Source organism: Haemaphysalis longicornis, unplaced genomic scaffold (assembly GCF_048455015.1).
Source record: "Haemaphysalis longicornis isolate Haplotype H1 unplaced genomic scaffold, Haemaphysalis longicornis Haplotype H1 scaffold_10, whole genome shotgun sequence".
Lineage (NCBI taxonomy): Eukaryota > Metazoa > Arthropoda > Arachnida > Ixodida > Ixodidae > Haemaphysalis > Haemaphysalis longicornis.
In genome coordinates, this window is record NW_027526204.1 from 35,074,837 (window position 1) to 35,219,015 (window position 144,179).

At 47.1% G+C, this 144,179-nt stretch overlaps 1 long non-coding RNA gene across 1 annotated transcript; it reads left to right on the top strand.

Annotated features, from left to right (window-relative positions):
- The first annotated feature begins 29,461 nt into the window (after positions 1–29,461).
- On the top strand, positions 29,462–87,029 carry LOC144157698 (uncharacterized). Its single transcript, XR_013319830.1, has 3 exons — positions 29,462–29,548; positions 65,352–65,552; positions 86,825–87,029. It is a non-coding gene; the product is annotated as an uncharacterized LOC144157698 (long non-coding RNA).
- The last annotated feature ends 57,150 nt before the right edge of the window (positions 87,030–144,179 follow it).

Consider the following 144,179-nt stretch of genomic DNA (forward strand, 5'->3'; position numbering starts at 1 on the left):
GTGCTTAAATTCATCAGGGGGAATGGCCAAGTCATTCTGTGAATTAATTTGAGACAGCTGCATGGCAGGTACAATTGAGGGATCCACTCCCAAAATTTTCAGTTGAGGGTTACGTCGGGAAGGCTTCCGTACCACTAAGGAAGACCGCGTGACCGAATTAGACTTAATCGCCGTCTCCAGGTTATCAAGATATGCACTAACCTTAGAAACCACAGTTAAACCCGCACGTAAAGGCTTAAAAGTGACCGGCCCGACACCAATGGCACTAGGATTAAAAGAAGATTTAAGCAAAGCGACGATATCTTTGCCTGGAGAAGGCGAAGGGTTGGCTAGCTTAAGATGAAGGGCGCCAACTACCACACGGAAAACTAGAAACTGCCGTTTCTGGGGGCGAAACTGCGTTGAAATAGTTTTCTAGAAGTCCCTCTGATCGGCCATCAAACACGTTATCGGTTGTCATTGAAGGAATTTAGGTGGAAGCTCTTGTCGACACTGGTGCTAGTATTTCTATAATTCACGAAGCCGTGTGTTCCAAATTGCGTAAAGTACGAACCCCCTACCTGGTCCCTCTCTACGTGCTGCTAACAACTCCATGATTCAACCTTCCAGACTCTGTATAGCCCGTGTTACCATTGCTGGCATTTGAGATCACATTCAGCTCGCAGTACTACCTTCGTGGGTTTATCAGATGATATTGGGCTGGGAATTTCTCAAATCGGCGTCTGCTGTGATCGCGTGCAAAGAACCCTTGCTTCGTATCACCGACACTGACCTGGCCAGTGTTTCTGATTCCCCAGAACTACGATTGATGGCCGCCTTCTGCGATTTTTCTCTGCCTCCTGGACAACAATCTATGCTCTCCGTTCACTGTCAAAATTCTTGATGGCGACGTGTTTATTACTAACACCGGAAAGTTCTCTCTTCGAGGTCTTCTTGTACCCCCCTGCCTAATACGGTTTTCTCGTGGAACTGCTCTTGTAGTCGCACAGAATACTTCGACCGAAAGTATTTTATTACCTCAAGGCGCGACCATTGCTTCTGTTCCGTGCAACGAACCAGTGTGTCTATTTTATCTGCAGAATGTTCGGACGGTTATAAATCTCCATCCCTCGCCATTGATGATACTTTTAGTCCTGATCTCACACAGCACCAAAAGAAAACACTACTCGATCTTCTGGCCAAGCACGAAACCCTATTGGGCTCCTGCTCCTCCTCCTCCACACTGCGGCAAACATCAGCCGCCACCCACCGAATAGAAACCGATGGTTCTTGAACCATTCGCCGCCGCCCATATCGCGTACGTCTCACCAAAGGAGCGAAAAATCATTCAGGAACACGTCGACGACATGCTTAACAACAAAATAGTTCGTCCTTCAACGAGTTCATGGTCGTCACCTGTTGTTTTAGACCAGAAGAAGGATGGTTCCGTGCGGTTTTGTGTGGATTATCGGGCGCTGAATAACATCCCCCGCAAAGATGTATACCCAATGCCTCGTATCGATCATGCTCTGGATACGTTGCAAGGTGAACAATACTTTTGCAGTCTAGGCCTCAGATCGGGGTATTGACAAATACCTATCCACGACCAAGACAAAGAAAAAACAGCATTTCCCACGCCTTACGGTCTTTACGAGTTTAACGTAATGCCGTTTTGGTTGTGCAATGCCCCGGCGACATTCGGACGAATGATGGACATGGTTGTGCGGGGCTTGAAATGAAAGACATGCTTATGTTCTCTTAATGACTGTCACGTGAATTCACCAAGTGGGCAGGAAACAGAGAAAAAACGTTTAATTGACGAGGACGGTCTTTCACATCACAGGACCAACACTGATGAATAGTCGAAAAGGTGTTCACGCGGTTGAAGGTCACGTAAAAGTCTTTAAATATTGTGTCGGCTCACGTTAAAGTCGATGTCTTGTCAACTGATGTAGTGATCAAGCGCCTGTTGTGTCCCCTAGTGCCGCTAGCAGGTTGTGAACTTGACCGTCACCGCCAAGAGCCAGGGGAGAGTAGCCCTAGATGTTCTTGAACCGATGCGATGCGGAACCTGAGCATCGCCGCCTGTAGCACCGCTGGTTCTCGTGCCTCTAGCGGCCGACGATGCGTTGTCGCGGGGTCTCTCTCCAGTATCGTAGCCTGGAACTCCTGTCAGAAGGCCTGAGGTGTCGTCAGGCCCCGGTGACCCTGGGGTCGGTTCCAGGAGCGGCGCCTGGTCTTCTCTTCTTCCTTCTCCTAACCCTTGCCTCGTTCTTATTCCTCTTCTGGTCTCGATGTTCATTTCCCTGTTTGCACACTTCTTACCTTCTTGACTGGCACATACTCCCTGGGAGGTTTCGGCACATACACCTTCGGGGGTTTCGGCACAAACCCGTTCGTGTGGTTACTGATAACAATGACATAATTATGTTTTCTACCACTTTCGAAGAACACCTTAAGCGCCTCAACGACGTTTTAACATGCTTTGTCAATGCCGGGCGGACGCCCAATACGAAGAAATGCTGATTGGAAGTACAGCGATGAAAGTATTGACCCATCAGGTTAGCAAGAGAGGAATCCGCCCCGACCCCAATAAAGTGAATGCCGTGCTGAATTTTTCGCGCCCAGACCACCAAAAACTACTCCGCAGCTTCTTAAGATTGGCATCCTACTTCCGTCATTTCATCCGCAACTTCGCTTGAATTTCTACGCCCCTACACAAACTCCTGGCAGTTGGTACCCCATTCGTGTGGTACAAGGACTGTCAAACATCTTTCCAAACATTTTAGCACGCACTCTCTTCCGACCCTGTTCTCGGCCACTTCGATGAAGAAGCACCGATCATCCTTCATACCGACGCCAGCGGGCACGGAATTGGTGCTGTGTTATTGCAGCGCCGATCGTCCTCCGTAGAGCAAGTGATTGCCTACGCAAGTCGGACTTTGACACCTTTGGAAAAGAACTACACGACAACAGAGCAGGAGTACCTTGCAGTAGTCTGGGTCATCCAGAAATTCCGGCCATACTTGTACGGGCGGGCTTTCACTGTGGTCACTGACAATCGCGCTCTTTGTTGGTTGGCTTCCTTCAACACCTTAACTGGGAGGCGTGGACGTTGGGTACTTCGTTTGCAAGAATACAACTTCCAAGTTGCGTACAAGTCCTGCAAGAAGCACAGAGATGCAGGCTCCCTCTCACGTTGCCCGTTATGCTCGACCCAAGATTCTACTCAGGCGTCTTCTGAAACAACGCAATCCTTAAATATTGCGCCAGTGGACACTTGCGTTGAACCACCCAGTGATTTGAGTGCTTTAAAACAACGACGGCTACTCCCGGAAACTCATTGACCAATTGAGCGGTGCGAGCCGACCCAGCAATAGCCGCTCACGACGACAGCTCAACAAATTTGGAATTATTAAAGTCTCTCTTCACCGCTACATCTACCACCATACCGGCGACAGATGCGTGCCGGTCATTCCCCGTCTACTTCAGCACAAAATTTTAGAGGAATTTCACGGCGATGCTGTCGCAGATCATCTGGCCTTCCACAAGACATTCAACCGCATAAGAAGCCAATTCTTCTGCCCCAGCCTATCCACTAGCGTTGCGAAATATGTTTTGTCATGCGCCGCGTGTCAGTATCGCAAGCCAACCACTTCCGGCCTCGTAGAGACACTCCAAACCATGCATTGTCCCTCATCTCCATTTGAAGTTTCAGGGATTGTTCTCTATGGCCCTCTTCCGGTTACTTCGGCAGGACATCGGTGGATTGTTACCGCCGTAGACCACCTCACTCGCTACGCGGAAACGGATTCTGTTCACACAGGCTGCACTACCGAGGGGGCTGAATTCCTTTTGACGAATATTTTCTTACGCCATGGACTGCCCCGAGTTCTCCTTAGTGACCGAGGTCGTGTATTTCTGCAGTGCTTGGGGAGATTCGCCACGCAGCCGAGACTATTAACCAAACCACGCCAAACTACCATCCTCAAACGAACCGCGTGACCGAACGGTTCCACCACACCTTTTCCGGCATGATTAGTTCTTACATTCAACCGGACCACAAAAACTGGGACGTTATTTTTTCGTTCGTCACGTTGGCATATAATACCGCCCTTCAACGTACTACAGGATTTTTGCCATTTTCCCTTGTTTATGGTCGGCCGTCTTTTTTCTCCGCACCGGTAATACCCAGAACCAATATTGCCGATGAGTTCATTTCTCGAATGGATCTAGCTCGTCTCAGCACAACAGCTACACAAGAAGTGCGCAAGGCCAAATATGACGCCACGCATCGCGTTGTCTCCTTCAAAGCTGGTGATCAGGTTCTACTTTCTATTCCCCTTAGTGCCCAAGGAGTGTGTGAGAAGGTCTTGCCCCAATAAATCGTACCTTACACGATTGTAGAGCAGACTTCCCCGGTAAATTACCGAGTGACCCCCAACGCTAGTGCCACCGACCGCCGTTGTCGTGGTCCCGAGATCGCACATGTTTCCCGGCTCAAGCTATTCTACTCTCGGTCTACGAACTCTTAGCGCCCGAGTCGGCCGCTCCACCAGGTGGCGAAACATTGTAAGTGCCGCTTAGGGCCATGACGCCAGAGGAATATGCCTCCGGACAATCCCCTTGTAGTTGTACAGAAACGCTATGCGCCAAGTACTAGCAGAAGGGTATGCGCCAGTGGACTGGTACTTCGCAGGCTTGTCTTCCACACGCAATCACGCATTATCATCGTCATTAGTGGTCTATCATCATTAACGCCCGGCTTGGATGTTTTTTGGGGCTCGTTCCCTATCACGTGAGACAAAGTTCACCTCATAAAGACGTCTCCAAAGACTCCTGGTGTTGCGTGCCTTATATATATATATATATATATATATATATATATATATATATATATATATATTGTACCGAGGGTAATGAACAAATGCAATAGACGCAACATGCCATCCAGACATCGGGGTATGTGCCTCACCAGCATAGCCCATATAGTATTATGCCAAATCCCCACACGGGGATGTGCTCCAAAGAGGTGTCGGGGAAGACAATGAACCCCGGGACGTGCATGAGCCAGAAAGGCGCTTGGTGATTGCAACGCTGAGACCTGCGTTATCCATCAGCTTCTGTCCTGCAATTAAACAACCTCAACCGGCTAACGGCGTGTCGGCTGCCTTCTTGACAAGTGGTGGAGGTCAGGAGTTTCGATCCAGCCCTGGAGCTTCGTTCTCGGACGCTAACACCCCCAATTTCCAGAGAAACCAGTCAGCCTGTGATCTGCCGCGGCTCCATGCGCGAGCGGACCCGGTCAATTTCAGCGGTACCGACGACAGCAACGCGGAGGACTGGCTTGCTTCCTTCGAACGCGTGAGTGCGTATAATAAGTGGGACGACAATGGCACGCTTAGCAACGTCGCCTTCTCTATAACGAAAGTCGGGGAAACATGGTACAACAATAATGAATCCGATCTGCGGCCATGGTCTCATTTCTGTAGTGAATTTATTAGAATTTTAGGCCGCCCTGCTGTACGAAAACTTCGTGCCGAACAGTGCTTACGTGCACGCGGACAGAAGGCTGGCGAGACGTTCACCAGCTATATCGAAGACGTCATTGACCTATGCAAACGCGTCGAACCCTCCATGACGGAAGCTGACAAGGTCCGGAACATTTTAAAAGGCGTTGACGACGACGCTTTCCAGATGCTCTTGGCTAGAGACCCCAAAACTGTTGCTGATGTCGTCCGCTTGTGTCAGAGGTTTGACGACGTACGCAAGCAGCGAGCTCTGACTCGACAAGCCTGTGGTCGCGGGGAGTCCGTGGCGAGCGTGGCGGCTACGTATGACGAGGATTCCGCTCTGTTTTCCCGCATCAAACATTTTATCCGAGAAGAGGTGGCCCGCCAATTTTCCCTACTTCCCTGCACCGCAGAGGCGCCTTCTCCACTGGCGCCTACACTCGGGAATATGATACGGGACCAGGTAGCTAACGCATTGCCACCAGCCGAACACACCGCACCAGTAGCTGCCCCTACGCCCCTCTCCCCTCTCACCGACGCCCCTATCACCTACGCTGGAGCGACAGCCAGGCCGCCACCACCGCCTGCTTCATTCTTCCAGTCCCCAGCGTCGCAACCAGCCGTGTCGTTCCAGCCTGCGGTGCGCATTGCGCCGACTCACGTACCATCACGACCACTTCCAAGCCCTATCACCAGTCTTTAAGATGCCAATGCGTGGCGCACACCGGACAATCGACCAATCTGTTTCGCGTGTCGGACACCCGAAAATGTCGCCCGCTAGTGTCGTCTTCGTGTGGTGCCGGCCGCCAACATTTTTCAGGCACCTTTTTACGCTAGCCCCCACATCCCTTCTTATTTTCCGCCGCAAACTCAACAGAATTTGCCCACCGAGTCTTTTGAACAGCCGCCGTTCACCAGCCGCCGATCGCCCTCCCCACGTCGCCGCTCAGTTTCTCCCATGCGTCGCCGCCCGACCAGTGACGGGAAGGAAAACTAACAGCTGCTGTTCCTGAGGTAAGAGCTGCGTCACCGTCGAACTGTACAAGCCCTCAATTTTCACCAAAAAATGTTCTTGACGTAATTGTAGAAGGTGCCCCTACCGTTGCGCTAATCGATACAGGAGCCGCTGTTTCTGTTATCCATGCCCGTCTCTGCCGCTCTCTACGAAAAGTGATGACGCCCCTTTCTGGACTTTCATTACGAGCCGCTACTTCGCAACCCATTAAGCCGCCTGCTGCCTGCACTGCCCGGGTCGTCATAAAGAACATCTCGTACATCATTGAGTACATCGTCCTGCCATCCTGCTCCGATGACGTCATCCTGGGTTGGGATTTTCTTTCCCGCCACGACGCTATTATTGTCTGTGCTCGGGCTGAAGTTGAATTTCCCACTGATGTCTTAGAGGATTCCGATGATGCCCCTACTACCAAGCTACTAATTGCTGAAGACACTGACGTTCCACCAGGCTCTTCTGTCGTCGTTCCATTGTGTTGCACCACTGTCCCAGACGCAACTGTTCGCTTTACGCCCTCAGCCATTTTCCTACGTCGGAAATGTATTCCTTTGCCCTGTGCCATTTTAACAACTCGTGATGGCGCAAGCACTATGTTAGTCACGAATCCGTCGGCGACTCCAGGGTCCCTTTTTGGCGGAGAAACCCTTGGGTTTATCGAGATTGTTGATGCCCGGCTAGTCGTCAACGTACCTGACCATTCGCACCATCTTCAGATTGACGGACTGAGCGTTAGTTCCGGCGTACCAGAACAATTGCCATCTGCTGCTTTCCACCAGTGCGTGGACGCAGACCTGGACGGAACCCAACGAGCACGACTTGCGGCATTGCTTCGGAAGTTCTGTTCGTTTGATCACGCGCAAAGCTCGCTGGGTCGCACGTCCGTTGTCACGCACTCTATCGATACTGGTTCGCACGCCCCGCTTCGACAGCGCCCATATCGTGTGTCACCAACTGAGCGCCAAACCATTGAAGACAACGTGACGGATATGCTTAAGCGAGGTGTCATTCGCCCTTCCAAGAGTCCATGGGCTTCGCCTGTAGTACTTGTTCGGAAGAAAGAGGGCTCCATTAGGTTCTGCGTAAATTATCGACGCTTCAACACCATTACACGCAAAGACGTCTACCCGCTCCCTCGCATCGATGATGCGCTTGATTGTTTTCAGGGAGCCGAATTTTTCTCATCCCTCAACTAACGATCCGGGTACTGGCAGGTCCCAATGGCCGAGGCTGATCGCGCAAAGACGGCATTCGTCACCCCTGATGGCCTCTACGAATTTAACGTTATGCCATTCGGGCTATGCAATGCCCCAGCCGCCACGTTCGAAATAATGATTGACAGTCTTTTGCGCGGCCTCAAATGGAAGACGTGCCTTTGTTATTTCGATGATGTAGTCGTTTTCGCTCCAGATTTTGAGACGCACCTGGTTCGCCTAGACCAAGTTTTGACGTGCATGGCCGCGGCTGGACTGCAGCTCAATCTGAAGAAGTGTCACTTTGCCGCGAGCAAACTGACCATCCTGGGTCATGTTGTTTGCAAGGAGGGCGTTCGTCCGGACGAGACAAAGCTTCGTGCCGTCGCGGAGTCCTCAAAACCGACCGCCCTAAAGGCACTTAGGAGCTTTATCGGGCTCTGTTCGTATTTTCGGCGGTTTATTCGCAACTTTCCGTCCATCATTTCACCACTAACAAAGCTTCTCAGCAGCGACAATGGCATTTCGGCTTGGTCAGCGTCCTGTGACGAGGCGTTTGCGACACTCCGTCGTCTGCTCACATCGCCGCCTATACGTCAAAATTTTGACCCGTTTGCTCCAACAGAAGTCCACACAGATGCTAGTGGTATTGGCCTTGGTGCCGTGCTAGCGCAGCGAAAATCTGACTTTGCGGAGCACGTCGTTGCATACGCGAGCCGGACGCTGACAAAGGCTGAGTCCAACTACGCAGTCACTGAAAGAGTGTTTGGCCATAACATGGGCTTTGGGAAAGTTTTGTCCATATTTGTACGGCCGCCGATTTGATGTCGTCACCGACCACCACGCACTGTGCTGGCTGGCCTCCCTCAGAGATCCTTGTGGTCACCTTGGTCGGTGGGCTCTTCGGCTCCAAGAGTACGATATCAACGTCGTCTACCGTTCAGGCCGCAAGCACTCAGACGCGGATGCCCTCTCGCGCTCTCCGCTGCCGGCTGACGTGTCTCACCTCGCCACTACCGACTGCAGCTTGTCTCTCAGTGCTACTGACATGTGCGCTGTGCAGAGGAAGGATCCATGGATAGCCTCCATGATCAGCATCCTCTCCAGTGCGTCAACTGCCCGTGTAGGAAGGGTCCTGCGACGGCAAGCTTCTTACTTTCAACTGCGCGACGAGCTGCTTTACCGCCGAAATTATTTCTCGGACGGTCGCAAGTGGCTTCTGGTTATTCCACGCCATTTGCGCGCAGATATATGCGCTTCATTTCATGACGACCTTAGCTGCGCCCACGCTGGCGTCATCAAGACATACGAGCGACTCCGTCTCCGTTATTATTGGCGTGGAATGTACAACTTCGTGCCGAAGTACGTTCGCTCGTGCCCGGAATGCCAACGCCACAAGTCGCCACCTGCTCGCTCGACCGCGCCACTACAACCACTACCCTGCCCGGAAAAACCCTTTGACCGCGTTGGGTTCGATCTATAAGGGCCACCGCCTCCTAAAGCTTCCAGTAACAGATGGATAATTGTTGCCGTTGACCACCTGACAAGGTATGCTGAAACTGCTGCACTGCCCGCATCCACGGCTCGTGACGTCGCCACTTTTCTACTACATCATTTTATACTTCGGCATGGGGTGCCTCGGGAGCTCCTGAGCGATCGAGGACGGGTCTTCTTATCGGAAGTCATGAAAGCGCTACTCGTCGAATGTCACGTGGTTCATCGGACAAGCTCATCATACCACCCACAGACGAATGGGCTCACAGAACGATTCAACCGCACCCTGGGCGATATGCTTTCAATGTATTTGTCATCTGACCACTCCAATTGGGACCTCGTGCTCCCATTTATAACGTACGCCTACAACACGGCCACACAGGCGACGACAGGATTTTCCCCGTTTTTCTTGGTTTACGCACGTGAGCCGACATGAACCCTGGGTACCATAATCCCTTACAACCGCGATGTCACAGAATACACACCGGTTTCACAAATGGCGCAGCACGCCGAAGAATGTCGACAACTAGCCCGTTCTTTTACAACTGCTGACCAAGAGCGCCAGAAGCATCATCGGGAAGACTCTACCGGTCCTAAGCGTTTGATCCTGGTTCGCATGTGTGGCTTTGGGTGCTCTGCCCAACACCCGCTCTCTCCCACAAATTGGTGCCCAAATATTACGGTCCATACAAGGTCATTGCCCGCACTTCGCCAGTGAACTACCTTGCTGAGCCCGCTCCTCCGTCCTCGGGTCTTCGCCGACGTGGCCGTGAAACAGTCCACGTCAATAGGCTCAAGCCTTACTACGACCCGCTCGTGTCGACATCACCCTAGGTCGCCAGGTTGGCTCCTTTTGCACCGGGGGCGATTGTAACAAGGGTAATGAAGAAATGCAATAGACGCAACATGCCATTCAGACATCGGGGTATGTGCCTCACCAGCATAGCCCATATAGGATTATGCCAAATCCCCACACGGGGATATGCTCCAAAGAGGTGTCAGGGAAGACGATGAACCCCAGGACGTTCATGCGCCAGAAACGCGCTTGGTGATCGCAACGCTCAGACCTGCGTTATCCATCGGCTTCTCTCCTGCAATTAAACAACCTCAACTGGCTACCGGCGTGTCGGCTGTCTTCTTGACAATATATATATATATATATATATAAATCTAGAGAAAGATAAACTCACAAAGCGCGCAGAAATAGTATAAGTAAAGAGTCGGATACACATATTCATGTAACTTTACTCTGATGAAGGCAAGTCCCATTGCCGCTACGTAAGTTAACATTGTTTGTTATTGTTCTTGCTGTGTATCCGACTCTTTACTTATACTATATATATATATATATATATATATATATATTGTTAAGGGGTTGATTGGTGGTCAGGAACACCGAGAAAGCAGTCAGAAGACAAGGGGTGATGCCGAGCCAGCTGAACCTCTTCTTCACAAGCTCCTTCTGATGATGATAGATGAGGTGTGTCAAAAGCACGGAAGTGATGATGATCCACGATAATGCACAGCAATGGCGCTGTCAGGGAATGTCCCGTAGTCTTCGCTACAATTTCCCCCCCGTAGGAGAAGACGCCATCCTGGCGGCCAATTACGGAGCAGACGAAACCAGACGCTCGTGATAGATTTTTAAGCGCTGCACGTGGACAGTCTCACGCCCACGGCGGCAAAGGGCCGTAGAGAGGGCCATAGGCTCAACGATCTAGTTTACTGATGACGTACGCTCCAAGACGCGGTAGGGGCCATGATACTTGGCGAGAAACTTGGTAGACAGTCCCGGGTTGGTCGAAGGAATCTATAGCCAAACCAATGACCCCGGCGGGTAAGTCGGTGCCACAGCTGTGTCGTCGTGGCGAAATTTTTGCCGGCACTGGTCTTCAGCGGTGAAGGTTTTCGCGAGTTGTCGGCACTCTTCCGCGTGTTTGGCGGCTTCTGATGCTGGGCTGCACTCCGAGACATCCGGACGATAAGGAAGCACGGTGTCGAGAGTGCTTGATGGTTCTCTCCGTAGAGTAGGTAGAAGGGGGAGAAGCCGGTTGTAGCCTGTATGGGCGTATTGTATGCGCACGTCACATAGGGGAGCACAAGGTCCCAGTCATCGTGGTCGGAGGAGACGTACATGGACAGCATGTCTCCAAGAGTTTGGGTAAAACGCTCAGTGAGGCCATTAGTCTGCGGGTGGTACGCAGTTCTTGTGCGGTGGATAATACGGCACTCAGTGAGGAGCTTCGCGAAAACATCGGATAAGAAGACGCGTCCTTGGTCACCTAGGAGTTCTCGAGGCGCTCCGTGGCGCAATATGAAGCGACGTAATAGAAAGGAGGCGACGTCTCGTGCTGTGGCGGTAGGCAGTGCAGCGGTTTCAGCGTAGCGCGTGTGATGGTCGACCGCAACAATGACCCATCGATTCCTGGCGGCTGTGTAGGGCAAAGACCCATACAGGTAAATGCCTACATGGTCAAATGGTTTCGCTGGGCAAGGAAGGGGCTGCAGCGGACCAATAGAACGTGACGGCGGTGACTTGCGGCGTTGGCAGGTCGCACATGATCGGATGTACTTGCGCACAAAGTTATACATGCCTCGCCAATAATAGCGCAGGCGGATACGCTGGTATGTCTTGAGCACCCGTGCATGGCCACAGGTGGGATCGGCATGAAGAGTGTCACAAATGTCGATACGCAGATGACGAGGAATGACAAGCAGCCACTTCCGTCCTTCGTTGTCGTAGTTGCGGCGGATACAGCAACTCGTCGCGAATCGTGAAGTGCAAAGCTTGCCTGCGCAGAGCCCGAGATCCGTGAGCGGGTGACGTGCCAGAAAGCAAAGAGATGAGGGAAACAACCCAGGGGTCTCTTGGCTGCTCTTTTCGGATGTCAGAGAAAGTGGTGACATGTCAGCGTCGTCAGCACGGAGGCATGAAGAGTCGTGGAACACTGACATTGGAGAACGGGAGAGGGCATCAGCATCGGAGTGTTTGCGGCCGGTTCGATATACAACCCTTATGTCGTACTCCTGGAGCCGCAGAGCCCAACGTGCGAGCCGCCCTGACGGATCGTTTAGTGTGGACAGCCAACAAAGTGCGTGGTGGTCTGTGACCACGTCGAAAGGGCTACTGTACAAATAGGGCCGGAACTTCTCCAGCGCTCAAACAATGGCCAAGGACTCCTTCTCCGTCACGGAATAGTTGGATTCGGCTCGGGTAAGGGTGCGGCTGGCGTAGGCAACGACGTATTCATAAAAGCCTGACTTTCGCTGGGGCAGTGCAGCGCCAAGGCCGACCCCGCTGGCATCAGTGTGGACCTCCGTAGGTGCGTAAGGGTCAAAATGTCGGAAAATAGGAGGTGACGTAAGGTGTCGCCGCAACGTCACGAGTGCCTTTTCGCATTCAGGAGTCCACGCAGAGAGATCGGTGGAAGCATTACTGAGTAGCTGCGTCAATGGCGCAACAACGGTGGCAAAGTTGCGGACGAATCGTCGAAAGTAAGAGCAAAGGCCTAGGAAGCTTCGCAGTGCCTTCATAGAGGTCGGCTTGGGGAACTCATGAACAGCCTTGAGCTTGACGCGTCGGGCAGAACACCATCCCTCGAGACAACGTGACCCAGTATGGTTAACTGCCGCTCAGCAAAATGGCATTTTTTGAGGTTTAGTTGCAGCTTTGCGCCGGCAAGACAGGTCAGAATGTGCTCCAGGCGCCGTAAATGGGTGTCAAAATCTGGGGGAAAAATTACGACGTTGTCCAAATAGCAGAGACAGATCTTCCATTTTAGTCCGCGCAAAATGTTGTCCATCATGCGCTCGAAAGTGGCAGGTGCATTGAAAACGCCGAACGGCATGACGTTAAACTCGTAGAGTCCGTCGGGTGTTATTAGAGAGTTTTAGCTGACCGTTTTCGACGCTGCGTTCCGTTATCGGCGGCCCGTTCAGCGCCACCGGAGCCAATGCCGTTCGCGGCCAAGCGCGCCACGCATGCGCAATGGCGCTTCCGCTTGCTATCGGAGCGGAGCGGACCGTGAAAGACGGTAAGCTAAAACTCCCTATAAATGCGGTCTTCGCGCGATCAGCCTCTGCCATAGGCACCTGCCAATATCCCGAACGCAAATCGAGTGACGAGAAGTACTCAGCTCCCTGTAGGCAGTCAAGGGCGTCGTCAATACGCGGGAGAGGGTAGACGTCCTTCCTGGTGTACTTGTTGAGGCGGCGATAGTCGACGCAAAAGCGTATAGATCCATCCTTCTTCGTCACTAGAATGACTGGTGACGCCCAGGGACTGTTTGAGGGCAGAATAACGTCGCATTGGAGCATGTCATCCACGTGGACATCAATAATGCGACGCTCTTTCGAAGAAACACGATAGGGTTGTTGTCGTAGCGGTGGGTGCGAGCCAGTGTCTATGGTGTGTTCCACTGCTGATGTTCGGCTGAGCGAGGTTTTCACGCAGTCAAAAGACGATAGAAATTGTTGAAGTGCCAGCAGCTTAGCTCGTTGAGTTGGGGCGAGTTCGCTGTCGATGGCCTTACTAAATACGGCGGAGTTAGATGCGTCTTCTCTGGACACTGGGCTCAACTCCAGAATATCAAGGTGAGGCGGATCATCGGGCACGTCAACTACGCATTCTGATCGACAGGTTCAATCCAGCCGAGCGTTTCACCTTGCAGCAAAGATAACGGATGGGAGTACAAATTTGTAACCAGCATGCGGCTAGCACCAGCGCGGGTCGATAAGAGAGCGGATGGCAGCGGAAGACGCCTGCGGCGGTTGAAGAGCACAGATGGCATAAAGAGCACAGTGGCGTCAGTATAAGAGGCACAGCCCAGAGGCACAGAAACAGAGCACTGCGGCGGAATGGTAGTGTCCTTGCTGACGACAAGTTTAGCGGCGTTCGCATTGTCACTGTACACGTCACACTGTGAAGTAAACTCAACATCCGCACGCGCACAGTCAATGACGGCATTGTGGCGAGCGAGGAAGTCCCAGCCCAGAATAACGTCATGGGAACACGAAGGCAGCACGATAAGTTCGATTATGTACAACAGGCCTCGGATGGGGACACGAGCTGTGCACGCCGCCAAGGCTTGAACGTGTTGCGCGCTCGCAGTACGCAACGAGAAGCCACCTAACGGCGTCATCCATTTTCTGATCATCCGACAAAAGTCTCCACTAATCACTGACACAGCAGCGCCTGTATTGGCTAAGGCCTGTGTTGGTCTGCCTTCTACTAATACGTTAATAACGTTCAGGGGAGAAAAACGAGGCCTTGAAGAGTTCGACCGTAATGTAGTTCTTGCCTCGGGAACTGCGGTTGCTAGTTTTCCTCTTCGGAGGCGGCTTGCCGGCGACGCATCGGAGAAATAGAGCGGCGACGCGGGGACGACGAGCGACGATTCTCAGAAGCGCGGTTGTCAGCAGGTGAGGGACTGATGTGATATCCATCGGAGACGGCGTGGGGGACAGGCGGCAGGTTGGACGGCGGTCGGAGAACAGCAGTGACTGGCGGTGTGCGGCGGCAATATTTCGCGATATGCATGGCATAACGGCAAAGGAAGCAAAGTGGGTGGTTGTGCCACGTTCGCCAGCCATTGTTAAACTGGGCAGGAGGCCGAACTGGAGGAAATGGGGTCATCGGTGGTACCGGGCGCTGATAAGATGGTGGTGCCTGACGTGAAAGGACTCCCATGGTGTCAGCACACGTCATAATCGGCGCCGGGGGCGATCGGGCGGCAGTTTCTGCATACGTCATCGGCGTGGTTAACGCTGTCATGTGATGAGGATTCACAACGGCAGTACGCGGCAGGGCTTCAGCTACTTGCTCCTGAATCACCCTCCTGAGTGTCGGCACAACAGGGGACGGAGTCTCGGCAACGCAAGGCAGCAGAGAAAGCTGACGAGCGACTTCCTCACGGACAAGTTCCTTTATGCGCGACAACAAGGAAGGGCTTTCGGGGCCACCAATCAAACTTGCTAAAATGTCCTCAGGAGCTGGCGGCCGCCGCGTGAGGCTTCGCTGCCTCCGAAGCTCGTCGAAACTCTGGCAGAGGTTTACTATGTCAGCAGTTGAACGTGGGTTCCTCGCCAAGAGCATCTGAAAAGCATCGTTGTCTATACCTTTCATGACGTGCTTAATTTTATCAGCTTCGGCCATGGATGGATCGCAGAACGTCCTCAATGTAACTGGTAAAAGGTTCACCAGTTTTGCTGCGCACGGGTGCGCAAGCTTTGCTCTGCGAGCAGTTTGCGCACGGCGGGACGGCCAAAAGCTCTCAAGAAGCGCGTCTTGAACTCGGACCAGGTGTTTATGCCCGCGACGTTGTTAATAAACCATGTCTAGGCGAGTAAAGTTAGGTAGAAGCCCACGTTGTTGAATTTCATCACATCATCCCACCTGTCTTACATGCTCACACGTTCGTACGCCGACAACCAGTCCTCGACATCCTGGTCTTACGATACGCTGAACTTGGCAGTATCCCGTTGCCGGGTTGCGCCAGAACAGATGATGGTTGGGGCCGGAAGAACCACGGGCTGGTCAGGCTTGGCCGTAGGGATGGCCCGACTGCGAAGTTCCAGGGTGGGGACAAGGACTCCACACTCTCCACCAAATTGTTAAGGGGTTTATTGGTGCTCAGGAACACCGAGAAAGGAGTCAGAAGACAAGGGGTGATGCCGAGCCAGCTGAACCTTTTCTTCACAAGCTCCTTCTCATTATGATAAATGAGGTGTGTAAAAAGCATGGCAGTGATGATGATCCACGATAATTCACGGCAATGGCGCTATCAGGGAATGTCCCATAGTCTTCGCTACAATATATATATATATTAACATATGTATCTATATATATATATTTGTATATATAGATATATATCTTCTGTACTTTGTAAGATACTTACAGATATCGTGAAAATTTACTGCATGTCTGGTCATTTTAGCGATGGAAGCAAACAACTCCGGCGTTGTCTCTCAGACCGGAATGGACGTAAACAAAGATGGGCAAAAACCGAAATTGGTATTCTGCGCGTGCGCACTCCCTGATTAGATAGTGCTGGCTTGGACCTGCTGCATGTTGCGACATTAGGCGCTTGCTTTGGTTTATCAAAAACCATGGTTTTTGTCCGGCCTTGAGTTAACATATTCATACAAAAGCTTCATTTCTACTAAAATTCTTATGCTGCCCAAGATTTTCACCAGGTTGTGTTTGGGATCTGCTTCACTGGTTAATAAACCTGGCCCTGAGAAAACGACCAGCGTTGTCGCCAGGTCGCCCCCCTGTTAACACTAATTGTGGTTCTCATCGAAAATGTTTTCTGGAGATGGTGCTACCTACTAAGGAATAGCTACGTGTATACATTAGGTTTTAACAAAAGAGCAGTTAGCTCAGAACAATAAATTTAACACGCTGATTTACTATCTTGCCGTCCCTCAAAATATGGGATGCAATTTCTCATACGTTAATAGGACCAAACAGACATTCTTCAATGCCTGTTATTCATTGTTAAAAACGCTGTTAAACGCTGTTAAAAACGCTATTATTCATTAGTCGGTACTGGTGTGAACTAAGCGTTTGTCGGCCAATAGCAAACACAATGCGCCTGTAAACGCTATCAAATATCCTAAAGGTGATCAAAGAGGTCGAGAGGAGGATATTTTCCTGTATTTGGCCCCATAGTTTGGGGCTGACTAGCACCACGTTGTGTTTTTCGACAATAATTCTACACAGCTGCACAGCAATTGCCTTGATAATAAACGAATGTAATACATCATTTTTGGAAGGGTAAAGAAGACGTATTCACTGCGAATTTGTTTCTGGATTCCATAAACCTTTCTCTGTTTGGTTTCTGAGTAGCCTTTTACTGTTATTTTCAGCCAGCGAGATGACACCGTAAGTAAAAGCAATTAAAGCTCAAACAATGTAAAACTCAAACAGGAAACAAGTGGCACAAAGGTTCGCGCTCTGTCGGAGTGAGCCGTGGAAGAGCGATCCAATTCTGTTCGCTTATCAAAAAAAGCAAACTAACAAGTGGAAAACAACAAAGAAGATAAAACAGGAAGCGAAGCAAAAGTAAAAATGGCAGCATCTCCACACCGTGGATGACGGCGAGGGTGCGGAGCACGGGGTCTCGAAATGACATCCAAGTTGCGCCCCGAGTGGCATCCGATTTGCTCCCCGACTGTCATTTGATTTGAGCCGTGAGTTGCACCTTGTTGATTCCCTAAATTAATCTGCAACTCAGGGCTCAAATCTAATTTCGCTTGATTTTAGCTGGGAAGTGGTGTGCGCACGGATGGAGCGGACGGAAATTGGGAGGTCCTAAGGTCTCCGCAGGTAGAATGTGTATGACAGCTGCATCTAACCGGTACTCACCTACGGGGCAGAAACTTGGGGCTCCCTAAGAGGGTTCAGCTTAAATTAAGAACGACTCAGCAAAAATGGAATGGAAGATGATAGGTGAAACATTGAGGGACAAGAGAGAAGAGTGGGGCAGGAAACAAACGCGTGTTAAGGACATAATAATAGAAATTAGAAAGGAGAAATGGACAAGGGCAGGGCATGTAATGCGAAGGCAAGATAACTGTTGGTCATTAAATGTTACAGAGTGGATCCCTAAAGAAGGCAGAATGTCAGATGGGCCGATGAGATCAATAGTAAACTAAGAAAAACAGCGCAAACGACGGGACGAAGAAAGGTAAGACTAAACACAGGCGCTGACTCAACAAATGTGGACCGTAAGTAGAACCTCAACAGTTCAAGAAAGGCGGAAACGGTGGTGCCACATGAATTCTGAAAATGGACTACGCCGTGCTTGTCGATGGTATCACTCACTGCTTCGCAGATCGGGCCTTGAGGTAACGAGTAATATAGGTCCTTCACGTCCACCGAGAAGGCTCCAACCCTCTTATTGCCAAGGGTGCTGAGGAAGGCGTCAACTTCTCTCGGGCTTCTGACGAGGAACGGGTCGTCTACTGTCAATACAGAGAGGGACCGCTGGAGGTAGACACCTATGGAGTGCTGCCATGCGCCTCGTTCACTGACAATGACCCTGAACGGGCATCCTTCCTTGTGCGTCTTCGCGGAGAAGAAGACTGTCAAGCTCAAGACACTGCTTTTCTTGACCGACGCAGTCAGTTTTTCAAGTCCCGAGTCGCTGCAAAGTTGCATTGCCCGCTTCTTCACCTTAGCTGGCTGGACATCATTAACCGGACGAAAATTTGTACGGATGGCGTCCCCCGCCTTCTCTTTGTACAGGGTGGAAGGTAAAACCGCGAAACCCCCTTCTTTGTCCGCCTGAACCAACTTCAGTCCGGCTTCGCGAAGCAACCTTACTGTTTTACCCTACCTGACAGCACAGTGGGTTTTCACTTCCCTTGGCAAGATGTCAACCCCGGCGCTAACGCATCTATTTACGTCCTCTGACGAAGCCTTGGAAGCGCTGCGTCTGACCAGGGAGAGAAGTTCTGTCTTGTCGAGCCTGGGATGCTCGCAGAACTTGGGCCCAAGGCTTAGCACCTTCTCGGCTTCTCGTGGCAGGTCCGGAGCTCCCACAAGATGCACTTTTTGGGAAGGACATACAGGATGAGGCTTCCGAGGTAGAGAAGCGAGAACCTTTAACCACACGAACTCAGCCACTTGGGATGCAGTCCGAAGGTCTCGGAGAAAGCGCTGTGGGCCCCCTCCGGGAGGAGCCTCACGGAAGCAGGCAACTCGAAGACAGTCCTTGAAGAAGGTCAATTGGTGCCAAGCCTCAGAGCGTAAGATGCGGCACAACCGCATTCCGTGTCCTTTTGAAGGGGCCAGTGGTCCAACGAGACAGGAAACTTCACGTGGGATGATGCCATTCTTGATGGAGTAGGTGTACATGCGAGCGCGGCACGTTGCAAGGGCGAAATAGTTGATGCACATAGAAGAATTATGCAGAGTGAAAGGTGCGAAAGAGCCCGATTTACGAGAAATAAATTCCAGAAGGGTATGCTGACGGGCCAGTTGGTACATTGTAAACTAAGAAAAACAGCGCAAACGACGGGACGAAGAAAGGTAAGACTAAACACAGGCGCTGACTCAACAAATGTGGACCGTAAGTAGAACCTCAACAGTTCAAGAAAGGCGGACACGGTGGTGCCACATGAATTCTGAAAACGGACTACGCCGTGCTTGCGCGGAAAAATTGGTCGCATTCGGGACCGGGATAATGAGAAAATAATGGGAGTGGCCTTTGCCCTGCACAGGGCGTAGATAGGCTAGTGATGAAGGTACTCCGCACCGTTACAGGCGAGGGAATCAGCCGTTTGAATCTCGGGTACTAACACACGGCTGTAGCCCAATGGGTAAGATGACTAACACAGACTCTGTCTGATCTACCGGAGGCAGGCTCGAATTCTGCCGGTACTTGTGTGTTTTGTTATGATTGTAAATGCTATGCGCACGGACAAGGTATTCCGCACTTAAAAAACGTTTAGTAATACAGGACCACTACATACGGAAAAGTCAGGCACTTGTTGAGGCAACGAAAAATTCCCCAGTATGCTCAAGAAATTTATGAAGCTATCAGGTCTATCAGGGTTTTTTAGCGCCATGTTGCCACAGTTCCGTTCACTCATGGCTCATAAAAAAAGGTTAGGAAGGATCATTCGAACAAAGACATTCCTCGATATTTATTCTGTGTCCTCTTGCTCTTGCGCCATTAAGTATAAAAATAATGCTGCATCTATTACAAGCTTGATATTTATCAGCCGATATAAAATTGTTAGGCAGTGTTACGTTAAGCGAGTTTAAAGCGTCACAGGTTTTTCTGAAACGAAGAAATACGGTTGTGGGTAGTGTGTCCACATCTCTTAAGAATGAAGCGGATGGCGTTTAGCTGCGTTCGGTCTGAAATGATGCTCTTTATTCTTGAATGCAGGAACCACACTATAGTCGGGTATTTAAGCATTGAACTAATAAACGGGACGTATGCAAGCTGTTTTCAGTCATATGTCCACGTGGTCGAGGGTTTCAGAAACAAATAATTTGCTGGATTCTTTTTTTGTTACATTTTCAATCTGTGGAGTACTGCTAAGGTAGGAGAAGATTGTGGTTTTGAAGTATTTTTATTCTGTACCATGTTTCAGGTCAGCGACAACTCAGTAAGTGAAGCTAAAGATTTACTTTTTTATAGTAATGGCGATACGGTTTGGTCTGGCACAATTATCAGTTACTAGTCGCGATATCGGTGTCCTATGTCGTTCAGTACAATATTGAGTTTATGTTTGTAAACACGAGCTTATAAAGTTTATAAACACGAGCTTTAGGCGGGGAGCTAATGTTTTTTTCAAAGTAAAGAAGGATATAGTGATATTAAAAAGCGTATTAGTATCACTCTCAACCCTAACAACAATGGGTAGTGCCGCGACTCCGCACTAATTATAAATATCAGGCTCTGCACTTCAACATTCCCACCATTCTAAATGAACATAGTCATACACATTGCTTTTCCAGCTAACAGTTGCGGCAATACCTCGTAAACTTGTAGTTTCCATCACTGTTACAATCATTGCTGGTGTTTTGTATTTATGTGTTATTGCTGTTGTTTTGTGTCTTCCTGTGTATAGAACTGCCTTTTTGTGTTAAGTTGTACGAATGGCGAATTTTGAAACCATAATTCATCTATAAGGTTTCGAATTCAGCTTATTGTGAACTACGTACGAAGGATGTACTCTTTCAATCGCTTTCGTTATGAGTGATTTTTTTTTCCTTTCTTGAACCCTGCCAAGTGAGGGTTTCCGGGCCACTGTCAAGCTGTCTTTAACAGCTTTTAGCCCGGACGACCTTCCAGTTTCTTCTGGAGAAATAAAGATTATCTTATGTTATCTTATTTTATTAGGATGGTAGAGTGCGTGATTTTTCACCAGTCTGTTGGGTTGCATCAGTATATCCATTCTTCAGTTTATTCCGGGTTTTCAGAGTCCACCTTGTATTTTAAAACACACTTGTAGTGAGATCCTCGAAGATTGTTTGCGCCGAAAAGCTTAACAAAAACCGAGAGGTCTGTTTTGGAAAGCACAGTTACAAGATCACCGCATACGCTCCCCTCCAGGATGGAACCTGTAGGGGGGTGATCCACAGTATTCCTATTCACGACACCAATAACGACAACACTCGCAGCCTCGTCTGCAAGAACGCAACGGTTTTATATAGGCCAGCTGCATGGGTGAAACCAACTCTTTATTGGAGTTTTAAGGGTGGCTGTGTCGCATACTAAGTGTACTATAAAGGTTCAGGAAATTGCTGGTTCATCCATAAAAAAACACACGCATTCGACACATACTGTGGGCGACTAGGACACCGAGCGGATAGTTACCTCTCACTTACGAGCCCATCTGCAAGAGCTGAAATCTCCAGAACCCACAAGACAATCCCGTTTGTAAACCCCCGTGTGCAGTCGATGGCAAAGGCCAGAAGACTGCGACAGGGAGTGCGGTAAAATTTGTTACTCAAAAAACGTCAACATGAGAAACCGGATAGCGTTTCTATGTAGAACGACAGCTGCACAGGCTAGCACGACACCAACAAAGTTGAAATGCAATAACGTGGCTATCTTGGCGTGTTGGTTTAACATGATTAGGAGAAGACAGCGCGGTTTACACACGGACACAGGCGAAAGTACTTGACACACACGAGCGCTGTGTGTGTCAAGTACTCTCCCCTGTGTCCGTGTGTAAACCGTGCTGTCTTCTCCTAACCAACAATAGTGTCCCCCTTGAAGCACACCGCCCTGGCGCAAGGCTCAAAGAGAGCAGCCGCTGTGGTTATTTTGGTGCACTCTTTAACCCAGCCGCGGGGGAGAGCACAGTTGGCCACCACAGATCCAGTTGCAGGTCTCACAGCAGGAGGCGATGCGCACAGTCGTGATCTGCTTTGTGCTCCGGAAAAACAAAACATAAACTGCTTAAGTGTGCACTATGTCGAAAAGGCTCGGACTTTAGCGAAGCTTCTGGATTTCTTTCTGCGTGGGCACTGAAGGGCACATCACGGTGCATTTGCGCAAATTTTCAATTCTTCATTTACATTTCCTTCGTCGCTTTGGACTGTGGTTAGCAATAGTTATCGTCATTTCGATCAATACGGTCCTGTTCCTCCTACCGAGCATTACATGCACCTTGGCGCTTGACAGCCGGGGCTCCGCGGTGGCCCGTGTGTTCACAGCGCATGAGCGGCGCTTCTAAAATCATGTCCAGGTTTTGTGGAGCAGGTGTTAAGCCTCCTGTGGCATTGCTGTTTTCTATGCAACATGAGGCGCTTTGGGGGTATTCGCCAGTTTTTTTGCTAAAGCCACTCGCGAGCCCGGAACGCTCGGCGGTCGCCATGAGGCCCGGGCTGATTAGCGCTCGGTATTTACTCGCTCCTTAGAGTTTGAACCAGTCTTTTTGGCTCAGCCGCTGCGCGTCGGGTGGACGCTCGGGATACACAACGAGGCTTGCGATCACGAGCGCTTGGTTTTTCAGCAGCTTTAACCCTTAACGGGCCACACGTTGGTGCCACCTACAGCAGCTCCGCTGGTAAAGCTCTCCTGAGGATCAAAGCAAAGTGAGCTGGGCCAGCACGGATTCGTTATATGCTCCAAATAACATACAACGTAGGGTAGGGCCTCTCCTGCACTCGAAGTAGAGCAAATGCAGATTAGTCGCATGCATGAGTTTGTTATCAAAGAGAATCAATACCTTAAGTCATAGAATGCCTAACTCAGGGCCGACAGCCTTCCACCACCACTTGCGCAAACTGGCGCCCCAGTGCTCAAGCTGTGCAGCCAATACGTGTCTATGAAATATGCTGTGGCAAAATATATAAACGATACCGTTGCGTATTCACCGCGCACTAAGCGAAAGCGAGAACTGAACCGATCTATCCGAGCACGCAAGAAGTCATCGAAGGAATAAAAACCTGATATGCCCGTCTCGCGAAAGTGGAAGACATGTTCGCCGTTTTTGTGGAGTTGGTGAACAAGCAACAAACAAAATTGTACACTGGGGTACACGCTGTTGAAAACGCCCGAAAAATAGAACAACAAAGAGCGGGTGTAGGGCATAAATTACTAGGAATATTTCAAGCAGAATGGGGGAAGTGCACAAATATTCTAGAACACCAGTGCACACAATGAAACTGCCGCGCTTTCAAACGACAAAAGGGCAGTTCTTAACCAGCAGCCACTGTAGATGCCAGACTCAGTCCCCGTTCAAGAAACTCGGAGCGAGAATAAATTATTAGATGTTAAATCGTACTACGACTTAAACTCAGGTTACTCTAAAACAACCCTAATTATCTGCACGAAGCGTAACGCCCGCCATTCAACACTACATTGGCTTCGCGAAGATACACCACGTCCTCGCTACATTGAATCTGGAGAAAAACGGGGGGGGGGGGGGGCTGTCTTCGAGTGCTTAACTTTAATAGCAGACCCCGCCAAAAGTACACCTTTTAGAGCGTCTTTCCCAAGACGGTACCATAGCACGCGAACAGCCACTAAATATTGGGCGAGATTTCAGCGCTCCTGTTCACCCTCCCTGTGCTGTGGGTATCAAAGCACGTCATTAATACCCGGCGGCTTTGGAATAATGCCCTACAGGTGGGCCTCACCCTGGTCAGCCATCCCACTTCCCCCACCAGGAAAGTCAGTGGTAGTAGTGTGTACACCACTCCTGATGTTACGGTACCAAGGAACACACAGGAAGCCATGTGGATAAACACTTCGTAAAACCAGCAGAGTGAGATCATTCTACGCTAAGCACCACCATCAAAACCGCGCAAACAATGGCCGCAGGTAAACAGCTCTACATCACAAACTGGAATACCATCCAGCAGATTAGGGCTACTGAAGAAAACGCGACTTATAAAGACATACAGGACATGGCAGCATGTGCCTCAGATATTCATGAACACGTCCAGACGCCAAACACAACTATACCCTAGGAAGCCAATATACAACGACGACATTATCAAGCACTACGCCGACGGGAAGACAAGGCGGGCATTGAAAGATAATTTATTTCACAGAAGATCAACCGAAGCCTCGACAGGCGCGTCTGCTAGTGAAATGGAAACACTGAGGATAAAGCAAACCTGCTCATGCATCAACCCTGGCACTCCGCCGGCGGTGAGCTGCAGCTTTAGTGGGATTCGCGAAAGCGTAGAACATCATCAGATGCCTCGTACACCCAGAGAAGAGCAAGTTTACTTAGAGAAACAATCTGTTTAAAGTACTCCATGAATCCAAGAAAACAGATGACTATGTTATTCAAGAAATCGGAAAGCGATTTTTTGTGCTAACCCCGTAGAGGCTCTCCCACCTTAAACAGGCGGAATAATTGGAGAATTCATACTCTCGCCACTTACACAGGCGGGAGAATTCAGAATTTCAGCATCCCAGCACTTTGACAGAAGTGTTGATATGCTAACATTTTTTTATTTTTTTACCTATTTATTTTATTAAATAACCTAGCGGCTAAAAGCCATTAAAGGGGATTGGCTCTAACACGAAAAATAAATGTTTGACAACTATCCAGTTATGAGTGATACATAGAGTCAAAGTTTTTAATTATACATTTATGGCCAACAGGAGTTATAGCAAACAAAAAAAAAGCGAATTAGCAAATGACCATTCAAACGAGGAAGGCAAAAACGTAGCAATATAAACGCTGCGGAGGAACAATACAATAGGAACAATAAAATACAATAGTCTGGTGCCTATATTGTGAAGAGCTAGCGCACTTTTTAAATACACGTGATTTGCAATGATTGCTGCTGATGCAGAAAGGGGGTTCTATTCCTCAGAGGTGCGTGGTATTAGAGACCGAGAGGAAGTGCATGTTCTTCAGAATGGCAACCTTACAATAATCCATAAGGACATGTGATATAACTAGGCGGCATAATAACACCGTCTCGGAGCCATGGGGGATAAAACAGCTGACAAAATAAGTGGAAACGAACCATTTTGCGACAGGATGAAACAGTGAAGGCAGCAAGAATGGCGTTCATGGCTGTCATGCTTGCTGGGCGGTCATAATTACAACGGGTAAACGGGGCTGAGGTATTCTGTACCGATTCGAGGGAGTGTATTAGGTTGAAATTTCCAGTATCTCATACTGCAGCGTCGCATGCAAATTTAGACCGTGTTTGTGTCCGGGGCGGATCCAGGTTTTTCTGAGGGTGATTAGCTTTCATCAGTGATGATGAGGATGATGGTGATGAGAAGGAAGAATGGAATAGTAGCTTGTTTTATTCGCCTAAATTTCGCAAATCCAAAAATACAAAAGTATACAAATTTATCAAATAGACGTTTTTACGACATTAGCGGTCATCCTCTTGGGGGTATATATTAGAGAAGTACGAGCAGACAGGACTGCAGACCGGCCCTTTGGATCCGCCCATGAATATTGTAATAATGAAGTTTCGTGAAAGAAAAGGTGCCCTTGAAAAGTTTCGGCGGAGAGAGTCTAACACAGGTTTAGCATTTTAATTGCATAATTGCAGCGAACTGTCAAAGTGAGAGAGTTTAGAAGAACTTGTTGTTGTGAGAGTTGGTGCATCGATCGTCCCGTCCGTCCTGTGTGTGGTTTCTTTTTCGCGCAAGGCCCGTGTTCATTCACCAAGGTGAGAGAGGTCCTGATATGTACTCTCAGATATATATATATATATATATATATATATATATAAATATATATATATATATATATATATATATATATATATATATATATATATATATATATATATATGTATATATATATATATATATAGTTTGTCACGGATTCAAGAAGTGGATTGTGAATGCTATAATAAGGCAGTCGAAGATTTGCTCTCGGAACACACAGAATTAACATTTATTTTTATTTCCCATGAGCCATGCTTATGGAATGAGCCCCATTCTACGGCAGAGAGAAATGAAGTTACGGTCACGTAAAGAAGAATTAGATGGTAATCTGAAGTTATGTCTCTACGCATATTGTCTACGTACCAAGTCTGTCCCGAACCATGGGGAATTCATTGATGAAATGCTTAGGTATCAGGAAAACGTAATAGAAACTATCTATTAGAAACAGAACCACTGCTTAGAAAAGAGGATAGTTACGCGGGCAATGCACAATAATGAAGATTGTTTTTATTCCTACACCAGGAAAGAAACTCAAGCTCGTAATTTGTAGGCATAGATTGCTCATCTAGTTTGTAGTTAATTTACTGGAGCGTGTTATTCTCAATAAGCTAAACAAATGCATAGAGGTGCGAAACCTCTGTCCTCCCCTCTACCCACCCCCCATGGCTTTGCATAAAAATTCTCAACTGAAGCACCAAATTTTTAACGCTGACGTGTACGCATAGGTACATGCGGGGGCAATAGTAGGCGTCGACCTTCCTTGCCTCCGACAACGTCCGACATGAGGCAGAGTTCTCCAACCTTGCGAAGCATGAGGTGGGAAACATTTGTATGATTAAGTCAAGTATTTGCTCTCGTGCTGAACTGCGCAATTAGGTATTGCAGGGTGAGAATCTGGCGAAATCAAAATGGGCGGCACAGGAACTGCGTAGGGGCATGTTCTCTTTCGCTTTCTCTTTAATGCTGCCATCATTATTCTGCCAGAATAGATAACAGAGTGGCTGCATTACAGCATCTATGCCGACGATGTCACACAATCGCTCAGCGTTGTCGGCGACGGAGAAATTCAAACAAGACTACAACAGGTTTTAGACCTTGTAGGGGCATATGCCACCCCAAAGTTCTTTAGCTGCTTGCCACAAAAATCCAATTTGTAATTTACAGGACACCTAAGAGAGGCTGTAAACGCGACCTTAATGTTCCAAACAACGAGCTCTGTAAGCACGGCCGGCCAATTACTTCCGTAGATATTCCTGGTTGTTCGCATACACTGGCATCGACAACGCTCTCTATGCGGACATCACCGTGTATACGTCTTTATTTCTGTTATGCTTTCGCATAACCGAAATCAAGAAATGAATGAAGAATTGGTAAAAAGAAAAAGACGGATGTACCAATTATACACAGTAACCAGTAATGTATGCGCAACATCAAAATGAACAACAAGAACCAAATGTTACTAGTACGGTTCCAGAGTTCCAGTGCAACCGACCACTAGCATTCTATCTCTTCGATGTAGTTCATAGTCCATTTATTATTGTTCTCTCGGTAGCTGCGTAGGGCACCTTGTCACAGATATGGCACATTGTACAGCCACGTACAGGCTGGGCCACTGCCGAACGTGTTCGTGTTTGTACTGTGAGGTGTATAGGCTTGGTGGCCTTTACACTCCGGCTTGCCTCAGGCATCTGTGTATGTATGCTGCGTTTTCCTGTCCACTCGCCGGCATTTGTGAATGATGCCAATTTCGGCTTTCGATTTCGATACCGACTTCGATTTCGCCACAGAACATCATCCATACAAAAGACAAGCCATGCCGCAGCCGAATGCGTTTCAGCGTTGTGGTCCTCGTGGTTAAATTGACAGTAAAAGAATAAGGAAAATTGGCAGATCTTACACTTCGGTGGCAAATGATTTGAAGAGGAGCTTCTGTTGCTGCATACTTGGATTGAACTAGATGTGCTGCTGGCATTTCACGGTGACATATTACTTGGCGTAGTTGGCAATTTTTCAAAACGGAGAGCAGGGTTAAGTGCATGGACAGGTGGGACACCAAACTACAAACTTTCAATGTTTTAATATCCTTAGCGAAGATAACACCAGTCATACGTGGGCGTACTTTATCGAGTTCAAAAATTATCGCCCTTGCGCTTTCCTGTCAGTGGTCGCCTGCCGCAAATCGGAGAGGCACATTGAAACATGGCTAATCTGGTGTCCCTTCCCAGACGGCCCCCTCCAACGACTTAGTGTAGTGGCATTGCGGGTGGTGGCCAGAGTTTTCTGGTGTAAGATAAACCTCAGCAGCGTATTGGGTGGCGTTCCCACTCACAAACTGTAAATGTTTGCCTTTCGGCATAACAGGGTGACTTACGGGAAGGATTGCGTTATCTCAGCCACAAGACCGAATAGCACACACGGCTGGAAAGTAGCTACAAAAGACGCTGCAGCCCTGCAAATCGAAAGACAGCAAGCTTCGCTTTAATAAGGAAATGCAGGTAATTTCTTGCGCCTTCTGCTTGCAATGATTGTGTCATAAATACTGTTTCAACCAAATGAGGATTGCTGAATCTGTAGCAAATTTAAATAGTTTCTTTTCCAGCCAGTCAAGTATCATGATTAGGGCCGACCGGTTCAAAGCAGAATTGAGAAACATAATGACGCGCACTTTTCTGATATAAGCAACCCCATTTCACTTTAGGTCCTTTAGGTGGCAGGCGTAGTGTGTGTTTGGCCCTGGTTTTGCAGTTCGTAACATTGACCATACGAATAAACAACCTAAAGGGAACGCGTTGACCCCAGCAAAGAAACAGGATTTGTTGAGTTTATCATTCGCGCTTTCTTGCTATAATGATATAATTTGTAATTAGTGACGTACAATTCCGCTCAATGTATAACTTCTTGTGCTGCTTTGCATGTTTCTTTGTCTGCGGAGACATATTGTGTAACCAAAACTTTTTGTAGTATCACCTAGTATTTGTCTCTAAACTATTTCGCATGATTTGGTGCGCTTCTCAAGGTAGTGATACATTTTTGAAGATGACATATCGGTTAACAGGTACATTTTGCCCCATAGACTGTTTTCTGCTGACCCAGTGTCCTGGATTTTTGAACGACGAATGGGGTAATTTTTAATTATACCACAGCATACCCCTGAAAACAATACGACGTGTTCCCATATGTTGAGACACCCCATAATAAAAGATAATTATCAGCCGTCCTGCGGTGACTCTGCTGGGTGTGGATTCAGAGTGGATAGGCCTGTTGAATCAGAGACAAATCATAGCTTCCAATAGGTTACCAATTGTATGTCGCGAAGAAGCAATATTTTTTAGCAGGAATTACATTACAAATATTGATATTAAAATTGCCAGTCCGTCACTCTAGATCGAATGCATGAGCGCTCTGCTTCTACATCACGTTGCAAGCAGATGAAGGAAGGATAGATATCGGTTCTTTTTTGACAAATCAGTTATCTCGTCTCAGCAGAGCATCTTGAAGGAGCCCTTCATCAAGGATATTGTTTGTGTGTTGGCCAGTGTCGTGGATTCTGTGTGCCATTAGCTGCCCAGCAAGTGCAGTAAACATGCCTGAGTTTTTGTTGCACGATAAGCGTAATCTTCAATTCCCAAATTTTCAGGCAGGACGGGCTCAGCCCAGCAGTCAAAGGAGGCATCGTCTTCTGCGGTATCGTTGCTGGATCCTGTATTGTAATTATCTTGATAGCCCTAGGAGGTGAGTAAAGACTCGCTATTTTCGGAGTGCGCACTGTTTGTGTATTGACAAGCATGTGTCTCACGAGAGGTGCTCCGCTCACCTGCCTTGGCCCCTACTTATTGGTTTAGCCACTCAGACAGGCGTGTGTTCTCTGTATCGTATGCAACGGTTAAGACCAGGAGGAATGTATTGAACCATTTTTTTTTAAATTCGCTAGAGGGCAGTAGCGAGATTTTTTTAAGAAACACGAAGCGGCTGGTTATATTTAACGGCAGGTGAGCGCACGTAGTGGCAGAAACCTGAGAGATAGATTAAGCTACGGAGAGGAGACTAGCGGAAGATATTTGCTCGCCTTTAGAACTTGGTGTCGGGAAATCATTCTAGGTAGCGTGGCCTACGTGGCTTTTTTGCTAGAGATTGCCCTAAGGGATAAGAAACATGATTTTAACTCGAGCGCTCAAAGAACCAGGCATAAGATAGTTTTCGTAAGTACAACACTGCACTCGTAACACGGAAGTGTCCAAGAAGAGACTGGTGCTGGGGCCCCCATAACCAGCGCTTCAGATCTTGGGGCCTCCCAAGATGGAGCCGTGTGCCTTGGAGGTGTTGCAATCAGGCGTCTCTAATACCTGGACAAGAGAAAAGCAGGTGTTCAACGTCAGCTCCTGATGCATGAAGCACACAGAAGGATAGGTATCTGCAAATAGGGCGGGGAAACGGGCCGGTCAAGCGTGAGTAACTGCTGGTGATGACGACTTTCCAACCCAAAGCCTCCACAGCACGACTTCTTCCCAATGAGCGAGTCCACTGGGGTGGTCAGTTCCACGCGGTTTAAGTAAAGCACGCGCCGCGCTATGGAGTGTTTGTGTTTCCACCAGCAGTTCTTCTATGCTATGTTCGTTTTTGATCGCGTGAAAAAAAGAATGACTTCCTCCGGAAGGCGCGCAAGGCTAGGCTGTGCACGAGTAACATTAGTTTTTCTGGAAACACCGATGTACCTGTCTTTGTTAACGAGCATCTGACGTTTGAAAACAAGAAGCTTTTTTCCACGGCCCTATCTCTTAAGAAATAGCACCACTGGCAATTCCTATGGACGGACAGCTGTCGCATCAAGGCCCGAAAAACCGAGGACACCAAGGTCTTTTGCATATACACAGAGAGGGACTTGAGGGTTTCCAATTAATCCTCAGTCTTGTATCTTTCTGAGCTACTGCTGGCAAACTGCAACCAATGGCTTTGCTGTCACCCGATGATGCGAAAATCCGCCTTTCTAAAAACAAGCAGTCTTTAATCCATTTTAATGCCTGAAGCCAAAAGAAGAACCTCGACACAATCAATAGTTTCATAGCTTCACTGAACCATTCTTTCTCGTTCATATGCATATCAGAAACTTGGCTTTCTGATTCTGACAGCAATATGCACAGTTTCCCGTCATATCAATTAGAGTATTGTCATCGAGCTTCAGATAGCCATAGAGGAACCGCAGTTTTCATATCGCCCAATATCTCGTACACACGTAGACATGATCTGTCCTTCACTACTAATCATTGCGAACCGGTGTGGATAGAAACGGATAGGTCACTACTTCCCCTTAACAATAAAAAGTTCGTCATTGGTTTCATCTATCGTTCCCCTTCGTCTTCTCTCACTGAATTCCTGCTTAACCTTAATACTATTCTTAACCAGCTAGCATTCGAAAATAAGGACGTTCTGTTAGTTGGTGACATAAACATTAACTTACTTGACACCGAATCTAATTCGTCTACAGCTTACACAGATTGCTTTACTGGGTTGGGATTCGAATCTCTGATACATTCACCCACCAGATGCGTGCGCAATGGTCCTTGCACTTTATTAGACCATGCACTATCTAACCTATCACCCCAACCTTTCCCAGCCGTTCTTGACTCAGATATCACCAATCATTTTCCTATTTTGCTTATTCTTGACGCGGACGTGCCTGAAAAATGCAGTTCTCATTTTACATCCGTATTTGATTCAGTAAAATTTATAGAAGCTATAATGGCGACTGACTGGCGCACCATTAACTCTGTGGATGATGCGGAACTACCACTGCAGCACTTTTCTTCGGCATTTTTAGATAGCGGTGTCATCTAGCACTACTACTGTTAAATGTAAAAAAAGATTCGGTTACACGAGTAATCCTTGGATTACTAATGAATTTTTAGAAAGCATGCGGAAGAAATATATTCTCTACAAGAAAACCAAAAGTCAGCCCTTCAATTCCAATTTAGCTAAGCGATATAAAAAATACTGCTCGCTCCTTAACATTTTTTAAAACAGGAAAAAAACGTTATTATGAGAATGAATTTGCTAAACACGAAAATAACCCCAAAAACAAATGGAATCTATTTAATACCTTCCTTAAAACGACTACCGTTAATGCCTCAATACAAAGAATTACCTACAATGGAACAAACCTTAACAAACAAACCTGACATTGCCGATGCTTTTTGCGATTATTTTTCCTCTGTCTACAACAATACTCTTCAGTCTGTGAATGCGCAACATGGTATGCGCCGTGCTAGCCAATCTTTCTTTTTATTCCCAGTTACGCCAGAAGAAGTCCGGTCTACGCTTGGTACACTAAAAACTGGAGTCCAGGCCTAGACAATATTTCAATTCGTCATTTGATATTAGTTGTCGATTTAATCGTAAATACCCTTACCCATATAATAAATCTTGTATTTAGGTCTGGAACGTTCCCATCTTCTTTAAAAAAAGCAAAAGTGATCCCATTTTGAAAAAAGATGATCGATTACTAACTACCGCCCCATTTGCATTCTCTTCTGTCTGAGCAAATTAATTGAACAGCTGTTTTCCAAACGTCTTAATAGCTACCTAACTAAGTTTAATATACTAAACCCTTGTCAATTCGGTTTCCGGTCTGGACGTTCCACTAACGTAGCTTTGCTTTCGTTCTCTGACTTTATTAAGAAATCAATTGACTCTGGAAACTTCGTGGGGTCAGTTTTTTTAGACTTTACTAAAGCATTTGATACCATTAATCACGAAATCTTGTTTAATAAATTAGAAACGTATGGAATAATTGGACCGGCATTATCACTTTTGAAAAGTTGCTTACTAAACAGAAAATATACTGTATATGTTGCTGATACTTTCTCTGAAATGAGAACAATTAATCAAGGCGTTCCCCAGGGATCAATCTTAGATCCTTTACTTTTTATTATATATATAATGACCTTCCCGATTGCATTAATCCCTCTCATTGTGTTTTGTATGCGGACGATACTACAATATCATTATCTAATAAATAAATAATTTGCCTTACCTCGAACTTGAATGCAGTGCTTAACAACGTTATAAACTGGTGCCGTGACAATTACCAAATAATTAACCCCGAAAAAACTAAGTTTATGGTATTCAGGTCCCATCAGAAAACTACCACTATTTTTCCTGAACTAAAACTCGGGCCTCATTTAATTGCATCATGTGACCGCGTTACATTCCTTGGCATTCATCTCGACCCTAACCTTACATATAAATCGCACTTATCCGATCTTAAGCAAAAACCGCTTTTGGCATACAAGCTTTGATCAAGGCTCGGCGCTTTTTCGCTCATCATGGTTTGTTGTCTTTACATTTTGCTTTTGTTCACAGTCATTTCCAGTCTGGCATTGTTTCATGGGGCAACGCGTACTCTTCTCACGTTTCATCGGTTCAACATATTCAAAATCAGTGTATTCGCATTATAACGTTTAGTTCATGTCGTTCTTCTGCTTCAGGCCTTCTACGTCAGAATAACATATTATCAATTAATGCAGTCTTTCACTACAACCTGGGAATATTTTTCTACAAATTATTGCACTCTTACCATTCTTATGATTTCATTAATCTTGTTAGTTTATGAAGCAAAACCTTCATCAGATTTTCAAGTAATAATAATTTCTTATTACCACCTGTTCGTACTAATCCCGGTAAGAAAACATCTTGTTTCGCAGCTGTAAATTTGTGGAATAGCTTGCCTGTTACGGTTAAATCGTCGTCTTCTATTACATGCTTTAAAAACAATCTTAGAGAGTTTCTTCTAGTTTAATTACAATCCTGCTTTTGTTGGTGATTATGAGTGACATTCCTGTTTGCTTGTGCCGTTATTTCATTTGCGTTACTTCACATTGTATAACTTTTTGTATAAATATTAGGCTTACTGTTGAGTGCATGTTGATTATAGATTAACTTGTCTTTTTACTACGGTCTTTTTTGATGAGATTTCACGCCCATTTGCTGCTTTCACAAATTTGTTTGTGTATTCATAATCGAGGTCGGTTGACTATGGGACCCTCGTCTGTATAATAGTATGTTTGTATTCGTTTTATAAAACAAACTTTCACTTTCACTTTCTTTCACTTTCTATGGTGTATACTTGAAGAAGTGACAGTGGCCGTGGGACGTCTCTGTGGCAGGCGCGATCCGCGGCTTTGTGGGCAGGAAGCATATCCCGGCGAATCCATAAAACGTGGACAGGGCAGGCGCGCATAACTGCTCATATTCGCGTGAATGCGGGTGGCCAGTCTTGTACAATGCGGAACGTGACGTAAATTCCAGATCGCAGACGTTCAGTCAGTACAAAGTTCCAGCCTGTCCCCACTAGTCAATACCGATGCAAGCGCCTGCAGACCATCCCGAATGACAGTCAGGTCTGCTAGCAGGCTTGGGAGTGCACGGAAGGTCTCGTGCGCGCCGCTTTGGTTTACGGCAGAATAAGAAAGACACGTCAAGGCCGTGGTGATGAAGGAGTCGTATGCCCCAGCTTCCACAAAAGCCTGGACAACCAGCAGTTGCGTCGGAGGCGCCCAGTCAGGGGCATGAAGGACGGCGTCTGGGGGCTGGTGAAGGCCAGGAAACGGACTTGTCAGAGGTATGCTGTTCGTCACATGATGGTACAGCCAGGGCGGCCTCACGGCGGGAAGCGCTGGCATTGTATCAGGCGGCGGGCCCATGTACGGGTGAGAGCTACTGCATATGGAACCAGTCAACGTTTTAGCAGTCGTGTGGAACGACGCTGATCTATGAGTTCATCCAACATGTTTAGCTAGGCTTGTGCTTGTAGCTGTGGAATTGGCGTTAGGAGGGTGCGGCCAATAATGATTTACATGGCAGCCCTGTTAATAGTCTCCAGCCGATCCCAGTCCGCTTGCATCTTGTGCTCGAACTATGAATGGTACACGAGCCTTGGCTGTAGTACGGAGCGCATTAGGAGACGGGCAATCGTCCAGCAGGCCCCACCAGACTTCTGAGAGATGCGGCAAACGAAGTGGAGCATTTGGCTTGCTTTCTGTCGAGCTCAGCGGCACTGAGCTGCTTGCCCTCAGGCCGATATCTCCTATCGCACAACCCGAAGATGCACAACAATGAGTATGGAGGACCCATTCAGCCGCAGTGCCATCCGAGATAATGCAAGGAAGCGATGGCCCTAAGCTTTCGCCACGGGAATAGCAGCAGTCTTGTATTGAGAGAGGGTGAGCCCCACATGCACCATTTCTGGCAGTCTCTTAAGGCTTGCTGGAGGCACTCGGCTTGTCGTGATAAGTCTGGATAAACTCTTAATAAAGTAGTATAATCCGCGTACATGAGGAAATACAAGTATTCGTTAGTGAAACATGCCAAGCTAGAGGCAATATAAAATGTTAAAAAGTAGGGGAGAATGAACACCGCCTCTTTAAAATGCCGCGTACTGGTGTAAACGAGACCAAACGTTTGGCATTGATGTGTATAGGAAAAGACTGGTGTCTAAGAAAGTTTCAGAAAAAAATTGCAGGGTTTGTCTTCGGGGCGAACGCAACTTAGCACATTTAATATTGCAGCGTGACAAACATTTTCATACGCCTTGCATATGTCCATACCTAGTAAAGTCCTCACATGTTGAGAACGGCCTCCTACCAACAACTAGGATGACAGGTATACCAAGCCATCCTCGGTTCCAAGATGAGGCCTGAGTCCGAATTGCGCCGGGCGATACCATTGAAAAATTTTAAGACACAACTGAAGACGTGTGGCGAACATTCGATGTAACAGCTTGCACAGCGTAAATGTCAAAGCGATTGTCCGCAATTTGCAAAGTTCGTCCGTCGGTTTCCCGGGTTTTGGGATCGGAACAATAGGCGCTCCGAAGCAAGGATTGAGAGAATTGACCTGATAGCGTCACCTGATGTACAAAGTCCAGAAGCATCGTGAGAGCTGGGTCATAAATATGTATGTATACCTCATAACTAATGCCATCGGGACGGGGAGCCTTCCGCATCATAGCTTGATCGATCGCTGCCAAGAATTCACTCATTGTGAACGGTGACTGAATTCTAGAAATGGCATAATGAGTTTCCGATAAACCACCACTTTTCGGGAGGGGAACAAAAATAGCCTGATCTCTCGCACAGCACGAAAGGCAGAAATCAAGGCAGCGGAAAAATCTGGTGTGAATTCTGTCGAATCCTTGTTTGATGCTAAGCAATCAATAGGTATTGCTTCCGAAGGGCGACTGATACTATGAACCGCAAAGTGCGCCAGACAGACGCCGGAGAAACGCACCAGTCGATGTGGCCATGCCTGGACAGCCATGCCTGGACAGTCCATGACCATGAGAAACGCACCAGTCGATCTGGCGCTGCCTGGACAGCCTTTTTGTCGGCCGTCTAGCGACAGCAGTGCGGTGCTGATACTGGAGTCTGGCAGGTACAGACGAAGGGACACAGGTGGCAAATTATTCAGCTTGCTTACGTTTACACCCGAGCTTCAGGAGCCTTAGATCGGGCCTTGGGCTTGTCTCTTCCACCCACGGGGGCTAGGAGGTGTCCGCGGGTACATGGTGAAGGAGATCACTGGGGTATACTATGGTCACTGAGAGAGAAGCGTTCAGAGTAGATCGAAGGGTATTCCAGTTCACCACTGCGCATAGGTGGCGGAGGCCACCCATGGACTACGTAATGATAACAGTGCGAATGGTGTGGTGACCGCTCCCACAGCAGTCTGCGTTGCGTTGGCAAGAGATCATTTGCGCACCCAGCCACCACGCCAAGTCAGGTGAATATGGCGGTATATCTGGTTGGTTGGGAGAATACGACACCGAAGCGAAGACGAGCAGCCCCCTGCACATGGAAGTGCGATGTCGGGAGATCACGTTACTAATGACTAGATCAGACATGCCTACCACAACAAAATCACACCGGCACCAAGTCAAGAAAAACATGCAAGGTTCTTCCTCCACACTAACGGTAAGGATATCCCGCCATAAATGCCATCTCTGTGAATCGAACGACCAACTCACAGAAGACTCAAACAGAAGAAGACACACAGAAGAAGAACACAGAAGAAGACACAGACGCTCAAATTAAATTAGACGAAAAGAAAGCCAAATTGCGAAATCAGGGTTGTTGCTTTCGCTGCGCCAGGCCCTTCCACTGCACCAAGGATTGCAAGAACGCAAGAAGACTCTCATGTCAGAATTGCAAAGCATTCCACATCACATGTTTGTGCGATCCCAAACGGAAACGACCAACGCCAGAAAAACTGACGCGCGTGTCCACATCGACGGCTGTACCAGAGACGGCCCCGGAGAAGGGTTTTTGGTACACAGTGCCTGGAGACGAAAACTTACCTGACCAATAATATGATCAGAGGCACTGTCAAGCTCGTACGTATCAACTGAAGGACCACTGTTTTGATCACGAATAGGCCTCTTTGGAGGCAGACCAACCACAAGCTACCGACTAAGAATCTTCCGAAGAAAGTCCACGGCTCCTAAAAGTCCTCACCGTAACCGAAGCAAAAGCCGATACGAAAGAAACCGACGAATGTTTTTTCCCGACTTCATCGCCGCAAGCTTCATCGGCTGGGACACTTTGGGAACGTTCGAAGCATGAAGAACACCTTATGGACAGACCATGGAAAGTAGGGCGGCGAAACAAACTCCTGCACACGTTGCGCCCCGCGCACACGACTCCTAGGAAGTCGCCAGTTCTTCTCTACCGTGGAAATTCCAATCAATCACCAAGCCATTTCCAGGTACAAGGTATTAGCCATCTGAAGCCAACCAGAGCCATTATATTGCGGTGGCCCGGAGCCTGTAACAAAATGTGATCTGGTTGTTTGGAAGGCGACGACACCCAAGCGAAGACGTGCAGCCCCCGCACGAGCAGAGGGGCTCGTGACATCTTCTTCATCAAGCGCATAACGCTAGCCGCTCGAACGCCGTCAATAAAGCGTTGTCCACTAACACTCGCCTGCTCGTGGTTTTCAACAAATGCCATTTAGAAGTGTAAAGCTGGTATTGGCGACGTGATCAAAGACCACTCGACCACGCGCAGTTGAAAACGGGTATTTCCTACACAGCGCAGAGCATTGAAGTTCTCCGCCACAAGAATGGAGCATCCAGGGTTGGTTTGCTGTGGTCGTGTAACCCTACCAAGCCGAAGGCGGGGATCACTACCACAATATGGGCAACGGAGGGCGACACCAGAGTAACCGCACAACGCGGAAGCTGCACTTTTACCACCACCACTCTTCCTTCGAGTGTGCACATCCCGAGTTTAGATACACAGTTTTTTTAAGTGGGACGAACAAAGGAAGGAGCAATAAGACCGGTGACAACCTAACGTGCAAAATATTGTCTAGGTGTCTGTAGACATAGGTTCATGGTTCGAATACTGAAGCAATAAAGGTCTTCAGCTACCCAAAATTCTATCTCATAGAAGTAGGTCATCATGGTTGGAGTCCTCTTCATTCAAAAGCAAGATCTGAGTCCGAAACATTCCTTCCATTGCTAGTTCTGGCTAAGCTGTGGTTTGTTCATCTCGCCTTGATTGGCTGGGGTTCATCCTGCGCTTAAAGGTAAAGAACTTTCGTTGGACCACCGACAACCAGCAACCAGCAAATTTTGACAACGCCCTATTGAAATCTACCAGGCTCCTTCCCAGCCAAACGAATAAATAGAGCGGGATTCACAGCGAACGCTAGTTTAGTCAAGGCCTCCCAAACGAGAATTAAGTAACTCAAATGACACACTTACCAATTTTGTGCAGTTTCCGTTATGGGCTGCTTCTAGAGCTTGCCCCTGCTAATCTGAAATAGCTCAGCCGAACTGTCTGTGAAATCAGTCACTAAAATGTTACTGAGGGTGTAAATTTTTTCTCCCTTGTCACTCACTTAAAAAAAGAATCTTGGAGCTTCAGCCAAGACCGGCCCATTTTCGCCGATATATGCTCTAGCTAAGCGAAGAGGAAAGCGTAGGTTTTTGCGATGCAGCGTGAGCACGATACATGGTACAAATGTTAGCGCAGTGCAACGGCCGACTTGTGTAATTTTTATGGGGGAAAACATGAAGTGCCCCATTCTGTGAAAGCGAGTCGGAATTCTTTTTCGCCGGTCAGCAAAATTGCCGCCGGTAGTAAAGAGTGCTTAAATGAAAACAGATGGGTGATCAGAAGGAATTTGATATTGGGTCGGCAAATTAGAAGCCCATCGCGTAAAAAATGTAGCCGTTTCAGACTTTCAAGCGCAACAAAAGTTCATAATCTTTTTTCTGGTATTGCATACGCACCCAGACGATGGGCGAGGAACCGGGAACTTTGAGGTGTGTTGCGCTGGCCCCAAAACATTGACAAAACTATGATATGTAAGTTCTAAATATCTTGAATTGTGCGTTCCGCGTGACAACTGAAAGTGAAGGCACGTGAACAGAACAGATGCAGACTACGCACGCGGAATCAGTATTCAAGGTAAGCTGGTGTGTGTGAAAGTCTGCTTGCAGACGTAATTCGCCGCGAAAAACGAAAATACAAAAGCGGAAAAAGCACATGCAGTGTCGCAGAAAAGAATTCAGTTGAAGAAAGTCATGGTAAATTAGAAATAAAGAAAAGTGAACAAAGCTATGGAGATACAATGTCTAAGCAAAGAGTTTTTAGTAGTATCGCCAGGCTCTCGCATTCAAGGCACAAAAGCAGATTGAGGCACACCAAGGACTTTTTTCTCTAAAGCGCTATTCCATTGATTCCTGCAAGCGGGTTTTCTGCTCACCTAAATGAACGGGTGTTGGTTTTTCTGTCTACACTCTCACATCATACTAGATACAATACAAAATCGAACACAAAAATTTTCACAAAATAGTTGTAAAAAATTATTTTTTATTGACCACCGGTGAACGTTTAGTACCTTCTCAGGAGTGACGAGACCCTCAAATATTATCTCCTTTGCCTGATCTTCTGATGATCACCACATATTAGCGCCTCGTCCGCCAGCCATTAGTTTTCTCTGCAACCAGTTTGGGAGGCACACGCTGGTCCCTTCAGTGTTTGTGTTCTTCGGTCACCTTCTGCCATATTTCTGTACAGCTTCTATTTTTCACAAGCAAATATGTATGAGTTTTAATAAATAAAAAAATAAAACGGCAGGCAGAAACTCCCTAAAATAAGAAACCTATATTGCGCTTGCACTCCTAGGGGCACAAATCTCCTGATTCATCGCAAAAAAGCGCGTGCAGATCCCCGAGTTTGAAACAAATAAGTGACCATATAGACACAATTAACATGACGTTACGCACCACACTTTAATGCTTTAAAAACAAGCAATACTGCAGTTCTAACTACACAGCGTAAATGTCTCAGGAAACAAAAAGCTGCAAATAAAAGTGTGATGGCTTATGCAAACTGGACACAGGCAACGCCAATATCACTGGCAAAAAAAATAAAAGCCGCCTATGGGACTTCCAGTAAAGTGTCCAGTAAAGTAAAGTGTAGTAGTGTGTAAAAGTTCAAGCGTTGGCCAATTAAAATACCCCCGCCAGCGGTCTTAAAATCACATCACTGGCGGGCCGTTGTCACAAAATTTATTCTCGCCAGGGCCGGGACGAAGAAGGAATTTAAAAGTACCTGGTGAAGGATAAAAACTGTCAGCTAACGGTGCCATTTAAAAGAAAGAAGTAATTTCCGACATCTTGTAAATATGCCGGATCATTTGTGCATGAAATTTGATTTCAGGGTTCTAGAAACATGTCGACACGCATTTTCAGGATGACTAAAGCCTTTCAGTGACCCTGAAATATAAGGTATTGATTCCACATTTGGTGACCGAATGGAATGAGGTGTAAAAAATACAATAAAATCTTGACCGAAGACACTCATGAATGGGCCGCGACACATTCAGCCAGACCCCTGCCGCACGCCGTGTCAGAAACAGCCGGTTGGAGGCAATCCGGCGACAAGTGTGGACACATACTGGTAAAGGAAAAATGTTTTTTAAAGAATCAAGAGCAGTTTCGGGGAGGTCACGGCTTCTAAGACACAAGTACGCGCCGCCCTTGCGAGCACACTGAGGGCCCAGGTACAAAGGAACACCATTTAGCGAGTGAGTGAGCGAGTGGAAACACGTTCATTGATTTTGTGGCGCTTTGGCACTGCTATAGATACACGATGTGGTGACTGTTGAATTTGTATAGAAAGTGCGTGTGGTAAGTATGCCTCCACGTAGCACGTCAGCAGGCACCACTGTGATCGCTTGTACTCATGCGCGTTATTTTCCGCGCATCGTCGCCAAGCCAGCCAACAACAACTCGTGTCGCGGAAACTGGACAGAATCAACACCGCGTGACACGTGTTAGTCGCATACCTAGCATAGGTGGCGGGATGTGCCAGCACTGAAGAGACATAGGTCACGGTAGCAGTCGCGCGTCGGTGAGGAATAATAAAGCAGGAGCATCCCCAAAATCGACGTCAGAAAGCCCTAGTAGGGCAAGTTCAGAAAGTGCTTCCGAAAGTCGTTATTTTGTTTTGAAACCTTCAAAACTTAAGGCGAGTTTTTTTTTGGCTGCAAAGTTTTAGAATTACACGCATGTAGAGGGGAGCTCATTAGGGCAGCATTCACTGTTGTGTCAGAATAGGCATGGATGGCTTGCAGTTGAGTATTCAGCTGTGGTCCGAAGTAGCACTAGGATTTTCACCACCACAAGAATCCCGCTAGTGTCGTTGAACCAAGAGTTAGGGTGAGCAATGCTTACATCGGCCGATGGTGGCATGACGGTGTGCACGAAGATGACACGCGTCTGCGAAAATGCCAAATGTATGAAGGGGGAGTGATACCGTGCAGTGAGGCGGCGTTGGTGTTACATGCGAATGGGTAATTGCGCAGCATTTCTGGGTAGAGATAATTTCCACAGAGGTATACTTTCGGGAGCAATATTTGTGCACCACTAGAGTTAAAGCCACGATTGCCAAGAGTGTCAGACGGGGTGTCTTCTACACGACGCCTGATTTGCGTCATCATTTCACACCGGGTAATTTTTTACAATTTGGTAATCAAGCTAACACGCGTTGAAATGGGTGTGCTGGACAAGTTCCATGAGAAGACGTCAAGCTTCATTTTAGGGGCGAAGCTCCTCTTGGTCGACTCAAGTCCCTCGTGTACACTAGTTCTCGAGGCGACCGTTAGAGGCGCAGCTGTGCAATAGTTCCTAGGTCGCCCGCTAGATGGCGCGCCTACTCCTCCATCTCCGCTGCTCCACTGCACACTCGCGCGCGCACTCTACTCATCATGAACACTTTTCAAGCGAAGGCAGCGGCGCGGAGAGCTTGCAACGCGGCTGCAATGCGGAGCCGCCGCCAAGACCCCCTGGTGACAGCTCGCGAGGCAGACGCGGAACGCAAGCGGGGGCAAGAGAACCTCGAATCTGAGCATGCGCGGGAAGCAGGGGTCAGGCACCGAAAACATCGTGCATATAAGTGTATATACAATCACCCCTACAACAACGTGTCGTGTCTTTATATGATCTGTGGCCCGAATGTTTCACGGTTTTTCGTATAAGCTTTGGAGCTTCGCCCCACTGATCACCATTCACTTAGTGGAGATTGCGGGATTTTTTTCAGAATTTTGAGAGCAGGATTTCGCTCGTCATGCAAATGCTAGGGTGATGGGTAGCCTGTGTAGGACGCAAGGTATTAGCAATGCTAGCACAATCTGCGGAATCCGTGTTTTTTTATGGCTAGAACCCGCACCAAGACGCCCAGCTCACCTGCCCTATCAAAAGAGCAGCAGAATTCATTGCGGGGGTTCCTAAAGCGGAAGAACTTTCTGCGGCGCATTGGTTCCTGCGCCAACGTGCACCAACCACCCCGCTTTCTCCTGTTCTAATTGCTACTGGTGCTGGGTGACTGGTAGCTTGCACGGCCACTTAGTTTTTGCAGTTTAGCCTGCAGCCGTTTCTATTCGAGCTTAATATAATGCTATTGCACCGCCAGCTCTGATTCCTCACCCTGACTTCGCTTTTTCACTTAGCATTTTCAACTTGGTCGCTTCTTTCAATTTCTGAAAACAATTAATTACGTCACTGCCGTCTGTCAAGGGCGAGGTTACGCGCAATTGTTTTCTAACCAAGAGGAAGACGCTTGTCATCAACAAACTAAAGTCCATGGCTGCCGTGTTAGCACTCGGCTACCTCCCTGTTCTTGTTGCCATGGCACAAAAACACAAACACACGTGGGTCAATGAAGAATAACCACCCCCGGGAATATTTCTACGAGAGTCATAAGCGCTGGAAATGTAAGATAGGGTAAGCCGAATTGCATAGCCATAGGTATCGTAGTTTGATACGTGCTCGGCCCCGTGCACGGGCGGCCAATCGGTGTGAAGGTTTTTTATGTGTTTATTTGAAGTGCTCAGCTACAGCGCAGGCCCTGCTCGGGGATTGCACTAAGTGCGTGGATAAAAGGCATACAAAAGGACAACAGATAGGAAGGTAAAAAATTCAAAATTGGTAAATATATCACTTGTAGATATATATCCAAATGTGGAAAGTAATCCAAGAAGGCAATGATGTTTTCTGAACAAGCAGAACTCAGAGATTGTGAGTAGAGTGAGTACGCACTAATGAATGCATACAAGTATAAGCTAGGCAGTTCTTTAGGAGCAGAAACACCAGAACGGATGCAAAAGTACAGATGCGACCTCTCCACAACCTGTGCATTCAAAATGTAAATTGTTTTCAAGAAGCGTTTAGAAACAACCATGTCATTGCACAAAAAAATTAATCGACGATAAAAATAGACAGTAAAGACATCTTTGGCTCGGCTAGATGGTTTCAGGCTCAGTGTTCTGTAAAGATGAAAGCAGCCATGCGGTCGAATTGGCCTGCTTACGACTAGTAGGTAAAGAGATGTTACTAGGCAAGAGCCGCAAAAATTTGAATGAATAGAGAGGAAAAGAAAAACAGTTCGCGTCTGGAGTGCCTAAAACTGTAACAGTGAAAGTAATCGCTGCGTTTCGTAGCAGTGAAAAGGCAGTGTTTATTTAAAGGGCGAGCTGTGCCAGTAATTCCGCTGTCACCGCTAGCTACAGCACCAAGAAAAAAACGCTCCTTCCTTTTTCTTTTCGTATTGCCTCTGCTGCGCACTTCAGCATTTTTCACTTTCAATATTGCGTGTGTACCGCTGGGGCTGTATGGCAATGATAATAATGCCGTGGCAATACTCGCCCCTCTTGAAAACGGAATCAATCCGATGCCGGGTCGAACGTCCGTTGGTATTCCAGCCCAACCAGTTTTGAAAGCCAAGTAGCTGAAAAACGCCGTGAAATCGTGCAAGGTGACCATATATATTCAGTCAGGCTGGGTTTGGACTGAGCGGGCGTCGTAAATAAGGGACACACAAGGCGTGGTATTAAGTTGGCGAACAGAGCAGTGTACGAGATCCCCCAGTCCTGCGGTGACCCGTATTTCGGACAAACGGGACGATGTGTGAATGATTATCTTCGTGAGCGTGTTAACACCATCAAATCCGCTACCGGTAGTAATCTTGCCACACATGTTGTTTCATGCCATGGAAACGATCCTTCATGATAGCCCTTGTTTGATCCTTGTCATGGACTTAAGAGCTATGGTGACCAGAGAACTCGCGAGATCGTTGAAGCTTTTTCTATGTACGAGCGGCAGGCGCATGCGTCAGCAAACCGTCTATCGACATGCTGCCCAAGGCGATAGCATTTCTACAATTTTAACTATATCTTGGTTTAGTGTTCTTTCTCGATTTTCTTACATTGCCAGCGTGCAATAAAATTTATTCATTTGTTAGTCAGCACCGCGTTTGTCTTTTTCTCGTCATGTGTGCCGTTAGTTTTGGCTATTTTGTGCATTCAGTATGACAAACTAGCCCGTCTTCACACTCTAGTGTAATATGGCTTCATGCGGCTTACATGTACGATCTCTTTCGTAGGCCGGCGTCTTCGTGAGCATGCTTTTGTGGCCTAGGGTTCTACCTCGTAGTTTACATCAGAGACGTGACGAAGGATTTCATATGGGCCGAAGTATCGGCGGAGAAGCTTTTCCGAAAGCTCACAGCGACTGACGGGTGTCCACACCCACACAAATTATCCAGCAAGACATTCAGCATTGCGTGGTCCCTGTTTGTATGTTTGGGGGTCGATTGTTTGTTGCCTTAGAATTCGGAGTCGGGCAAGCTGACGAGCTTCTTCAGCGCGGTGCGTGAAATCGTCCATGGCATTGCCGGCAGTGTAGCTTTTATCTACATGAAGCATAGCATCCTGTGTCGTGGTCACCGGGCGTCCGTAAACAAGTTGAAAGAGTGTGAGTAGAGCTGTTTCATGCGTAGCAGTATAAGAGAAGGTTGCGTAAGGTAGAATTTCGTCCCAATTTCAGTGTTATAAATCGCGTACATAGACAACTTATCTGTGATAGCCCTGTTGAGGCGCTCCATAAGCCCGTTAGTTTGATGGTGATATGCCGTACAATTACGATTCCCGCTGTTTGATACCCTAAGAACGTTTTCCGTGAAAGAAGCAGTGAATTTGGTGCCCCGATATATAATGACAGCAGTAGGTGCGCCGTGTCGCAGAACGATGTTGTCCTCGAACAAGTTGCCGAAATCTACAGCGGTGCCTTGAGAAAGAACCTTCATTTCAGCATATGTTGTTAACTAGTCAGTGGCTACAACAACCAATTGTTTCGCAGAGATGATGTTCGGAATGGTCAAAGTAGATTTATTTCAATCTGCCTGATGGCGCTTCGGGGTGATCCGCAGAGTGAAGCATTCCGGGTGGTTTTACGGGAGGTGTCTTCCAGCGCTGGCAATCGCAGCAAGTCAGTACGTATTGCCTTACGATTGAAGAACGTTTGGCCAAAAGTACGTCTGACTGATCCGCGCAAATGTGCGACTCAGGCCGAGATGGCTGGATGAAGGCTCATCGTGACCGGCTTGCAGCATTTCCGGCCGTAGCACAGTTGGCACGACAAGGAAAAATTTCTCCTCGCTGTCACAGGTCCGTTTATACAGCAATTTGTTGCGCAGCCAGTAAGCGACTACATTTTTAAGGAAGGGCCGCGGTACGGTGGAGTTCCTTCCACACAGGTGCGCCATGAGTGGCGGTAGCTCGGAGTCCAGCAGTGGATAGTCACCCATGTCGGCTGTTTGAAGCACTCCGCGAAACGGGATGTCCTCCTCACATTCAGGTGAGTCAGACAAAATAGGCGCCCACGATAAAGTTGCTTTGGTGTCTTTTCTTCCCGACTTGAATACGACAGTAATGTCGCACTCTAGGGTCTGTAGGCTCCACCGAACGAGTCGCCCAGATGGGTCCTTAAGGTTGGCCAGCAAGCATCATGAGTGATCGCATACCGCCTGAAACGGGGGCCGTACAGGTAGGGCCGGAAGTTCGTTATGGTCAAAGCTCACCGCTCGGCATTCCTTTTCCTTCGCAGAGTAATTCGTTTCCGCTTTTAAAAGCATGCGACTAGCGTATGCAATAATTTTTCTTGTCCCATGGTGTTATTTCACCAGGATAGCACCAAGTCCAAGATTTCTGACACCAGTTCGGATTTGGGTCTCGCTAGAGTCGTCGAAGTGGGCCAAGATGGGTGCGTTCTGAAGGCGGCTATGCAGCTCAATGAATGCCGCTTGTTTCTCTCCTGTCCAGGTAAATGGCGTGTCATTTTTCCTAAGGCGCGTTAATGGTTCGGACATCTTGAAGAACCCTTCCACAAAAAAATTTCCCCGCATTTCCCCGAGGGGAAGAATGTGAAAGTGCGAATGCACGAGTTGAATTTGCGCGGTTCGGTAATGTTCGCGAAAGAGAGATCACACACACACACACACACAACTACAAAGAAAGAAATAAGCATTTATTCACAGACACCTATTTGTGTTGTCGTTGCACTTGATTGCTAGAGCGGATCTCAGCTTTGAAATGTCGTGTCAGTACTCCTTTAAGCGGGTGCATTAGCCCTTCTCACGCCCGATTCCTGGCCAATCCCCCACGTGGGAGTGTGCCATTCACAGACACCTATTTGTGTTGTCGTTGTACTTGATTGCTAGAGCGGATCTCAGCTTTGAAATTTCGTGTCAGTACTCCTTTAAGCGGGTGCATTAGCCCTTCTCACGCCCGATTCCTGGCCAATCCCCCACGTGGGTATGTGCCATGTCAGCGGCCAGGCAGCGCGCGCCCATCTCCCCCCGTTGCCAAGGAAGACGGGGAGATTCCTGGCCAATCCCCCACGTGGGTATATGCCATCTCCCCCCGTTGCCAAGGAAGACGAGGAGCGCGCGCACCCGCAGCTGTTGCTATGTGGACGGACGGCGGTCAACGGAATTCAGGGTCGCTTATAAAGTGCATTCGCACTTAAAACATCGCTAATACGCGCAAGGGCCTTAGACGCGCCCTATCGCCTTTTTTTCGGTGGGCAGTGGAAAGGAGCGCACATCAGCCGGTTTGTCCGCATCGGGTTCGGCACCTTGAGCACTGACAGCTAGTGCGAGCTGGTAGTGTGATATCGTCGTCAACGATACGCAACGCCTCGTCACGCTCGTCTTCCACATCACTGGCAATAATTCCTTTGGTAGAAAAGCTAATTTTATTTTCCTCTGAGTCGCTGATTGCTCCGCTGCTCAGCTGGAAGTGTATGCCTACTTTAGGTCTCTCGAACACTCTGGAAGCACAATGAATGAAATGACAAAGGTGAAGTTGTGAATCTTGATTTGCGGAGTGCACCAACCGACGGGAGTAATAAAGTAGCCTCTAGCTGTACGAATTTGAAGGCGAGTCCAGGGCCTCAGAACTTTCTTTAAAGCAGAGGCGAGAGCTTGACTTATATGGCCCGCCCCAGTGTCAGCCAAGGCAGTCGTCTCCACACGTACATAACACGATACCGGTTCGACGTAAGAGCGGCTCAGATTAAGCTGACCATTTTCTTGTCGTCGTCATGGTCGTCGCAGTGGAGTATGTTGGCGGTTAGCAACGTCATTGGCCTCACTTCCGGAAGTCTCTGCCTTCAATTTCCCTGGTACTCGCGGATACCAGAGCGACGGTTGGTAAAACCTGGCGTGGCACGTGGACTCAGGAATCTGCGTCAGGTACTAGGAGATGGAGATTCATGGCGTATGGGAGCAAACATGTTCTGACGTATGGCGATATACTCCTCGATCACCCCTGGTCGCTCTCCGTATCTTCGGCGTGGTGAGTTCGACGCAAATCTCCGTATTCCAGCGCGACGGTACGCACAAGTGCGGTAGACGTGCCCTGCTTCCCCACAGTGGAAGCACAGAGGCCTGCAGTAAGGGGTACGCGATACGTCGCTCTTCCGGGGTGTTACAACATCTGGCAGGGCACGTCGCGGAGTCCCAAATATATCTTCGGCTGCTGGGAGACGGGGATTATTGCCAGTAGAGGGCAGTAGGTGGGATTCCTCAAAGTTTCCTCGTCCGAAATATTTGGCTGTTCTTGTCGCACCATGTCTACTCGCTCCGATGTCTTCACATCTTGGCTGAGTTCTTTTCGTACGATTTCGGCGACAGACACCGAAGCAAGTGATAGTTTCCCCTGTTGAAAGTGTTGCAGCTCCTCTGGGATCTCCAACGCGTTTAGGTCTAACGCATGGCACTCCAACGCCTGGAGCGCCTCACGATCTCGCGGAGGCCAGGGATTGCGTGCTGAGCTACGTAGGACACCGTGGCTCCTCCGTGGTAGTACTACCATGCCCTTTGTTGAAGTGCCCTGTCGGTCGCCGTAGCCTCTTACATAATTTCAGAAACGGTTAATCGGGGACTCCGTAGTACGCCGGCGAAGCTCTTTTGCTTGTCTCCAGCAAGGCCTGCAAGTGCCCTTCCGACAGAAACCAGGAGGTTTGTGTGTCCGAGCTGTTCTTCCCATATAAAAAGACCGAATCAGCCCATTCGACAATGCGGCCTGTAAGATTGCAAATTACTTCTTTTTCTTCCAGGTGCGGACATCTAGGGAGGGCGATGAACTCAGCATGAGAGCTTAACACTCAGACATAAAAAATGCCGGCCCTCGAAATACCCTCGTTGAGCTTCGAGGACTTCGACACAAAAACAAACATACGCAAACGTTCATCCTCGCACCTGGACACTGAGTGAGACGTGGTCACAAAGATAAAGGGAAAATTGTTCTCGTTCAGACTTTCAACACACCTTTGTCGGTAGCAGATAAATGAAGTGTTATGTCAAGCGCGGTGAAGGTAAGATGGCTTAGGATAGGTGCCAGGGAAGAGCTGATGCAAACTCAAGGTTTTGTAGGTAAAGCTTCTTCGTGTACGGAATGAACATGAAGTCCAAATAACTCATCAAGGTCTCCAGGATGTTCTCCGGTCTGGCGCTGCACTTACCATAGCATTTGACGCTGCTAATATCGTAGGTGGCATAGCTGGCTGCAGCGAGCAGCACCCCGAGGGGCAAGATGTCGTTAAGTTACTCGGTTTCAATAAAAAAAACATTCAAGGAGACTTGTGGCTTCAAGCCAACGAAGGTTGAAAAGAGATGTCAAAAAATAGTGCCCTTTCACCCTCTGAAGAAGGAGGGCCTGCGAAGTTACAGGTAGTCCACATAATGCGCAAAACGAAACAAGTTTGTTTGTAATTTGCGATGGAGCAAATAACACCTATCCCAATGAGAGTTTGAAGAAGTCAAGATTGATTCTAGTGGAGAAACAGAGAGCTGTTTTCTTCTCTCCCGCATCGTAGGCATCTTACCGTCTGTGTAACACCCCAACGCAATCCGTTCTACCATCCAGGACACCGGAAATCACGCTACCATAACACTCATTGCAAAGCCAAGCAAGCCAATCCCAATAGAAAATCTGAGACCAATACCGCTTACGTCGTGCGCGGGGAAACTCACGGAGCAAGTCGTAAATCGGGCATAGTAGATTACCTCGAGATGAGCGACAAGCTACCACCCAACCAACTGGGCTTCATACGAAGGCTCTCGAGTGAGAACGCACTTCTACAGATTCAACACGGCCTGCTGGACCACCCACCAAAAAAAGAAGTCTGCATTTAGAGCCATTGACCTCCAATAAGCCTTTGATAACGGCTCGCATAAGGCAGTACTCAAAGACCTCTCCACTCTAGGGCTAGGAGCAAGAACATTGGCCAATGTTAAGTGCTTCCTCACACGGTGGACAGCCAGGGTGAAGCTAGAAATCTCCCAAACACATATCTTCTAGCTGCCCGACAAGGGGTCCCCCCCGGCAGCCATACTTTCGCCTTCAGTCTTCAACCCCTGCTTCCGACCGATGGCCAGCGCACCATACAGCATCCCAGGACAATGATCAACGATATACGAAGGCGACATCCCCTCTGGGGCGACCGGGGCAGTGACGCTGACGTCGAAAAAGGTACTAAGTACAGGCGCCGAAATAAACGCGCTACTCGCAAACAGGGCGGGTATTACTTACCCAACAATGAAATCCGAAATAATGATCCTTCATTTCCCCAGGACGAAGCGGCCATCCAACCTCTCATAAAAGGTGACATCGGAGGACAAACATACCACCTGTCTCGAGCCTGAAAATACTAGGAGTACGGACACAGGCCATTAGAGGGACAACCTAGACAGTACGCGTCCTTTGGTCACACACGCTATATTTTCGATGCTGAGAAGAATCACCTCAAGGCAACGTGGCCTCACAGAGGAATAGAGACTAAGGATCGTACCGGTCTTCGTAGTCAGCACATTCAGTTGTCACGCGCCTTACGTGAACTTAACGCAATCGAACAAAGATTCGCTTGACCTTGTACTTCGGAGAGCCCACGGCATGGCCCTGCACAGTCCCCACTCTACTTCAACAACCACACTTTTGAACCTTGGCATACACACCATCGTAGACGAGGTAATCGATGCCCATCGCACGGTAGAGATGCACAGCTTGGCGCAGACGACGACAGACAGCACCATACTGGAACGTATCCAAGTTTAACCGCCCGACACCGACTTCACTATGGCCTGGATACCAAGAAACATCCGAAACCTGAACCAGGTCAAACCCATCCCCAGAAACATGCACGCGACCTTCCACGCCAGAAGAAGAGAGGCACGTGCGCAGTACCACTCGCGGCACTACCTACCAGAGAAACGCACCGTGTATGTAGATGCGGCACGGTACCCCGACAGAGCGGTCGTTGCAATCACAGGCATCGCCTCCGCCACATAAATGCAACCAACAATCAAGGCCTCCATCTGTACGGGAAACCCCACCACTAAAGCAGGAACAGCCCTGGTTCTCCCCATAACAAAGACGCCAACACCGACCATCGTCGTGTTAGACTCACAGCAGGGGCTACGCAACTATGAGAAGTGCCACTGCTAAGCCTCGGCACTAACCATTATCCTAAAAATACCTTCCATCAGCCCGTGGTGCTACTGTGGCAACCGGCTCACACTGGCGTAAGAACCAACGATGCTAATCAGCAGGCCCGAGCATTATTACCCCGGGAGATTACTCCTCTTGGTCTTACGCATGGAGCACTCGAGTACGCATGGAGAACTCGAGGTTACTGGGTACGCCCTCACCACATAGCGAGACATGAATGAGCACTACCGCCTCACCCGCTGAACACTACCCCGGCCCAACGCCAAACTTACTATAGAGGAAGCACAGATGTGGCGGACTGTGCAAACCGACTTCTTCCAACATCGCGCGCAATTACAGAACTCGCTCCCACGTCTCTTCCTCTTCGCGGATGTCCGAGATGCCGCAGCCTCGACAGGTTATACCACTCCTTTTGCGAGTGCCCCTCGGACCTTTACCCCCTTCCCAACCCCACTCCCTGCGAGCATGCCTTGGGGAGGTCTTCCCTCGTGGATCAACGAACCTTGACGCAACGGGCCCCACAGGTCGCATCAGTCATCTGGGCTGAGGCCACCCCCCAACCTGAAACCAGTGACTCACCAATAAAGTGTTTCTCTATATCTCTCCAGCCAGCACAATGGGCATGACGTCAATGAGGGCATGAAAGCTGTATCGCCGCGTAGATGTCTTCTCCCGCCTTCCCTCCACTCCCAACTCGTACCCGATGAAGCGGCAACGAGTTATATACGCGTGCTGAGACGTGAAAGACACCGCCAAAATTGTCGCTCTGAATTGCCTTTAATCTGAGCAAGAAATATTGGTTCACGTTGACGTTGATGCAGTGCATCCAGGGTGCATTCCCAGCTACTCGGCAAGCTGAAACTTGCGCTAGAAGCGGTGGCTACAGCAGCGTCTTGTTGTATTCGCACCCATTCGTGCTTCTTTTCTGGCAGACGCTCATTTGGTTTCCACTCCTTTTACTCCGAGTGAACAAACAGTGTCTCTGCACAGGGAGTTAAGACATGGAGGGAGTGTAGCTTTATACTTGTGGACAAACATGCTGATGCCACCTTCGGTCTTGCGTCGTAGGCTTCTCATTGTCTGTGTCATACTCGAAACCAAAACGAAAATGCACGACCATTGATGACCGCTGGCAGATCGCATTCAGTCACGATGCTTCCACGTTTAAATTTCCCGCCTTCTCAACCCACATGATATCGGTAGCGGCATCAACACTAGCTGTGCATGCACGGCTGCATGCTTCAATGCCCCAATCACTGCGCGCATAAGCAGGAAACCGGTGATAAGCGTAAGCTTAAGTGTAAAATGCACGGCCAAAATGTCATGGGAAAACCCTTTATTGCTGAAAAAGAAATATGGGCTCACGTGGGCTCTCAAAGGAGGAAATTTGCTCCGGTAATTCCCAGTAAGGGCTGTAGAAGTGCAGCTTGCTGGGCCTGTTGGCACGTATCGGCGGAACGGAAACCAGCGAAAAAGGATGCACAACACAAGGACAGACGAGACACCAAAGTGCTGGACTAGCAACTGAAACTTAATAGAAGAAACCGACACACTCCGTGAGCAACCAAGTCAATGCATGTGCCAACCCGTGCGCGTGAAACGAATGAAAACGCTATGGTTACTTAAATACCCCTGCTTTCGTATCAACACCACTCAAGATTGAAGGAAGCCGTTTTCTTTATCGCTGAGGATGTTAGACGGTGCGGTAATGCAGTTGCCTTCCTGCAGTTTTCTTATAATAAACGCCTCCAGTATTTCCCTCTGATTCTTAGTGCTGCCTCTTCCAAGGGTTGTCACACTATCAAACAATTGTTGGCACTTGCGCTGTCGACCGTGAAACGCAAAGTGGCCAGCTCATTGAGAACTAACGCGCAATGCTCCCTCAGCCGATCATTGACCCAGGGGCCGGTTTGACCGAAGTAAACCCGCCCACTCCTCAGTGGAATTTCATACCTGACACTGCGCTCCCACGTAATAAATTTCTTGACAAGGTTTTTCTTACAGGCGGGTTTCTCGTTTCTCACATTTCCAATGCGCGCACACAGTCTCGAGAGTTTACACGGGGCGGGAAAGGCCACTTGAACCCCGAGCTGCGAAGCAATTTTGTTGGTTGTGCGACACCTTATGTATATACGGCAGCACCTCAACCTTTCCTTTTTTCTTGTGTTCGTCTGGCCCCTGTGACCTTGGAATTGGCCTTTTAAGCCTTACGCGTAGGGACTCAGCGATAGCTGCTGGCGCTGCAGTCAGAAAACCCGCTACAGCTAGCCTTTGCGCATGGCGTTCAAGGCTTTCCTGTACTCCGTGGACGCAACTTTCCTCTAACGCGCTGCGGAAATATAGTGTGGCTATGCCTCTTTTTCCTAATTTCGAGTTGGTTGACTCGAACAGGAGCAACGCCTTCCTGGTTCTAGGAAAGTAACTCCACCAAACATGGCCGTCATCTTTAAAAGTTAGTGTTAAATCTAAAAACCTTGAGGTTTTGTTCTCAGCCAGTTTAAAGGTAAAATTAAAAAAAAAACCTGAGCACGACTTAAAATATGTTTCTCTTCAGCCATCTGTTCCGGGTAATCAGCAGGTAAAAGCTTTAAAAAAAATAAAACATCATCAACGTAGCGAAACATGCGCAGCACTTTATCATCATCAGCGGTGACCTCTCGGAGTTTTTTTAATCAAACTTCGACTGAAAAATCTTGCACAGTACAGGAGGCACAGCAGAACCAATGCAGATACCTTTCTTTTTAATTTAGGTGTGGTCTCGAAACTGAACTACTGGTGAAGAGAGATACAATGCCACCAGCTCGAGAAATGCTACGATACTGAAACCACACTAATTCTGAAATTTCACCACGCCCGTGTTTTTAAAGATAAGATAAGAAGTTTATTCGTTCAAATAAAAACATACATGTGCATATCCAGCCAGCATAAGCCCTGAGGCTTGTGTGCTAGGCTTGGCAGTCTCGGTTGAAAGCTGTTAAGCCAAAAGCCAGATAATCTACTGACAAGAAATACAACCTACCTGATAAGCATACAAGTACAACACCGTAGAACCAGAAGACAAAAAACACCACCTAGAACATACGCATGCAAATACAGACTAGAAAGGGAAGTGTTCTTTCTTTCAGAGAACACACAGTCAATAGTAAACTTCAATCTGATGTTATACAGGAGATAACAAATTACTGATATTGAAAGGAGGAATCAATTTTAGAACTAAAGGCCGTACCGTCATCCTACTTTCAAGCTAGTCACACATTCTCTTGGGTATTTTTTTATGTCCGGAAATGACGGGAGGCTATCATCTGTGTGTATTCTATTGAAGAAAAGTGGGGCGTAGTAATCTGGAGCTCTTTTGCCGTAGTTCTTATATATTCTCGGGACATTAAATCTATCAACGTGTCTTAGAGGGCGTGGTTTTTTTTTGGTGTTTTAAAATTGAGAGATAAGTATTTTTAACCAGTGCATCGAACATAAATTGATCTTGCACGGGAAGCAATGTAAAAGGCTTCATAACGGCTGAAATGTCTTCCCCATGTTGGGACGTTCCGTAGGTGAGAATAAAAGCAATTTTACGAATGACTTTGTTAATAGCCTTTAATTTGTATGCAGACGATTGACCGTAAATGGGTATTTCGTATCTTAATATAGATTCCCCTAAACTTTTATAAACCATCTTTCTAACAGAGATGTGAGAACTCTACCTCAAGGTGTACAAGTAAACACCAACCAGCCTTAAAAGTTTAGCAAAATACTCAATATGGGAGCACCAGGATAATGTATCATCAAAGGGTAAACAAAGATATTTCATACTACTTATAAGTTTAAGAGGAGGGCAAGAGCAGAATCGGCATTTGCTATTGTGTAGGTAAACGGGATGTGATGCCGTGATTGTTTTGTGAGGACTGTGAAAACATAAAAAAGTGGTTTTAGAGTTGTTTATAAAAATTGTGTGGCCGGCGTACCAATCTAGCAAAGAAATAATGTCGTTTTGAAAAATGCGTGCACCTTCGTTATACTCTGAGCATGGCAAAGCAAGAGCAGTATCGTCCGCATATAAATACATTGCCGATTTAAGCGTGACACTGATTATATAATTATTGTAGAGGTTAAACAACAACGCCCCAGAACTGAGCGTTGGGGCACTCCGTATTTCACTCTCAATGGTTTGGAAACCGTCACTCACTTTCACATATTGCAAACGGTCGGAAAAATATTTTGGGAAAAATGTGAGGTATGGACCTCTGAAACCAAAATTGTCTAACTTTTGAAGAAGCACCGAATGGTCAATGGTGTCAAAAGCCTTTTCCAGATCAACAAACAGTGTGAGGACATTGTTGTTTTTATCAATTTCCCTGCAAATAAAGTCATTGAATTCTTCCAGCAAGCTCATGGTGCTCAGACCGCTACAAAATCCATACTGAGCATTACTGAATAAATTATATTTCGTACAAAATGACGTCACGCTTACGTGTATTATTTTTTCCAGAATACAGGGCAACGAGTTTAGTAGGGCGATTGGCCTATAATTACTATAGCTGCCTCTAGGGCCTTTTATGTATAAACGCCTGCTTACGCTGCTTTTCAGTTCCTTAGGAATTTGACATGTCAATAATATTTGATTGATAATGTACAGCAGAAGAGTTTTGATGCTGTTGAAATTGTGTATCAAATCTCTGATCCTAATTTTGTCTCTTCCTGGAGACTTCGTAATCGACATCGAATGGAAAATTCTCCATAAATCATATTCATTGACTGTTGGCATGTATGCGGAGTTAACAGAAAATTTGGTTTATTTAAACACATTCCTCAATATGTTATTTCTTGTCAGATTGTTTGCAGATTCAACAAAATGCTCATTAAAGTTATGGGCCAGAATCACCGAACTTGTACTTGGAAATGCAGCCTGAAGTGTTTTATCAATATTTCTTTTTGGTGGCTTGCCAATAATATTTTTTACCAAATCCTAGGTTTTTCGCGCATTTTTACGACATACGGAAAACCTGCTTAGTTGGTAGTACTTTTTTGCCCGCCTAATTTTTGCGGTAATTTTATTTCTCCGCTCTCTAAATTCTAGTCTTGGAGCGACATCATGAGGATTGTTCTGACATTTTCGTTGTAGTTTACTTTTTAGATAACAAAGTTTTATTATTTCCTGATCTATCCACGGGGTGCTAGGATTTCTTGGCCTTAAATTCACTTTTTTTTCGCTTTTTTGTATATTTCCTCAAACTTCTGAACGGCTAGGTCGTAAGCTTCTGTATGGTGGCGAGTGATGGGCGAATCCCAATCAAATGAACTTATTTGCTTATCAACTTCAACGTTACTGATTAAAGTGGTATTCTCAGTCATCGGTTGTACACTTGAGACTAGTTCACCTAGCACTGTTAAGGTTACAAAACAGTGATCAGCCACTTTTTCTTTGACAATGCTGCCTAGCAAATCTCTATTGGCCATAGTTGTCGAGATATGATTAATGGATGTTCGGGTGAGCTTATTCCCAAGTAGTTCCTCTATTGTGTATCCATCTATATGGTTTTCCATTCCATAACTTGCCAACAGGGTTAGATAGTTTACTGTTGCTGGTTTATTTGTAGCTTTTACGACTATATTACAATTACCGGCCGGTATAATTTGTTTAGAAGCGCCATACTTCCTAGAAATTATGACAGTTCATCTAAAAAACGGGGATATTTTTGTTTGGGGGCCTGTATACACCACAGACCAGATATTCTTCGTTAGCCTTTGTCATCAGTGTTCCCAAAATCTCGGCCTCACTGAAAACCACATCAATATGGTCACATAACCAATCATTCCTGACATACACGAGGATACCTCCACCTCTTCTATCTCTGCGGCATACTGCAAAATTTTGGAAATCTTTTATTTGAAACTGAGAACAGGAGTCCTCAGTTTATATTGCCGCGAACCATACATTGGGTTTGTTTATTTATGTTTTGCTTTTACCGCCCAGCTGCGCCGGTCTGCGTTATCTCTGCGCCAAGGGAAGCGCGTGTTCCATTCTTTCTTTCTGAGCCGCAGGTGTTATCTGTTGTGATAGGGAGAGCATTCCGATTTAACGTGAACAGCCCAGAATAATCTTCTTGGATCTACTATGTTCTCGATGCGAATCGACGTTTCGAGAACCACGCACGCCGAAAGATAAAAAGCCTGCAGTGCGGACGCCGGGGCATTCGGTTCGACGACACTCGCCTGTGCAAGTCACTTTGTTGACCGCTGCTTCGCCGCCTCTGTATTCTTTTGAGTTGCTAGGGGAGCAAAAGTTCGCTGCAATAAACGTATTTCTCATTCAAGACAACTGCTTCGTCCTTGTCTTCGTGACATCTGGTGGAGATGCTGGGTACGCACCCTTCATGCCCACTACAACCTCTAGAAGCCGCCAAGCCAGTCCAACAAGAGCCAGCCTCCGCGTGCAAGATTTACCACCCGAGTTCGGTCTACTACCGGAGAAGACGAAGAAGAAAGACGTCGCAACCAGCACCATGCTCAACCAAGCCAATCCTCCTGTCGTTCTGCAGCAGCCACGGGAACCGCCATCATTCCGAGGAGCCCCCGCAGAAGACCCAGAAGAATGGTTGGAAAAACTGGAGCGCGTCCGGAAATTCAACAGGTGGGACGACGCAGAAACGTTCCGGCACGTTTTCTTTTACTTGGAAGATTCGGCTCGCACTTGGTTCGAGAACCACGAGAGCTCCTTGACAAACTGCGCTCAGTTCAAAAGCGAGTTCACTAAGACCTTCACTACCGTGGTCAGGAAAGAACGCGCAGCACTTTTACTCGAAACTCGAACGCAGCACCCCAACGAAGGGGTAGTGATCTTTGTTGAGGAGATGAAGAGGTTGTTTCGACGTGCGGATCCGGAGATGACAGAAGAAAAGAAACTAAGGTTTCTCATGCGAGGGGTAAAGCAGGAGCTTTTTGCTTGCCTTGTCCGCAATCCTCCCAAGACGGTAGCCGAATTCGCGTCTAAGGCGGCCGCGATGGAGAAGACGCTGGAAGCTCGAACGAGGCAGTACGATCGCCCGGTCAACGTAATGGTTTTTGAGACGATCGGTGCCGGGGCTACAAGCTCCGACACACTGCGTGAGACCATCCGAGCAGTGGTCAGGGAGGAGCTTCGGAAGCTTTTTCCGACGACGCCGCAAACTCAAGTGGCTTCCCTGACTGACGTCATCCGCGAAGAGGTTCAACACGCTTTGGGCACTTCTATGCCATCCGAGGCACCCCGGGAGACACAGGCAATGACCTATTCTGCGGCTGTTCGTCGACCCCGCCCTGCTCCAACCCGTCTACAAGAAGCTCCACCGTGCCGCCGTCCACTCTCGTCGCCGTCCCCACTCTCGCCGCCGTCGACCGTACCGCCGTACACAGCCCAAACCCAGACGCCGAGGAAGACTGACGTTTGGCGAACGCCAGATCATCGTCCGCTGTGCTACCATTGCGGGGAGGCCGATCACATCTATCGTCGCTGCCCGTACAGGAGACTCGGAATGCGTGGTTTCTCCGTCGACGCCCCACGCCCCCGACCCGGCCAGCGCCCTACTGAGATCGACGAATACCTGTCCAACACCAACCGAGGACCAGCCCGCTCATACCGATCGCCATCGCCCTACCCATACCAGTCGCCTAACCGCCGTAGCAATGCTGATTTCGCACGTGGAAGGTCCCCCAGCCCACGCGGGGGAAACTAAAAGCAGCAACTTCTGGAGGTGAAGTTGCTCTACGGCGAAATACTGGAAACCCTCCAACGACGCAAGGACGCACCGAAGACAGTGATTCACGACATGCCCTCGTCCCGACGACCCGACCCAGCCCTGACGAGACTCCTGAACACGACGACAGCTACACGGCGCGACGCGTACCCGACCTGACCGAGACGTCCGTTGAGAAGACGACGACAACGACGATGCACAGTGCCCGACCGTCAACACGTACAAGCAGAGATACGACGCCCCGACGAACCCGGAACTCGAGGAAGACTGCATCTGACGTCAAGGTGTCCATCGACGGCTTTGACGTAGTCGCCCTCGTAGACACGGCAGCTGACTATTCGGTAATGAGCGGACCATTTGCGTCTAAACTGAAGAAAGTTATGACCAGATGGGACGGTCCGCATATACGCGCAGCAGGAGGCCACCTCGTGACGCCAAGTGGAACGTGCACATCGCGCGTCACCATAGACGGCACGACGTACCCTGCCGCGTTCGTCATCTTGCCTAAGTGCTCCCGCGACGTAATTCTCGGAATGGACTTTTTGACGGACAACGGCGCAATAATTGATCTGCAGACCAAGTCGATAACTTTTTCCTCCGATCACTACATGACGCCGGAACCGAACCCCGAACACCGTGCAGCTGTAAGGATAGCCGATGATCATGTCACCCTGCCACCCCGCGCAAGTTTGATGATCACTGTCTACTGTGAAGGTGCTGCTCCTGACGTTGACGCTATCGTGGAGAGTGACCAAAGGTTGCTTCTCGACCGCGGTGTGTCTGTCGCAAGAGGCATTGCGCGCTTCAAGGAACACCAATCCCACATTTTGGTTACTAATTTCACCGAGGAGTACCAGCATTTGAACAAGGGCGCGGCAATTGCATTCCTTGAAGAAACGCAAGAAGCAAGTGACGTGATCGCGGTCGCCGACTTTGAACGCACCCCCGTAGAAACCTTCAAGCTCCCGCAGCCCTTCGACGTGAATCCGGCGCTACCGCAAGGACAACAGAACAAATTATTGGCTTTGCTGCGTCGCTATAGCGAATGTTTTTCGTCGAGCGCAAAACTACGTCAGACCCCTCTAGCGAAGCACCGAATAATAACCGAAGATGGAGCCCGACCTACCCGACAGTCACCGTACCGCGTCTCTTCACACGAACGGGAAGCCATCCGGACTGAAGTAGACGACATGCTCAGCGACGACATTATACAGCCATCGAAAAGCCCCTAGGCTGCGCCCGTCGTACTCGTAAAGAAAAAAGACGGCACATTAAGGTTTTGTGTTGACTACCGGCGACTGAACAAAATCACGAAAAAGGACGTGTACCCCCTCCCCCGAATCGACGACGCCCTCGAGCACCTCTGCCACGCGAAGTACTTCTCATCGATGGACCTGAAGACCGGCTACTGGCAAATTGAAGTGGATGAGAGAGACCGAGAGAAGACTGCATTTATAACACCAGACGGCCTATACGAGTTCAAGGTGATGCCGTTTGGGCTGTGCACAGCACCAGCGACGTTTCAAAGAGTCATGGACACTGTGCTAGGTGGCCTTAAGTGGCATACCTGCCTTGTATACCTCGACGACGTAGTGGTATTCGCCCGGACTTTCGACGAACACCTTGCGAGGTTGGAGTCTGTACTCGAGGCCATTCGTACGTCGGGGTTGACACTGAAGCCTGAAAAGTGCCGTTTTGCATACGAGGAACTCAAGTTCTTGGGCCACGTCGTCAACGGCGCGGCAAAAACTTCAGCTATCGCGAACTTCCCTAGGCCGAAAGACAAGAAGGGCGTGCGAAGATTTCTCGGGCTTCGCATACTACCGGCGCTTCGTCGCAAACTTCGCACGCATTGCAGAGCCACTCACGCGCTTGACGAAAGACAGCACCCCTTTCAGCTGGGAAAACGACCAAGAAAAAGCATTCTGCGAGCTGCAAAAACGCCTGCAAAGCCCGCCCGTGCTCGCTCATTTCGACGAAAATGCCGAAACGGAAATGCACACGGACGCAAGTGATATAGGCTTGGGTGCCGTCCTTGTCCAAAAGCAAAGTGGCTGCGAAAGGGTAATCGCCTCTGCCAGCCGTGGTCTGTCGAAGGAGGAGAAAAACTATTCTGCCTCTGAGAAAGAGTGCCTGGCTATTATATGAGCGATTTCAAAATTTCGCCCATACGTGTATGGAAGGCCATTCAAGGTTGTAACAGACCACCATGCGCTGTGTTGGCTCGCCAATTTGAAGGACCCCTCTGGCCGTCTTGGGCGATGGAGCTTGCGCCTGCAGGAGTTCGACGTTACAGTCGTTTATAAATCCGGCAGGAAACACTCCGACGCCGACTGCCTGTCCCGCGCCCCCGTCCATTGGGTTTGTTTATTTGTGTTTTGCTTTTTCCGCCCGGCTGCACCGGTCTGCGTTATCTCTGCGCCAAGGGAAGCGCGTGTTCCATTCTTTCTTTCTGTGCCGCATGTGTTATCTGTTGTGGTAGGGAGAGCATTCCGATCTAACCTGAACAGCCCAGAATAATCTTCTTGGATCTACTATGTTCTCGATGCGAATCGACGTTTCGAGAACCACGCGCGGCGAAAGATAAAAAGCCTGCAGTGCGGACTCCGGGGCATTCGATTCGACGACACTCGCCTGTGCAAGTCACTTTGTTGACCGCTGCTTCGCCGCCACTGTATTCTTTTGAGTTGTTAGGGGAGCACAAGTTCGCTCCAATGAACGGATTTCTCATTCAAGACAACTGCTTCGTCCTTGTCTTCGTGACAATATTAATTTTAGTTAGGAATATTGTATCTAACTCCATTAAATATTTCAAAATGAGCACTTGTAATGTACTAAAATGCTTGTGCAAGCTTCTAACATTGACGTGCAACAGCTGGATTGGTCCCGATTTTCCGGTTGCCCATTCATTTTTACCTTTCGACCAATCACTGAATAAAATATAGCTTTCCGACATGTTTAGATGATTTTGTGTAATGCTTCTAGATTATAAATATGAAATGCAGAAACTTTTTCTTTTTTCCTGACAAATATACGCTCATGCCGGATCCAGACAAAGCGATAGTGCCTTTCTCTTGCCCGATTCTTTGGTTCCCCACCTAACGAAGTGCACGAGTATTATATATAAGTTGACAAATGACACAGAAATATTCGCCGTGGAGCACAGAGTAGAACAGGCCTTCCATTTCATTTGACATAGCACTAGTAGCACCAGGCAGTCCTTTTTGTAACACTGTGGTCACGTCCTTGGAGCTACGGGTTTCGAATGGGTCCGTTATTAAAAACAGCGCAAACGACGGGACACGAGTAAAAACAAACAGGGATGCACAGCGCCCGCCCATGTCTGTTTTCACTCGTGTCCCGTCCTTTGAGCTGTTTTTAATAATGGATTCCTACCGACTCGCCAAGCTTCACACTCTCGTTACGAATGGGTCATGTAGCTCTAGCAAGTTGAGCTAGAGCCGCAGAAACCCTTCGAGAATCTTCTGCCATGATTCATATTCAGTCACTATCGCTCGGAGTGGGCAGATCACCTTGTATGTGTTGGCAGCGAAAGAGACTTTCCGTTCTCGGCCTTTACTTTTCTTTACTGCTTTTGCCAGATTTTTCATATTCAACTCGTTCAGCCTTTTGACAGCAGGCGATTCTGCCTCCTTTGGTAACATACCCGTGGTTTAAAATGTTTTGAATGGCTTGCGATGCTTTTTCACCGAATGCCTCGTTCGGCACAACAAGAAACCCTCATTCTTTGTCCGACGTCAGCAACGTAAGGCTGTGTTCTCTGAAATACCTGCAGTCCTTTGCAGCTCTCCTTGTTCGTCGCCATGGTGGCCGCCACCATGGCTGCACATGGTGGCGCATGCGGTGACTTGGTTGTTCACAGACTGGGTCGGCTTCTTCTATTAAATATCAGTTGCTAGTCCAGGGTTGTGTAGTCTCGTCTCTCCTTGTGCTTTGCGTCCTTTTCTGCTGGTTTCCGTTCCGTCGTAATGGGCGCTACCGTTGTAATCACAGGATTGCGCGGCTTGGGACAGAGGCATCACGTGGGGGCTTTCATTTGTCAAAGCGGTGTCGGTGGTGGCGAGGAGGAGCGCCGCAGCGACGTCGAGTAAAACTGGGTTGTTACACATAGACTGCTTCGCAATAAAACGCAACCGTAAATGGGTCATTGATGGCCAAGTTTGCAACTAATGGCTGTAAAAACCAACCCATATGTGGTAGAAAAGCGCCTTTCTCTGAAAGGGCTGCCCGATATGCGCACCCATATACGTGGGTGCGCATATCAAAGAAACAATTGGAGGCTGATGAGTTTGGCTTTGCGAACTTATGAAGCCCTATTTGTCGACGCCAGTTTCTGTTTTCCTTTCTTTTTTCTGCGTGTTGCAGCCTTATATTGGGTGGTTATTTGAGCCATCACCGACTCCACTCCGGGTTTGTACTCACTGGCAGACGCTGCCACACTTTACATGCCTCGTAGGGTAGCATCAACCTGAAATTCGACTTGCACAATCACATGGCGGGTGCTACGTTTTTAGTGGGCCTCCTTTGCGACGGAGTGTCGACGGTATAACCCTTGCGCCGTCAAATATGTGGGAGGTGCCCCGGAGTGCCATTACTTATATAAATGACGTTTCCCGCAGGACTAAAAATATGGCTGAAAAGCACGCGTGGTGACCGTCTTTTGGTGTATACAGAAACCCTCAAGATTGCGTAAAACGGCGAATGGGCATAAAAGCTCAAGGCGCAGTGCACAATAAAGCACACTAATCTATTAGTACCAAGCTGCGATAGCGCCGTATTTGAAGTGCCCCCTTCAAGCTTTCGGCACATTTGTTTGGCAACCGGCATTTTGCCCAAATACGCGCTTAAAGAAGCTTGTGTAATCTATCTGACTTAAAAAAATGCAATTTGGCCATGCAGTGAAAAGCCTGAAACTTCTCCCCGCGTTTACAAAACGCGATGGTGCCAAATTGATATTGTGACACGCTTAAACAAAGTCTTCGAAGCGTGCGTGATAGATAAACGCGTTCCGCAAGGGGTGAATACTCTATAATGGGATGACCGCACATGAACAATCGCCCACGTGGGGGTATGTGCGAGACACCACATAGCGCATAGAGAAAGAGGCACTGAGGAGGATAAAGAAAAGATTGGTCGTGAAATTGCGCTCCCCATCGGACGCCTAGTTCGAGGGACGAAGCCACTGCGGCAGTCGGTTGGACTTCCAGTGTACAAGGCCGACGCCACTGCCAATCACCAGGTACAGCCTGCACAAATGGGCTATCGGCAAAGTTCTCCGTGTCTGAACGTCGGGTGCGAATGAAGCACCGTCGCTGTCACCGGCTGCTGCTGTTCCCCTGCAGTTTGCTGCCAGACCTCGGTCACCGCTGCCGTCACCCGTGAAGTCCGGGTACTTCCGCCAGAACTGCGAGACTGTTGTGTTTTCCTCCTCCATGATTTTGGTGTCATATAAACCATTTGACGCGTACCAGCCTGTCTGTCTCACTCGAAGATCTCGCAACAGCACGGTAATCCTGGGTACCCGCCGATATCATCACATACTCCATCTGTAGCCCTTCCGAAAGATGAAATCATCTACCAGGATGCGCTATTGGCCAGGCCAATGACTGGGCGGGCGCACGTGCGGGTCGGGCATATTGTGGCGTTTGTGTATGTCCGCTTCATGGCAATAATATGAAGTCAGCCTCGCTTGATGTTTATATTGTCTGGAGCAGTAAGCGAGTGCTTATCGCTGCTGTTCAGAGCTTTTCTTTCTGATTTGCTACTTTTTCACCAATGCACGGTTTCTGGTCAGACAAAACCAAACCACCTAGCACAAGTTCGAACGTAAGCAGTCAGCGTACCTGATAGCTGAGCAACAGTGCCACTGCACCATCTCGTTCCCTCACTGCGTAGTTGACCTCTTTGCGCTAGCGCTCCAGTATCACAGAAACACGCCCGTACTCCTAGCTTAGTGTGGAGATGTGCCTTAATAGATTAGTTGGGCCAGTTTGTATTCACATAGAGTTCTGGTAACTGAGGAAGGCTTGGGTTGGGGATAGGTGGCTATACATCGTTTGAACCAGCAGCGCAAGGATGGTAACTGTTTGCTAGGCATGGTGTGGTATTATTGCAACAGTATGTTTCCAACTATTGCTCTGGCTTCGTTATTTTCCTCCTTTTAACAGAGGTGTATTTGCCTCGTAAAGGTGTGAGGAGATTTCCATTCTAAATCAAGACAGTTCCGTTAAGCGAGAAATATGTCACTCGTGTGCGTACAAGTATTGCTGTCATGGCAGCGTATATGGAAATAATACGCTGTCAACTGTTTTATCTCTTTGCTCATGCTCAGTGTAAACATTTCCGAATGCTTTGTTCTTAAGTACTTTACCCTTTACCCTTAAGTACTTTACCCTTTACGCGAACTTTACCCTTGAAATAATTTTTCCGTACAGGTGGCCTTACATATGATGAAGACACAGAGCTTGAAGCGGAAGTCGATACTGGTAAGAAACTTCCAACGCCTGCCAATCGCCAACCACCTGTCAAAACTGTTCGACCTGGGAAGAACCAAACAACGGTGACAACCACAACGACACCGGCTTGGATTCAGGAAACAGAAGGTCCCACCGAACCGGTGGTTGAGCTGCCCCCAGGTTGGAGATTTGTTCGTGCAGTTATAACGCTAAATTCTCATCTCTATGTGGCGGGCAAAAAAAAGATTGGTGTTATGGCACTTAGTTGGGCAAAGAGAATATAAATCGCACAGAAACATTGTTGCAGAGGATAGATAGAATAGCGTATTTTATTTTTGGCGGCGTAACCAAATTGTGCACAGTATGAGGTGAACTTGGAACATCGTTAGAAAACACGTAACCCTAGGAACAACTGAAATGACCAACCGGATACCTCCAAACAAACGATGTTGAGTAAAACCGGCTCAAAGTTTAAAGCAAAGCTTTCTACCCTTACCAGTCAACGGTGCTTTCTTAGCGTGTGGGACAACAAACTCCCAACGCGTCGCAGGCGGGGGCGGTTTAGGGAGGGGGTGGAGGGTTTGACTCATGGAGCACACTACAAATGGCGTGGAAAATTTTACCAGCGTTCCTCGCGCGGTAGTGCCTGCTCACCAGCGGCGGCATAAACGGTACTGCTTTCTCATCTGCTTTACCGACAGTTGTTTTGGTCCCGTTTTTGTGCAGCTTTGTGTACATTGCACGGTGCCTTCGCACGGCTTGAATGACTTGTTCGACAGCACTTCCAGGGTAACCCACACCCGACGGAATTAAGTGGTTCGTACGGCAAACACACGTGAATGACTGGTCTGCAGGGCGGGAAAAGTAAATGTACAGACCACTTACACAACTCTGACCTCTAGAGAAACGCTTCCTTTTGCCACTGCTTGCCACGAATGGGACGCCGTTTTCCAAATTGGTGATTACCAATTCGGTTGTGTTTTACGAGGTGTACAAACTTTATGGGCAATCCTCGCTGCACCGATGATGATCTCATCGGTGGCGGCCATCACGCGGGAGCAGCTGACGCTCGAGCTGCTTCGTCTTCGTCAGTTCGCCATCTTGAAAAATAGAACACCACCGCTTCACCGGGACGTCTCGGTCCTTGGTCTCTCCTCGTATTTTATAGAGGTATTAAAAATGGCGAAAGTAGCAACTGGCTCTAAAAAATAGCTAATATAAAGGTTCCCTCAGCTTTCTCGCAATTCTCAAACTTACAAAACTAACTTAAGTTAAACCTGGATGTAAGAAACTTGCATTTACGAATTCCTATTTTTAAAGAAGTTTTTCAATTCCCCATTCCTAGCCCCATTGAAGCCCTCGCGTTTCCAACGTTTATATAAGGAAGGCGTAACCTTATGTAACGAACTCGCTAGGCTTATCAGTCAGGGTTTTTTGCACGTGTACCAAAAAATAGATTGGCAAAACGCGCTAACTTAACGAATACTAGCAGTGGTTAATATGGAGCCAGTCGCTACAAAAACGTTTAAAATCGCTGCAAACAAAATTTGTCATGCTGATGAAGATGATGAAAGGAGTGGCAAGCGCCATGCTATGGCTAACATAGAAGCAACGTGAGATTTCGCGTGTGTACCGGGACACCATGTCGCAAGGGTAGTGTTATAATCAGCCTGTGTACCCGGCGATCGCAAGCATGGACCCGTCGCACCCACGCACGGACCTCGGCGCAATTAGCGCGTTCGTCGGTATCGGCTCGCGCCAGGTGTCAATCCGCATTGAATAGAGCGGTTTATCAACCCTGCGTAACCATGCCCCTTAACCACTAGGTGGCTGTGGGGAAAACGAGCAGGCGTGTCCGGGCACCCGACTTCCTGAGCCGTCGCAGCCCGGGCGTTTCGGGTGAAACGGCAGAGGCGTCTTCAGAAGAGCGACCATGAAATGTGTAACGGGCGAGCATCGTTAGTCGAGCCCTGCAGGCGCGCCCCGTACTCGAACAAAGAGTCTTCTCGTACCGGCGGTGCCATCACCTCCTCTCCTTCGTGGTTGCATGGACGACACCCACAACAATTGCCCATGCGATGTCTCCTGAATTCACACACGTAACTCTACAAAAAGCGAAACCAGAGATTCCGCCAGGCGTTGCCTGGAATTCGTGGGGGCGTTGTTCCGACCGCAGCAGCAGCCTCTGCCACGGCCGGGCTAGTGTGGCCCACGCAGCCGCTGTAACCCGGCCGTGATTCGGGAGAAAGAAAATGGAGAGGAGCGACTTTCGAAGCGTGAGACACCACAACCTAGCGACCCGGATGTGCTAGCGTGGGGCTGCACCACCGCACGACACCAGCGCAAACACCGAAACAGTTGGGCTTGTGAGCTTAGTGGTCCCCATTGAAACCAGTTTATACTACAGCAGACTCGGTAAACGGAACATCTAAGGGCCACACAAATTATTTTCATTTAACAGAAGTTCCGGTTACCGAGAGAGATATACAATAGTGCAAATTTATGTGCGTGCACACTCTTATACAAATTCATGGGGCCCTAATCAATAGAAGTTGAATTTAGCCTATAGATTTTCAGAAAGCCGAAAACTACACGATGATTAGACACAGCATTCACAAAGTTATTAGATGCGACTGCATCTCATTCACTCGCCTTGTCCCTACATCTGGCGTTGGCGTTGTTGTCGGCGTCCGCCCCTCCCCCATTGTCCTCGCCGCGTGAGCTGCGCTCTCCGCGTGAGCTGCGGCTCTCTCCCCTCCGGTAGCGAACACTCTCTCGCGAGGGGCATTGGATTGGCTTCGAATAACTTAGCTTGGCTTGGCTTGGCTTGGCTTGGATTTGGATTGGATTGGATTGGATTAAAGTAGATTGTGCTGGATTGTTATGCGTCATAGCCGCGGCAGACGCACTAGCGCAGGCGCGTCCCCTCACTGTTATGCGCGCTATAAAACGCGGTGCCTGCGCCGCTCCGCTCCATCGTTCCAGCGCCGTTCCTCCGCTGTCCAACGCTGCAAAGTGAATCCCCTATGCGTCGCATCAACAGAGGGGTTCCCGCGAGGGGAGGTGGGAGAGTTTTTTGGCAACAATTAGTGGCTGTGGGGTAAAAATGCATATTTATTTTAGTCCTTGCAACAGCATCTTCAGGGTTGTTTTTTACATAGTATTTGATCTTTGGTAAATGTTTCAGATCCTGATTTGTTATTTAAAAAATTCCGACATCCGGCGTAGCTGACTGTGCTCTTTCAAGTGCGGCAGATTCTACGATAGCTGTCTCTTGAGATTCAACTTGCGGCTCAGCCTACTTCTCCTCTTCCTAATAGCACACCTTTGCAACAATACTCTACACCATCTTCTAAGGGCAAGTCGAAACATTACTGCCGATGTGTACATACTCTTCAAAGACTAGTGGGATTTTCTTTAACGCACACTACTCTGTTACCTCCTGCCGCTAAATGGCACCTTCACGGTCCCAATCCGGCAAATGCGGCAACTCATATTCAGGCATATCCTATAGGCCACCGAATTTAGAACGCAGCGCGCTGTAATGAAGCACAACTAGCAACACGATGGCACAAACGAGGCGGCAGAAGCTAAGCCCTATTACCTTGGCGACTTAAATCGAGATCTAATTACTAGAAGAACTGCGATGTTGCATTCGTCCCGCTATAACCGCTTACTACGAACGAGACAAGGCTGATGAGGCCAAGAAGGCTAAACAAACGAAAATTCGGAACCGGAAATAGCTGATGCTCACAGCAATGGGTCTGACAAGCAGGTTCATTTTAGGTTCCGTTTACACGGTCACGAGGAAATGATAGTTCTTATTACTGAAAGTTTTTACTTTATCTTAGCGCAAAACCAACCAACTTACTGGCAACTGTTCAGTTTAAGCGTGAATTTCGATTCAGCGATTTTCGTTTTTGGAGATACTACTGTAGTTAGTTTAGTGAGTTTGAGAAATACGAGAAGGCGGGGGAACTTTTATAATCGCTACCTAGCAGAACCAGTTGCTACTTCCGCCTTTTGTAATACCTCTTAAAACACCATCGAATCGGTAATCATCAATTTGGAAAACGGCGTCCCATTCGTGGCAAGCAGTGGGCAACAGGAAGCGTTTCTCTGGCTGCCAGACGTCTGTATGTGGTCTCTATATTTTATTTTCCCGCCATGCACACCAATCCTTAACATATATTTTTCGTACGACCACTTAACGCCGTCGGGTGCGGGTTACCCTGGAGGAGGTGGCGGACAACTTAACCAAGCCGGGGAAAGGCACAGTGCAATGGACGCGAAGCTGCATCAAAACAGGCCCAAAACAACTGTTGCTAAAGCAGCCGACAAAGCCGTACTACGGACGCCGCCGGCCGCGAACAGGCACTTCCGCCTGTTCGCGGCCGGCGGCGTCTGGGCAAAGAGAACGCTGGGCAAATTCGCCGCGCCAAAGCTAGTGTGCTCCATGAGTGAAACCCTCCGACCTCACTTCCTCCCTCCCGACGCCGCCGCCTCCGACGCGTTGAGAGTTTGTTGTCCCACACCACGAAACAACCGTTGGGTGGTAAAGCTAGCAAGCTTTGCTTTAAAACTATGGTATGTAAAACTACGGCTTTTGGTCTTCAGGCATTCTTGCGCCGCCAAAAACACACATACAGAACTACATTTGCAGTGGAGTAAGTTTTGATTAACCATAGTCCTTTTCAAAACAACCGCATCCATACCATTTCAAAAGGAGTGCAATTTGCTCATATTTGACGACGGAAGTTGCTTCTGTATGCCACCCACAATTTTTAACTATATTACAAGTAATTGGACTTTATTATACGCCTCATCCAGCGTGTTACCTAGTCCAGTAAAATTTAGATCGAGCATTCTACGATTCCCAGGCAAAATTGTATTTGGAAATTTGATTCAATTGCTGTTAACTTTCTTGTGAACGGGAATGGTGCTATTCCCGGACACCTTCCACAACTTCGTCTGTAGCCGCTGCCTTCCGGGCACGGTGCGGAAAAGTGCAATTTTGAGTTCCTCAGCCTATTCTAGCCGCGTGTACTCTCTCGATCGTATTCACTCGCAACTAGCTTTGGTGCGTGACTACCCCAAGCTATGCGAAATAAGGTGTACAACGTGGGTCTAGAGCATTTTGCCCACGCCAGCCATGTCCGAGAACTCTACGCTTCTGTTTACCTTTTCTGGCGGGCGCTCGGTTTGCCTTTCTCAGACCAATTCAGCGGAGAGGCTGTATTGTTGTCGGTGTGCGTGCTCACTGGCTAGCTGGGAAATGTTTCTGCGCCACAAATTAATTCTGGGACCATTTCTACGCGCTTCTAGGTCTCCCCTCACGTTGCATGAAGGATAAGACCATAACGCTTTTGGTTTTGAAAACAACAATGAAAAAAAAGATACCTTGGTATGTTTTCAATAATGCTCAAGCATCTATTGTCACTGCCTCCTGAACATAGAGCTCTGCCTAATGAGCACGCATTGCTTCGTCAATATATACCCAAACAACTGCTTCTCGTGTTGCCTCTCGCACACTGTGGCGACAACATTGATATTTTTCTTCTTTAGTCATTTTTTCCTGCGAATAAGCATATTTCCAACCACCACATGTCATTCTAGTGAAGCCCCTTTACTCCGCTTCACTGCTTGTCCTAGCCACCTCCGACCTTTCCTTTACAACTGTGACTCCCCTCTACTCATGTCACCTATGCTTTTTTTTGAAAGTTGCACAATGGGGTGACAACAGCCGTAACACCATTACCAGATCATTGCACAGAATCAACACGGCCCGAATGGGCGCAAAACCGATCAAAAGTCGCCGCCGTTTCAACCTCAAATTCCACCTCACCGAGTAACTATGAATTCCTTTAGTATCAACTTTTCTGGTTGCAACGCCGGCGTGAGCCTATAATTTTTATTCAGCTAGAAAGCTAGAAAGGGTTGCTGAGCGACACTGTCGCCAGTCAATAATGTTTTTACCACAATAAAGTTTTTAGCAACCATCCCATTGTCAATTTATTTCACTCCTAAGTGTGCGCCCATCACTGGTGGCAGCTTTACTGCCACCAGTGGGGGCGTGCACACACACACTGGTCTTCATGCCGCTACCGATGAAATACCCGTTGTGCCGATGAGAGATTAGACGTGAACGGGTCATGGCTCGATGTGTCCTGTAAACTGTACACCTATATGGAGATGTTTGGGGTGGGATTTCTGTGTTACAACGACAGTAACATGTCTACGACGGGGAGCTCAGAAAGCCACATGTTCGTCCGATAGAGTAAAGCTCTAGGTTTCGACGTTTTAACTCGCGATAGGGCTGATGAGTGTTCTTAGGTTGGAAGAAGAGCGAAATTGAAGAGGCATTGGGCTGAACGGAAGCGCGAAACGCGCGAAAATAGCGTAGAGCCGCTGACACCTTCGTGACCACCTAAAGTTCCAGCGAGTCCTGTAGCTCCGATACTCTCACGACTGATGAGTAACTTCCCGCTTCAAACGCGGACGTTTGCCAATATTACATTTTTAGCCTAAAGGGCTTTCAAGGCACCTTTTTTGATGGTGTGTTTTAATTTTAAGCACCCGCGCATAACCGATGCCCGGTTCGTGCGTGAGCGGGTTGAGAGTGGAGGGAGGGTAGGGAGTCTCAGGCGCAGCGGTTTGGTCCAGACCCTTACTTGTAACATGTCCGCCGCGCTGGCGGGAGGTTTAAACGAGGTCCGCAAATGGTCCAGTGTGACTTGTCCGATGTAGAGCTGTGCACAGGCCGGAAATTTGGGCCCGAGCCCAGCCCGGTCCCGGTGCTTATCGCAGTAGGCCCGGCCCGACCCGACGAAGAAGGCCGATGGGCCAGTCCGGCCCGACCCGAGACCTTAACCTTATGTCTCGGGCCTGGCCCGTACCGGCTGGCTGTTTCCAACCCAAATACAATAGGGCCCGCTCCTGATTGGGGCACGTTTGTAAGCGAAAGCTACCTAAGGCAGTAAAATGCATCGTAAGGGAAATGATAACAGGCAAAAACAACAGTTAACACACAAAAAACCAAATTAACATAATCATCCATAAATACATACCGCAGCTGTCCTTCGCGCAGCTCCACACGAAAGAATTGAAACCGACATAACGGTGACCGCACCACCCAGCCTATGAAAAAAATGAACCCAACACTCCCCAACAACCGACAAATTCAAGGAAATATTGGAAAATAATCAAGAAAAGTAGCCAAAACCAAAAAGGCCGAACCACTGAAAAGTAATAAAAATAGCTGGAGGTCATCTAAAGGCAGTAAAACCACCCGACATTTTGTGCAGAATTTCATATTGTGCCATTGATTAAATAAAACAAGCAATTAAAAATAAAATGGCACCTTGCGCATTTGAACCTGACTCTTGCTATTGCTATCCCGAAATGGAACCTGTATGCCTGGGGACCAGCCGATTCGTGTTTGTTTAAACAGGGTATGTACTTGCTTTGTTGTTTCGTCCGTATACGTTTCCCTTTCTCAGGAGTATATAGAGCTGTCAGACTCGGTTCCTTCTTTTTATCCAGACATGAAGTACACGCGTGCAATTATGCACATTTTATCGTTGCCGCTTCACTACGTTCTAAAGCGACTCATGTCGCTTACCGATGAAGTTTCAATCATAATAAGTGTTACTGTTAAGGCGGCTGTTGGCGCATTTAAACCATTCTACTTTCCTGTTGCACTATTCCTTTCGTATCCGTCTGCCGGCCACGACGCTCGAGGGCACAGCCCACCTCCTACCACCAGCCACACTCGCCACGATGTTTTCCCGACTAAACAAAGAGCCAAACTAAAGTTGAATTGTCACCTCAGTCTTTCACAGCTTCACTTTTGTTGGCTAAGGGAAGGAAATGCAACTCTGAATAGGGCACTGCTGCAGAAGACAGATACATACGCAGGTTTCTCTAGCAGTGTTTGCAGTTCAAAGTGTTCCAGCTTGAAAATTTGATTTCTCCTAAACTTAGTGGTGGAAACTAGTCACGCTGAATAGTCATTTGGTGTACTTCTCTAGACGGAGTGTCGCTGAGCCGCATGTGTTGCTCAGTTCTTCGAACTCATACAGTTGCAGATCTATCACACTTACTGGCTTGCCAAACGTCCACATGTGCCTCAGGGCCCAACGATAAGTCCCGTGGAATGTAAAAAGAAACCCGACCCGTGCTTTTAACATGTCAGCAACATGAATTTTCGGTGATATCATAGAAAACCTAAGTATTGCTTCACGGTGCCGGGCCAGCTCAGGCCGTTAGGACGGCCCGGCCCGTCCGAAGCATTTTCATTTTGGCCCGAGTCCGGCCTGGGGCCGGGTGAAAAGTAAGTGGGGTGGCCAGATCCCAGCGCATGGTCCGGGCCGGGCCGCGTATTCCCAAACCATATCCCGTAGGTGTCCAGGCCGACCACACCCCCTACGCAGCGGCGCAGCCAATTAGGTTAAAAAATTGCAATTTTTTAACCTCCTTGGACACAGTACCGTGACGTCAGTACACCTATGTGCGCGACTTCATGCGAGGTGGATTTTTGCTTTCCTTTTTCCCTCTCCCCTCGTTTCGGCTGCTTTGCAGGCGGCCGATGGTTTCGCTGCATGGGCGGGGCTGGCCTGCGGCGCTGGGGAAGCTGACGCACATGTGGTAGAAGTTATCCTTTTGTACCTGAGCCCCTGATCTCTCCGCGCTCTTCTTGCGCGCCTGCAAAGTGACGCTGACCTCCGATCGTGTTCCTCGATAAGCGCTTGGCTCGGTGCTCGAAGTGCGCGCGCGCGGATGGACGCTTTCACGTACATGTGGCAATTACACAAGTTCCAGAAAGCAAACACCCTCATTGAAAGCTTATTCTACCGCGCACAGAAGGGTATACAATGAGTTGGGTGCTCTTTCACTATATACACACCTCAAAAAAAGATTCGGTGCTTGAGGTAAGGATTACAAGAAAGGTAGCCAATTACCCATAACTACATTTACAAACTGTCCTACCCTTGCGAAATATGACAGCTGCATGAGCTGCTGCATTTTGGCACTTTCATAAGCACTATTACATTGAATTCCGTTAGCATTAAGTTTATTGCATTAATTCTTTATCTGGAACAGTGCCACTAAGGAAAACATTGACATTTTGTTAACAGCAATGGAAGGTGTGAATCGTTATTGCAAGGGTGATACGTTGACAAGAAAGACACCAGTTCAAACGTACACGTTTACACTCGGTCATGAATTTTCGATAATTTGCACTGCTTGTCATAACAATTTTGGGAAACAATATCTGAAATATATACCGACCAAGGTCTAAGTAATAGCAGAGTCTTTCAATGCTTTACTGGTCACGAAACTTCGGTGCTGGTTTTTTATAGGGACCGCGCGCGCCACTACAGGCACCACCGTCGCACGAAGGGCATCCAGCTGCCGCGCGTGCGGCGTATTGGCCAGGTATTGGCGTGCAAACGCCAGCTGCTTTTGGTGTCTGCGCGCTGATTAAGTGTGCTTTTTTTCGTAGTAGTTAGAGAGAGAGAGGGGAGAGAGAGAGATAGAGGAAGAACAATCTTCAATGAAAACTGGCGATGTCAGCCCAGCTAAGATGCCTGGTTTGATACGCCAGATGAATGCGATGACGATGATGATTATAATTATGAAGAGGAATACATATGATTTTAACTAATTGCAAAGTCTCATTAAGATTTGTATCTTTTAGGTATGCCAAGAAGGCTTTCGTTGCACGAGCGACACGTTTGGAAGAGTTCCAAGGACCTAATACGTCACTCAGTTCTAGTTTTGCGGACAGCGGCCGGCCCAGGGACACTGCGAGATACACTCTTTGTGTAGTAAAGCGCACATAGTCACATATTAGGTGTTGGAGGTCTTCACGCGCACCACACGGTGGGCACAGAGGCGAGGAGGACTGGTTGATTTTGTAGCAGTAGTATTGCGTGTAGGCGACGTTCAACCGCATGCGGTGCAGTACTGCTTCATCATGCTTGGATAGTCCAGGTGGCATCTTAAAACTACAATGCGGGTCGACAGAGTAGAGGCGCGCGTAATGGCGGGATGCGTCACGATGAATAGTTTAGTCATTGTGTATATAACCTGCCTTCAATGAAGGTTTATTTTTCCAAGTAAGACTTCGGCCGCGAACGGCAACGGCTTCTGCGTCCTCTGGCACAAACGCTGCGCCGTTGTGTTTGCGGATTTTTTAATCTCTATTGCTTATTTTCTCAAAGCAAAAGTTTAAATACAACACATATGGTAGCTCCGTAGTAACGGACTGCTGTGTGCCTATCGATAATACAATAAAAACACGAAAGAAACCAAGTGCGCGCCGTTGAGACTACGGTATTAATGAATCTGTTGATTGCTCTGGAATGCACAGAACGCTAATAGAGATAGCCCAATAGTATTGTCGTTTCGATGAATTCGTACATGCTTGAGAACATCTAAAAATGCTGCAGAAACGCGAAGAGATATATGTTGCACCGTGTGCCTTTCCATTTCCGCGCTTTGCAGTCATTGCAAAAAGAGTCAGCGAAAAAAGAACAATAGAACTGATTTTATCACACGCAACAAAAAATTCAATATTACGAAGTGAGACAAAAGGGCGCGGTCCAGCGTACAAAAATATATTTTCTTGTTTGGACGCCTGGTCATGCCTCCCTCCCCGGTAATGAGGCGGCTCACACTGCTGCCCGCGACATATTACTCCGGGCATTCCCAAGGGAGGCCGACCACACACCTACAATCGCCTCGGCCAGCCACTCAGTCCCAATAACATACACGGACGGGAGCGCCTCCTTTACCCTCCTCCTCACCCATCACTCAATACACAAGACTCTCGAATCTGGCGCCGAATCCAAACAGACTTACTACAACATGGCAATTTTACATCATATTTCACCAACTGTTTTTCCTAAAACTGCACAACATGCAATACACCAAACACCACCTACCACCTCGTATGGGAGTGCGTCAAACATCCCAACCCAATTCCATCACCTACATTGGAGCTGTGGGAGCACAGGCTGACCAGCTTCCAGCTCGAGGATCAGGAGTACCTGATCTCCCGGGCGAGGACTGCTGCGGGTCCTGCAGGCGGCTTGGACTGAGGCCACCACCCACACTCCTTACCCTCTCCCCTTTCCCTTAGAAAATAAATAATATTCCTCCTCCTCCTTGCGCTGCGATGTGCACCACACGAAGGGAACAGAATATTGGCACGTAGCCAAGAACGACGCAGAGCTTTTCTGAACGAAGTTTATTAAAGCGACCTCCTGCTCTACAAAAGACTAGAATGAAACACAAACGTCCAAGATGCAGTCCGCCGTGTGACGTGCACAGATGAACGTCGATAAAGTGAGTTACACGGCATTTGTTATGCATGCATCACTCTCGGAACGTTATTAATTTGAGATCCCTGGAAATAGGATCGAGAACAATGTCGAAGAAACAAAAAATTAGGTTAGCGACAAGGTGACACCCTTTCCATATCAAACAACATTGCCCGACGGGACGTACGACAAAAAGAGCCAATGGGCGCTCCAGTTGAAACGCCAGATAAGAAAACCGGAAGCTGCCACGCGTAGTTACAAAACAATAAAAACGAACCGTAAGGGATAATTCGCGGAAATATTAAAAGTAACAGCTCAAGGACGTTCCAAAGCTTTTAAAACGATAGTGTTTCTTGGGCTACTTAAACCCAGAAATTTTGGTCTGTCTGTATGTCTGTGTGTCTGTATGTCTGTCCGTCTGTCGGTCTGTGACTCGATTCAGCCACCCGGCCAAAGCAAAACAATGCCTGCGCAATAGTCTTATATAGTCACAGCTAAATGTACCCGTCTATGTCCGGTGTAATGTTCCTACTTGTCAACATTGTTGAAGAAGAACAAGACATTACGCAAATATGAGACAACAAATCAATACACAAGTGATATTAGCAGTGTTTCTTTATAAAAAATTAAACATGCTTGACTTTGGCAAAATAAATTCTTCATCAACTTCAGAAAAAAAATTCACTTCACCGTCGCCTGCTGTCGCCAGCGCCACTATAGTTTCTTGCGGAATTTTAAGCAATCAACTGGCAACAGTCACGAAAGGTTCCACTGGACAGGTTCCACGTTCTGCTTGCAACGCACGTGGAGTAGGGGAACGCGGTTCTATAAACGTTTAAGTAGGGCGCCTCGATTAACGCGCGTCTTCGCCGTACCGCAGTGTTCGCATCGAGACGCCCGGTTTGTAGCAGTGGAATGCGGAAAATTTAAAATGATTTAAGCAAACCTTTGGCGTCTTTACCTTGGGAGGAGCGCGACGCAAGAGGAACAACATGAGAGGTGAGCGGGAACGCGAAGGGAGGTATTTACTTCGCAAAAGCCGATAAAGACTATCGTCTTTTGACGGAATTTGCAACGAAAGGAGCAAAATACGCGGCCAATTTTTTTAATACAAGTTTAATACAAGGTAATACAAGTTTGCAAACAGGTAATGAAGCACCGCTACTACGTGACTGACCTGACAAAAATCCGGCTTTAAGTTAGCCTTGTACAACTCTAGGTCCAGGATGGTCTCAAAAGGGTGCATTCCTTTTTTTATTCTCACACACAGTGCATTCCCACACACTGTCACACACCTATAATCGAAGCTGAAATCTCGCGTTTCTTGACTTGGAATGGCGCGTCTTCATTTCTCACGCAGCTCCCCTTAGCTCGGCGAACAGAAAAAGGAAAAAGTTTCTGTTAAATTGCTCTACAAGGAATGAAATCCCGGGACGCAACACGTGTTCGGCATCGTCGTTACACTACTTAAGTCGCATCGCAACAGCGCGAGATGCACGTTACATTTTTTTCCCACACAAAACCAACACAACTCGCCGCGTCTCCGCCGTTCGAGCCAGCGCAACGCCGCCCAATGAGTGAACTCAGTGAGATGGTGGCGCCACCGCGCGGCGGCCAAACGTAGGATATGAAGCTCTCCCATTGAGTTACGGATCAGTTTCATGACCAGTAAGCATAGAAAGACTCTGGTAATAGTTGGATTGTACAGCTACTGAAGTACTCGAGGAGTTTGATATATGTCTTCTGTACAGGGCTAATGACCACAGTCTCTTCACTGAAGCCACCAGGGCGCAGTTTGATATCAGTAATCATGCGTGCTACCACTCACACTGTTGACAATGTCGATTAGTTATTTTTAAAAATTTGTGCTTCATGCACACACAGATTTTGCTGCATAAGATACGTTCTTTATAAATAGACAGCTCCAGCAGGATCGAAATGGCGCTGATTCCCCCCCTTGTAATCGGGAAGGGACACCAAATCGTTACCACTTAATTTCGCTCTGTCCATTATTCGACCGTAATCGCCACCAGCTTTTAACTCTAGGTCCCACCCCTGCGACTGAACAGGAACAGGTTAGTGGGGTCCCTGACGATCCCACCACACTAGAAGCAATTACCGAGTACGCCCTCGAAAACGGACTCTACAAATTGGTGTAGCAGCCTGGCCGACTTCCCCGTTCGGTCTACAATGTGACCTGTCTGCAGCGTGCGCTGTTTTCAGTGTGAATGTCTACAGTGTGAACTGTACATTTAAGTGTGAACTGTGCGTTTTGCTGCCACTGACTGACTTTAAGGTGTTCATTTTGCGATTAGGACCCAAAGACTGTAACTGTGTTCATTGTGCCGGTTGTGACCTTCCCCTTTTCTCCTCATCCTTGCTCCCCCAGGGCCCCATGGCCTCTCATTTAATAAAGTGTTACACTCACTCAGATACCTATATTTTTTTCGCTTTGACTAATGAGTAGTTGCGCGTGAGCTTGAAGTCACGGTAGTCGCAGCAGTGATAAAACGAAGTAAAAAAAAGTTATCTCCTTGGCACACTATTTTTGCGATAGTGATCTGGGAGTCCAAATAGCGGCAAAAAATTGTCGCTTTTCGAGATCCACTGATGGGTATAGATGAGCAGTTTGTGTCTGTTTCCTGCGACGGATTTTAAGCTAACACATAGTATATAGATTTCTGTAGTGTCTTGCCTTTTACTTCGCGAGCATTGTGTCACAGCTCGCGCCTCAACTGTAAGACACACACGCAAAAAAGTATACAAATGCATAAACAAGAAATAACAGGAATAAAAATATAAAAAGTACAACACAGGTTGCAAACCCCGCCTCGCGTACTACAACGTTTCGTATTGAAAAACATACCTTTCGTCCCGTTTCTGGACCTTTTGGACAATCCAGGTTGTGTTGGTGCACCCGCTCTACGTGTCAAGGCGTTGATTGCTATTTCGTCAGACAGGTTCGCCCGGAACACAGGCTCATGATTTGTTGGCGCGACGTCATCTCTGACGACCTCGAGCGGCTGCTCGTGCTTATCCATGAAGCAGAAGTCCTAAGCTTCGCGACCATCGCGTGAATGCTTGGGGGACGCGCGTGGCGCACACAATTATGAGAACGGACCTTGTGATGGTCAGTTATGCGCGAGTGCGAGGCACAGACGAATATGGCGAATAACACGCTCGCTGATGTTTGCAGCAGACGAGCGACCGACGTACGCGTGCGCTTTCAACCGAATGAGAGCAAACGTTCTGCGCTTTGGTAGGGAGTCCAAAGGACCACCCAAGACAAAAAAAAACACTTTTGCCTTCACTTTATTGGGAGTGCTTGCTTTGCGGAACGTAAACAATAACTACATATGTACGTGCAAAAGCATCCATCCACGCGCGCACTTTGAGCTACGCGCCGAGCGCTAGGTTAACTAGGAACAGCATGTGAGACGAGCGACTGACGGAGCACAAGAGAGCGCGGAGAGCGAGCTTCAAATTCCCAGCGCGTACGTCAGGCTTGTGCTAGGAGCGAAACCATCGGCCGCCGCGAAGCAGCGCGATCCGAAAAGATCAAAACAAATTTTTTCTTCATGTTTATCAGAGTGTTTGCTTTCTGGAACTTGTATAATTGCCACATGTACGTGAAAGCGTCCATCCGCGCTCGCGCACTTCGAGCACCGAGCCGAGCGCTTATCTAGGAACACGATCGGAGGTCAGCGTCAACTTGCAGGCGCGCAAGAATGTTGCGGATAGATCAGGGACTCAGGTAGAAAAGGTTAACTTCTACCACATGTGCGTCAGCTTCCTCAGCGCCACAGGCCAGCCCCGCCCACGGAGCGAAACCATCAGGCGCCCGCAAAGCAGCTAAAACAAGGGGAGGGGGAAAAATCCACCTCGCATGAAGTCGCGCACATACAGGTAGTGGCGTCACGGTGCTGCGTCCAAGGAGGTTAAAAAAGTGTCATTTTTAACCTCATTGGCTGCGCCGCTGCTTAGGTGGTGTGGTCGGCCTGAGCCCCTACTGGATATGTGTTGGGAATACGCGGCTGGGCCAGGGCTTTTGGGTAAGCCCGAGCCCGTGCACACCTCTAGTCCGGTGTCCTCAGTGATCGAGTTGATTGGGTTTGTGCGTTACACAAACAGTGACATATTTATGGAAGTTGAGGGAAGCAGACAGCTCTTTTTTCGTCAGCTTGAACAAAGGCCGCTGTGCCGACTTTCCCCGCATTCGGGAACGTGGGAGGGTCGCGGTACCCTCCGCCCGACTGACGACTCGCGGCGTGCTGGTTTTTACTGTGACTGACCGCGAGCTGCTGTGCTGGTCGGTGTTTGTAGGCCGTCCCAACACAGTTTTTCCCACCGAGCCGGGCGGGGCACCATACTTAGCGGCCTACTAAGACTGAGGTCGGGGTGGCGCCATATACTTGTTACACCCCTTAGCACGAAGTTTGCAACCCACAAACACAAATAAAACTGTACCTGTTACCCCGGCGAGTAACGGTGTGGTTGCCGCTGCAGTCTCGTGCTCTGCCTGCGCACAGGTGTCTATGCAGGTTTGGCAGCGTCAGCTGCTGCCTGTGCCAGCCTCGCGCTCTCTGAAGTGCTGCAATTGCCGGCCTTGCAGGTGCTGCAGAACTTGTGAGTGGCGCCAGAGTGGCATGCGTGGCACCGGCCCGTGGTGTTTGCTGGCATCGGCCGGTGTAGCTCTTGGCTTCCCGGCAGGCTGGCTTCCCGAAGGGTGGCTCAGCTTGCCAGACGAGGCCTTGCATGGTCAGCGTGCCGGTGCCACATGGTCCCGTCTGACAGGCGGTCGAGCGGTGATGACGCACTGGCAGGAGCTAGCACCTGCCCGACAGAGCAGGGTGTTCTTGGCCGGAAGTTTGTGGCAAAAACCAGAGGTCTACACCCCGGGAAAGGCCCAGGACGACAACCTAAATCAGCGGCCAGCTTCTCCTTGTGATATTTCAGGGGCGCTGTGGACCGCAGTTCTGCATGCAACAAGTCAAAAGCTGTCTTCACCATGCGGCCCAACAGGAGCTTGCAGGGGCACGACCAGTGCCGTAGTGGTGTGTGGTGCGGTACTGGAGCAGGACCTGGGCAACCTGCGTCCAGAAATCCCTAGCCTTGCTCTTCGTTAGCTTGTCCTTAACTTTAGCTTGGCCATGGCAGCAACGTTCGATGCAGGTGGTACGGCCGAAATGTCACCGGGCGGATTAGATTCGTCAGCTAAGCCAGGTACTCCTCGCTGGCGAAACTGGGACGGTTGTCCGACATGATAACGTGCGGCCACCCCTGTACTCCGAATACTTGCCACAGCGCCACAATGGTTGCACGTGTCGATGGAGTGGTAACTGCCAGTACCTGCACCTTCATTGGGAAGGCTTCCTCCACCCCACCACCAGGAAGTACTGGCCTTTGAAGGGGCCTCGAAATTCATGTGCAGACGGGACAAGGGTGTCTCCGAGAAGGGCCAGAGGTAATCTCCACATGACGTGAAGCCTCCTAGTTCTCCTGGCAGATTTCGCTTCTCTGCATCATGTGAGCAATGTCCTGGTATAGGCCAGGCCACCAAACGTAGGATCGGGCCACTATCGTTGTCTTCTCCAGACCTGAATGACCCCTGTGCAGCAACTGCACGACCCTGGACCGCAGGCTCTGTGGAATCACTACCTGTGAACCCCAAAGCAGGTAGTCATGATGGAGGCTCAGCTCAGCGGCTTTTGGCTCTAGGTCCGCATCGCCAACTTCTCCTCTCGGGACACTGCCTTGACCATCTGTTACATGACTGCATCAGGGTTGGTCGCTCGCATAACCGCTGATCTCGACAGCACATCGGACATGCGCGCTCCAGCATGACACTTCGGCAGGCTCAGGAACTGCAGGAGGCTCCTCCGGCAGGGCAGTCGCATCAGCGCACCAACAGGTGCCAGGTCCATTCCCGGCGGTAGACGACCTTGTAGTTGCATGCCACGAGCTTTAAGGCCCGGCGCACCACTCGAGGCTATACCTGCACTGGAACTGCCTTGTCAGGCCCCAGAAGCCCCAGCAGTGGCTTGTGGTTCATAATTGCCTGTAGCTTCTAGCCCCACAGGTACTGGTGAAGGCGCTCGCCCAGAACATGAGAGGCAGGCCTTCCTTGTCGAACTGGCTCTATCGCTGTCGTGCAGCCTGAATCCGAGGGGACGCAAAGGACACCGGGCGCTCCTGGCCATTATCCCGCTGTGCAGGAGAGTTTCCACGCCATACGGTGCCGAATCGATGGATAAAACGACGGGGTTCTCCCGATCATAGAGTACCAGCAGCGGAGTCTTTGTGATGAGCTCCTTTCTGCGCTTGAAGGCCACGTCCTTTTCCTTCTTCCAGGCTGTCCATGTTGAAAAAGAAGGTGGAGCGTCTGTAGATGCGACGACAGTTTCGGACTGGCGCCTTGAGCACAGCTTTAGTTTTGCGGCGGGCCGGGGCAAGGCCTGCCTGGGAAATGACTTGTCCCATGTACTCGACACTAGAAGCCAAGAACACAATTTTTCCATCTTGAGCTTCATCCCAGCGTCCCCCACTCGTGCCAAGTCGTTCTGTAGGGTGCGCAGGTCATCCCCATCGTCTGTGCGAGTCACCACGACGTCGTACAAGCACATAGCCACGTGCCTCAAGTCTTAGAACAGGTTGCCCATCTCCCTCTAGAAAATAGCCATTGCTGACGCCACGCGGAACGGAAAGCACGTTTACTGGAAGAGGGTAAATGTTTTCAATACGAAAACATACTTCCGGGAGAAAACTGGAGCAGCAGCTGCTGCATCTCTGACTTCTGTTCCCCGGACAACGCTCACCTGAGATCTTCAATTCGGGGCTGCGGGTACTTTCCCACCGTAGCGATGGGGTTGATGGTGATGTTGAAGTACCCGCAGATCCCGTCACTGGCATCTTGGTTGAGCACTGACAAATTTGTTGTAGCCTGCTCCGATGACTTGACAGGTACCAGAAAGTGCTCTAGCTGCAACAATTGCAGCTCCTGGGTCACCCCATTCTTCAGGGCGAATAGCAGTGGGTGAGGATTGAAAAACCGAGGCCAGGCTCCATCTGCGACATGGATGCTAACTGCCGTGCCGGTGAATGGACCCACCCCGGTATAAAACAGGACCCTGAAATTGGTGCACAAGGCCCTGGCCGTCTTTCATCACATGTAATGCGTCCTGGCACTCAGGCAATCGAACGCCCTAACGCCTGTATCCAGATTCGACCCAGGAGCGTTGGGGACGACCCCTTGGTTAAATGGTCAGGGCTGCCTTCCTGTCGACAAGAGGAACGCTGGCCTTGGCCTCACCCTAGAAGTAGGCGAGATGTCCGGAGTAGCTGCGGAGCAACACGCTTGAAGCCTCGACGGACACTTGAGGGAAGGTGCGCTTGAACAGTTTTTCGGCCAAGTCTGCCACGCAGGGCCCTGTGTCCAGCTCTACGAAAAAGGGGTGACCCGAGACTTCGAGGGCCCGCATATATGGTGGCAAGTCAAATCATATTCAAATCAGTTTATTCACACACAAATTGCTACGGACCGTAAACAAAACCACATAAGGCCTTGAAATAGTCGACGGCCCGCATTCAGAGCAGATGCAACCAGAACAGACCATCAATATTTAAAATTTATAAGCATGTAACACATGGTTTATTATGAGTAATGCACATCATGAAATTCACATACATAAATTATATGATACATTGACAGTCCTGTATACATGGTACATTGTTCAAATGAAATGGTAACTGATAAAGCAGCATTTGTTTACTGTAATTTGTTCGGTTCTTCGGTATTTGGCAGCGGTCGAATCGGCGCGTTTGCGTGGGTACATTTTAAGCTGGAGTTTGGAATTACTGCATAGCGCATCGTTACTTCTTTTTACATTGGTGTGCTAGTGTTTGAGCAGCAAGGAATTATACAAATAGGTCACTGGTAATAATTTCATTTTTCTTTAAAAAGGAATCTGTATGACTATCGTAGCTGTGTTCATGTTGATGCGAACTGCTTTTTTTGTACTTTTGAAAGTTCAGTAATGTTCGCCTGAGTTGTGGTGCCCCATACCGAGTGCAAATACTGCAAAGTCTACAAAAACATAACCCGATATAATGTAAGATTCAAACTCGTGGGCAGAAAAGAAAATAAGTTTAGAAAGACCACTAGTAATGTGGCCAAGTTTTGATAACCCTAGGTCAACATGAGCATTCCATGACGTGTTGCTCAAAGTCTACATCGAGGCATTTCACAGTCCGTAGAATTTATATATTAGAATTACCTAGTTTTAGTATGTTCTGTCAGTGAACTGTGCGGTTTCTTGTTCTAAACAGGACTGCTTTAGTTTTAACTGCATCAATTCACAGTGAATTTACTCTGCTCCAGCGTGACACTTTATCATGCAGTTCATTGTAAATGCGAACCACATCATTTTGGTTTTCAGCGCTAAGAATCATGGCTGTGTCATCGGCATACATTATAATATCAGCAGCGCCATCAATATTGGCTAACTCATTATTACATATGCAAAATAACAGGAGTCTTATGATGTTTCATTGTGGTACTCCTGGAGAAACGCGTTTCAAACAGAAACTATGATTATTAATTATAATTTTCTGCTGGCGATTGCTAAGGTAGGAGGTATGTAACTGGAGAAAGGTACCATGAAAGCCATAGTGGCTGAGCTTTTAAGCAACGTAACATGATTATTGCAGTCAAATGCCTTTGAGTAATCGATGAATACTCCTAATGGGTACAACTGTCGCTCAAAAAAGTTAAGGATTGCTTCTTTTTGGGCTGAAAGGGCACTATTAGTTGAAAGACCCTTAGCAAATTCAGACTGTACAGTGGTTAATATTTTGTGCCTATTATAGTAGGAAATCATGCGAGTGCGTATAAGCTACTGTAGGCCTTTTGAAAATATAGGATGTAGCGCAATTGTCCTATAATTTGTGAATTCGTTTTTATCGCCTCCCTTGTGCAAAACGATTGCCTTAGTCATTAGAAGTTGTTTATGAAATGTACCGGCAGTAAAATGAAGATTAAAGACATGCTCTAAGACCAGTGAAATAAGGTGTAGAACACACCTAATCGGCCGGATTTTCAAGCCATCTACGTCAAGGCAACCACTTTTTTTCAGAGAAAGAAAAGCGCTCACAATTTCATTCTAAATGATGGGGGCCCAGAAGGCTGAATCACGGGTGCTTCCCCTTATGAAGTTTGCATCAGCTGGGTTGTGAACGCTTTTGCATACTGATATGAAGTAATCATTAAAGGCATTTGCTAGCTCTTTATTTGTTAAGGTCTCACTTCTCTGAATAGCCTCGTGTGTCATGTCATAGCGATTCGCATTACGGCTCAAAACAGAATTAATGTTCTTCCAAGCAATATATGGTGTTTTAATTACTAAAGCACTGAATAAATTGGGTATTGTCTTTTTTCGTGGGGCAGGAGGCTGTTAAGGTCGTTGCTTTGGGCCGTGAACTGTTTCAGGGATCAGTGGTTAGACGGCAAAAAGTTCTCATAAAGATTTCTTTGTTATTTTTAGTAGTTATTACATCAATGTGTCGTTGTCTGATATTGAAACGTCATCTGCATTACTGTTTCGGCGCAATCGGAATTTTTCCCACTCGAGCAGTGTGGCCTGACGGCGAATAAATTTGATTTGAGTCGTGTGTTTAGTTACTGTAACGGTATTAAAGTGAACACTGCCGATGGTGTGAAGTGAAATGTTCCCCTTTTTTCATTTAAAAGTTAACAAACGTATTGCTTGGGCACTTGTCGCCTCCAAAGTATCCTTGGGACCATTTTCTAAACAGCTGTCAAACTGGTCTCGTGACGTAGATAGTAGAAATACGCCATTTGGACGCGGTTACATACACGATAGTTCTTTCTTTACCTGAAAGGTTTTTTTAGAATAATCATGAAAGTAATGATTTGTAGCCCCACAAGGGGCGAACTTGTGCTCATCGGCACAACTCAACGCGTTCAAAATCTGACAGGGTCAGGGTTCTTTTAAAATTATTGCCAGCCTAAAGATGTATCACTATGTTTTTGTTTGTATAAAGACTGCCAGCGTCCGCAAAATCGCCTGAACGTGGGTTCACTTCGGTTTCCTTTCCTTCTGCGGGCAGAGGTCAAAGAGCTCGTCTGCACCGTGGGGGCGGCGGCATCCTTGTCCAAAATGTACCCTCCAGATGGTCTCTGCCACCATCTATACTACACGCATATCTTCATTGCTGGCCCAGAGCTACGGTCCACCGAGTCGATAAATAGTTACCGCACGTTCAAGAACGTCGTCAAAAAGTACCAAACGACCCGCGGCGGGCTGGCCTTCGACCACCGGTGAGTGACTTCATTTCCTAGGTAAAACCGCATCGGGTAAGCAAAATCGTCATTTAGAAGAAATAATACACAAGGTTCAGCTTGCGGAGGGATCGGTGACATTCGGCTAGGTTAGCCACCTTTTTAAATTTTCCTTGTAACGACAGACTACAGGAAACCACAAATAACTACTCCAGATTGTTCGCAGGAGCCAGCCACTTCACCTAGAAAAAAACAGGTTGGAGAAACAACAAAGCTGCCGAAACCTACCAGCAAATATTTGCCGCCTCAGAATACCATCATCATCATCATGCGTATTAATTCTGCTGTAGGCGTAGTTCTTTTCTACGACCTACCCTTGGCTCATACTCAGAATTATGGAGATGTTTGGTAAACCAGGAGTAATCGTCTTTTAGTTCTGAACCGTTTGCTGATATAGGCAAGGTCGGAGGAAGGAATGCAGTTCTCGAAGCACAACCTCCATGGTAACTACGTTCTGCTAAAGCTACAGCGCGCGCCATTTCTGCAACCTCTGTCCCCATGCCGTTGTTAGAGCAATCTGACACTCCCTATCACCAACCACCGATCACCTAACTCTGGTTACGTATATTTTTACATCATTTTTGTCGTCCTATCCAACGGAAGACATGCTGTTCCTCATGATACGTGTAACTGTCGTTAGTCAGTCAGTTCTGAGAATTTTAGTTTTATCCTAAAAAGTGTATAAGCGTGTTCAGATGACGTATGAATTATCTGGAGAATTTAAAAGCGTGCAGTGGTGACGGAAAACCTGCACAGAATGCGCTGGCACAAAAATGTGCGGTATAGTTACGGGGAAGACCTATGTGTCAAGTTCCCTATTCGCAAGCAATGCAACCACGGCAAATAAAAATATATAAACAACATATTTCCGTTAGATGCTATTTCGCACTGTGCCTCCTAGGTACTATAACAGGTGCCCTACCGCTGCATGATTGGCATAATCTAAAACTTTAACAAACACCTTACTACCGGTGGCATGCCGTCAAACAACCAACTGTTGAATAACATCGAACTTTATGTGCTGTAGACTGAAGATAACATGGTGACCGCCTTACCGACGTCCTTCACATTCTGACCATTAGAAATGCAAGGATGAATCCACTAACACTGTATTTTAATGAACATCATCATGACAAGCACACGGGTTAGCTTTGAAATTCTGAATTTATGAGGGCAGGCTGTTTTTACGTTTATAAGGGAAGCAGAGGGTTGTGGATAGCAAGCTACGAGCTAATATTTCTTAACACTTCCAGCCAAGCATTACCATTGGCAGTGAGTAACAGTGGGCAGTCACGTAAGTTGGCTCAGACCCATCAAGCTTGCCCTAAAGCTAGGGGTACCGTAAGTGCCCCTAGCCGTGTTCATTTGCTAAAGCCAACGGACACATGAGAAGCACCAGATTAGCGCTTTCCCTGTCGTGTTTTCTGAGTTTTTGTTCGATGGCTTGAACCAGTATCCAAGGTCACACAAACAAGATCATGATCATGATAGACGAACCAAACCTATTTTGATAAGGGCAGCTGTGCTTTCCAGGCCATTGAGACCTGAATGATTCTATTTTACGTTCTGCTCCCTGGTGAGAACGGTTCGTTCTATTTTTTTATTTCACCGTGTTGGCGATGCTAGAGGAGCGAGTCTAAAATATTGTCATAATAATTGCTACTATCCTCCTCAAACCCTTTGTACCCACTGCAGGACGAACGGGTCTTCCAAAAACTTAAGCCACTAGTGCCCGTTTGGAAATTTTTGAAGCCCATTCAATGGCCCGAAGCTTGCAATCTAACGCTTCGCAGAGTGTTGGGTCCTCTCGCAGTTTGTTTACACTCTTTCGAAACCATTTTGATACATGGGTGGGCCCTTGCCATTTATTTTATACATCGTCCTCCTATCCCCATTTTTTTCGTCCAATGTTAAAAAGAATACACTGTACCCAATTTTGGTTCCTAGCCCATGCTACTGTCTAGTTCGAGATTATTACGGCCAGCACCCTTTCTCGTACCTATGGCTGTGTGTCTGTAGTGCTGGGAGGTGAAGACGTCCGCAAAAAGCAGAGCCCTTGCATATGAGTGGGAGGAGCTCATAGAAGGGAACAGCTTACCAGACAGGAAACAGTCAAGTCGGCCATTATGGCTGCTGGTGCTTGGGGCGCGTACGCGTACCAGTTAGTTATCCGGCGGTGAATGACGGCGGAGCTTTTGCACTGAAGAATTTCGTGGTTCCTGGTATGGTTACAGTTAATGTGCCGTGCCCACTGTTCAAATATTACAGATTACAAAGACCTGGAAATAAGCAGCTACCGTTGCTGTAATATATTATTATAAAATATGTTAGTCGCATTTCGAAATAAACAATTACTCACGTCGCAAGACTCACGCTACGGTTTCGTCAAGAAAATGATGCCGCCACGATAATACAAGCACTCTACCATTGGATGACTCAGTACGAAATGCGATCTTCTCGTGATGTGAGGGACTTCGACCATCAAATAGGACGGCTACCACTGAGCATTTATTTATATTTTATACGGCCGCAAACAGAGACACACAAGAAATGTAGGACGTGCTAAATAGTCGCGTGATCCCACGCTTTATACAACTTTACTTATTCTTAGCAGACACCTTTGCAGAAAACAGTGAAACACATGGCTTGGACGTTCTGCTTACGGTAACTTCTTTCCCTACTACTCACTTAGACACGACAGCAAGAATTGGCATCAAGCCCCTCTTCAAATTACGTAGCCATGTCCACAACGGAGGCTTCGCCATATTGATGACATTGTTTTCCAGCTAATCATGGAGCACACAAACTGTGGTCATTGACCGGCCAACCTAAAGCGGTACACCTGAACTCTGCCATCCCCAACAAATTGGCCAGCGTTAACTATAAGGTGAACTGTGTGAATCCGGCCACTGTCCTGTCCGAACGTTTATGCCAGCGAAAATCTACGTTCCTGAGATTGTCGCAGTTCATCGTATACACGATTTTTCCTCGGCGAAGGTTGAACTGGAATTACCTGACTGACCACCACCACCAAGAAACTGCACTTGCTCCGTCAACGTTTATCAAAAGGCAGGCGGGGGGTTTTTACCCCCCGAGCATCCTATTGTTGCTTGGAAGCCGGGGCTCAGAAGATAATGCACCAAATCCAGCCAACATCCCCTCCACACGTTTTCGGCAGACCGCGTTCATAAGTTCGTGCGGTGTGACCTGTTGGCAGCAATCGCGACTCCCCCCGTAGCGGTTTCCTCAAAAGGTATCTAGAAAATCCTTCCTCTTCTAAGGAACGGCGCTTGCTCCCACAACGTGGATCAAATGACGTGCTGAAAGTTTCCAGGTGTTGAGAATAAAGTTTCGCCGTTGTATGCTACTCTTCGAAAGATGATCGGTGCGTACCCTTATGCCAAGCGGTAGCTTCGCCTGTGAGTGCGTGCCATTCAAATCTAAGCGCTTTCGGACCGTCTGCGAGAGATTGCAAAGTCAGACGATAACCGAGACATCCCTCTCATGCAAGCTTGCGGTTGAACCATGTTTGATGTTAGACGAAGTGGTGCATATTAGTTATACGAAAAGTTAGAGGATGCTAGTGATGATTGAGCTAAAATGTTTGTTCTATTGTAGGGTGTAGGGAATCAAAACGTTTACCTCTCCCTTAGATCCAAAGAGATCTAGTTACGTTGCGACAAATTGGGTGAAATGAACTATTTGCAGTGAAGAAGCGACCCATTTACAAAAAGATGCAAACTATTTACAATTCGGCAATCACAGGTCGAGCACTGCCCGCTCCAAGTGTCTTCGTCTGTATGGGATGACCATGGCGCTACGCTGCACTATCAATTTTCTCTTGTCGTTACAATATGATTCAACCTACGTGGAGACTGGAAAGAACAAAAAACTTAAACCACAGAGTTTTTGCTCGAAAGAAGAGAAACTGAGCCATTGCCAATACATAAAGCCACACAAATAACATAATTCTGTAGTAGCCTTGCAGATGTCATTGCAAATGCTTGACAAATGTTTTACCACAGTCGGGGCAATTAAAATATTAGAGTTTATGATGAAATAAAATAACAGTAATGGGAAAAATACTGAAGCTGCCTCTGTTCGTAGGCACTAAAAAGAGCCCGAGTGCTTTTTTTGCCGATATGCGGAACACGTGTGCTTGTTTCTAGCAGAGTTTCTATGTTTTCGCTGCATCCAGAACACGTATCATCTGAGTCATTTAGGCTTCGCATACACAAAAATTGCGATCACCCAACACTGTCAAATTACTGTCCTGAATCTAATATGGGACGTTTCAGTAAGCTATTAACACACCTTGTCGCATTATTTATTTGTCGGGATTCGACAGATCACGATATCTCATTTACACATCATCACGACTTCAAAAAGAGATGTCGACTTCGAATCAGAATTATATCACTTGCTTGTAAAATCTTAGAAGTGCTCGACTCGTCTCGACAAGTTGACATGATCATTTTTTCTCATCGCTTTCGATAAGTTTCTTTTTGATTTTCGCAAAGCGCTCGATAATGGTCTCCACAAAAAATGACCCTTAACATCGAGTAGATTGGCCCTAGTGAAATTGGATACCATAATGAAATACAGCGCGAAAAGGGACAGGACAAAAGAAGAATTAACGACGACACGGCGCTGACTCGCAACTGAATTTATTAGAAAAAACACTCATATATATACTCAATCCTCGTGGCTTCCTATCATGTTTCTCGCGATTGCAGCAAAACAACAACGTTGTCAAATAATGCCTGCCAAATAGCACACACTACGCACTGCACCAGACATTAAAACAATAAATCAATCCATCACGTTGGCAAACGCGATAACACCACTGACACAAATCACGTGTCGAGGACTACCCTATTGTGCACTGCGACCATTCAAGAACACATATTCACTCTCGGCTAGCGACATTGACGGAATGCTGACGCACTTTTCTCCCTTCTTTCTAATGTGATACGCTTCTATAATTTCCCGCACACGTTGGTCCTTATGTTTAGCAATTACAACAGTGTCTTCAAACACAGGAGCACACCCACACTTGGCACAATGCTGAGCAGCTTGAGATTGCTTGTCACCTTGCAACGTGCGTTTGTGCTCCAAGAGCCTCAGGTTAAGGCAGCGCCCCGTTTGCCCGATATACACTTTCTGGTAGCACGAAAACGGGATCATGTACACTACTGCCACGCTACAAGGAACGCATGGCGACACGTGTTTGACTTCGCAACGTGTATGCTTGGCGGCTCCTGATATCTTCTTATCAACTGTGTTGCACAATCTACTTAATTTGTTTGGGGCAGAGAACAACACGTTTACTCCGTACCTTCCAGCTACATTTTTTAATCCATGTGATAATCTGTGTACGTACGGCATGACAGAGAATTTTTTCTTTCTGGATTCAAGCTCACGATTTTCTCGAGTCAGAGATCCGCATTTCACCCATTTTTGAACTTTTTCTACCGCGAGACGCAAAACTTGCCTATCGTAACCAGCCTTACCCAACCTTTCCATTTGCGCACTAAAACTGTTAAGATACTTATGCGCACAAGACTTTGCAAATACGTTGCGCAGATAAGAGACAGCTATGCCAGCCTTCACAATTTTAGAATGCCCGGAGTTAAAGTTCAGTACCGGCTTTTGTGACCTAGGGCTATATTCCCAGCATACATGACTAGCCTGAAGATCCAGCTTAAGATCCAGGAACTGGATTTGGTTGTGTTTTGGAAGTTCAAACGTGAACTTGAGCCCATGGCCACACTCCTTGAAAACTTTCAAGACATCAGGTACCCTACTAACAATGTGACAAGGTTCTGTGACACTAAGGAAATCATCGACGTACCTAAACACCTTAGTGCACATGCCGTGTAGGTTACGTTCAAGATCCCTGTCAACTTTGGATAGAAAAATGTCACTCAGGACTGGTGCTACCTTGGAACCGATGCAGATCCCGCTTTTCTGCGTGTACAATTCATTGCGCCACTCGACAAAAGTGGAATTAAGGTAAAAGGTCAGAATCTCTAGAAAACTGCTTACTGGCACACCGCTTGCATTGACAAACTTAAACTCATCATTTTCTTCTGTGATGCAAGCTTTTACAGTTGCCAGGAGCTCGTTGTGTGGTATGGCATAGTACAAATCCTGCACATCCACACTAAATACTCTGCAAGTGCCAGGATTTTCTTTTCGTAAAAACTCCACTACTTCTTCGGAGCTTGACACCTTGTACGGATCTTCCAAGCATAAGGAATTTAAGTGCCTCTGCAGGTACGTTGACACGCAACACTGCCATGCCTTATTCTCTGACACTATAGCACGGAACGGTACGTCCGCTTTGTGTGTTTTGGCAGAAAAGAACACTTCTAAAACACCGCATTTGAACTTCTTCACAGAGGTCGCAAGTCCCTCCAGACGGTGCTCGTTTAAAAGTGCTACTGCCCGCTCCTTAACTTTGGAAGCCTTAGTGCCCGTTCTTTTGACGAAGTTCTTACTCAAGGCACCCTCTGCCTTCTCGAAGTAGGCCAATTCATCGAGGACAACAAAACACCCTTCCTTGTCTGCGACCATAACATGGAGCTTATTCATCACAAGGAAGTCCACCAATGAACGATAAGAATGAGGGCTTCGCCCCGTACCTGCAGTCCCAGGTGTTTTAGAAGTGTTCTTTTCTGCCAAAACACACAAAGCGGACGTACCGTTCCGTGCTATAGTGTCAGAGAATAAGGCATGGCAGTGTTGCGTGTCAACGTACCTGCAGAGGCACTTAAATTCCTTATGCTTGGAAGATCCGTACAAGGTGTCAAGCTCCGAAGAAGTAGTGGAGTTTTTACGAAAAGAAAATCCTGGCACTTGCAGAGTATTTAGTGTGGATGTGCAGGATTTGTACTATGCCATACCACACAACGAGCTCCTGGCAACTGTAAAAGCTTGCATCACAGAAGAAAATGATGAGTTTAAGTTTGTCAATGCAAGCGGTGTGCCAGTAAGCAGTTTTCTAGAGATTCTGACCTTTTACCTTAATTCCACTTTTGTCGAGTGGCGCAATGAATTGTACACGCAGAAAAGCGGGATCTGCATCGGTTCCAAGGTAGCACCAGTCCTGAGTGACATTTTTCTATCCAAACTTGACAGGGATCTTGAACGTAACCTACACGGCATGTGCACTAAGGTGTTTAGGTACGTCGATGATTTCCTTATGGTCACAGAACCTTGTCACATTGTTAGTAGGGTACCTGATGTCTTGAAAGTTTTCAAGGAGTGTGGCCATGGGCTCAAGTTCACGTTTGAACTTCCAAAACACAACCAAATCCAGTTCCTGGATCTTAAGCTGGATCTTCAGGCTAGTCATGTATGCTGGGAATATAGCCCTAGGTCACAAAAGCCGGTACTGAACTTTAACTCCAGGCATTCTAAAATTGTGAAGGCTGGCATAGCTGTCTCTTATCTGCGCAACGTATTTGCAAAGTCTTGTGCGCATAAGTATCTTAACAGTTTTAGTGCGCAAATGGAAAGGTTGGGTAAGGCTGGTTACGATAGGCAAGTTTTGCGTCTCGCGGTAGAAAAAGTTCAAAAATGGGTGAAATGCGGATCTCTGACTCGAGAAAATCGTGAGCTTGAATCCAGAAAGAAAAAATTCTCTGTCATGCCGTACGTACACAGATTATCACATGGATTAAAAAATGTAGCTGGAAGGTACGGAGTAAACGTGTTGTTCTCTGCCCCAAACAAATTAAGTAGATTGTGCAACACAGTTGATAAGAAGATATCAGGAGCCGCCAAGCATACACGTTGCGAAGTCAAACACGTGTCGCCATGCGTTCCTTGTAGCGTGGCAGTAGTGTACATGATCCCGTTTTCGTGCTACCAGAAAGTGTATATCGGGCAAACGGGGCGCTGCCTTAACCTGAGGCTCTTGGAGCACAAACGCACGTTGCAAGGTGACAAGCAATCTCAAGCTGCTCAGCATTGTGCCAAGTGTGGGTGTGCTCCTGTGTTTGAAGACACTGTTGTAATTGCTAAACATAAGGACCAACGTGTGCGGGAAATTATAGAAGCGTATCACATTAGAAAGAAGGCAGAAAAGTGCGTCAGCATTCCGTCAATGTCGCTAGCCGAGAGTGAATATGTGTTCTTGAATGGTCACAGTGCACAATAGGGTAGTCCTCGACACGTGATTTGTGTCAGTGGTGTTATCGCGTTTGCCAACGTGATGGATTGATTTATTGTTTTAATGTCTGGTGCAGTGCGTAGTGTGTGCTATTTGGCAGGCATTATTTGACAACGTTGTAGTTTTGCTGCAATCGCGAGAAACATGATAGGAAGCCACGAGGATTGAGTATATATATGAGTGTTTTTTCTAATAAATTCAGTTGCGAGTCAGCGCCGTGTCGTCGTTCATTCTTCTTTTGTCCTGTCCCTTTTCGCGCTGTATTTCATTATGGTAACTATGAACCAACTAGCCCAACTTGCCATCCTCCTGAAATTGGATAGTAAGGATTCATTTACAATTCCCACCAACATAGCGACCAATTCGTGGAAATTATTCTAGTTTATTCAGGTGTCCAGTAGGTAACTTCAGGTGTACCGCAAGGCAGCGTACAAGAACGCTTCTGTTTCCAATCGATCTCTTTGATTGATTTGAGAAAAAGGTTTTATAATATTCATGTTAACAATCTCGAGGAAAGATGTGACATTTAAACAAACTTCACAAGGAGACACGATGAGTTTGCATAATTCTGTTACGACACTGTTGAATTGGCGAAACCCTGGGGCATGAATATAAAACTTTAAAAACATTGCTGCTACAAGCAACGCAACAAAAGAAACCAAGTGTGTTTCTTATGCCCGAAATGATACAATATAACCACAAGTAGAAATAATACAAATAATTGTGTGTTACATTTACTAAGCATATTTTATTATTCGCAATTTCCACTGTTTGTTTAGCCGCTTTCCATTGTATGATTCCTCAAGCGAAAACTTAGAATGGTTCTTAGAAACTCTAAAATTGTTGTCTTCGAATACACGGTGGTAGTTGGGGAGCCCTATACTGCAAAGAATATCACACATTTTGAACGATCAACAAAGAAAGAAACAAACATTTGTAATTAAAATATAAAGAAAGATTTCCCGTCAGTACTGACACCTAGAAGTGAAGTCAGTTTACTTTAGTGCTGGTGGTAGATTTGTGGTGAACACTTTTTATTTAGCCTTGTGCATGGCAGAATTGAAGTAAATCGTCTCGTTATGTAACTTTCCTTGATTCACGTCAAACCAGATGAACACAGCTTCTTCTTAGGCCACCATTCATCACATACATAATCACTTGAATATTTGTGTGCCTACTCTTAAGAATAGAATTCCTTCAACCTGCATGTTTTAAAGTCGATAAACTTCAAGATGAGGCGGCAAACTTTTGCTTTCATGAATTACTGTACCCGAAACGTCTGTTTTGGTTAAAAGTTTGTACGAGAATTTTCCGGTTGTTTAGTCCTATTTTGGGCTGTAGTATTGTTAAGGAACGCCTCTTTTCGCCACTGTGATTTTATCTCGGCGGTTACTTAATGGTGCTCTACTAGGCTAGAGTTAAGAGGAATTATGACATGACGTATATAAGAACCTGTTCATACGCTTTTTGTACGTCGCTCGTAATTTATTGTCCATCCTGCATTGGCCAGCCTTTTGGCCTGCCGTACGGATAAATTAATGAATTAAATGAACTAGTGTCAAACAATGAATAGTGGAAAATATTTATGTGGTACAAGAGAAACCCCTGCGAAACCAGTGCGGGAAGGCGGAATGTATATTACGACTATTTACCAATTCGAGCTAATAGCTTGTCAGAAACAGGCGCGCAGGATGCTCTCTTGCAATCGGCAATGCAAACCAACTGTATCATTGTGTACGCTGTCTTCAATTCTCCCCAGAGAATCCCACGCTTAGCATTGAGACAGAAGACGGGTGGCATGTCTTTAGATCAAACAATGCTACATCTAAAGCTCCCGACCAGAGCCATCCCCACAGTCCCGACAACCCACATAAAGCAATATGAGCAAAACTACACATCAAGCAATACAGAAAGGGAAGCAAACATCGAAAGCCACAGCCACATTCCATTGCAAATCATGTCTATGGTGAGCCATGTCACAGAGCTTGACAAAGCGGAATGACATCAGATAGTACTTTCAGGAAACCTTTCAGAACACCGACCGACGTGACCATTGCTACGTTAACTTGAATCGCGGATACAAATCCCAATGGGACGGTCGCCAGGTCTGCAGACTATGTGGCTGTCCTTTTTGGCCGTGTTGAACCTGCCATGACTCAGAAAAAAATCCGGGCCATCTCCACTAATGTTACACACCGGGACGGGAGAAGCATGCAGTGTATAAGTGTATTCTTGACATCTTGGTGTTTTTGCCGACACAAATAAAACCTTTAGAAAGTAGAGGGGTATAGAGCTTTGCTCCAAATGTCTCGTGTCTTTGAAACACAAAAAGTTCTAGTAGGAGGCGTTGGAAAGCGCGTGAGGCGTAAGCGAGTGTCCCGGTGTTTTAGTGCTGTCACTACATCGACGAAGACATGAGACGAGAATGACCATCTAGCGTCAGGCATGAACGAGCGTCCCGGTGTCTTAGTACCATGACTAAATCGACGTTGACATGAGCCGCCAACATAAGGAGACGACATGAGACGCTGACAGCCCGGCCCCCTAAGGGCCATCGTCTGTAAAAGAACTCCGCTTCCCGATGCATCGCGTTACGGAGCAGCTTTGCATCTGCCTTGTAGGGAACTCACCAAGCACGGGGAGGGGTTTTATCAAGGAGGCCACGGCTATTGAGCAGGCTGTGCAGAAGCGTCATCACCAATATGACCAACTTACGCCTTAAGGTGCCTGTAACATTTTTAGTGCGACCAGTGACGAGAGCCCTTTGAGAGGCCACATACTATCACTTCTACTGAAGAATTGAATAAGCTGGTTATTTCGTCCCACTTGTCGGCTCCTCCTCTGGCTATAATTGGGCACGAGGAGCCACACGAAGTTTTCTGCCACCCAATCCGAGCCGCAAACACTGCTATCCAAGGTACACTTCAGGAATTCGTCACGATGCCCTAATCGTGCGTTCTGCACCATCCCGTCAGCAACCCCCACCTGTACATCCTTGTTCCGCCCACAACGCCGCTCTGCAGCCCTAGTACAAAAGACGAACTTGTGGTGCTCATCTGACCGGCGGCCATGGTCTGCAAGTGTAGCTGTTTTGATTACATATACCGACGATGCCCCTACAAGGACAATTTTTTCCGTCTTCCCTACTACCGTTCTACGGTTCGGGTAACGGCCTGCTGAAATCTCAAATTTCTTTGCCACAAGAAATGGTCCCTAGCGCCATCGTCTATCACACTCGCCGTTCAGTGCAGCCTACTGTTTACCGATTCCTCGTAACCGTAACCCTCGAGACGAGAGGTTTCCCACCTCACGGGCTACAAAACTACGTGAAGCAATCTTCGCAGAGAAGTTTGTTGGAGATAGAAATTCTGAAGACGTTCAAGCTTCGCAGCCGACGACTCAAAACACGGCAATAGATAATTTAAAGTGCTTACGAAATACCGCTCCAATGCAAGCACACGACGACGGCGACAATTACTGACGGAGTGTGTAATGCTAACTTCTTTATTACTAGCGACTGGCATAATGTGACCAGGCGTTCCCAGACACAGGCGGAATATTTATTCATCAGCCGGGCTGTTGCCGACTATTAAAGAAGGTATGTACTCTGCAGGGTGGGTCGCAATTTGGATGTGCAGAAGGTCTCCTCAGAATGGCAGTTGGAAACTTCACAACACGAATTAGTTTGGGAGGCGCTGAATTTTTGCACTTTTTTTCTATGCTCCACGGTGCTGCTATAACCTGAGCATGGGTATGGTCTTTCTGCGTGAGTAAAACGCCGGTATAGACATTTAGCGGCGTCGGTCGCGACTATCTAAAAACGAGCCTGAAAGACAGCTTACCAACCAGCAATGTTTTGACTGGAGATCGCTGATGACGGCATAAACGTACCGCCACGACTGTGTGCGCTATTTCCTAATGCGAGCGACAATTGTTGCACCGCCCACGGTGTGGCGGGAATGCATATTGTTTTTTTTTAACCACGAATTTGCCATGGCAAGAGCCTTCACTCCTAAAGTGCCCGTTCTAATCGCTTCTTGTGAAGTTTCTCCAAAGAACGCGTCAACTTCACATATTTCACCATAGTAGCTCCCTTCGAAAGCATCGGTGAAACACAACGCTCTTTTCTGCGTCAAATTCGCCCCACTACCACGGTAAGCGTTAAACTTACAATAAACTTCAACTCCAAGCTGTCGTCAGAAAACCGCCGAGCGCTCCTCTTCCTTCGGGAAGACTACGACGACCGTTTTTTGCCGGCGTAGGCAGGTCACAACGCCTCCAATAATTACCGAGGAAACAACCCGGACCACCTTTCAGAATCCCTACCATGTGGCCCCTAACAAGCGCGATGTGGTACGGCGACAAGTACAGGAAGTGCTGAAAGACGACGTCAGCGCACGTTCAAAAAGACCTTTGGAGTCTCCCGTCGCTTTAGTAAAATAGGATATATGACGGTACAGTTTTGTGAGTATAATCGAAAGCTCAGTAAGATGAGCAAGAAAAGACATTCACCCGTAACCTCAGGTTGACGATTCTGACACGCTGAAAAACCCGCTATTTACCACGTATGGAGCTATAAAGCGGGTGATAGCAGGCAGAAGTCGACGTAACACGACTACGAGAAATCGGCTTTTGTTACATCGGATGGACTTTACGATTATGAGGTTTTTGCCATTTGAAATGTTCTCAGCCCCTATAACTTTTTAGAATTATTCGCTCTGTGCGGTTACGCTTCATGTTGCAAACGTGCGTGGTGTACCTGCTTGACATTATCTTTTTTCCTACGACGTTTCAAGAGCCACTTTCATGACAATTCAATTAACCTCATCGTTTACATTCCAGAAAAGATTGTCTGGAGGGTCGCCAGAGTTGAAAGCTGAAAACAAACAGCATGATTAGGCCCAGAAAGCTGTTTAGAGGCTGCTGCGCAACATAGAAGCAAAATGGTAATACGCGAAGCGAGTGCTGCATCAGAAATTGCATAAATACAAAAGTTAGCTGCTTTACCGATTACAGTAATACAGAAAGCTACCTACGGAATTTACCAAATGCGGTTTAAAACGATTGCAGAGAATAATGAACAGATTCAGAGTTTATTTTCCACACTTAAACATAAACATGCCTGCATAACAAAAATAAACATACCATTGACAACGGACCAGTGTTTTACACACCTGGAAGTGCAAATCAACATAGATGTATAAAAAAAAACACTATAAAGAAATACTAGGTAACCATACAATCAGACTCTATCTACAGCGCATACATAAAAACCGTGAGGGCACTCTGAAATACAAGTTGTAGTGTGGGTGCTGTTTTCGTTTTCCAAACAAAAAAAAAACCCAATAACAAAGGAATCTCAAGAGAGAACGGATCATTATTTGCAATTTTACCTTCCATTTATACATAACTACACTTCGCACAAGTCTTCTTTTTCATTTATGGCGTAGTGATATCGATAGAACCACACTCACCACAGGTAGGCTAATTTTAGAGTTGTATAAATTATGACTCCAATTCATTGCAGTTGATCGCCTAAAAGATCAAAGAATTTGTAAAGAAAGTAGGTAATCTATGTCAGCGCTGGATATTTGTAAAGCGTACGAAACTGTGGGATGGCCGAAGTATCACTACTTTTCGCATATGCAAAAACGTTTCTACGTTGTAGTGATGCCAAGGCTGTTAACCAGTTGATTACTCAATGAGGAGACCAAATAGCAGCTTCAATGGCCGATACTCATACATATTTTTACATTAGTAATGCGATATACCAGAATTAAGCCTAAAGTACTAGCTTCAGGTTACAATTTTTTATATATAAAAGCCTGTTGAGGTTTGCATGTGTAGCGGTCGACCAGACCAATTAAGAGTACTTTAAATGTGAGCTGAATAGCATGTTGTATATGTTAATCTTTTATTGTGGCAAAAAACAGAAACGACAGCGGGATAAAACACGCCTAATGAAGGATAGTCTTTAGAGAGATAATTTATATGAGCATCCAAACCTAAGTGCAGAAAAATATACACCAAGAATTTTACATTCATAAACAACCATACCTTCATTTGAATCTAGGCGGGTGGTTCTAGTTTTCATGATATTTATATATCTAGCAGTAAAGACAACCCCTCTAGTTTTTGTAGGAATAATTTTTATCCTATTCTTTTTCATCCACGTGGACAGCTTTGATAAAATATCGCCTTAAAAAACGTCTGTCTATTGCATCATTATATCATGGCCGGAAACAAGCAGTGTGCAATCTCACTTCGGTCCTCGCGGCATCAAGGTTTGCTCGACGTACGCTGACATTCGAGAAATGCGCTTGGCAATGTGGTCAGGACTGTGGGAGTTCGACCTTGTGCCGGCAAGGCAAGTTGCCCACCCGGTAGTTATTAGTTAGGTAGAAGACTAGCAATAACGAATTATATAAGGTGCACATACTGGAAGAATACAGATGCCGTCTACGCGAATGCCACCACCAACCACCATGGAATATCATCAGACGTATTTGCGGGTGCACCGGACAGATGCACGGGGCATGGGGCAAACGAGCACCTTAAGAAGCGGAATTCACAGCCATACTACTCGCTGTAAGATGGGGAGAACACAGTAACAAAAACCTAATCCCCATCACGGACTGCACAAGAGCCATTAGAAATATAATGTGGAACCTTATTCGCAAAGAAACCAGCAAGATCCTAGCAGCCGAACCAAACGGACAACAGAATAATATGGAGCCCAGCACACGAAGGCCTTGAACGAAGCCAGCGAGCCGACTACTTAGCGAGGCAAATCAACAGCCGCAGGGAAACACACCGCACTTGACACCCTCTCTCCCTTCATGTCGCCTACTGAATACTTTCCAAAGAACGACAAGCGCGAAAGATCATGTGCGAACAGCATCACATGTTAGATCCCAAAGAAGTAGGAAACATAAGGAAACTACAAACCACTGTTTTCCTGCACAAATCCAGACTGTCCCTAATGTTCCCAAAAAGATATAACGAAGAATTCCGCAAATCCAAAGTAAGTGCTGAGTTATTTCACACAGTCTGAAACTGCCCTATAATTTGGCAAGCGAACAAATACAAATTATCTAGGTAGTCTTGGAAATTATCCTCCGACCTGTCGACACAGTGTTAGGTGCTAGAGAGGGCCAGGCTGGGAGCCTTTGCTACTGGTTTCCTGAAAATAGGATTTCACCCGCAACTTTTTTCACATTTCCTTCATTCTCTTTTCAAATAAAGTTTACTATATCTCTCTCGACGGTGAGATGAAAAGTCATGCAAAAAATAAACAAAAGTCGCGTAACGTGAACTGACCGATTATCATGGCGGCGGTACGGAACAATATGAGGAAAGATTGCCGATACTCTGCAGCGTTATCTAGTGACACTAGTCGAGCGCAAGCAAAAAGCCCGCCGAGGCGACGAGAAACGTTTCATACCGTCCTACATCACCATTTGTAGTTGTTTACCACACCTTTGCTGGGCATCCACTTTCACAGGACGGGATGGGAACAAATTTTTTTCTCCACAAGTAAGGACACTGATGAAACATATGCACGGCGACGTGATTCTTCGGGCCACAAAACACGAGCAGACCCATTGGCTTCCTCACATTTTCTGCTCGTGTGCAGTGAGCTCGTACGGGTTGACGTTCCTAGAAAGGAACAGCCTGACCATACGATGAGCGCAGCTGAGAGCCATTTGTGAGCATACGATTAGCCTAAAGTGACCACGGGTGATAGGGTGAGGGGCATAAAGAAGCACGTGGCACTTAGGTAAAGGCAGCTTACTTGTGATGTACTTTTTTTCTAGCCAGTAACTGATACTTTTGGCTTGAATGAATTACCTGCAACAATTTTGCGTGTTTACTGATGTCCCTGCCGTACTGCTCAGAAGTCATCTGCAGGTTCACTTTAGGCAGCAGCATTGCTTTGAGTGCGGTCAAATCAAGCAGCGTCTTGTCTGCGCTCCCCATCATATTATGGAAGGAGAGCACTCTTTCCACTGATGCGTTTGAAGTACCTGGCGTACTTGACAATTCTCTTTACGTTTGTTTCCAGCCACATCTTTTGCCTTTTACTGCTGAAACACGTCCACCCAGTGTTTCTCAACTGCTAAAGCATGCGCTCAATGGCTTGTTGGTACATGGTTACTTCAAAAAGAAACGGCGCACATAGCGGGATTAAGCAAGAAACTCACAGTACTGCCGCTGTGTTCTGTGTTTTTTGCTAAGTCTAGTCTCCACGTTGCGTTCTTGAAGTTCATCAAACGCTTTCTTTTGGGTCTTCTATTCCTGCAGCGTTTCGGCCATATGACAGACAGCTTGACACACTTCTATGATACAACAGACAATCCCAAAAGCAGGCAGCCGGGACAGTGGGAACACAGCCGCCCAACCGGGCATGTCCCTCCTAAATCGGGGCCACCTCATTACTTTAGATCAGCTTCAACCTGTTTTTGGCGTGGCTTCGTCGTATGGTGCTTACACAAAGAACGTCGTCGCTGGCGCATGCTAGTTAACATTTGGGCAACTGTGCGCAGGTCCCCAAAATAAGACACTTATGACGCTGTTCTCTCTTATTTTGGCCGAACGTTCAGCCCCTACACTATGCAGGGTGCAATGCTGAACCATGCAACCACCAGCGACAACGAGAAACTGCATTAAATCAATGAACGAGCAGAAGTAAAGCGGCAACTGGCGCGCTGTGAGCAGAGCAGCCACAGCTCTACGACTCCGACCACTAGCACCTGCTACACATCACCGCCGCTTACAAGCATGGCGGCATAGTCAGTATGAGCTCCGGTCCGACGTTTGGAACTCTCAATACCTTACTCAACGTTACTTTGGAGTATATATGGTGCTGCGCCAGGTTTGAGATGTAACTTACGAAGTTAATGGCGGTGAACGCGTTCCTCGACCTGTCGGTATCACCGCCCCGACGTAATTCATGGCGTGCGCGTGACGGCCTACTGCAGCAGTTGGCGGACGCCTTTTGGACAGATTTAGATACCTGTGAGTATTTGAAGGATAGTGCGTCGATCATGCGGAAAATGTCGCTTGAATAATGGTTGCATGCTAAGCAAAGTCTCCTGTTGGAGGTGTGTACAGCTCACCGTGCTTTGTACATGTACAATCTCTGATTGAGGGTTGCGTTCGATGGTCCTTGGTCAGCCGGTAGTACAAACACGACGGCGAAAAGACGCGTGCCCCGCACTCACGTCGTTGAGTGCGTCAGGCATCTTCACTGAGTCCGGAACTGCTGCCTCACCTCACCGTTTAATGCCCGCCACTAATAAATCAGTGAAACCTGTGACGGCCTATTTGGCCTGCCTCTATGGGCACGCACCAATATAGCCACCGAAAAACTCGTGCCATTCACGTTGGGTGATGGTTCCAGATGCATTTGCAGTTATCGATGAAGCTGTGGCCGGATATATCTTGCGCAAACGTTTGGTTCATGAGGCTGTAGCCCGAATGAGCAAAGTACGACACCACTCGCCTTTTTTCAGGAGTGTTGGAAGATTTGAGCTTTTGTATCTTTTGCTATTTCTTTTATTCTGAGGTTTCCGGCGCATGGAGAATCTGTTGTTGAAGAGGAGGGGTAGTGTCACACAAGGGAAACAGTAATTAGCCAGCAGGGTATGCCTGGAGGGCTTAAAAACCAGCGAGCGTCACCAGGCGTACCCAACAGGTTTTTTGATTGCAATTGCTGTTTTTGATTTCCGTCCTGCTCACTTCTATGTGCGCTGCATTATCCGCAAAACGAGCAATGGCCTTCGAGAGTTCCCTGGGCTCGGTAGAAATATATTAATAAGACTTTAGGCTATGACGTTTTGTTCTGTATGTGTAAAGTTTATGCGGAGAATCTTTGATTTATTCCTATTTTTAACGAATAACAGGGCTTTGATTTTTGACAATGGCACCGCATTTCCTGTGGCCAATTGCAGGTACGTAACTGCAGCAAAAATAAAAGATTCCGCAGTCCGGTCTCAGCTGACAGACCTTGCAAACGAGAACATCCCACACGCTGGTGTATTGAACCTTATTGCACGCAAGGAGAAGATGGCGGCCCTCATGTCCAACGTGAAGGGCGTTCTTGAGGTAAGAGCCTAGACTGACGTGGAGGTGTTAACAAAAGCGACACTTTCTATGATAACTTCGCGCTTGTGGAAACGTACAGGCAGACAGACAGAGAACTTTATTAAAGGTCCTGAGGGACTATCCTGGATGGCCTCTAAGAGTCTTCATCGGGTAGTCGCTGGCCACACCCGCGCAGGAGGTGAGAGACCTTGGTCTTCCGCCCTGTCGCAGGCCCTCTGGACAGCCATGAGTTGCTTGTGCAGATCGTTGCTCGAGAGAGCGCTCGTCCATTCATGCTCGGTGCTGTAGTCCGTGGCCGCACGTAACGCAGGACATTGCCAGAGCATGTGTTCAAGATTGCAGTAAGCCTCTGAGCAGTTAAGGCAATTAGGTTCAATGGACGGCAGGATAAGGCTGAACCTGCTTCTAGTCGGAAACGTATTCGTCTGTAGCATTCGGAAAGCTATGGATTGTGGTCGTGTGAGCTTGGGGTGAGGTAATGGGAGTGTCCTCCGGGATAGCTGATAGTGGGAAACGATTTCATGAAAAGTGAGTAAAGGGTCTCTGTACTCGCCCAGCCTGTCACTCGGGATAGCGTTAGGACCGGCGCGGCACGTGAAACCTCGCGCACGGTCGTTAGCTAACTCATTGACGTTGGGGATTTCTGGGTGTACTGTGTGTCCCATATGCGCGGGGAACCATGTAATGTTGTGGAAGGCTTCTTCGCTGCGTGAGGTGAGAATTTTGGCTGCGTCTGTCGCAATCCTCCTCAACAGGAAGGCCCTGGCCGCGGAGCGAGAGTCCGTATATACGTTATGCCGTGACAAGTCTTGCATTGCTTGAGCTATCGCCACTTGCTCGGCTATGACTGCAGTCGGTGCTTCGATGGTCACCGCGGATAGAACGGTCCCTGCGAAGTCCACCACTACCGTCGTGAAAAGTCCGGGGGTCGCATTCTGGGCAACGTCTACAAACGCCGTTTTTGTGGGGTTCTTCGCCGCGTGTTGTAGGAGGGCTCGCGCTCTGGCTGCGCGTCTTCCCTCATTATGCTGCGGATGGATGTTCCGTGGGATAGGCTCAACATGTATGGTTTCCTGTATATGTGGGGGGAGCGGTACGGTATGTTTTTCCAGGTCTTCCGCTCTGTAGCCCAGGGTGCGCAGGATCTGGCGACCCGCTCTCGTTGTGAGAAGACGTTGTGCCTGGGCAGTGCTCTGTGCTTCGATAACTTCATCCAGGGTATTGTGCACCCGGAGAAGTTCCACCCTTTCGGTGCTTGCCGTGATGGGGATACCCAGGACTCTCTTAATGCTCTTGCGCATAAGTGTATTGACCTTTGTTTCCTCCGCTTTGGACCAGTCAAGTGCCGCTGCCACCTAGTTTATGTGGCTCATCAGGAAAGCATGATATAATCTAAGCAGGTTGCTTTCCGTTAGGCCTCCACGTCGGTTGGATACACGGATGATGAGTCTAATCATGTTCTCTGTTTTAGTGGTGAGCTTCTCGATGGTTTTCATATTGCTGCCCTGTGCTTGTAAAAGGAGGCCAAGGATGCGAATACATTCCACTTTAGGGATGGGCTGGTCATTCTTTGTATGTAAGTTGATGTCCGTGTGCTCTGGCGGGGGCATGCCACGTCCGCCTTTTCAGGAGGACCGGTAGAGAAGCAGCTCAGATTTAGAGGGTGAGAGCTTTAGTCCCGTTCCTACCAGGAAGCTCTCTGTGACCTCAAGCACTTGTTGTAACCTCTGTTCGATGTCGGCGTCGGACCCGCCTCTGCTCCACACCGTGATGTCATCGGCGTAGAGCACATGGTGTACCCCTGGAATCTGTGCGAGTTGCTCCGACAGCTTCTTCATTGCAATGTTAAGTAACAGCGGCGAGATGACCGCCCCCTGGGGTGTGCCTCGTGCTCCCAGAGTGTACTCGGCAGACTTGACGTGCCCGATTTTCAGTGTGGCCTTCCTGTTCCGGAGGAAAGATCGAACATAGTTGTGAAAATTTTTACCCAGGTTCATCTGTGATATGGCCTGCTGGAGATACTTGTGTGAGACGGTATGGAAAGCCTTAGTAAGGTCGAGGGCAAGGATGGCTCCTACATCCTTGGTGTGACGGTCGATGATTTGGTGCTTGATCATTAGCATCGCATCCTGGGTAGAGAGACCTTGGCGAAAACCCAGCATGTTATATGGGAAAAGGTCATTGCTCTCAATATATTGAGATATTCGGTTGTGTATAACATGCTCGATGACCTTTCCCACACACGAGGTAAGGGAGATAGGTCGGAGGTTCTCGGGTGAGAGTGGTTTTCCGGGCTTGGGAATGAGGATGACCGACGCACAGCTTCCAGTCATCAGGTACCTCTCCCGTGTCCCATACGCGGTTGGCTTCTTTGGTGAGTAGCTCGACCGAGGCGCTGTCAAGGTTGCGTAGTAGTTTGTTGGAGATGCCGTCGGGCCCTGGGGCCGACCCCCCGGTTAGTTCTTGTAAGACTGCCCATATCTCTTGTACCATGAAAGGTGACTCGAGTTCTGTGATGTCAGTACCCCGATAGTCTGGGTAATCTGCATCATCAGCTGGGCCCATGGGGAGATATCGATTAGCCAGATCCTGTAACAGAGCTGCATCGTCGATACCTGCCATCTTTTGCTTGTGGATGATGCGGTCGATTGCGAGTCGTTGATTCCCTTTGCTCTCTGAGTCATCCAGAAGATGCTTTAGGAGGTCCCATCGGCCACCTGCCCTCATTCTCCCGTCCATTAGGGCGCACACTTCCGTCCACTGTTGCCGTGCAAGCTCCTCCGTATGCCTGTTGATTTCTCTGTTAGGTTCGGCTACCTTTTTGCGGAGACGTCTGTTTAAACGCTGTGTTTTCCACCGAGCGAGGATGGATTCCTTTGCCTCGAGTAGGTGTGCTAGGCGGGCGTCCATACGGGTAACCTCTAGGCACGTCTCAACACATCTCGACGCGGCTTGAACATCCTCTTTGAGTCGTGCGAACAGACTTGCTGTGTCCTCGTAGGTTGTGTGATCGCCACTGCGGAGCTGTCTGAAAGCGTCCCAGTCTGTGATTTTGAAGGTCCGTTTCGGGCGCGTTTTAATAGAGACCGTGACTGAGGTTATGTAGTGGTCGCTACCCAAGTTCTCCTGGAGGTTAGCCCAGGTTTCACCCGTGATGTTCTTGGCGAAGGCAAGGTTCGGGGTGGTGTCTCTTGCGACTGACGTTCCAATCCTCGTGGGGTACTGTGGATCTGTGAGCAGCTGCAGAGAGCAGTCTGCGGTTGCTTGTAGGAGACTGTCCCCTTTCTTGTGTGATTTATGTCGTGGATATCCCCATGCTGCGTGAGGTGCAATAAAGTCTCCAGCGATAATGAGCGGTTTATTCTTCGCCAGGGCGCTCGCTTTGTTTATGAGAGCCTTAAAAGATTGGTGGTAATCAGAAGGTGCGCTATAGACGCTTAGTATGAATAGCTGGTCGCGCATCTGGCTGTTCGGTGTAATTTCAACCATGATTGCCTCGATACGGGAGCTTCCCAGGTTAAGCTGGTGTTCTTGGAAGGAACAGTGCCGAGCGACAAGCGTCGCAGTGCCGCGTTGATCTTGTGTGTGCGATGCCACAGTACGAAAGCCCGGTAAGACGGGTGCGTCACAGAGGGTTTCTTGTAATAAAATGACGTGCGGTTTCTTTGTCTGTGCTGCAATGTACTGCTGAAGCGTGGTTCTGCGTTGTTTGAAACTGGCGCAGTTCCACTGCCATATTGCAAGTTCTTCAATGACGACTGGCATGATGGTAGGTCTGGTCTATTACTTCCGTCATTCCCGTTCGCGCATGTGCTCGCCCGCTGGGTTCTTCCGTGGATAGGTTCATCGGGCTGCTTGGGCGAAGAGTGAGTTTTGCGCTTTCTAAGGTTGTAGTTCTCTGAGAGTATGCTGCTAAAGTGCTTTCAACTACCGATATTCTTTGGAAAATGATGGCCATGTCGTCGGACATTGTCTTGATTGTGACTGTTAATGTGGTTAGCGTTTCTTCGATTGTGCTTTTCGGAGTATCGTGTGGCGCGGAAGCCTTCCGCTTTGCTACCTTAGCTGAAACCTCTACTTGAGGAGATGTAGGGAGTGAGACTTTTCCAGCGCGTAGCGCCTCATCCTCTTCCTTAAGTCGAGCGTTTTCCTCTTGGACCCGAGTAAACGTTTTCATAAGCTGCTCTAGCTTGTGAGTGACGTGATCGAGTTTCTGCGACATTTGTCTATTCTCAGCTACTAACTGGTCCACTCTGGGGTCGTTTACATGCTCTGGCAAAGGCCCTGGCGTTACCTGTTTTGTATCTTGCGCCGTGCCCTCTTTGACCTTGTCCGCCCACAAAGAGGAGGTCTGGAGGTCCTGTTGCCCGGGTCTTCCTCGAGACTCGGACCGGTGGCTGGCCTGGAACCGTCTCCTGGACTGGGCGCGGCTCTGGCGGGTATGCGACCGGCCCTTGGAGAAGCTGCGTTTTCGGCTGCCGGAAGACGGCGAGCGCTCTCTCCTGAGGGCGCTCCGGCGTTGCCCAGCTGGCGTGGACGATCGGTCTCGCCAGGTGACGTCACTGCTGGGATGGCGCGACTGGCCTCCAAGTTGCTGTTGTCTGCGCCGGCTGCAGCTGCGTTGCCGTCGGCGTTGACGCACGACGTACGGCACCTGGAAGCGTTGCTTGTAGGTCTTGCTGCCCGTTGGGTGTGCGCCTCCGCACATCGCACACTTTGGAGTACACGGGTGGCCTTCTGAGGGGGATTTGATTCCGCAGTTTTTGCAGGCGTCGGTGTGGGGGTTCACGCACAGATCTGCACGGTGACCTGGTTGACCGCACGTGTAGCACACGTCGTTCTGTCTCATGAATAACGAGCACCGGACCATGTAGATCCCGAACATGACGTGGCGGGGCACTCGCATTCCGTCGAATAGTAGTACCACCGTCTGCGAGGTCTTGATTCTCTTAACTTCCAAGATGGTCGGATTCCGTTCGTTCACAAACAGTTCCTGCAGTTGAGTTGCGCTGAGGCTCGCGTCGATACCGCGAACGACTCCCTTGCTTGTGTTGTCGGGGGCCGCAATGTATGCGGCCACCGCGTAGCTCTTGCTCTCGAGATGAATGTGGTGTAACTTGGAGTACGCTTCGGCATTTCTCTCTGATGGCGTTGAAATGACGAGGATGTTTTGCACTACGGTGGGGCATATAATGTCGGCCTTCGCTGCTTCGGGAGCAATGCCGGCAGCCCGCACGAACGCTTGCATGATCGCGTAGTGGTTCACTTTTCTCAAATCAAGGCCGTCGCGCGGCCGAAGGATGATTCGGACGTGTTCCCTCGGTAATCGGGGAAGCCGTGATGCCGTAGCGAGGCGTTTCATTGCCCCTCTCGGGTCCGCTGTGCGGCAGCTGACCCGTGTGCCGGCACCCGCGTGAGCAACTCTGTCGGGAACTTGCAATTCCGATCTCGGTTTACGCTATCTCGCAATAGCAGCGTTCCAACCCGGCCCGCATGCTTCCTCGGGAGTGATTTCCGTGCCCTCCACCATTTCTACCTCGGGCATGATGCACTGGACAAGGCCTTCCCCGCCGACTAGCCGGCATGAGGCCTAGCCCGTTAGGCTTGGCGGTTGTTCGGCGTGGTCGCTTCGAAGATCTCCAATAGGTCCCGAAAGGGTCACGCACCAAAGATAAATCTTGTATCGGCGTGTCCCGCTTCGAAATCCGCTTCGAATGGTGCACAAATTCACAGGTCACGGTCGAAAAATACGCCAGAAACATGAATTAAACGGGAGCCGGTGTGAGACACGTCCGCATCCATTGGTCGGTGGCGCCCTGTGGAAACGTAGAATCTTCTCTAAAGAAGAATCCATTACGGAAGTGAATATCTAACCATATTTCAATACGGCTTCTTGTTTGCTACCTCTCACTCCTCAACGCATTAAGGGCAGAAAGTTGGGCTGGTTGGTTTGCTGATACTGGGAACATTATGCTAGCACCAAGACGGAACAGAAGAGGAAGCAAACCGCAGGATGAACGCGACTCTTCAATTAAAATTTTTGTGTAATTTCTAAAAATACACAAATTTGTGTTTTGTGTAAATGCACAGACAAAAACAAAAGACGTACCAATGTTTAAATACACAGACATAGATGTATGTGTGTGTTTTGTGGAAATTTTAATTGGATGCTTGCGTTCAGCCGGTAATTTTCTTGCTGTTGTGTTCCGTCTTGCGCTAGTACAATGTTCCCAGTGTCCTCAGAGCACTTCAGTAAGGCGAACGCATTGCATTCATATACGAGGGAATCAAAGTTAACACGACATTTGTTTTTTTGAAATTGGGCGCTTAGATTTACGTGAAGACCCCTTCTCCATTGAGGTTGGGCGCGCAGGGGGATAAAGATTGAATTAATATTTGATGTAGGTGGTTTAATTTGCTAAATTTGAATAAATAAATTTTTACTGGCTGCAATAAGCAGGCATATTTATATTGAAAAGTTGGAGTGAATCGTGTTTCCACGCAGTTTTATTTTGCAGTATTCTTCTAGAGGATCCATACCCTTAGATATAAAACTACGAAGGTTAATTGCCCTTAGCATGATTACGTATATAAGACAGTAAAGACCGGCGCAAAACTTCCCCCTTTTGGAAGTGCCTACTTTGTACGAAGGTTAGATTGGGAATGGGGTGGATGGATGGGAAAACGTGATAACTGGCACCCTTTCAGTCTAGGCTGGCGTTATCGCTATCTCGAGTAATCGGAACTGCCATCGAAACACCGAACAAAAGGGAGGAGCTTTGCGTCGGTATCTAGCATGCGTAATCATGCGAACGGCAATGAAACATCGCCGTTCGATATCTATTAGTACGGATGCGCTAGAAGAATTCTTGCAAATAAAAGTGCGTCGAAACACGATTGAGTCTAACTTTTTAATACAAACACGCCTGCTTACTGCAGCTGCTAAAAAATTAATTATTCAATTTTAGTTAACTGAGCCACCGACACCAATAACCATCACGTATTTTGTGCCTGCCAGGGCTCAAAACATTACTGTAGAGGTGGTTTTTACGTAAAAACCTGTCTATCTAACTTTGTTCACCCTGTATATATCTCGAGAAAAATGACATCTGGGACGTAGGTTCGATTCCCAGCCGTGACGGCCGCTTCTCTGATGGAGGCGAAGAGCAAAAACGTCCGTCTGTGCGAGGTTTCGGCGCACGTTAAAGATCCCCAGGTGGTAAAAATTAATCTGGAGCCATCCAATACGGCCTGCCTCCGCGTCTGCGCTGCGTCGGCGCGTTAAAGCCAACGTATTAGGTTGTTTTTGTTAGCCTTAAGATGTGAATTTGTTTTATTTTTCTGGACACAGTAGGATGGCAGCAGCTATGGTGACACGCAGACAGGGTTGTGGAGTAGACGACGTATGGACCCGCTTACACACGTACCCGTGGCATACCCTAGCGTAACACGATTAGTAAAAGTCTGTAACACGATTTTTAAAGAGCTAAAATGTATATTCGAGCGTTTTACAGCACTCTTTTGCGCTACCCTTGCATACTTATCCCCATGTGTCACCATGCGTGGATGGAAATAGGAGTCGGATAAGTTCTTTCGCACAAGCTTACAAAAGTTTCTCACAAAAAGCTGCAGATGTACAGGTCCGCGCAGAAGTAAACGGAGCTGGGATGCAGTTGCACCTTGTTTCGACCAAGTGGCCATGGCAGTGGGCAAACTACATCACGGCGCCACCTAGACAGGCCGTGGGGAAGCAAGGAGTGGCGTACCGCGGTGACGTCCAGACTGTCCCCACCACCCTATGTGATATGTTTGTCGCTCTGGTGATGTGTCGATCTGGGCGTGAGTTTTCAAATGGACACGCTTACCTTTACTATGGCGGAAGTTAAATTGACGCCCGAAGCCGTCAGCGCCGAAGCTATCCCCCCTTATAAGGTGTGAGAGCTCCAAAGCTGAACCAACGATGTCGCTCCTGCTCACGAACCCGTAGCATTGTAAACATGTCGTGGAAACGTTTCCCGGGCACTCGCGTTTATTGTTTGCTCTTCATCGGAACACTCTAGCTACTTAGTTACAGCTATTACTTAAGTGCAAGCAATGCAACACCGAACAAAAGAAGCACATAAGAAGCGGGACTAGTTTAAACAAAAATATCCGGCCATCTTCACGAGGTAAATGATGATGACAGGGGCGAAGCGAAAATTCTTATCAGTAAAACCGTGACGCATTCGCAGGCACATCATATACCAACTCGACACGTCAAAGTTACCACCGCTCTGTTGACAAGTCCATCGACGACGTCGATGTTTGTTGCGAATATGTAGGGCTTGCTTGAGACGATGAGAATCTCGATAGGTAAGTTGGCGAATTCGGTGTGTGACATTTTAGCCACCTTTGCCGTCGCTTTCTGAGATCGTCTTGTGTCGCGCACTCCCGGTACGTGTCTTGAGCTCGCAGGCGACGAACGACAACCTCTTCTACTTCCTCTCCTCCATGTTGGGTAACTAACGCGTTGAACGTTTTGACCTCTTCGGACAATCTTTGGTTGGCGAATCACTAGATGGATCCTGCCACAATCATCATTAGTGTGCCGGATACAGTAGCAACAAGGGACGGGACAGGGCCCGAGCAAGAGGAGCTTCGCCCCTAAAATGGCAGCATCTCCACTCCGTGGATGATGGCGAGGGTGCGGAGTATGGTGACTAGAAACGACATACCAGTTGCTCCCCGAGTATCCGATTTGCGCCACGACCGTCATTCAAGTTCACCCACGAGTTGCTCTTGATTATTCCCTAAATGAAACTGCAACTCACGGCTCAAATCAAATTTCGATTGATTTTCGCTTGATGGTGGTGGGCACAAGAATGGACGCGGACAGAAATTGGGAGGTCCTAAGGTACTCCGCATCGTCACAGGCGGGTACGCATTCACGGTCGGAGCACAATGGTTAGGACGACTAACCGTAACTCTGTCTGGTCTACAAGAGACAGGCTGGAATCCTGCCGGTGCCTCTGTAATTTTTATCGATTGTTTTGCTATGCGCAAGGACGCGTACAGACATTGTGCGGTCCTAAGGTACTCCGCACCAAAAAGAATGTTTCCTATATATCACCCTTGGAGTTGATTGATAACATTCTAACACAACCTTTTGTTATCGGTGTACCTGTTTTATATCGCTAAGTCGGGCACTGGAAAATCGGGTAGGTAGGTTATGGAGCCCGGGAGTAATATCTTGATTGCTGCGCTGCATTGCTGCCAACAAGGTACATATTCAAGCGCATAGCTTCATCGAACTCAAAAGCGCCGAATTTGGTCACTTACGGCTGCGAACAGCAATGTAATTAGTGCCACTATACAGCAATGTGCTGTCTTGTCAAAACTGGTATCTACAGTCAGGCGCGCAAGCACAGCAGCGGTAAAAGATACCTGATAACGTGGATGGGGCAGTGAGCACGCATGATTGATTGATTGTCGGGTTTAACGCGCCGACGCAACGCAGGCGATGAGGCGCGCCGTAGTGGAGAGCTCCGGATTAACTTGGACCACCTGGGGATCTTTGCGTGCGCCGAAATCTCGTACACACGGGCGTTTTTGCTTTTCGCCTCCATCAGAAAAGCGGCCGCCGCGGCCGGGAATCGAACCCGCGTCCTCGTGCTCAGCGGCGCAACGCCCTAGCCGTCGGCGTTCCGAGGCGGCGTCGCGATGTATTTAGGCCACCGCCCCCGTTCTTCGCTTGCTTCGGCACGTACCTGTACGGTAACTGTAACTATAATCATGTACTTTCATATTCCAACTTTTGCTAGTAAGAACGTCATCCCATATCAGTATAACAACCTGTTTAAAGCAAAACGCACAAAATGGTTTTCTACTTTAACTTTCTTGGTATATTGGCTGCGCCACTTCACTAATGCCAATGGCTGGATGCATGCGCAGTTACCCAGGAAGAGCATCCAGCAATCGCCTCCCCCCATCCCTGGTCTATTTTAAATAATCTGGACGTCCACAGCATAAAAACAACAAAATATTTTCAACAGGCAAGGAGCTAAACCAAGCAATCGTAAGGTGTCCGTCGAGATGTCATCACAATATCAAATACAGATGGATGCCCCGGTTTAAGAACCAATGGGCAACTGCCATTTTGCAATCATAAATAATATCAATCATGAAGAAGGGTAGAAATAAGGACGGAAGTGTGTACCCCATGGTTTTTGTTTTCGTTTTTCCTCCTTTTGCAATCTTTATGGTAATTCAAGAGGAATTAGGGGTCTGACGCAGGGCAGTAGCCGGTGTAGAATTTTTAAGTTGTTCGGTAGTGCATTGCGCGACTTCTAGCGCCATTTCACCAGCAGAAGACTGCCGATATATGCCTCCGTACCCAGCTTCACACCTATTCAACGCCTCATTGAAGAAGCGCTGAGCAACGAACATGGCTGGTAAGGCTGAACCGTCAGAACCCGCCTCATTACCGCGATGAATCTTGCCAATGAGGCCGCCGGCCAGGTTTTTGGGAACACTACAATGGTTTTTTCTGCTCTGCATATGGCGTTCTTCTGTAATCAAGTTTATTCACTGGAGCCTTTCTGAGTGGTCTCTTAATCTAGTTCACGAGTGTCGTAAATAAGATGTGGCTTTCGCTACACCAAAGCATGCACCATCACCGACCTCAGGCGATGCATGCCTGCAGGTTAGCGGGAAATTTGAACCACGGGCGCGGCCGTGCTGCCGATACCCATCATCAATTTCAGGTGGCACCCTCTTTAGATGAGTGGGAGACGCTGTTTGGGTGTAACTTACCTTCGCAATGGCGCCGTCTGTCTCGATGTTGGCAAGATGCAGTTTTGGATTAACACAGTCTTGCCTAGTTTATTACTTCCGTGTTCACAAGACAAATACCGTAGGCGGTCGCTTAGCGCGAGCAGAGGCGGTGAAATAAAATCGCTTTTCCCTGGGCTGAGATCGAGCCAGCGACTGGGACGTCTATAGCTTTGCTCCACAGAGACAGCATAGTACCTCTATCCAAATCGTTGAAAGTGATCTGTGTGCTGCGGTGTCACGGACGTTGCCATCGTTATGCGGCGCTGCAAGTTCGGAAATGAGCGGTTAATTTGAAATGGTGCAGATCCGGTTTGGACACATCTCCAGTGACTTGTTACTCAGTGTCTTTGCCACGAACGCGTCATTGTTAGGTCGCGCTGCATGCTGGGAATGTAGTGGCGAAGTCTTAATCTTCGGAGCGGCCCTGTAGACATTTGCCGCTGTTTAGAGCAGCGGCACTGCACGCCGGGAGATAAGGGGGGATTTTAATTTCTGAGCTTAGGTTTTGACTTCGTTGCAGACACGTGTTCTTGGTGACAGCAGCTACATTTCCATGGGCGCTGCTGGGGCTAGGCCTCACTGCACGCCTGAAAATGAGCGCCAAAGTGAAAAGTTACCGGCGCTTGTATTTTGTACTAAGACGCTTAGCAAAAGACTTCGCGATTGACTCAAGCGGGAGCGGGACGTAAACGTAAGACAGCCAGGACCAGTTCAGGGAATCCTTGTAATGATGACGTATCGCAATCAATTTAAAAGATTGAGGCAAAGGCAGTAAATTTCTTGTTACCATACTTTCTTTTTTTCTTATGAAATGCTACACGTTTTGCATCGCCTCCGAAGACTAGTTAATTGCATCTCCTTTAGGGCGATTAGTTCCTGACGTGGTTATTAAGAAGTTGGCGTATGCTTAGATGTGAACGCACAGAAATGTGTCATACTTTAAAAAACTAGGACAGATTTGGCAGTCACCTCAAATGATAGACGCCCTTAAAGATGTTGTAAAATATATTATTAAAAGTGATGCTTTAGTTCCGTGCAGCGTGTAAAAACGTTTTCGTGGGAAGCAGCGCTGGGTCATATCTGCTAACAATTCTTTTCGGCAGTTTTCATGCAATGCGAGAGATTCTCGCTGATTGAAAAGTTCAGTTCTACGTCGTTTGCGTTTCTGCATTGTAGATGCATTTTTCAATTCCGAGAGTCCCATAGAACGGACGTGGGTACACATTGTGCGCTTACCATTGAGTGTCGCAGGTTTCCTTAAGATCTTGCCAACTTTGACATGTTTCAAAAACCGTTAGGCAGTCAGAGATAACCTCTCCTCTCTTTCCTTAGTCGAGGCGCAGGTAAAATCAATTGTGCATTGTTTAAGAATAAGCGATAGAAAGATTTCTATTCGCTTCATCTTCGATGATTCGGCGTGTTCCGCAGCCGGTTTCCAATAACGCCTAAAGCGTATTCCTCACGGAATGCTCTAAGACGCAAAGAGGCTATCGATATATTCTGATATATTCTGATTTCGATATATTCTGATATCTGGCAAAAAGGTTGAAAGCGAAATAGAAATGGCTTTTTTCGGTGCTATCTCGTACCATCGGGTCAAAGAAGCCAGAGCTACGCTGGGTGGGCTGGTGACCAAACCCCACCCTTGCTTCCCACCGCTAGTGAACAGCTCCTGTGAGTTACTGCCACCAGAAAAAGGTGTAACCAGTATGCGCACAGTGGGCCGTCAATACATTTTGCGTCTATTCCAGCAGCGAATCCAATTCCTGTAATATTTTTTTGCTTTTGCCGCTAACTCTCGTATATGTACGAGTTTCTCGTAGTTATATACACTACTCTCTCGGAGTTTGCTGCTGGCGCATTCCTATAAAGCTTGCACTGTCATGGAAGCATAAACGAAATCGTTAATCCTAACATCTGCCTCTTGCAATAGTGCATACGTTTTAAATGCTTTCTTCTAAATTGAATTAGGGTTTTACAAAGCCCGCTCACAAAAAAGGCCTGCGCACAGTGATGGTGCGTCGACATTTGGCTGCTTCTGCACATACTTGAAAAGAATTCGATGAGCTCTGCCTATTCACTCTTTATGATACCACCATCCGTGCTCTGGGGAAGTTAACGGGTGGGGGCAGGTATCTTTTTTATAGTATACAACATTATTAGGCAGCTTCTGTGCCTTCCCATGGCATGACTAACTTCGCCTTGCGTGACGAGCTCCGCCAATACTGCGAGGCCCTAACCAGCCCCAAAAACGTGTGTTTCAGTCAGGACACTCCGAATGTCGTGACAATCGAGAGTGACGCGGAGCACACAGTGCCCAACATTTTGTTTGCGCTAATTCAAAAATCCTTATGCAATGGTTTAATACCAGTGTGAAATATACTTTGTTGATGATTTCTTCAGAACTACTCCCGTTTTTTAACTTTTCTTTAGTGTATGTGTACAATTTTAGCTTTAATAACACCGGCCGAAAGATCTGTATGATGATAACTTTCTACGCTTCGCAGCATTATGGTTTTATTCTTTTTAGATTTTTTTTGTTTTCTGTAGCAATTAATCTTCTCGCCAAGAGTCTGCCGTGTAAATTGTAGCTCAGTTCCAATCTCTTCCAAAATGGAACCGCTTTCCAACCAGCTGAAAATTCTTGTATATACTCCATCACTCCTATTCCACAGAGTAAAACAGATTTTCACAGTTTTTAACAGAGCAGTGATTGATTTTGACGGAGAAGTTGATTCGCAAAATAAAACTTTTAATCAATACAACGAGAACCATGTTGCCTGTCAGCCGTAATAAAAGCCGTAGACTTTATACAGATCGGTTTCTTAGCCCAAAATGAAAATACTAGCATCAAAGATAGGGCCTGCGACTTCTAGGCGCGATCGACGCGTATATATGAGAAACACGGGTGTTCGCAAGAGCACCGTTTTGTACATTGCTCTCTATTCGATTGACGCGGTACTGTATTCAGAGGTATACCTTTTTACAAATAAAAGGGTTTCAAATTACATATGATGTAATTCAAGGAGGGTTTCTTCCTCCCGTCAGTCACGCGGACATTAGAAATACCAAACTTGAAGCGAGCCGCCCGCGCAGCACCAATTTTCCCACAAATTTTAACTAATGAGAACGGAGTATGGCACAAAAAGCCGAATGGCTCTGCCTCGTTCAACCATTCTGCAGGGCCTTACTCTTAGAGAAATCCTCCCTTTGTGGTGAAGTAATATTGTCAGATCATATGACCACTTTAATACCTACAACTCTGCCAGTAATATGAAGAAAAACAGCGCGAAATACACGGCGAAGTATAGAACTACAAAGCACAGGCGCTGACGAACAACAGAGCGCTTCTTCAGCCTGTCCTTCGGCCTCTTTTTCTTTGTAGTTTAATGAACCATCTGGGCCTTCTGCAAATATTTCTATCAGTAAAGAAAATAAATAAGAGAGGCATCAATCAAAGAAGAAACAGTGACAGTACTGGTTACTGTCTGTTTTGCAGCGCCCTGCTCAGGTACTATTTTCCCGTAAAGCGCTTTTGTTCCATATGAATATGTATCAACAAGCCCCAAGTATACATTTTCAACAATGCGCATGTTTGCTGGTATAGTGGACAGCCAAAAAGCTTTTCCTTTTTGTTTGAGTTATTTGATGTGTTAGGAATGAGACAGAAAAACGAGAACGAATGAAAGTTAACTGCGACGATATACGTGAACTTATTCATGTGTTTTCTGCACTTGCCCTGCCATGCTACTCAACTTATCAACTGTGGCGTTCATATATGTGCGCGCATTCTGAGCAAAACGTTCTCCACTTTATTGCCTCGGGGCATTGAATATTTTGTGTGTACATGATCAGAACATATCAATTTAGGTTTCTGCATTGTGCTTGTGCAAACAACGTTTTTGTTTCAAAGAGAGCTTTTATTTTTGGTCCAGGCTCTCAAGGAGGTACAAGGCAATGACGAGAATAAAAAAACAATCATTGCTATCGGCTTGTTCGGGTACAACGAACCTCAAGCATGGGAAATGTACAAAAACTGGGTAAAACAAGCTACTGAGTAAGTATACATCAATTTCGCTTTATTACTAAAACCATGAACATAGCAATCAAATCAGCCCTCCTGTATCGGGAGCATGTTGCCATCCTTTAATAACAGGGTAGCTGTTGTTGCTGGCTGTAATATCTGCGGTGTCATCATAAAATCCCGGGTCGTAGTTACTCTCGCCGGTTACCGCGCACATGTACGCGCGCTTCCCGAGGAGCGCCCCTCTTCGTCTAGGCTTGCGCATGGCGTTCGCCAAAAAGTGCGAAAAGAAAGTTCACGCGCGTCCGCGCCTTAATGAGACAGCACAAAACAACTCGTTGTACGGGCCCAAGTTCGCGATGCCGGTTGACGCCGGCTTTAGCATGTCCTCATGCGTTCCAGTTGTAGAGAATTATGAAAGGCTGGCGGGCACTCGGAGCCCGCCATTCATGTTTGAGGAAGACGCCGATATTGATGAATATGGCGACGACTATACAACCACAGGGAAAAGCGACAACGGAACATCTAAATAAACGGCTTGAAACGTAATGTGTTGCGTGGCAGTGTGTTCTTCTGTGCTGACCAAAAAACCAATCATCCAGCTTCTCCACGGTTGAATCCTTTGCTGTCTTCGTGCAAGTTTCGCATATTTGTAACACCAAAGCTGTTGTAGAAGCCCTAAGTTTACCGTTGCAGGAAGAAGACCAAGAAAATACGTTGCGCTCACCAGCGCGTGACTCGCAACGGCCGCCGAGCATACCCAGTTGGCGCAGTGGCTTAAGCAAAAAAAAATCTTCAGCGCTGTCATGATCCCTATCGCCACGGAAAACCTCCAGCGATAATGTGAAACATGAAACAACACCCGGTTTGTGAGACATCACTGCGCCGCCACATTCTCTATAAGCCGTTTGGGTAATTGGAGACAGCTACAAGTGTGGCAATCCTTCCCGAGACGACTTGCAGATCCAGTTACCGCTGCCTCGAGCCCGTGACGAAGAGCGTGTGGAAGTCTACAATGCTGATAATTTCTTTGAATCCACTACTCTCCGTGACAAAGACGACCACCGCTTCGACGTATATGACTAGGATCGCTCACCCCGCATCTATGCAAATTAAGAATGATACTGAAACTTAACCAAGTGTCCTTCAATGCTCACAAACAACAGCTCCGGCATTTCAGACATGGGCGTGGGGGCGTGCTTTACTGATTTTTTTGTTCTTGATCTACTACGTAAAAAATTTACTTCTACTTGAACTTTACTGCACGTGGGCTTTATTAGGGTTCTATAAGGCTTGGCAGTTTATAGTACTGTATCAAAAAAGCTGAATGTAATTCGAGCACTTTTACGCTAAGACAGCTAAACAGACCAAAACTGAAATGGAAGGTAAAAACCTTGTATGGATTTACACATTCAGAAGGGATACATTTTTTTCCACAAGCTGATGTCACGTGTAACCGCTAATGCGATAGCTATCCGGCTTTTCTTGCAAAGCATATTTCATGTTTCAAGGAACCATTTCTCTACACAACGTAATGATATTTCGCGGGCACCACAGCTGACATAGCCCCAGAAGCACTGCAGCAAGTGTGCTGACTATGCTAGGTGCTAGGTGGACAGCTAAATGCTAGCTGGACAGCTCTTCTAAAAACTGTGCCTAAACCCTTGCGAACTCAAAACCATTAGTGTTGAGTGCCACCATACCGCAATATGGAATATGTCGTGACATGTATTATTGCCCTGTTCATGACATGCTTGCGTCATCAGTGTCACATCTACGATAGCAGTTGTTTCCGAGCTGCCGTTCATGTAACCCATTATGACCCGACAAACAATTGGTAGAAGAAATGGCTGCAGCTTAGCCCAGAGCAGCTAACCGTGTATACAGCGAAAGCTTGGCTTATCCTGGTTGTCTTGGTTTCGCTAGGTTAACCTTCGATTTAACTGTAATTATTATACTATTCGTTCCTAAGCCTGCATTTTTATGGGTGTGGTTCCGCTTTTTGTTGTTGGTGGCGAGACATGGCGCTGTCTTGGTGGATGCTCGATGAATCTTTGCTTTCGAGAACATACATTCACGGCGCATGCACGGTGCTGCCAAGGTCAGCGCATGACGTGATACTAGGAATTGACTTTTTGAAGCGGTTGGCTACCCAAGTTGACTGTGGAATTGAAGACGTTTTCATCAAGGGTGCTGCCATATCGGCACTGGTTGAAGACACTGCTTGCCGTAAGAGTGCACGTTTCGTTTTAGAGAACACAAGTTGTGTACCTGGCACACCTGAAACGCGACTATTGCCGTACTGTTCAATGACTCGACTTAAGGTCTTCGTCGGCGACCGGAGCAGTGTCATGTAAGTGAAATATAGCTCCGATAATCCGAGAACTGCAGCGGTCTTCGCGAAGCTGGAAAAAAAAAGTTGGCCGTCAAGGAAAAGAAGAAAGATGGTGGGCCCTCTAGATGTTCTACCAATGGGCATTCCAGCCTTCGCTCCTGCTTTAGAAAAAACGCGCTTCCTAAATAAACCACTGCAGGCTGTAAAAATAGTATTAAAAACTGAATAAGAAGAATATCCTGATTCATCACCATCATCACCCTGCTCCGACCACTGCAGGAACAAGGCCCCTCCCAATGACCTGCAAACGCTCTTGACCGGCACGACTCATTGTTAATTACGGTATTAGCGAATCTACTAGCCAAATAAAAGCTCGCCAACAAACCACTACATAGGTGGGAATTTTGTTTAACAAAACAGCGCCTCACACATGACAAAAGACGTACACAAGACGCATTTTCTTCCCTTTGTCTTATGTGCAGCGCTGTTTTATTAAAAGATGTACCAATTTCCCCAACTACAAACACTGGTGGGCATAAACAATATACCGAAAAATTAATAAAACCTTTAAACGTTAGCTCCGCAGCCAACCAGCCAGGCGGCCTGAACTGCCTAGCAACTTCCTACAACCATGAAAGCCCAGCCCACAAAAACATGTGGGTTCATTAACAAGCATAATGACGGAACGCAGGCGAAAGGAACGGGTTCGTTTTTTTTGTCACGTGTTTTGAAGACCTAAAATTGATGTAAAACAATTTTACCAGAAAAAACAAAAACAGCAAGAAAAAGTGTCTTAAAAAGGCAGCGGGCATGGTCGGGCCGGCGGAGGCCATATGTTCGACGGCGCAATTTTTCGCCCCTGGGAGGCAAAAAATTGAACTTCTGAAATCGGTATAATGTAGTACATGTCCAGAGCGACTACACAGGTCTGCGAAACTGAAACGGTTACGGGTGCCTCTTAATGACAGAATTTGTTCCCTCTTACGTGTTTGGGTACCGAACAGAGAAGGAGGGTACGCCCGTGTTCCGGCGCAGTCGCGTGATTTTATTCACTGCCGCACATCCCGGTTCTTCCCGCAGCTTCGCTTTGAATTTTTCTGATGAGTGACACATGTTCCTGGGGCTTGTTTTATGGCGGTTTTAGCTCTCTTCGCCGCATCCTGGCTGTTCATTTCGCCTTTTCGTTCCCATTGTCGCAGGTGAACTAGTTTCAAATATGCCCTTGGTTCAGACCCTTCCGACGAAACCAGAGTATCGCCCCACCAGCGAAATTTGAAGATAATGTACCCTCTGGAAGATAGCGAACTAATTATCTGTACAGTAAGCGAATGGTGTCCACATGGCGCCAGCGTCTAGAAACTGACACAGACGGCACGTGTCCAGCGTAGCGGATGTGCCGTGTCTATCACTGTTTCGAAAAAGTTTGCTGCGTCTTTACACTCCTCTATTGTTATAGCAATTGAGAGGCTTAGTTTGGCGCGATTTAAGCTAAAAGCGGAAATGTGTCCTATCCTCGGCTTATGGTTACTTCAGCAAATAAAACGGTGCAATTATTCGTGTAGGCGAGAGTACACGTCTTCAAAACACGTATTTGATGTGCAGGCCACAACCCGCTCACTAAGACCATATTTAGTAGGAATATTAAAGCTGTGGTGGTTCATTGCGTCTGTGTTCGTCTCGCACTTTGTAGGAGAAGAGTTATATTACCGCCCAGAGAAACGTTTACCCATTTTTTTGCAAGTAATAATTTATTGTTATTTTAAAGAGCTTCGTTAAGCAATTGGGCGTCATTGCAAGGATTAATTGTTAATCTTCATGCAGGTGCACATGCTGCCAGCCTATAAAGTATTCTGATACCTAACTTTACGTACCATAGACCAGCGATATTTTCTGCCATCCGCACTCAGTTTTCAACATTCTCCACTCTGTAAATAAGAATTACAATGGAAGCTAAGCTGAAAATTTTGAGCCTTGACATGAAGTCTTTATAGAAGAAGTTCTGCGGCTATTCGTTCTCCGACGTCATTCAATCTCAGTGGATGATCTTGAATCGGGGGGTAAACATCCCTTCAAAGTTAAGAATCACGACGCTGTACGTTTCTGCAAGGAGTTAACGTCACGCGAACTAAAAATGTTAGACACTTGCGGCATCCATGACAAAATTAACTCCCCAATACGATGACACAAACGAAGTGAATCTCGTGTCTTGTGTCTTGGGGAGCGCTTGCTAGTAAACTTACTTTCAGCCCTGTCCGACGCGTTCTTCACAGCCGCTGAATGTGTTAGTTTCCCCAAACACGGAAAGGAACAAACAGAAAGATACCAAAGCTTCGAGCTATGCACCTTGCTGTTCAGAAAAGTTGGTGGCAGCAGCTGCGTAATGAAATCAACGTAAAAGTAAACAAAACGCAGCTTGCAAACCCTTCGCCCTGGCAAAGTATGTTGTTGGCTTTGCGTCAAGGTGTTGATTGAGGAAGCATAAAAACGTTGCACAGTATCCTAAGTATAAATCTTCCTTTGAAAGGCGCAGCATTTCTCCTTTTAGCTTCCCGATGATCCTCGCGTAAACGTGCTTGCAATTTATTCCGCTCGTCATCTTCAACAAACTTTTCATTTATTGCGGATATGATGTATTATTTGTATAAAAAAATGTTACCTGAACACCCTGTGCGGTGACTAAGCTTTTATGTTGTTCGGTTGTTAAACCGAAAGAAACGAATTCGATTGCCGGACGTGGCGGCCGCTTTTTTGATGCAGCCGTAAAGCAAAACGGTCCGCGTTTGGAGATTGTGGCGCGTTAACACTTCCAACGTAAACAGAATTATTTCGTAGCTCTGCACTACGGTGGGCTTTCTAACAACCGAGGAGTGGCTTCGGCGGCTTAAACACCACATTCAATCAATCAATCAATCAATAAATCAATAAATCAATCAATCAATGAGTGAATCAATCAATCCATCACTCAAATAAATACTACCAAACATCTAGTTAGATTTTCAATGTTATAATTTAAAATTTAACACCAGGTTCTGGGATCAAGGTTTTAGTAATGAAGCTAGTATTTACTGCTTCAAAAGTGTTAACATGTGCTGACATCCAAATAGGATTGGACAGCACACCTGGACGAAAACAATCAAAAAGTACTGGTAAAACCGAGCGGCCACGCGTTTTGTACTCGTATTACATACATATTTGCTCTGGACAGCCAATAAGAAGGCTTACAAGAGCTACCCATTCAACTACTCGCCCTCTACCTACTACATTGCTTCTTTTTTTAAATCTCTTATATTCAATCACGTATAGGACCATCTGTTATTAAGACAACAAATTCAAGCACCTGAACAGAGAGTCTTATAAATCAGCGCGCTCTACCATGTTCGCACGTGCTGCAAATTTTGTGTAGTTCGGGAGCTCCCTGTCCTTGGAGGCAAACCCCGCCTTCCTTCAACATGGTACAGCAATCTTGAGTGTCTCCGCCGCCCATGCACGTGTTGCGGTGGCTCAGGCCTACGGCCGTTGCAAAATATATACAAGAAACAACATGAAAGGTGAGCGGGAAAGGAAAAAGGGGGCATTTTCTTGGAAATGTCTACAAAGACTATCGTCTTTTGACGACATTTGCAACGAAAGAAGCAGATAGGCGGCCAATTTTTCAACAAAGTTCATGTGCTCTATTAGCCTTTCGGTGCCAAATCTGCCCTACTCGCCAAAAAGTGCTCATTCCTCACGCCAAGAAGAAATTATTATATTAACAATTTTTTTTGCAATCGATAATTCCATACCTGTGCTCTCCGAGCACCCGCTATATGCTTGCGAGAATTTGTTAGCGCCTAATAAATTTTATCGTGGCCGGCGCGCATTCCTGCGTTCTTCATATTATGACGCTCTCTTTTGTGCACACAATTTTATTATGCGCGCAATTTTTATTTCATTTTTCGTACCTGCACGCAGTTCCACTGCCCACATTGTGACTTTATCCATCAAGAAAAAACATAACCTGCTGTGTTTACGCAAGAACTCGAGAATTCTTTCATAGTTACATGGCAGTCCCCCTTTTGATAAGTTTGGTGCCAATGGGGATTAATAATTCAGCAGTTTGGTGGCTCTGGACGCAAAAGATATTCTCTTCAGTAAATGAAGCTTACGAAACATTCCGTTATCCTAAATGGTTTCAATCATCCGTTAAAAAACTAAAACATGGAAAACTAATGCGTATATGTTGGCGGGTACACCATCTAAATTTGAGGTGGTTTGTGATGAACCTAAAAGTGCAATTTAAATTCAACCCACGTGGATGCTCACGTAAAACGCCATCGTTAAAACGCCTCTAATCGACTTTTCAACTGGTCCAGGAAGTTTATTTCCTGTCCCTTTGAGAAGCCATGAAGAAAAAACACAAGTTGGGTTCATTAAAAATACTGTTTTGTTAGAATCATACTGACACCACTTTAACGTAAACTTTGCTCAAATAAGCTGTACAATCAGGAAGAAGGGAAGGACCATGTTATACAATCGCTCATTTCCCCAAGCAGAACCTATGAGGTCATATTATCGAGCTCTGCGATTGGCGGAGGCGGCAAAAGCAAACTCAAATTAGCCAGACCTTATAAGCTTCACGAACGGGCCATTTTCACTTTGATTTAGGACACATTTTTTTAAGGGCAGTGAGAAATGTGGGACAGACAGTGGAAGTTACGAAACACACGTAAGCCTAGAAGTGCCGATGTGTACTGGTGTTGGCACTGCACGAAGTACGCTTGGTTTAGCTGTACATGGCTGTGGGGCTTTGGGGTATTTTTTGACGACACTGGCCGATTGATGCAAGCAACGGTGGCCTACGTGGCAAGAATTGTCTAGCGAGCACTGTGTTTCCCGAAACGATTATTTTCCCCCGGACCAAAAACGAGCAGGTTTAAATACGGTCAAAAAGAAACCAGAGGCAGAAAGCGGCTTGCCATGGTAAGGTGGCGCCATCTAGGTTCACTAACGTTCACAAAGTTGGTTCACAAAGGTTCACACTAGGTTCACAAAGTGGCAAAGTCTTCGCTGAACATCAGAACTAGCCGGTACACTCGTACGCGAATGCAAGCCGCACACCTACGAAGGTCAGCTGACGCATTTGACGCCGACGCCGACGGGACATGGCTCGGAGCGAATGGGGAAGCCAGAGCATCGACTGGGCAAAAAACGCAAGTGCGGCGACCAAACTCCAAAGGGGTGCTTCTCCCTGTGGCGCTACCCAGCACGAGCCCCGCATCAAAGCGTACTAGGAAATTTTACTTTGCTGTACTTGACTAAACAAAGCTTTCCAATGGGCTGCAGAGCGGTCGGTTCCGGTAATGTCATTCCGGACTACGAAAATACACGATTTAGCGGGTAAATCAAACTTTTAAAGTAAATTGAATATTTTTCAGTGAACGAAATGTCGCTTGCATCCGCGCGAGTGCTGGGGACACTATAAAACACAAAATGTTTCGAATAAAACACACTGGTATTTTCTCTTCATGACTCTTTTAACGCTACTCCTATGTTTTTTTTCTTTCTTATTCCGTTGAGCCGAAATATGTTTTACTTTCAACCTAATTAGTAGGCCGCCAAGTTCTCGCTCCATCTGTCATCACCGGTAGGACACATTGACTGTATATTCTTTTTACTGTGATAGAGGTAGAGTACTGTCAGTCATGTGGGAGTATTTTCCGAGTGGACCTCAGACCATACCTCTTGTGCACAACAGTTTTCTCGTTGTTGGGAACGGCACAGACAACCTGTACGAGGTAGTTATATTCTTCGTCTTCTAGCGTTTCATCACATATGCTGAACAGGGCGCTTCGCCCATGTTATTCAACTACTTGAAATTTATTTATATATTTTTAGCGCCACCAACAAAATTTACAATTTGTATTCCTCAAGCTTTTTTGAAGGTGTTCTACAGACCCGCTGAGTCAGATGGTGTCTGCACACCTGAAATGGCTCAAGTATTAGGCCGAGCCTCCTACGTTACCGCTAAGACCAGCTGTGAACATTATGGGAGATGGCATAATCCTGTCGTACGCCCTTAACGCTTAGGAATTGTTCTCGTGGCTTTTTAAGGGTTTTTAGGCCCGTGTATCCCTTATGTAAGTCATCTAGAAAACTTAAGTAGGTCTTTATTATTCTCTGTATTTTTATTGCTTCCAGCACTGCAGTAGGGCTTATCAAACAAAGGCTTTTGCGTCCTCTTTAAATGACATAAATAGGCGTTAGGTAAATTGCGCAGGGATAAGTATTCCCTGATTGCCGACACAGATGTGATGCATTCTTGCGTATCTTTTCGTAAACGCAGCCTATTACATTGAATGTCGGTAATCTAGACTGTCACTTTTTCCGTTACTTTGTACAATTCTTGTATTGAACTTACAGTATAGTATTGGGTATATAGTTTTATGGGTCTTTGGTATACCCCACCCCTTCTGGTGAATCAGAAATATGTTGGCGTTTTTCCCGGCTATGGACACGTTATCACTATCTAACCATGCAGAAAATAGTGCCGCAAGCTGTTCTAATACAATATCTCCTCCATCATTTTAAGCAATCTATGGTTATGCCGTCATCAGATGCAGCCTTTTCGGTTTTCGTGCCCTTGAGTGCCTTTTCTACTTCGTATTTAATTACTAGCGGGACATCGCAAAATAGGCGTGTGTGGTTGGTAGTTTGCCCTGGACTTGCGTTGTTGGCGTATATCGTGGTGGAAGATTGTTTCATTGCTTCTGTTATTGGTCTATGTTCAGTGTACTGCTAGCATGCTCATTCCTGAGTACCTATAATATTTATTTGCCCATAACAAGGTTCTGTTTTGGTGTTTTAGGCATGTTTTACGCACTGATATCGGTCTTTTTACTTCTGTTCATAAATTTTAACACCTTGGCCAATTCCATTCTAGCCACCGAACTCGACGATTCCTATTCTATAGCGTATCGCATTTATTTCCTGCGTTTTTGAATGTTTTGCGCTTTGTATTCTACATGTTTCGTCTGCCACAGCTGCTAGTGATTCCATGATTGCCGCTGTTAGGTTTTCGTTAACATGTTTTCGCTATCGCCGTTCTGCATGTGAAATTCGCGAATTTGTTTTTAAGGGTCAGTAGAAATTCCTGCACACTGGCTCTTAGTGACTCCATGCTGGATGCCCTCAGATTAGGCTTTCGACGTTTTTTGAGACGCAGTTTTGTTCTCTCTCTTTTACGATTAACCTTTACTCTGCACCTAACCACTGTACAATCACTGCTGGAAATCTTTCTGAGCACCTCGACGTGATGCACAATATTTTTAGGTCCCTCTAACTCCTTCTCGAAGGGTCTGGGAACGCTGGGCACAAACTAGTTCAAAGGGTACAAGCGCCGTCTGTCTCGGCAGGTGATAAAGGTCTTGAACACGCACTACCACTGCGGCAGACGGGGTAGGTTCCTTTGGACCCTCTGGTCATGCACCAGAATAAAAATGCGGACAGGCGCCCCCCGAAAAAGGGATCCAGTGTACTGTGTTATAACCCACACTCAAACCATTTTGTTTTTTTTTACCTTTCGGACCTTTTCTTGTTTCTTTCCCAGTGTTTCGTTTGTAGAGGAACATGTTTAGTAACCTTCGGATATTTCTTTCTGCAAATACCCTCAGTTTATCTCCAGGACTGTTGCGACTGCATATCCAAAAGTTTCCCACTGACGTTTCTCCCACTTGCTTTTCGCCCAATTTTGCATTACATTGTCCCATCACAATCGTGAACTGCATTTCTCCCAACTTCCTTGCTGATTCCATGTCCACGTAGAAACTGTCAACGGCCTCATCCCCGCAGCTAGCTGCTGGCAGAAAGGCTTCTACTATCTGTAATATTTATCGCTGGCTTTGCTTCATCAACATTGCTTGTTTGCACCTTGCTGTGGCCCATGCTGTGCGTTTTCTGCCGAAAGATTTACCTAGTGTGGGTCTAGATTTTGTTGGTCTTCTAAGGGGGGGGGGGGTCAAACTCAAGTGTTCCACCTTTTAAACTACACTGTTTTCATAAAATCACTGCTGCAAACACTGGTGATAAAGACTTTTCTGGATTTGGGTGAAGGCGGACAAATTTTGAAATTCAGGATGCTTTCTAAGACTTTGTGTGCACCAAAGTAAACCAAGCTAACAAACATGGACAAAGAAGATAGAATACAACATTTCTATTTCATAAATTATCCGAAGGCAACATATCTAAATTCAGGTATTTAAAGGGACCCTGCAACAGTTACCATCGACTGCTAGCAATGTATTTTGGGGTAAAGTGTCCAGTCCCAGGAATATCGTCCCACAAGAATTATGAAATTTCGTTCACTATCACTGAAACTACGCGTGTTGAGAAATCGCACATAATCGTTCTCTCTCAACTCGACCACGGACAACCCGACGAAAGCTGCGCGCTCTCTCCCGGAGAGGGGGCGGGTCGCGGCGTTCTCTTCGGCGGCGTTTGATATATCGAGGCCGGGGAGTTTTCTCCTTTTCTCCGCAACGTGGAGGCGCCTTTATCCGGTCTGGTGCCACAAAAAAGCAGGCATGTGTGACTGCTCGAAAGCGCGCGCTCGAAGTGGTAGGGCGATTTTGTTGCAGTAAACGTTTGTTTACTGTAAACGTTTGTAGTCGAGTGGTCCCGTTGAAAGGAGAGTATTGCGCTCATCACTCAAACTCCGCGCGCACTCATAACACAGAAACGCAAAACTGGGCCTACAGGTTCACGCATAGAAGAGCTTCGTACACAGCGATGTCGATGGCGGAAATTGGAGAAATTAGCCACGAAGTTGACCAGTGACAGCCGATCGGGCAGCCATGACCTCTGCGACGTCGCTTAAGCCATGCAAGGGCTGCATAATTACGAGAACTGAAGACAGCGCGGTTGGTTTTTCCGCGATTTTCACAGCGATTTGCGCGCTGACCTCTTCATGCGCACGTGTAATATTTGGCTCAGGTATTCCTGGCAGTGCAATGTAAACTTCGCGCATGTTTACTTGCATTGCTCAAATAGTGTTTCAGGGTCGCTTCAAATGTTTTTGGCGACACAATCGCCCCCAACCCCCTCGTCTAGTTGTGCGTGGACTCGCCGTCTGCGGGGAAAAGGGGATCCTGGTGGTTGATCCGTTGTCGAGGGCTTCAACCTTTAAGGCTCCACGGCGAAGGAAACGAATCACTACCCATTTCTACCACCTTGATGGTAGCGCACTTGCACACGGCCTCTCAGAAAGCAGAAGACAGACCATAGCGCTCTTCGATAGCGCACTTTCATGTGCAAGTGCGCTACCAATGTGATATTCCAAATGCAATACCAACTATTCCACTTGTCACTCCTACACAACTTCGCGTCTGCTTTCTTTAGATAGCATCTCCAGCCTGACCCGCCTGGGTAAATTGGCAGTTTTCATTTCCGTCCTCCCTTACATCTGTTACTCTTATACCTTCTTTCTACCAACCTTTCTCTTCCCGTTTTCCTTCTTCGTGTGTCCGTCGTTTCTTGTGTTTAGACTTAACCTTCTATGGTGAACTGCCGTGGGGTAAGCCCCAATACATCATATTTATAGCATACAGCTGGCGTGCGCAGGACTTGCTCGGATGTTCCTGTCCTGTCCTCTTTTCGGGATTCATGCTGGGTGGCTGATACCAAGGACCAAAAGATTAATAGCGCAGCTGTTGTAGCTTGAACTGGATCTGTTGGAGATCGAGAAATAACTTGTTTATTTTCCTTTTATAGGAGTCGGTAAAACATGAAAGTGAAATGTGCAGCGAAATCTGCTGCTCAGCAGAATTTACGGGTAGGCGGCTGTCTTGTGGATGTGTTAGGCTAGCGACTTTCCGCTGCCGGGTCGCTTCTGCAAAGGTGTACTGGCGTCATTTTCGTGATGCATATGACGTCAGTGAAATCTTAGTGCATACTGGCACAACACCCTTTCTCGTTAAAATATAAAACCCGACAACAAACAACACAAATTATAACAAACACTTTACTGCTAAAGGTTGCTTCCCCGCAAGCACACCCTGCACCCTTTGCAGGCCCCTTGCTCCGTTTACTGACGTCACGTTCCTGACGGTTTTTACGTGAGCGAAATCTTTCTGTATCTGGGAATAAAATATTTCGCGTTATAAAACTCCTCCAGCACGAGCCGCGGTCGACCTCTGCCCAGTCGCGTAGAGCTACGACGTCATCGCGCGGCGAAAGCGTTCGACCTCCCACAACACTCTGGCAGTGTTCGTGGCATGATCTCTTGCGTGTTCTTCTTCGCGCCAGTTTGGTTAGTTCACGCATACAATTGGGTGCACAGAACAGCCAGTACTCCAGCAGCTGAGTTCGCGAAGCCGGTTCTAGCGCGTGCTAACGCTGGTACTTTGGGAGGGATGTGAAAGCCTCCGGACAAAACGATCCTGGCATGCCACTAAGGGAGAACTTATGGTCGCAAGTTTCGAAATCCATGTGAGGAGCAGCAGGCGGTTCTCCGACGAAGAGAAAGGGGCCGCCACCTCTGCTATTTCTGCACCCTCCCATACTTCTAGGGGAAGTTGCGATAATATTTTTTCATGGCTTTTTTGTCAAAATAATCCATCTAAAGCAAGGGACACGAGTAAATGAATAGCATTGGGGGTGGTGACGTGGCGTAGGTTGTGGTAGTTGGCGGTGGTAGTTGTAGTTGTTGTTGTCGTAGGGGTTGGGTAGTTGAGTTGCGAGACGAGAGAGAGAGAGAGAGAGACGAGTGACGTAAGTACGTAACGCGCCTTGTCTTCTGCCGCCGTCGATGAAGAGGATGACACTATATCTTGAACTGGTACTGCAACGCTGACGTTGGCTCGCGTCGCGGTACTGGTTGAATGTGTTGCTTCCATCGCTTATGAACTTCGACGACGACCAAACTCGACAGTAAGCAGAACAGAGCGCAGGAGTAGAATGAAGTGAGCCGCGCCGATACCCGCTTTATATTCGTAGCGCGCGCAGTAGAGGGAGAGGAGGTAGCACGTGCTGCTGCAACGCCTCTTTCAGCGCCGGAGCACGCGCATGCGCGCCCGCACCTGTTGTTGAGAGCGGGGATCAGGGGGGAGGGGCGCACCTGCTGGCTGGCTGCGGACGCCGATCGCCAACGGACGGGTGACATTGTGAGTTAAAGAAATGCTCTGCATTTAAAAGAAGTGTTCCCGAAGTAACTGGCCAGTTTTTCATGAGAAGCATCAACGAGTTTTCTCGCTTCTCCATGGTGCACAGCGTTCACACAGAGAAAACTGCATGACATGTTGAGCCACTCTTTGTTACGAAGTCAGCCACCTTAGGTGTACGGTGCAATACCATGCGACTAGCAAATGGAGACTTGCTTCTCGTAATTCTGTGAATCATCAGAAGAAAAAGCTGTCTGAAAATCTTTTGGAGGGTTGTCGGCACGAGAGTTTTCACGGCTTCAAAGCTGACATGTCTTGCTTCTGGACTTTGCAAGCGCTTCTGGCTTTCCCACTTTTTTGGCCACCGACGGTTTCCTGCACGACCACCCATGAAATTCCACGGACATCGGCTTACCAGGATGACAGCACTCGGCTAGCCAACCACACCGAACAGGACTTCCTTCTGCTGATGCGAAGTGTCGGCTGTGCATCGATGTCATCGACGGCGATTTCAGCCCCAGGAGAAGATATAGATATAAACTACTCGCCATCACGACAGCCTTTCAGGGGGCACGGGAGCATTTACGGCTTCACAGCTGACATGTAGCGATTCTGGGATTTTCAGGTCCGTAAGCAGTACTCATTATACGCTAAACAAAGCGATAATCGTTTCCTTTTTCTGCTCCTGTGCCCACAAGTGCTTTGCGAAGTTGCTGGTAAATGTGTATCAATGGCGTTGTTGTTGCTGTGTTCCGGGGACGTTCAAACGAACCCGGGGCCGCCTAAAACCCGCTCTGCAGCCTCTGTAGATGTGGAATCCTCTTCAGACGTGAAAACCTTGCCCGACGAACCATTCGAGCAAATGAATGTTATCTTCCAGCTTCTTAACGACCTACAGTCACATTCTGCGCAATCCTCGGAGCGCCAAGCTGAGACTATTGCTGAAGTAAAGGCCATTCAGGCAGGTATTCGTGAGACTGAAAACAAAACTGGCTGCATTCAATCAATGCTAGATGCCTTGAAAGAAATAATGAAAAAGTACGAACCCATTGATCAAACTCTGACTACAATGCAAGACTCAATTAAGACCTTATCCACTCAGCATTACGCTCTGCAGTCCCGCGTCGGTGAATTGTAAGATATATCTCGGCGGAATAATTAATTTTTGCGGGGTATCCCTGACTCTCGAGAAACATGGCAACAATCAGAAGACCGCATTAAAGAAGCCCTAACAGGTGTAGTTGATGCGGAATGTATTACCATTTCTATCGAACACGTGCATCGCTTGGAAACGTCCGTGCTAAGTAAGAGTCGTTCAATAATCGTTAAATTATCCTACTATAAAATCAAAGACAAAATACTTTCTGCTCGAACCATGCTACAAGAAAATGATATTTCGGTTACAGAAGATTTTTCCCCGCCACACGTTATGCTCGCAAACAACATATCGGCTTCGCGAAATACCAACCTAATGCTCCTCAGTTTAAGCTACTGTATAATAAGCTAGTCCTGAATAAAAAACAAGACATGTATGATCCCCAAACCGAAAGCGTAACAGAGCACACTAAACAGGTTTTGGATCCTAATCAGTCGATCTCTGCATCAAGTTCCAATGCGTACGATTGCGCGAAGGGCAGTGGATCAAGCTTATCTCACGTGTCCGTCCTGTTTACTAACATCCGAAGTATACTAAACAAGCGTCATTCCTTAATTTCGGAAATTGACCCTTGTAATGCTGATATTCTAATACTCACTGAAACTTGGCTGCATCCTGAAATACAGAACCATGACATTCTATCGCATGCGCACCGTTTCTCTTTTATTGTTGTGGCCACACTTCCCGTAGAAGTGGCGGGGTCCTTCTGGCAATTAAAAATATTTGCAATCTCACTGTATTCACGTTAAAACTTCACTGGAAATCGTGTGGGCTATTGCCGAACTCGGGTTTCAAAAGGGTGCTTGTTACCGCGCCCCTAGTTATTCTTCCGATTTTGCCGATGACCTTCATGACGTCATCAACGCGGTTTTTCTACGCTACCCCACTTTCCTTTCTTTTTGAAAGGTGATTTCAACATTCAAAACAGAACCTGGGCGACCACGCCTCCAACTATGCATCTGTTTACAACATTAGACATCAATTTTCTAAACATTTGTTTCACTTTTTTTACTCGCCCAAGTGATTACACAGCCAACAAGACAAACAAAAATTACTGCAGACACTTCTGATCTCGCCCTAACTTTTAGGCCTGACCTAGTTTCGGACATGACACTCTTGCACGGCTTGAGCGACCATTTTTTTATATTTTTCCCCACCATCATATCGCGTCCTAAAGCCTCTAAAAAAGCAAACACTATTCGTGATAAAAAGAAGGCAAATTTCTCAGCGAATAACAGCGAGCTATGTTCATTCCTCGACCGTTTCTTGGAAGGTGTTGATAAGCGCAGCGTACAATAAAACTGGGGCATGTTTCTTGCGACGGTTCTTGACTTATCTAACCGATATATTCCTGTGCGGAGACTTATTGCTAGTCACAATGCACCATGATACACCTCACACTGAAGGCGTTTTTTAACAAGAAAAAACTCTTATATAAATTTGCGAAAAAATCTGGAAGCTCTAATCTATGGGCTGCCTACAAATCGGCTTTTAATCAAGATATAACAGCAATATAGACTGCCAAAGAGAACTTTTTACGGAATACGTTGTTATCTATACTGTCAACTGATATTAACAAATTTTGGTGCAACCAAGCGAAACTGACACTATCACCCTTGTTGATATTGTGGGAAACACAGTTCACCCGAATGACTGCGCGATCATACTAACAATGCTTTTACAGCGAATGTCGTGGTGCATCCAAGTAATATTGCACCTTCCTTACAACAATTTATTACGATAGCATGCCTCTAATATTTGTTGAACCAATTTGGTTGCTGCCCTAATCAAGTCGCTAAAACCTTCTTAGGCCCCCGGTAGTGAATAATTATTACCAAGTTTTTATTAGGTACTTGTGTTTACTCGTCTGTTATAGTCACCATGATTTTTCAGCGGTCCCTCGAAAGTGGTTTCCTGCCTCTTGATTGGCAAGTCGGGAAGCTGGTTCCATTACATGAATCAGGTAGCAAGCACTCTCCTACATCCCTGTATCTCTTACTAGTATACCATGCAAAATATTTCAACATATTTTGTTTTCCAATCGTGTTAATTTCGTTTATTAAAATTTATTTTTTACAAACACGCAGCATGGCTTACGTAAGACTTCCTCTTGTGAAATACAACTGGTATCTTTCACACACACACTCAACATCATCCTTGACCGTTCTTATTTAGTTGACTGCATAATTCTTGATTTTTCGAAAACGTTCGATAAAGTTTGCAATAAGTTCCTATCTAAGCTTATCCAACTAAATCTTGACCCCAAACTTCTTACATTGCTCGAAATATTTCTAAGCAATCGTGTCCAGTACGTTTCGGATAACAATACTTGTTCCCCTCAAACATCTGTTCGCTCTGGGGTGCCGCAATGTTCCGTACTTGGTCCTCTGCTTTTTCCTATCTATATAAATGAACTGCCTTCTGAAATTTCTTCTCACATAGATCTGTTAGCTGAGGATTGCGTTCTTTTTTGTTAAATAACATCCAATGAGGAAGTAGCCACCCTCTTAGCTGACCTTAATACAATTTCTGTCAGGTGTACTAATTGGTCAATACAACTAAACATTAGCAAATGTAAATTCATGAGAGTATCGAGAACTTGTAATGCCCTACCTTCTTACTTCCTTAATAACGTTGTTTTAAATAACCTTAACCGTTATAAATATTTAGGTGTTCATATAACCTCCAATCTGAGCTAGGGTTTTCACATTATGTCAGTAATAACGCTAACAGCAGGTTGGGATATTTGCGCCCTAAGTTATTTAAAGCCGATTCCTCATTAAAACTTCTTTTATATCAGCACTATTTCGTCCGAAACAAGAATATCCGGCCTTTTTTGGGATCCAGCCAAACATAACCTTACTACTAACTACTAACTATACTAACTTACTAACTATAATCGTACAGCCAGCATAACAGCAATATAATCTCATTTTAACCTTCCATCTTTAGCATCCCGACGCAACATCTTTCGCCTCAGCCTCTTTCTTAATATATTTCACCATCCAATCCTACGTGATGAGCTCATTTTGCCTCCACAGAATACATCTCCTAGTTTAGATCATGTTCATAAACTGGGAGTACAATCATGCAGAACCAACAGTTTCTTTCACTCATATATACCTCGTACACCCATTGAATGGAACCACCTTCACGCACTTACGACCCGTATCCTAGATCACAAATTATTTAAGAAGGCCTCAGCTTATTGTATAAGCTAGAATTTTTTTTTGTATCTTATAATGCACTATTCCTGTTCTGTCTCTGCTTGTTAGCTAACATTGTATAAGCAACAAATTTTTTGTATCGTATATTGCAATACTTCTGTTCTGTTTGCCTTTACAACCGCTCCCCTTTGTAATACCATATGGTCCTGAGGGTACCGATAAAAAAAACAAATAAATATATCGGAACAGCCCTCAGTTAACGCCGGCCTCTGAACACACAGTCCGCGGAGATATCTAGGATGACTACTTAAAGTACAGGTGGCGTCAGAAGTAATTGGAGCACGGGAGCTGGGGCCGAACCGCTTAGGAGTGCCGTATAGCTGCACCGGCGTTAAACTAAAGGAGTAAAACGCGCATGCGTGCCTGCCGACGCCGATAGCCCCTGTATAAGTCTCAACCCTGTTTTTTAACGCCACTTCGACAGTTGTTCGCCGCACACTGGTCTCAGCGATGGCGCTGATAGCAGACCCACCTAAAAATATTTGAAAACAAAAATTGTCACTTCAGATCTCTGTGATTCCGACGCTTTTCAAGAAGCACGCGTGCGCTGAAAGCGTGAAAGCGACGTTGCCAGATACCGCCTCTGCTCTCAGCGACATCGCTGAGACCAGTGTGCTGCGAATGATGCTCGAGGCCGCGTTAAAAAAACTGGGTAGAGAAGTGCAGATGGGCTATCACCATCGGATGGCACGCATGCATGTTCTGCTACTTTCGTTTACCCCCGGTGCAGCCAGACAGAGCTCCTATGCGGTGCGGCCACAGCTCCCGCACTCCAGTTACTTCTGACGGCACCTGCACCTCAACAATGAGGGGCTTCAAGGAGGACTGAAACAGAATGGCGCAATTGTGTACCGCCGTAAAGTCAAAAGGGAAAACAAAGTAATTCAGACACGGCCATCGTTCTTACTTGGGTCAAGGAAACTCCCCAAATCTTTAAAGATAGGCTTGAAAAAAGTGAAACTCATACCATGCATAGCAAATTCACACGAACACTATAATTGAAAATATACTGCCACAGTTCCCAGCGCTTCCGCTGTCAACAGACGTGCGTCAAAAAGGCCAAACGTATGTCACATAAAAGCCTAAGACGAGTAATTCAAAGCGACTACTCTTTTTTAGAAGAAGTACTGATATCTTGCAACGTATAAATGTTTGTTTACAATAAAAATATAAAAATTTTGAAAAACCAGCATATTACATCAGCTTTTGAAGACCCCAACACGTTTTGGCTCACGGCACTCTGAGCGCAGCTTAAACATATTTACATCGCGATTCGTGAACATTTCGTGGTTGTAGTCTTAAAGCCCTTGTGACTCGGAAGGTTGGTATTTGGAAGTGTAACACAGAGAAGGTTCACGATGTGGTCAATGACGCCAAAAAAAAATAAACTAATGTGTGCGTTGAAAACAAGTTTTTAAAACTTAAGGCTAGATAGAGAGCATTGAAAGGTCTTCTCAAGCTGTAAAAAGGCATGCGTTTCAACTTACGGAAATTGGGCCTGCGGCTTGCGTTGCAGCCTTCGACTGGGAAATAAATATTAAGGGGATGCAGTTGTGGCTGGGTGAAGCTTTCGTTATGGTGTAAAAAAGTGAACATCAGGGTACTTTAAAAGTTCTTTGCTCGAAGCAACCCTTGTCTTGGCGATAAATCTGCCCTTACGTGCTGTTACGACGTAATGCCCCACATTGCGCTTTGAAAAACAACGTCTTTAACTGGTACCCGCAGCTAATAATATGAGCTTGATACTTACTTGTATTTCGTAAACTCCAGCGTTGCGGTTAATTAACCTGACCTTTATTTTGGAAGTGTGATTTGGCAAGGCTGATAGGAATAGCGGTAGACATACAAAGAGACAGTAGCAAAACAATGGATGCTTGATGATGGTAAAATGCATGAGGTACCAGCCACGTCGCAACCAGCTTCACAATATTAAGGCTACCTCACCCAGCACAAAGCCGTCTTTACCGGTCCAGGGTTGTACGGTTGCTCAAAAAAATGTCTCGGTGCTGTTCAACACCAGAGATTTAAATTTATACATGTTAGGGGTGCCCAAGTGACTTCTTAGTTTTTGTGGCCTAAGGCAATAGAAGCACTCAGCCAAATTTTTTTGAGTTATTGAGACAAAGCACTGGATGTTTTATCAAGTGTGGTAATTATTGTATTGAGTTGTCAAAACAAATGGTACAATAAAGACTTATGCCTTTAAAAGGGAAAATAAATAAAACAAATTTGGGTTCCTGTTGGATAGGACACGGTTTTGCCAAAAATCAGGAGCCGACTGCACTAACACCACCGCAAATCTGTCACGATGAATATTACAGGCGCAATTCCACTGATGCCTGCCCTGTGGCCGGTGAACGCGTAAGCACGCCCGTACAACAGATGCACGCACAGCGGGGTTTCCACTTTGGGAGCTCACGCGTGAAATTCGAACAGTTTACCTGTCAAAATAAGTCATTTTAAATGAAGAACAAAAGCAAAAAAGAGACTCAAAAACACTCAAGCAGTGAACTCGTTTTTTAATATTAGGCTATCGACATCAAATCATCTGAGCACACTTGAGTTCCCTAAAAAATTTTGAAATGATCTTTTGTAATACAAGTGCTGCGTGTTTCCTTAATGTACCTGAAAATCTAGCAACTGGCCTTGGATAACTACAGGTTCTTATTGCCATGGTACAATTCGAATTTCGCGAAACAAGATTTTAACTTCTTCACCCGGTAGTAGACCGAAGACGTTGCAGGGCATTCTAAGGATACTCGTACTCGCCCCAGAAGGATTCACTTAAATCTCGCCGTCGAAAAGCGAGCACACGTTTTTTTTATTACACTAGATCAGCCACCCTAATATGACAATTTGAAAATATTTTCTTTCCTTTGCATAGCTTTACCTGCTTTTTCAATGTTATTTGGCGCCTCCCAGCCAATGTGCATGCTAAACATATGCATTCAAAACATTTTATTCCTCCTGTTTTACCGTCCTCAACTGTTTGATTTTACAATCTCTAAACTCGAAACGGGGTTTCTGGTTTGATAGCCAAATTTTCACGCTGACCAATTCGTTGGAGACATTCAGTGCGAAGCGCAATTATTTTCGGATCCACTATGTGCTGTTTTGGTCTTAAACAAACCATAGCAATTTTATGGCGGAAGGAAAGGCCAGGTTGTGACACTGCGGGCACTATTTTTGATTCTTATAAGCACAACAACCTTCTTCAAAAATCGAGATTCCACTACTCCATTTGTTAGGCGTAAAACAGCTTATGTGAATGTTGCAAGTGGATATGTATATGGGCCTAATGTTTCGAAAATAAAACGGCCTTCATACATGCTCCTTATTAAGAAAAAACATTTTCAAACGCATTTAAACCACCCTGCAGCATGAATGCGTAGTTTAATAAAACGCTAGAACCACATCATCTCTTACGGGCGGCTGTGGTTGGGAAAGTTTACTGTAACAGAATAAACTTTGCAGCTAATAACTTGTCTTCACCAAACTATGTCTCTTTTTGTACGCACAGTTACAAGGCAAACACAGTGATTGCTATCAGCTCTACCATCGTCTTGGACACGTCCAGCGAATGCAAAGCTGCTCCTCCAGATGCCCTTGAGGCAGACGACAAGAATTTTCCTGATTTCGTACGTACAAATGCTGATTCGCGCTGACTCTTGCAAGCTATTTCCTTCCCTGTACATATTCGCTGCACGTACTCTAGAATAGGAACGGCGAAGAGAATAGAATGAATGAATAAATTCCAGCTTGTCGAAGTGAAAAGCCCTGTGACTTTTCCGAGGCCGCGGTGAAGACTCGGCCACGGGAATGGAAATAGTGAGTACGGAAAGAATATTATCCCAAAAACATTTGCGAATATAGAAGAGTCTCGCCAAGCGCTTAATTGCCAGTGATGACGCCGTTATGACAGCAATGGCACAGACCTTAGGCTGTGAATAAATTTTTCAAACAAAATTCCGCGACCTTCATATGCGGAGCCATATGCATGTCTTTTCGTGCACATCTATAAAACCTACGCCTGCGACTCGAGCTTAGCATTCTTCTTAATTTAACGCTCTCGTACTGCACTTTGGAAGAATTGTGGGCTAAATTTTCCGTGGTTGATATTACAGGCGTTGTACAATTTTACCAGCTGATCGTACACCAGTTAGTACAGGAGTAGCACGTTGAAGCAGCCACTTTCTGAGTAGTCGATAAATAGAGATTCCGTTTGAAATAAAAAATGAGTGATGGGGCATAAAGCACACTCTGCAGACGCTACTCGTGGACAATACGTGCACTAGCAGCTGTAGGTGCCTTAATTAGGCGGAAATCTGCATGAAGAAGCGGACGTAATTACATAGTGTGAACACAATGCCGGTGAAGTCAGAAGAGAAGAAAATATAGCAATGGCGTTGTAGAGGGACATAGGCAAGGAAGTTAGGTAGCCAGGAAGGCACAAAACTTTAGTATTTCTAGTAAATCTGCGGCCAAGCATATACCTAGAGTATAATTTTTTTCACTAAAGTGCGGAAAAATAGGGCGGCACTCTTACTTTTTTTGCGTATTCACTAAACAGTAAGTAGTAGACTAGTCCTTAAGCTTAACTAATGGCGTTTTTACCAAAATCTTTGAGTTGGTACTATTATTGTAGTAAATAGCTTCACAGCCCAGCATGGTGTAACCTCCACGGTGCAAAAAAGTACAACACCCTTGTTACTATCGCTTCACCAACTCTGGTAAATATAAAATAATCTAGCTTAACCCCTGCGGCCCAGGCGTCTTCTATTGACGACACAACACACATTTTCTATGGCCTTAAGAACAAAATTAAAACTGCTGGTTTTATGTGCGAGGGTTGTTCAACGGTGCCTCTTGCGATAGACATCCCCATTGTTGAGTTTTCGCGTGGCTGGACGATATGAAACACAAAAAGCTTCAGTGGACACAGAGTATGACGACAGGCGGCTAGAGAAACGGAAATTCCGGTTTCTCAAAGTGTGTATGGAGTAGTATATACTTGTATTAACAGCATTATATTTTTTCTGTGAGGTGAGGATGTCATAGGTTTTACGACAAGAAAAAAATTATTTCTGCATAGAAAATAATGTAATTACCTGATGTCCTAATTATTAGCGTGCCTGTAAATTAGTAAATGATTGCAGTATTCGCGTAATTTTTCGTTTTTTTCTTCTGAAGTCCAAAGCTGTACAAAAACAGGCACAAAAAAAAACTTTCGCTTCAACTAAAAAATTCAAGGCTCAAAGGGATAAAAATGCGAATGCCTTTAGAAAAAGAGAACGCTTTATTCAGCCACACCGACTGCTTGGCCATTCACCTCAAGGGTTCCGAGGTGGTCTCCCAGGTGGTCAAAATTAATCCGGGCTCCCAGGTGGTCAAAAGTATTCCGGAGCCCTCCACTACGGCCCGCTAATGGCCTGCGTTGCGTCGGCGCGTTAAACCCTAAAATCAATCAAATTGCCTGGGACGGCGGCACTCGGTTCGACTAGGTTCATAAACCATTGCTTCAAAGTGATGGTCAGGTGGCGTGTTTACGGAACCGCTCTGCCCATCTTTTTAGACGAATGACAACGTTTAAGGATGGACAAAAATGAGGTTATTATATATTGAGTACGAATGAGAAATAACGCACAGAAAAGTCTTTGCCACTATTATTCTTAACGGAGTCAAGTTCCCGAACAAATAGCATTCAGCAAGAAATGCCGTTACTTGTGAAGAAAGAAACCGTTTAAAAAAGTGGGTGTGCGTTTACGCAGTCCTTGTTTTATTCAAGCACTAAATGCTGCACAGAAGGACTAACGCACGCCACGAAGCTCTAAATTCCGCACAGAAAGAATTTGTGAAGACATTGTTCGGAAAAGTCAACATAGCGCAATAACTGAACCCCTCGTAAATGGAAAAAAAGTGTGACCACCAAATGCCCACTTTTGCATTTGTGGTTTAGAAATCCATTATCGTGCCCTTGTCTTTCAAAAAAAAAATTTGCTTGCATAATTGTAAAACACTAGTCTTGCGTCAAGCATTTATTTGTATGAAGCACAAATGGCCCAAGATTCAAAGACAACGGAGGAGAATGTCAGCCTCTTTTTGAACCTAAATGACTCACGTGATGGCACACCGCGCACAAACAGGTAGCCGC